This window comes from Syngnathus leptorhynchus, chromosome 18 (genome assembly GCF_054491065.1).
Source record: "Syngnathus leptorhynchus isolate UIUO chromosome 18, UIUO_Slep, whole genome shotgun sequence".
NCBI lineage: Eukaryota > Metazoa > Chordata > Actinopteri > Syngnathiformes > Syngnathidae > Syngnathus > Syngnathus leptorhynchus.
This window is the reverse complement of record NC_141212.1, coordinates 5,019,531-5,123,008: the sequence shown is the minus strand read 5'-3', so window position 1 is coordinate 5,123,008 and position 103,478 is coordinate 5,019,531. Positions and strand designations below refer to the sequence as shown.

General features: G+C 38.1%; 7 protein-coding genes across 12 annotated transcripts; 4 read left to right on the top strand and 3 right to left on the bottom strand.

The window, feature by feature from the left end:
• The first annotated feature begins 11,195 nt into the window (after window positions 1-11,195).
• LOC147042566 (thrombomodulin-like) lies at window positions 11,196-14,866 on the top strand. The gene has a single exon (XM_085937055.1). The coding sequence runs from the start codon at window positions 11,217-11,219 to the stop codon at window positions 12,870-12,872; it is 1,656 nt and encodes a 551-aa protein (XP_085793181.1). The 5' UTR covers window positions 11,196-11,216; the 3' UTR covers window positions 12,873-14,866.
• Window positions 14,867-15,238: 372 nt separating this feature from the next.
• On the top strand, window positions 15,239-17,440 carry thbd (thrombomodulin). Of its 2 annotated transcripts, XM_085937057.1 has the most exons (2): window positions 15,239-15,712; window positions 15,896-17,440. In XM_085937057.1, the coding sequence occupies exons 1-2, from the start codon at window positions 15,389-15,391 to the stop codon at window positions 17,036-17,038; spliced, it is 1,467 nt and encodes a 488-aa protein (XP_085793183.1). In that variant the 5' UTR covers window positions 15,239-15,388; the 3' UTR covers window positions 17,039-17,440. The 2 variants fall into 2 exon arrangements, with proteins under 2 accessions (XP_085793183.1, XP_085793182.1); XM_085937056.1 differs by having other exon boundaries at window positions 15,239-17,440.
• Window positions 17,441-18,785: 1,345 nt separating this feature from the next.
• On the top strand, window positions 18,786-25,357 carry LOC147042564 (toll-like receptor 5). The gene is made up of 4 exons (XM_085937053.1): window positions 18,786-18,903; window positions 19,498-21,780; window positions 22,109-22,197; window positions 22,274-25,357. Exons 1-4 carry the CDS (start codon window positions 18,819-18,821, stop codon window positions 22,499-22,501), a joined length of 2,685 nt encoding a protein of 894 aa, XP_085793179.1. The 5' UTR covers window positions 18,786-18,818; the 3' UTR covers window positions 22,502-25,357.
• Window positions 24,390-52,116, bottom strand: disp1 (dispatched homolog 1 (Drosophila)). 5 transcript variants are annotated; one of them, XM_085937049.1, is made up of 11 exons: window positions 52,017-52,116; window positions 50,584-50,660; window positions 33,668-34,365; window positions 30,892-30,921; window positions 30,466-30,589; window positions 30,054-30,181; window positions 29,125-29,219; window positions 28,920-29,017; window positions 27,250-28,839; window positions 26,635-26,898; window positions 24,390-26,489 (listed from the first exon to the last, which is right to left on the bottom strand). In XM_085937049.1, exons 3-11 carry the CDS (start codon window positions 34,333-34,335, stop codon window positions 24,891-24,893), a joined length of 4,596 nt encoding a protein of 1,531 aa, XP_085793175.1. In that variant the 5' UTR covers window positions 34,336-34,365; window positions 50,584-50,660; window positions 52,017-52,116; the 3' UTR covers window positions 24,390-24,890. The 5 variants fall into 5 exon arrangements, with proteins under 5 accessions (XP_085793175.1, XP_085793177.1, XP_085793178.1 ...); XM_085937051.1 differs by lacking the exons at window positions 50,584-50,660; window positions 52,017-52,116 and adding exons at window positions 37,905-37,943; window positions 38,061-38,208; XM_085937048.1 differs by lacking the exons at window positions 50,584-50,660; window positions 52,017-52,116 and adding exons at window positions 37,901-37,943; window positions 38,061-38,208 and having other exon boundaries at window positions 24,391-26,489.
• Window positions 52,117-52,925: 809 nt separating this feature from the next.
• Window positions 52,926-66,855, bottom strand: LOC147042562 (uncharacterized). The gene is made up of 24 exons (XM_085937766.1): window positions 66,576-66,855; window positions 65,263-65,366; window positions 64,951-64,999; window positions 64,835-64,861; window positions 60,003-63,824; window positions 59,773-59,925; window positions 59,311-59,481; window positions 59,182-59,223; window positions 58,419-59,006; window positions 58,260-58,289; window positions 57,992-58,150; window positions 57,624-57,730; window positions 57,498-57,556; window positions 57,293-57,429; window positions 57,011-57,226; window positions 56,733-56,936; window positions 56,506-56,661; window positions 56,247-56,425; window positions 55,573-55,737; window positions 54,096-55,496; window positions 53,964-54,005; window positions 53,470-53,535; window positions 53,269-53,335; window positions 52,926-53,200 (listed from the first exon to the last, which is right to left on the bottom strand). The coding sequence occupies exons 2-24, from the start codon at window positions 65,362-65,364 to the stop codon at window positions 53,136-53,138; spliced, it is 8,007 nt and encodes a 2,668-aa protein (XP_085793892.1). The 5' UTR covers window positions 65,365-65,366; window positions 66,576-66,855; the 3' UTR covers window positions 52,926-53,135.
• Window positions 66,856-69,407: 2,552 nt separating this feature from the next.
• tnfrsf21 (tumor necrosis factor receptor superfamily, member 21) lies at window positions 69,408-83,239 on the bottom strand. The gene is made up of 6 exons (XM_085938073.1): window positions 82,904-83,239; window positions 78,029-78,704; window positions 76,941-77,498; window positions 72,889-73,154; window positions 71,081-71,321; window positions 69,408-70,634 (listed from the first exon to the last, which is right to left on the bottom strand). Exons 1-6 carry the CDS (start codon window positions 82,928-82,930, stop codon window positions 70,405-70,407), a joined length of 1,998 nt encoding a protein of 665 aa, XP_085794199.1. The 5' UTR covers window positions 82,931-83,239; the 3' UTR covers window positions 69,408-70,404.
• Window positions 83,240-85,550: 2,311 nt separating this feature from the next.
• cd2ap (CD2-associated protein) lies at window positions 85,551-103,131 on the top strand. The gene is made up of 19 exons (XM_085937763.1): window positions 85,551-85,849; window positions 88,480-88,637; window positions 90,393-90,561; window positions 91,192-91,292; window positions 91,740-91,866; window positions 92,215-92,384; window positions 93,298-93,385; window positions 93,477-93,571; window positions 94,567-94,665; window positions 95,059-95,112; window positions 95,626-95,662; window positions 96,471-96,533; window positions 97,032-97,179; window positions 97,263-97,372; window positions 98,651-98,766; window positions 98,931-99,014; window positions 99,506-99,702; window positions 99,963-100,026; window positions 100,305-103,131. Exons 1-19 carry the CDS (start codon window positions 85,846-85,848, stop codon window positions 100,344-100,346), a joined length of 1,926 nt encoding a protein of 641 aa, XP_085793889.1. The 5' UTR covers window positions 85,551-85,845; the 3' UTR covers window positions 100,347-103,131.
• Window positions 103,132-103,478: the final 347 nt, after the last annotated feature.

Sequence of the window (103,478 nt, the reverse complement as noted above, 5' to 3'; positions counted from 1 at the left end):
CCATTTTTGACTGTAGAGGCTATACTCCAAGTTCATTAGGTTTAAAGTGTGCAACATTTGAATTTTCACTACTAATGGACCGTTCACATGATAGAAAACTGCATCATAATGGGCAAAGGATGAAAAACGATCATCAATGCATGCCAAATATTTCCAGTTCATAAAACAGCCACAAGAGGGTGCCACGACTATTGATGACTGATATGAGCAATATACGTACCTTGAAACCTAAAAAAATCAGCAAGTTATGTTTTTTTATATGGTCACTGCTCATGCCCAAAATCACGACAACTTGTTTTGGATTTCAAGTGGAATTAAATTCAAAAGAAGTCACTTCTCCAGCTTCTCATCGTCCAAACTTCTCGCTTGCAATTCGACGATCGTGATTTGTACATATCTATATGTAAAGCTTATGCATTATGTGAAATGCAAAACCAGTCTAGAATATTTTTTTTCTCATTTATTTATGATCATTTCTTGTGGTTAAGTAAAAAAAGTTATTTGATTTAATTTATTATTGTTATAGTTGTATATTGTTGGGTAAAAAGAAGTTGCAAAATTTCTATTCTACTTTCTGATTGACATTTGAGCTTTGGTGATATTCTTTAAAAGTATTGAATATTTGTTGATACTTGGGTAATTTTTTTAAAAATCAATCTTGAATCCAATGTCTGAATACATACAAACAATTTTAATTCTTGCACCACTCACCTGCTTTGCATGTACTGTAAATATTTTCAAAAAAAAGGTGGAACAATGAGAATTGTGTCACTTTCACTAAATACCTCATCATGTAGAACAGCCCAATAATGTCAAATAATAAATCTTATCATTCCCTAATTGACTATCTAGGCATAGATGGCATGGCTTAATAAAGGTTATTAAATAACTGATGTTAAGTCAACATCCTACAGTTGCCATAAAAACTAGTTTTGAAACGTACGCCTGCAAGAATAAGACAATAAACTCCCTAAAGTCAGTACTTCCTTTTGTTGAAGAATGATTACACTCCTTAGTTTCCATAGAAATCCATCTGATTGCAGAACAGCAGGATATGTGTGTGAAAGTGGATTTTTTTTTTTTAGCTTTATGTGACCTTGTTTTTTTTGCGAGAAAACTTGACGTGTCACGTACAGTTTAATTCCACAGGGCCTGAGATTGAAGACTAGTGTGGCTAAAATGCAAAAATTATATTATGGTTGCTGCTTTTTTTTCACATTATTATCACAGAGATCTTTTAGAATACAAAACAATATCATCATGTCATTTCCCAGACACTGTCAAATGATCCTGATGTGTTCCATGCCAATATTAAATTGGCAGGATATATTTGTGGTGAATTTATTGTCACTCATCACTTTTCTACTTGTTTAAAATGGCAACTAAGGGGTCAAAAAGCAGAATTACATAACTGTATTATGCAGGGTCTTTTCACTTGAACCCTGCATGGACCTCAAACACATGACATGAGCAAAGTAATCACTAATAAAATTACCATTACTGAGATACATGAGGAGGACATCATGCTGTCAGCGAAAACATGAAGTGTGCTCAATCTTCTCCAGTGTTGTGTGTGTTCATGTCAATTAGAATCCATATTAGCAATGAGTCATTGGAAATGTGTTGATAAGTAGGAGAACATCTTCATTGTGGTACGTTGATGAAATAGAAAACTTTTTCTGTCTGAGCCACAGCAGAGAAGTTCGGTCCTGCCCGAATGAGCAACAGCTGGTGTAGTTTAACTATGAGCTAACAGTTAACATCATCGTGTGGTGCTGCTTTGAATTAAGGATAAACGTCAACATTTCTCAATGTATGAAAATTCCTCTTACGTCCTGGAGACTACGTGTGCATTGATGAAGCGTTTTTTTTTTTTTTTTTTAATTTGTGTTCCTGTATTTAAACTTGTGTCAAACGTGCAACTTTCATCTCTGCTCTTCCTGTAGTTATGTTTTGTAAGAAAACACTTTTGTGTGAGTGGTTCCAAGTTTTTCTGTGTCCGAAGGGAAACAATGATTTTCAATAACAATATGTTTTACTGAGATATTTGCAAGTATTGCAAGCTATTGTGAATCCTTAAGCTTAAGTCTGAGGGAACAATTTTTGGTTTGCAGCTCAGCCTTGCACACCCACTTGTGCAGTATGTCAGAGTGTTGACATTCACGTGGCAAGTACGACTAAGTAGAAACAGATGAGTGTACGCCGGCCATGAGCACATATCCGCATCTGACACCTCAGGTTGTTGTCCAAGCTGGGAAACGTAGGCCTGTAAACTCGTGCTTAGAGTTTACATTGTTAGGATGTTAGATCGATTTGCAACTGGTATTGTCTTGAATGCCCTTTAACCTTTTTGTACACCCTCATACATATTTTGTTCTTTTTAACTCATAAAAATAATGTTGGTAATACTTGTTGACATGCAGCTGTGCCAAACTATTAAAATATATATATATATATATTTAACTGTGTCAAACTCGAAGCCCGGGGGCCAGATTTGGCCCTCCACATTATTTCACGTGGCCAGCGAAAGAAAATTATGTGCATTATGTGTCGTTTATATCAAATCAAGCCTCTATTTTTTTTTTTTTAATTGTTTGTCAACGGGGTATGATTGCAAGATTTTAGAACAGAAGCTCACATCTGTTTTCACAGCAAAGAGGACATTTACAGACAGCTGTAAGGCAGAGAATTGTTGAACTGTACCGGAGCTCTCTTCAGGCGCAGAGGAAAGGAATGTTTGGAACAAATGGAGTGTGATTGATGGCGGAGGAGGAGGGTCCAGGAAGAACCGCTGGTAGTCAGGGGTAGGGGGAAATTTGTTGCAGACCAACACTTGTGGAAATATGTACGCCAAAAAAAAAAAAAAAGTTGTTGTTGTTAGTTTTTAATCAGTTACCATAGTGTTTGTAATGTGACGCACGCTGTCTTGAGGCATAACTGGTCTTTATTTGAGTCCTTCTCATGAAGCTTAGACTTCTTATTCCATAATTGTATTCTGGGAAGACAGAACATTGTACAGACAGAATATAATGATACTTTGGAACAAAACCTCAAATGCCTCATTTTTGGCTTAAACTTCAAGATAAACTGCTAAATGTTAATGTCAAATGTGCTCGAATATTGAGAAGGGAGTGAGAGTGAGAGAGAGAGAGAGCAGGAGGTCTTGAACTTGACTCATCATTTAAACATCTAAAATGTATTACTCATCTGGAGGGATTAGTCAGTGGCCCTGGGTGTTATTTGCAAATTTTTAATTTTCTAATTAAAATAGTAGTATTTATAGATGACACTTTATTCTAGTGCAATCAATTGAGCATTTGAATGCAATAATGCAGTCAAACATAGACATACATTACACACCACCAAAAACATGACAGCTTTGGGAGTGCTAACCATTCTGGGGGAACAAAAAATTCTGCCAGACAATAAAATCACACTTATGGAGAGCCTCATGACAATTACTTCATGCCTTAATGACTTTTTAATCTAAACCCTACGAATAATTCTGTCACTGATAATTAAATAGAAATGGCCATTTGTTTATATGCGTGAATGTCTAAACACATTGAATTGCAACCTTGTAAACACGCATGTCACATTGAGCTCAGCTGAAGATTTGGGTTGGATCAGAAGTTATGCAGGCTCCCACTTGGCTTGAATTATGCCGCACAGTCGCGGCTTGAAATGTCAACCATCTGTGGTTTGTTATTTTACAAGGCCGGATTCTTTTATAGTATTTTAAAATCTCCTATTTTGGACAGCATGGCATTGTATTTTCAGGATATGATCTTATCGCTGTTTGACTGCTAGAAAAAAGAGAAGTCCCTGTGAGTTTGTGTAATTTAGTTGAAAACATAATAATATTTTTTTTAATATGCTTTTCGTGTCTATTTAACGACCTTTTCCTTTTTTGCCTCATCTGTTCCTCCATTTACTGCACTTTGTTGTCAAATTAGATTCATTGAAGACAGAAATTACATAACACATTCCTCCAGCAAGACATTACGCAAGTGTAAAAATAGCGATGACCTATAGAATATTGATGTTTGGTTATTCTCATAGTTCTCGCATTACAGGAGATTAACCCTTTGCTAACTGTTTATGATTTTTACTGGTATACATCTCTCAATCACAATAAAAAATATTTTTGTTTTATTTATTACATTGTGCTGCTTTATCAAATGTCAAGAATAAACTGTTTTCAATGGAAAAAGTCCCTCATTAAATACAGTATTTGTTTTTATTCCAAAAAAGAAAAGTTGCATATTATCATTATCAAAGTTTTATTATTATTATTATTTTTGAAGGAGGTAAAAGGAAATTTTTATAAACTTTATTTGCTTGGCTTTCAGCTGCAATGTTTAGTGTCTGCCAAAAGAAACAAGTAAAAAACTAACAAAACATGCCATCTCTGTGGGGTTGCAATAACAATCGCACTTGGCTGTCAGCAGATTAAGGATATAAAAATGGGACATTTAACCCAACATATATTTGTCATTAACTGTGACATTCTTTTCAATAGGAGTGACTTTTCTTCATATTACCTCAGTCCCTGTGCATGAAATGATCCCCAGTAGAAACACATAATTTCAGATTTTCTTGCCAGATATGTGGACAAAGGCATCTCACATCATCAGCTAATAAAGAAATCAAATAAATAAATCAAGTGGCGTGCTACTTAGAACAGAATAATGTGGCATAGCAAGGAAATGGCAGTTCTCCCTAGACTACCCATTTGTTAACTAAAGGCAGTGGAAAGTTTATTGTCACTTTTTGTTTAAAAGTTGGCACTGAAAATCTGATAAAACCTCAAGGTTTCTTTGAAGGGTGACAAGCTGCATAGCGGTGACGCCCTCCTTTTTCCTAATTTGTTAACTTTACATACAACAAAGCCATTTTTTTCATCAAAGTGTTTGTCACTTTTAAGTAATCTATGTAAATCACAAAAAAGCTGTTATAAAACTTCCAAAAGCATCCAAGCTACAAATGATCATAATATATAGTAATGAACATTTGTTTGAATCATTATATATTTAAAAATAGATAATGGTTCAAACAAATGTCAGTTGCCATTAAATTCGTATTTTTAGAGAGGAGGAGGAGAATGATGGGAAATCCATTTTTTTCTTTTCATTAGGGAATTACAATGACAATATTTGTAAATGTTTATGTTCCGCAGCTGTCGTGTGAACATGGTCATGCAAATATTGTGCAGACAATGCATGAATAACAATGCAGGCATAATAAAAAATTAAATTACAAAAATTGAAATGTCTGTATAATTTACTTGCCCGAGTGCCATTATGAAATAGTTTTTTTCAAATACTTAATGCTGGTGGAAAACAACTTTCGTGTAGTCCTAGTTGACCCTTGTGTTCCTGTGTGAAGAACAAAACGTGTGGAGCCAGAGAGAGAGTGTACGAGAGAGAGAGAGAGAGAGAGAGAGAGAGAGAGAGAGAGAGAGAGAGAGAGAGAGAGAGAGAGAGCATGAGTGCGTGTGTGAATCTCAGCATGTTTCCATGGTTGCATGTTATGGAATAAGCAAAACCCGGAAACCTGAAACAATCAGACGAAGGAGTTGGGGACTGGTATTTACAACCTTCTCACAAAGGTCCAAGGGGTTGGTTGTTTCTGGGGTCAATGGAAGTTGTAATATTCCTGTCAGTATGCCAAGATATTTTCCTCGAGGGATGAACTTTGTTTACCACATGGAGGAAGAACAGTAAAGTGTTGTTCCCATCCATGGATCCATCCGCCATAGGATCTAGGATTTGCAAGGGATTAAAAATAAATAATTCATGATACAGGAAACAAAAAAATTGATGTTTTTTGAAATAAATCTAGCAGCAGCATTTAAAAAAAAAACATAGAACTACTGTCCTCTGCGATGAAAGTACAACAATTGTACTTCAGAGACAATCAAGTCATTGATTTGGGATACACGTTCTATATACACTAGTGATGGTCAAATAAAGCTTCAAATTTGCTTCATGAACCAGTTGAATTTTTTTGACTGCTCTAGATGGCACTTGGCTTATAAAGTAGGAGATTTAAGAAATAGTAATTCAGAGTGCTTCCAGGCCTTTGTCAAAATGTCTCAATAAATACAACTGATTCATGAAGCATCTTGAAGCTTCATTTTCCCATTAGCAATATAAACACTGCACAACTAGTTGCTCCTCTATTGTGTAACCAATATTAAGGTTTCATTACATATTTCAATTTCGCAGCCCACGGCTAGGTCACCTTCATGATGTTTCTTAAAACAGTGTCTGTAAAGTTAATAACTTTATTACAATCCATGATGTGTTTTCTTATGTGACACAAAGGATTTCAGTCAGTGTTCATTACCTGCTTACTTGGCGCCTTTCTCATACAAAACACAATTGCAGGAAATGGAGTGAATGGTGGCATGTGGCAATAAATCGAAATTGTATTCCTTATGTCTGTGCACCTCGCCACTGTTTACCAAGCAATGAATAAAAACAAGCAATATACTTTATCATCTCGCTCTTATTTCCTGTCCGAGGAGGCTCGAGAGAGAGAGACGAATAGAGGAAAACATAATCCCTTGACTCACAGAGCCAAAACACACAGACTGAATAAAACGGCTTATGGGAGACAGGGACGATTCAATCCTACGGATTCCTGCAATTAGTTGAGGCATGAAGAGAACATCTGTAGAATTCTTCTGGGGGATGTTCAAGCTTGGCTCTGTGTGTTAGAAAATCCCACGATAGTACATTATTTATAACCTGTTCACTCCTTTTTTTTTTATATTAAAAAACATGTGTGTCAAATGATTTACTTGAACAATTTTGTCTTTTTGAACAATGGTCTCCTTTGTGTTTTTAGAGTTTGCTGTCCTGGAACTAGACTCAGGTGATTAAATGATGAATTATTTAACTATTGAGCGATGGGTGAAAGTGAGAATAATAAAAACAGCTCTCAGTATGATGTAATGCAGAGGTACTCTACTGCAAACATTACTATCAAACAAAAACAGTTCTAAAGAAAACAAATTCAAATTTATTCTTGTCTTTCATTGTTTTTGTCCAAAACATCAATCTACAAGGGGTTGTTATGGTTTCGCAAGTCTGGACAGGATTTATCTGTTTTCTCCTCAACCTTTGCATGAGCTGTGGTGCACTTGGCGTGAGGATATTTAGTTTTACCATCTGAAACCTTCAGATAAATATTCACAGTGTAAATCGTGTCCTGTTCTGAGGCGCAGGGGCAAAAGTAAGGTAGATATGCAGAACTCAATGGCAGGAAGTGCCCCTTTGGGACACCTAAGCGATATTGCAAGGCATCAGGTTAAACAAACAGAACACATTGCAATGTTGTATTTAATTAAATCAATGTTTTCATTCTAATCCACTCGTTTTGGGGCGAAACAACTCTTTTAAAGCCAAACTATGATGGCGTCGTGAAGCTCTCTTTTTTTTTTTTTCTGTCTCTCTCCTTCTCTCTCACACGCAACTGCATAGCATCAACATTACACGCTGTTATTAATTTATGGGTCTGCTCACCATCTGCAAAGTCAGAAAGTCAGAGTCAAAGTTGAGCATTACCACAGGTGTCAAACCCAAGGCCCAGGGGCCAGATACGGCCCACCACATCATTTTATGTGGACCGCAAAGACAAGTTGTGCATCAACTTGTGTCAATACTAAAATTACAAATGATTTTTTTCTTAAGAAAATAATGATATTGCTAGCAATTTTTATTACCATTCATTTTTTTTAAATATCAAAACAGTTTTTACTAGTCCCTGATCTCAAAACGTATTACTAGCATATAATATAAATAATATAAGGCGTTGACAGTCATAATGGCCCTCCGAAGGAAACTATGACTACGAAAATGAGTTTGACGCCCGGGATTTAAAGTTTCTGTACTGTTTAATCGTGTTTGGCTGAAGTGAGGAGACGAAACTGAGTTGCCATGTGTAAAAGTTCCATCACATGAGTGACATCTTTTTATTCACTCATACACACATTTAATGTTAACATGGAATTCAGATGTTAAATTAATTATTGTGATCCAGACCATATATTTACAATGGCTGGCCATGGCAGCGACGTATCGAGACTCTTAAACGGGTCAAGAAAACGAGGCAATCAGCCTGCAGAAATGTATTTCTATATTTCTAAAATCATCTGTGGTTTAGTCGTGAATGGGCAGTTTGTCACATGTCCAATACATATGTCCACACACAAACTATTTTTCTATGGTCCTATAAGTGTGTGTGTGAGGATATGTTGAATGTGTGTGTTCGTGTGTGCATGTGTGTACGGCGTAGGCACTCTTTGATCCACAATCAGGACATGGAAAACGCCTTCCTTTTCCTCTCCTGTAACATCTCCAACACACATTGCAATCTATGGCCGTGTCTCAAAGCTTTGGGAGTTGCCGTAAAAGTGATGAGTTGAAGGTTAAGGAAACATTACTGTCATGCCAGTCGCGTCAGACATGCACATTTTTGTTTTTGTTGGAAAAAGTATGGTAGAGCTAACCTCAACCCTGTAACCTGCCAAATATTCAATAACAAGATTGAAGATGGTCAATTCAAAAAGTATCCTATTAATATGATAGGTCATTTTATAAAGAAGAAAATATTTTCAATTAAGTCACGATTTTCTTCAGAACTGTTCCTACAAAAAAAAAGAGTCAGCAGGAATCAAAATTGATTAATCTCACTGTTCTTGTTTGCATTTCTTTCTTGATCTTATGTTCTAAAAATCAATTCACACAAAATATGACAATGAAACCAATGAAGGCTTCAGTTCCTTAATGGGAAATGAAGCTTGCTTTGCTAGGCTTCATTTCCCAATAAGGGACTGAACAGTCTGTTCAATTTATTGCCATATAAACACAAACATTAACCAAAAGGTCTCACAAATCACTATAAAAATATATTCGAGTGACCAATTTTGGTGTTGATCTACAGACACGCCTGGAACTGGATTAACTCAGCGTGGGCATTACAGATAGATATCAGTCAAAATATTTACTAAAACCAAGCGGCTTAGGTTTGTGTCGCCAGGCTGGGTTCCATTTGAGATTAGACAGAGCCAGTGGGCCACCTAGCAACCTGCTATCTATCATTCACAATTTAAATAAAAACACTCAAGTGATTATTTTGTTAGCACTGAGCGAACAAAGAAATCTCTTCCCTGCGTGGCTGGCTCACATCCCCTCCACCCTATTGCATCCCACCACACCTATTTTCATGTAATGGGTATTGAAATAGAATTTGAGTCCACCTACACTAAGGGCGTGTATGTCCATATGTGTCATACATGGACGGATATACTCATGTTCCAAGCTTGGATGTTTGAGTTCACACCAAATTCAATTAAAAGGATTATTTCCATATGAGACTCATTGTTTGTCACAAGAGAAGTGGGGTTAAAGGGTTTGCTCACATCCCTACACTCCCAAATGACCATACATTACCTCAGTGAAGAATGAAAAAATATAAAACTGGTTTCCATAATTGTGATTCTCATCACATTGTCTTTCTATAACCTTTTAGGTGGAGGAAGTGAGTCCATTCGCTTAAGTTACTTCCTCTTCCAGGTTCAGCCACTTGAGACAGCAAAAAGGTGAACAATGATTACAGATTTAGAACAACGAAGCAAAGATTAGCACCTACTTCCCTGTGTTTTATTGTTCTCTAAGGATGTTAGTTCATGATACTTACAGTAAATTCAATTTTGAATCATATTCTTGAAGCTCCTAAAGAAATACTCTCCAAGTACCGCTACAATGACCAACATTCCAATATAGCAGCATAACAGACCCAAGTAATTATCAAAAATGAATCCAGATTTTCTTTCATTCCTAAAAATTATCTCGCATTTTATGAAAACGTACTTGTAGCTATCGAAAATAATAGTTTAAATTTCAAGAAAGACAAATAATTAAAAGCCTGATTACCACACGTATTGTTTTATTTTGGAATGTTACATGTGGAGTCCCAAAGGGATCAATACTTGTCCCTCTGTTGTTTACCATCTACATGTTTCCTCTTGGTGAAATTGTATGTAAATATAACATTAGTTTTCACTGTTATGATGATGATACCCAATTATATATGACATCCGCATTAACAAATCAACTTCATTTTAGTGCCAGCGCAAGCCGTGTTGCGCCTGTCTGGTCTTGCCCCCAACTCATGCGACAATTTGATAACACACGGTAGCTTGCAAAATACCAAAAGGAAAAGAACTCAAAGTCAGACTTTACTTTGCGCTAGACTTGCTTTCAGAATGAAAATAGGCCCCATGGCGTACCATATGATTCAATAACCTTACATTCCCAAGTGGAACTATTCAGTTCAATTCTACGGGATTTCAATTTGCTTCGATATGCCAAGGCTGTAGCTACCTGATGCGCATATTTCATAAAGGGTGATATTAAAGTCTCAATGATTGTCACACACACAAAATTTGGTGGTGAGATTTGTCCTCTGCATTTAACCATATATCACATTTGAAATATATCACAGACATATCGTGGGGTGCGACACAATGCAATTATTTATATTTATTCGTCGCTCTTGTTTATTCATTGTCTGTGCCTTCTTGATTTTACTTTTTTGTTTTGTCACCGTGGGATAGTGGGTAACGCAATTTCGATCTCTTTGTGTGTCTTGGCATGTGAAGTGATTGACAATAAAGCTGACTTTGACTTTGATGCAAGGACTGAACATTTTCAAATGTAACAAATTGATTTGTTGGAATGAAAATGGATTTCCCCTCCGTTCTCATCAGTTTACAGTGCATATCTGTTATAGTTATATACTATGTACTATATGTTTATGTACTGTATGTTTATATATATCTGTGAAATACTGCATGTGTGTATATTAGCTATATGAGTATGGATAGTCTTTTTTTTTGGGGTACTTCTACACAAATAAATATTTCCCCCCCTCTTTTTACAGTGTGTACCTTTGCCACTTTTGGGTGAGTTAGGGGATGTGACAAGATAAGCTACTGTCCTCTCATGAGAAGATCACTCATGAGGAAAGTATGTGTGCGTGTGCCTGCGCCTGCGTGCGTGTATGTGCGTGTGTGTGTGTGTTAATGAGCCAGTATGTTTGTGATAAGGCTTAAGAGCACCGGGGGAGGGTTGTGCAAGCGGACCCACCAGAACTGAACTTCCTTCCTGTGCTGCTCGAACTAGAGAAGGGACATGGTTTTATAAATGGACGATATAATGTGGAGCTTCCAGTATCCTCGGCAAGTTTGCATCGTCGAACATAGTCAGCAATCTTTCTTTTTGACTAACTCCATAATCTCTTCAAGCATCGGCACCATGATTGCTTTCTTCATGCGTGCACTCCTCATTTGCTGGCTGCAGAAATCTGTGTTCTCTTTGCGCGGATATTGCACAGATGATTATTGTTACGCTCTTTTTGAGGGATTAAAAGACTTTCATGGAGCCCAGAAAAGCTGCCAAGATTCCGGTGGAGATTTGTTGCTATTTCTCGACGCGGAAGAGCAAGGACAATTACTAGAAGGCATGAGCGGCAGTTTTTGGTTCGACCCCTCTGGGACGCTCACAGGGGCCCATAACTGCACATCGTGCTCGGTTTCGATGGGAGGCAACCTGATGATCCAAACGACCCCTTGCGAATACAAACTCTCAGGTTATATTTGCCAATTTCCCATGGAAGACCCTTGTGGCGCAATCGACGTAACGGGAGATACTCAGGTGAAATATTTTGCGCCAATGAACTTTGCTGTAAACGCCACATCACTTTATTTCCCTCGCGGAACGACTGCTGAAGTGGAGAAGATGGGCACCTTGGAATTGACGGCGAAGTGTTTATGTTTCGAATTACTTTGGCTGCCAGCTCCGTGGAATTGCGAGGTGATGGGAGGCGGCTGCGAATTTGGTTGCAACACCACAACCGGTTCCTGCATATGTAGCGAAGGAACATATCTCCACGCCAACCTCATCACCTGCGGCCATGATCCGTGTGATCGTTGCGCGCATCAATGTGATAACACCACCCAAGCTTGTATATGCCATGGAGGATTCACGCTAGCTCCGGACGAGAAAAGCTGCGTGGACGTGGACGAGTGCCAGCAATTGGATACTTGCGGGTTAGAGAGCAATGAGTGCGTGAATTCACTTGGTGGGTACCATTGCAGGTGCAAAGATGGTTTCGAGGAGGAGGAAGGCGTGTGCGTGGATGTGAGGATTTGTGACAAATGTGAGCACATGAAATGCGTTAAATCCAACGGCGCGTATGCATGCGCTTGTCGTGAGGGGTTCCGAGTGACCTCAGATGACCCTACAAAATGTCAGATGTTCTGCGACCAGCTGGACTGCCCAGCTAATTGCATCCCAAATCCTGCTTTGGAGGAGAAGGATATGCATCAATGTTTCTGCCCTGAAGGTTACGTCAAAGACATTCGCAACAAAACTGCATACTGCACCGACATCGATGAATGTGAGATTCATATGCAGTGTGAACATAATTGTGAAAACTCATTTGGAAGTTTTGTGTGTACTTGTGAAGAGGGCTTTGAGTTGTTTGATGAATACATGTGCGTTCACCCGGACGAGGATGACTGGACCCCAGTGTACCCCACGGAGGCTGAGCCCCGTCCAGCCATGGTGCCGTCTTATGTCAAAACAGGTAGCATACTTGGAATTACTGTGTTTTTGTTGCTTTGCCTGGTGTTGCTCTTCTTGCTGGTTAGGAACTTGGCCAAACGTTGCGGTAGTCTTGATCTTTCCTCTCTCAAAGGGTCCGATATGGATATTTTTTATCTGCAGCAAGTCACCACAGAGACATATAAGCGCTTCTCTTTTGATAAAGAGGCAAAATTTGACTCGCAAAGACTTTAGTCACAACACTGTTAACTCTTAAGAACAGGCACGTGCGTGGATTTTAGTCAGGGTTCATTAAATGTTGAAAAGAATTTCGCAATTTTTGTTTTCCTTGTCACCGAAAAATGTTGAATTTCCGTTTTTCTTCTGGTATGAAATTTTGAATTTCTTGGTGACAAAACTGCAATTGTTACACCAAAGCTGATAAAAAGGCAAAATTTGCTATTTTTGCAAACATTCATATCTCATAGTTGAGATACCAGCTTTATTCATCAATATATTTTTTTAAAGTTTTGATGTGATGAAGCCCTCGCTGTTTGAACAGGGTAGACTTTTCATACACACTGAAGCTTCCATTTACTTCCTTAGTACCGATAAAGCTATTAACAATGTTGGTTGCATGAACAGAAGTTAAGCTCCAAGTTAAATACAAATGCTACTGTTTTTTTTTTAATTATGTGTCCAATTAGCTATGGGTGCCTTTTTTTTTTTTTGCCTGAATTTTTTTTTTTCCTTTGCACGTGTCTGCAACTAAGATGCAACCAAAGCTACAGATGCTTGAACTTAGATTAGCAGCCATTCATGCACATAAAACTAAAACACTATTTTTTGTTCTTTTCAAAGTTAATATTCTTGACTGTGAATGGCGTTGGGTAGGTTCATTTTTTATTTGAATGATTGCATTTCACAGTGAAAAAGTATCCTAATTGTCAAATTGAAAAAAAGTCCCGTTATGTATAAAGGAATAGAAATTAATACATGTTTTCTTAAATCCGATTAATCTACACATTAATTGATTAAATAATGCAGCCCTAATTCTTAGTACTTATATAATATATTTCATAATAAGGTACTTCATTCAGTTCTCTACCGAAGCTTCCGGATTGTCACAAAACTGCTGTCGTTGTCCAACTCAAACTTTGGTGAAATATGCTATTCATTGAACAATATTTGGTCTGCATTAAGAAATTACACAAATCCCAGATTTAAGATATGTATCACAATTCTAAGAAATGTATTGTTTTTTTTTATTCAAACAAACAAATGAAACTACTTCCACTTTATCAAGAAATAACAAAAAGTGCTATTACAATCAGCCTAAATCGAAATGTTTGTTGTATGCATGAATTAAGTAGATTTTTTTTTTTTTTGTCCTTGTATGATGAAGTGTGTTTTTTAAACTGAATGATGCTTTAACCTGAAATTGTTTTCTATCACGACTTCTCTCAACAACAATATCATAACACTGTCTTTAAAAACACTAAGCTAAACATTTACTGTAAGTACACCTTTGGTCAACATTTGATTTTTGCAATATCAAGTGGATGTTTTTACGCTGACCTTTGTGTAAAATAATTTGCAACACTGAAAACTGCTATTGCAATAATAAACTAAGTGTTAACTTAATTGATACCTCTCTGAAAATGTCAATATGTGTATGCAGTTAGCTTGGGTGTCATTTGATTATTAAAGTGTACTTACCATAGAAGCTGAGTGTATAATTGTTTTATAACTTGATAGATATTCCATGTCAATAGTTTAGATGAAAATATGCATGTATTCAAAATATTACTGTAAAAAAGACCTTGAATGTAAAACTGCTGCTATATGAGCTACATAAATGCTAACGTGAAAGAATAAGAATAATGCCACATATAACACGTGCCTTTTCTCGTGTGCCTTTTTTCGACATTAAATGTTGAATTTATGTACCATTGCTGATTGACTGATTAACTTTAAGGAACATGTTATTTCATTGAAATGCATTTGCATTGCCACATAAGAAACATTACATGGATGTCAACGCATTAACTCATGTGATAATATGTTTTTTGTGGTTGTAGTTTGTACTAATACGGGGCTGCTTATTACGTAGTTATAACATTCTGACAGTATTTTTTAACCACTGTGATGCAAAACAGTTCTACCCAGTTCACTGTACAACAATAGTAACGCAATTAAATGGATAATTCTATGACAGTGGTCACACTGTGCATTAATGTTTTTGAAAGAAAAAAAAAAAGAAAAAAAACCAGTCCTGGCGTCATAAAAAATGTAAAGTATTTCAAATATTTTTACCTTCACCTCGACCCCCTGGAGTCTAAAATACTTTTGCAGCCTGCTGTTATGCCTTTTGTTTTAGTTTATGAATATTTTGGGCCATATAATCTGAATATAGATATAGAATGAAAGTTTTAACGACTTTCCATACACAATGCAGACTGTGCCAGTCCGTTCACTAGGAGGGGCAACGGCGACAAAAGGGGAGGGGGCTAGCGTAAGTGATGGCGTGCGTAAAGCCCCGGTGCGTAATTTGCGGCCGCGGTCTTCTTTGAGGGCGTTTGAAAGGAGAAAGTTTCCTTTGAGAGCCAGTGAGCGTCGTAGAAGGCTTCTTAAGAGCCACTTCCTTCCTCTGCTCGGTCGCCAACATGGAATGGGGAGATTATAAATGCGAGCCAAACATTCTTTCCAACAAACAAGTATCTTGGCTGCAGGGACGCACGACCACTTGAACGGCAAGCTCGTTTTCGAATATGAAGGATGCCACGGGATTGTTCGTTGCTGTGCTGGCTGTGCTGGTGGGGAGACTCGATGGGATGGACCCCGACGGTGGGCTCTGTGTTGGGAACCTCTGTTTCGCCATCTTCCACCACTCTTGTGACTTTGCGAGCGCACTGAATCATTGCGAAGAAAGAAACGGACTTTTGATGACCGTTAGTCCGTCTGCATCACGTGATGTACTGCCTAAACTATTCACGAACTTTTCGGGTCAATTCTGGATCGGTTTGTATCGTTTACCAGGTTGCCTGAATGCAACATTTCGTCTTGAAGGCTATGAGTGGATGACAAAAGACACTGTAAGTGATTTTGACAACTGGGCTCCCTCTTTCAACAGCGACTGCACATCTCCACGCTGCGTCACAGTTTCCGATGTGGACGCGCTCCAGTGGGTTCAGGAATCGTGTGACTCCCGAGTCACCGGCTTCCTGTGCGAGTACAACTTCGAATCCTCGTGTTCGACCAAAGATATCCTTTTCCAGGGGGGAACCCCGGTGTACACCACCCCTTTGGGTTTCGGGGGAGATGATCTGCTCTCCGTTCCGCCCGGAAGCACTGTGACGCTGGAACCGAGCAAGCGCAAGTTCGTTTGCTCCGAAAATTGGCTTCAAGCACCGTGGAGCTGCGAGATCCTCGAGGGAGGTTGCGAGCACATATGTACGGTGGATGATAATTATGAACCTTCTTGCTCATGCCCGCCCGGTTCTTCCATCAACCCCCTGAATGAAATCTCATGTGATGTGGACGCAGGGTACGCGTGCGCAAGTTTAGGGTGCGAATACGCTTGTTTGGATGGAGACGACGGCGCACCTTTCTGTGCGTGTGACCACGGCTTCAAACTTGCAGCCGATGGAAAATCTTGCATGGACTTTAACGATTGCTCCGATGAACGCCAATGTCCTGGGGAGAACTTCCGGTGCGTCAACACCGTGGGTGGCTTCAAATGTGAATGTGAGATCGGATTCAAGATGATGAGTGGATTGTGCGTGGATCACAATGAGTGCGCGTCTGCACCATGCGAACACAAGTGCGACAACACCCCCGGGAGTTATAAATGTTCCTGCCACGATGGATATAAAGTGGACTTGCTGGACACTAGCAGGTGTGAACTTCACTGTGGCAAAGAGGAATGCTTAGCGGAGTGCGACCCAAACGACAAGTACCAATGTTACTGTCCTGATGGTTACATAGGGGAGGAGAGGGAGGACCACACCGTATGCATTGACATGGACGAATGCGCGGACAATTACTGCGACCATGGCTGTAAAAACACTTATGGCGGCTATGTTTGCTCTTGTCGGAAAGGATTCATTTTGGTAAATGAGGTGTTTTGTGAAAGAAACGAGGATGAAGAGGAAGAAGGGAATGGCTCGGGGGATTCTGCAACAACTACGAACCCTCCTACAGTGACGTCACATGAGGTTACACCAACTCAGCAGCCATCAGCGGTGACAGTAGGCGGGCTGGTGGCTATAATAGTGTGTTGTGTTCTTTTTGTTGTGTTGGTGGTCTTTTTGTGTCAGCATATATTGAGTAAAAGGGGGAAAATGGAAAGTGAGGCAGCATATAAAGACCCCGATGGAGGGGAGACACACAGTTTACACGGGATGGGGAGTGAAGCGTAATAAATAAGAAGGAATACATTGAAAAATATGACATGTGAATGTAGAGCTGAGAATAACCCCCGCCTTCCCTCTACCCTTAAAGTCAATTCACATCGGAATTCATTTTCATTTTGGCAATGGCTACAAGCACTGATGGGAGCAAAATATCGCAGCAGACAAAACAGAATAAAGGAGAACAGTAACCCCACAAGACTTACATAAAAGCATTTTTTAACATGGAGGTTGGCTTCTGCAGCAGATGCAAAAAATGTAAACGTGAACTGATTTTGTACTGAAACGCTAATAAATTGCACACCCTCGATAAACTTTGTTGTCCGTCTCGAAACTGTCTAATTCTGTCACCTACTGGCAAAATGAGTGTACTATAACTGAGACACAAATAACCAGTGTAAAAATATCAAATGAAACGCAATAAATAAATAAATAAATAAATAAATAAATAAAATGTTGCAGGTATGTTTCACACTGGGCACAAAAACAGTCATTCAACTTTGAGACAATTGGAACATGCTATCTGAAATGCAATGTGCTTCTTTTTCTTACCAGCAGAGGGCGCAATCTCACTTGCAGTAAATGCTTCACTGCTTGCACTGCAGTCGCTCCTGTCTGTATGACAAGGACAAGGCACACCGATGTCTTTTTACTCCCAATCGTGAATGCGGTAACATTTTACCGTGCACTTCTGCAGGAACTTCTCATGAAGGCCAGCAAAGGATGGTGTGGACCCAAGAACCACCCGTGGCAAAAGCCAAACTGTGGCACTTTCTGGACCTGGATTTTTCCACCTCTGCCTGGAATGATAAATAACAGAGACATTTTGAACTGACTTATATTCTTAACTGTAGACTGAAACCTACTTGAACAAAACAACCCATAAATTTTGACTGCAGTGGGTCAAATTGACCCAACTTAGCGGGTCGGTCCCATTTCCAACAGAGCCGTGTTAAGGATGATAAATGGTTATGAGAGTCGCTGATAGTGATGCTTGACTGGTGGGATAGATTTCCACTCAGTGGTAGTGTGTATGTGGATATGATTGTCTCTGTACTATGTTGGGGCCCACGAGGGACTTTTGTTAAATTGCAAAATGTGTCTTCTGACAGAGTGACACAATGACAAAAGGCCTTCTGTTTTTTTCCACACAATTTTACTACACTAGTGATGGTGACGCAACCGATTATTTTCCATTCACATATTTAGTGAAACACTCTTCTACACACCACAGAAATCCTTTTAGTCCTACTGAAATGTGATGATTTAATTTGGTGCAAAACCACTTCTATTCCACTTCTTTTAAATGTTGATTTGTGCATGCAACCATCGTAAAATCTCGTTCATTACACGTATAAGGATGATAATACTGTACAGTAGTAGTTGTTACAATTTTAATTGTCAAAAATCATCATTAAACTATATTTTAGGAAGAAATAGATGTGTAATAGCTCAAATTAAATTAAAGGCACAACTATGTTGACAAATAGCAATTCGATTTGGCTTCTTTTATTGGATTAAACTTAATGCAATAAAATGGTGCAGTGGAGTAATAACAGTGAGGACCTTTTGTTTGTTATCACAGAAACTCATCAGCTGATTAAGTTTTATTTGCGGAAATTATATTTGCTGGAAATTATGTCATGAAATGCCTTTTATGAGTGTAGCAAGCTGCACCAGTGAACTATTAACCAATGTAAGGCAAACAGTCTTATGCAACTTCCTTCTCTGTTATGTACCCCACTCATTGTGCTTGGGTTGACAGTAGCTGCTTTGGCTCACTTTTAATATGTGCCCCAGCAGGATAATGAACTACGGGAAGTACAACTTGTGGACCTTGGCTTTTCAGCTGATCTTCATCTGTGTTCAGGTAGGTGTCGCACACTTTGTCCAATGCCATTTTCTTTTTAAGTTTGTGGATTGTTTACTATAGTTGTATTTAGTTTTTTGTTTTTTTTTATGAATGCATGTTAGTTAACTTGGTCCTGGGTGGACAAGTGCATTTTATTGAAGACTAAATATGTCCATAATAATGAGACCCAAATTCATACATTGAATTAATTTTGAGAGCAAAGAAAAGTGTGACATGAGAAGTGACAGCAAACAACAACAGAGGTTAATGATACCAGCTCTCTTTTTTTTTTTTTTATACGGTCACTCCTTTCTTTTCTGGAAACGTAATTTTTTTCTTTGCATAGAACATGATGCCGCATTGCTCGTCACTTCGGAAGGTTAGCAACTTATAAAGCAACCTTACTAAAGGTGGATAGTCGAATTAATCACTTGTTGTTGTTTTTTTGGTAATGTAGGTAAAGTCAGACTGTCTTAATTTGCGTTTTTTTTAAATTTATTTTAGATTTTAACCATTCATCCATCTATCAATTTTCTTCCACTGATTTGGGGTCAGGTCGCGAGGGTAGTAACTTAAACTCTGTCAATTTTTGATTTTGTTTTGTTTTTACAGGTAGCCAAGTGTTACCCATCTTGTAAAATATACGGCCCAGTAGCCGCTTGTCACGGACAGAATCACCAGTGGGTGCCTGCTCTGCCTTCAAACATCACCCACCTCTACTTGGCCATGAACAAAATCAGTGAGATTAATAGCACATCGCTCCAAAATCTGGAACAACTGCTAGAATTGGATCTTGGGAAGCAGAACGCGATGCTCGTAATAAGGAATAACGCATTCCTCAGACAGACAGAGTTGGTTCGCTTAGTTCTGGGTGATAATCTTGGCCTTCAACTGGAGCCACGAGCATTTGCGGGGATGGTTAGTTTGAAATATCTTTTCATGGACCACTGCGGTTTGAAAGACTCCATATTGGCACAAAACTACTTTGAGCCGCTCTTGTCCTTAGAAGTACTTAATCTTTTCGGCAACTTACTCCGAAAAGTCACCCCTGGACTTTTTTTTCAGAATCTCTCCAATTTAATAGAGATTAACCTCATGTTGAATAAGATTGAACAACTCTGTGAAGAAGATCTCATTGGTTTCAGAGGGAAGTACTTTACACACTTTAATTTAGACTCCAATGACTTGTACAAAATGGCCGCTAGGGATTTCGACTGGGGAAGATGCGGAAACCCGTTTCGAGGAATGGCTTTCAACATTCTTGATTTATCAACCAGCGGGTTTAACGTGACTGCAACGCAACAATTTTTTAAAGCCATTCAGGGGACTCCCATTGCTCATCTTATATTCTCCGGCCATTTAGGGAAAGGTTTTTCACACGACAATCTACCAGATCCAGACAGGCACACATTTGTAGGTCTTGCAAACAGCAAAATAAATACTTTTGATTTGTCTAAAAACCGAATATTTGCCTTACAGAGAGCCGTCTTCGGTTCTCTGACCGATGCGATAATAATTGATGTCTCGCAAAACAAAATCAATCAAATTATCGACCAAGCCTTCAGTGGTGTTCAGGGAAATTTAAGATTGCTCAATTTGTCGTTTAATCTTCTAGGAGAAGTATATTCACACACGTTTAGCAGTCTGACAGATCTTAGGGTTTTGGATTTGTCTTTTAATCACATTGGAGCGTTGGGATATCACGCTTTTGAAGGTCTTCCCAAATTACGAGCATTATATATGACAGGAAACTCCCTGCGGACCTTAGGTTTCCCTGCAACGTTACCAAATCTCCAATATCTTCTTCTGGGTGACAATCGCTTGGTTAGTATATACACAATAGGTGAACTAAGCATGAATCCGATTCACGTGGATGTGACCAATAACCGATTAACAAACCTTGAGGACCTTTATCTGACTTTGACACGTTTTAAAAATCTGCAGAATTTCTTCTTTGGTGGTAATTTCATTAAGTGGTGCACGCTCGGTCAGAACATTTCAATTCCTTTTAATCATAGCTTACAAGCGCTAGATCTTCATGATAGCTCTCTGCAGTTAGTTTGGTCTCACGGGACATGCCTTGATGTATTTGATCATCTTGGAAATCTGCTTGGTCTAAATTTAAGCTTCAACTCCCTCATGAGTCTCCCAAAGGGCATTTTTCATGGTCTCAACTCAATCATTCAGCTTGACCTGTCTTCCAATGCCTTGACCTATCTTCAGCCAGATGTTTTTCCCGACAGCCTTAAAGACCTCGATCTGTCCAATAACTTCTTGGCCTACCCAGATCCAATGACTTTTGATTCCCTCCTCTTCCTCAGCCTTTCGGGAAATCGGTTTTACTGCGACTGTCAACTCGAAACCTTCCTGAAATGGATGAATGATACGAATGTAACCTTCCTCAGTCAAGAGGATTACAGATGCGAGTTTCCGGCTGTTAACTATGACCTTCCACTGCTCAACTACTCCCGGATGGTGGAACCATGTGAGGTCGATGACGAGCTAGCGGTCCAAAAACTTAAATTTGCGCTGTTCGTCTTCTCTGCTCTTCTCATTCTCACCACCATACTTTGTGGGATTGCTTACGCACGTCTCCGTGGATATATTTATATCACTTACAAAAAAATTGTCAGTCGAGTTCTCGAAGGGCCCAAAGTCCCGCCTCCACTGCAGGACGCTCAGTATGATGTCTATCTTTGCTTCAGTAACAAAGACTTCATGTGGGTAGAAGCTGCTTTACTAAAAAAACTGGACAATAAGTTCTCGGAAGAGAACATCCTGCACTGTTGTTTTGAGGCCAGAGACTTCCTGCCTGGTGAAGATCACCTCTCTAACATTAGAGATGCCATCTGGGGCAGTAGAAAAACTTTGTGTGTCGTCTCCAAAGAGTTCCTTAAAGGTAAGGACAACAGGTATTTTCTTAATCACAGGAAAGATACATGAATAATTGTTAAATTTTTGTATATTACTCGATTCAATCCAACAGAGAATTTATTTAATCCATCCATTAGAGCCTATTCCAGGCTCCTAGTTATGGATCCTTGGAATCATCCTAATTTTTGTACCAGTGACCGAATGTTATCCTGATTTCCTTCTTTCAAATTCAGTAAAATCCAGATTATCAGATGCATCTAAAAATATTAACCTGGCAGATTAGCACATGGTGAGGAACATGTTTTTCTTTCGTTTCCAAACATTTCCACATCTAATTTTATTATCCCATTCAGATGGCTGGTGCTTAGAGGCGTTTACCTTGGCTCAAGGCCGAATGCTGACTGAGCTAAAAAATGTTCTGATTATGCTGGTGGTCGGGAAGGTCAGTGCTTCTCCTTGAATATTCTCCAAGATATATATATATATATATGCCATATTCTGATGTAATCCAACAAAAGGTGGCTCACTACCAGCTGATGAAGTACAATGCAGTCCGAGCGTTCGTCCAGAGGAGAGAGTACCTGATCTGGCCAGAGGACCCTCAGGACCTAGAGTGGTTTTATGAGCGCCTCGTTTCCAACATACTCAAAGAGACTGAGGTGAAGAAATTTGACGAGGAAGCGCCAAAGCCTGACATTCCACCTGGAAACGACATTCAGCTTGAGAACATTGAAGCACGGCTGTGACCTGTCAACAAGAACATCTGAATGAAAAAGCACTCCTGCTGCGGGGATGTGGTGACAGCCTTTGTTATCCTCAATTTTTAAAAGTAAGAAAACAGATGTTACAAAGAAGCCGGAATCAATCATTGATTTTATAGCAGGTGTAATAGTAAGTACCAAAATTACTTTTTTTTAAAAAAATGATTCAAAAGTCCATTTGTATAGGTTGGTCAGGCCACAATATAATTTTGTAATATTCAAAATACAATTCCATTTTGACTGTATTGTTATATAGTAAGGAGAAATAACTTTTACTACTAAATGGGAGCTGTAAATATTTGTCGCACCACATTCTTTTTCAATCCAAAGTGAGGATGAAAAACAATAGCATTTCCCCAAAAGGACATTTTGGTTTGAGAGCGGACAGCATGGGTCACCAGGCTTTTTTTAACAACCAAGTTACTGAAAACAGGAAGCTACTGGGAAGAGGAACACTTTCATCCTGTTTCCACTATCAGGGGTGTCAAACTCGTATTTTTCACGGGCCGCATTGTAGTCATAACTTTCTTCTGTCAACCCAAATAAATGTATGAGCACCTCATATTATGTACAGTAAAAGCTACAAAACAAACTGACAACTCGTTTTCAAATCAGACGAGTAAAAACTGGTCAACCATATTAAAAGTGAAGACAATTTGCAATTCTAGTAATGACACACGTATTTGATGCACAATTTGTCTTCGCGGGCCACATAAAAGAATGTGGCGGGCCGTATCTGGCCCCCGGGCATTGAGTTTGACACCCGTGATCTAACTTGTTTTATAATTTCTTTCATTTTTAAATATATTTCTAATAACCACTACCTCGTATCCAAGGCATAAAGACATTTGGTCTCGACTGATTAAACATAAGAACACTGTTTCATCTCCATAAATCCGGTTCCTTCCGCTGTCTCTGGCGAGTTCTAATTTGAAAAGGTGAAGCAAATGTTTACCGTGTTAAACTCTGAATCACTGTGACCTCTTCACGGTTATTTAAAGCTTGCTGGAATATACAACATGCTTATGAATCTTACTGCCTGCCCCCTGGAAAAAAAAATTAAATAAGCCACGCCCCTCTCCAGGCCACAGCTAATATTTGACCTCTGTTTAAATCAATATCATCACAGAGGTGCTCGTTGTCTCGTCAGTTTTTGCGCAAGAGAAGAAGAAAAGTAGTCACGGATAAGATGGAGGCAAATGACGTGGTCCAAAAAAAGTTTGATGTGATCCTACAACGTGGGAGGTTAAACCGAGAATGTGTCAAATTGTACAAACTGTATATATACGAGAAAAAAATAATAATTCCATAGCAAGTGGTTACTGGGTGACTCTGAGATTCACTTAGCAAAAGAAAAAAAGTGTCAAGAAGTTAAAATAAACTGCTAAATTTGCCATTTCAAAGCAAGCTTTGAAAACATACCGCTGCTTGAAGTACCACATCACAAGAAAGGCAATAAACACACGAAGGGAGCTCTGATGTATCTCCCAAGTATTAAAAAAAAAAAAAAAAAACGGGACTAAAACGATCATAGCCAACTCAGCTACCGATTTCTACGGTGATCTACCGTGAAAACATCTAGACAAATCTACAATCTCCTCCAAGAGTTTTCTTTTTTATGTTGTACACACGATATTCAGGTTTCACATAAAAAAAGTTTTAAGTAAATCACCAAACCTTATTCCAAATAGAGAAGCCATTTCACTTCCTAAAGAGGAAACCAGAAAGTTAGCTTGACTTTTAAATCTAATATTGATGTGAAACCCAAATGTCTTCAGAATACAACTAAAGGAATTGAGCTTGCCGTTGCAATTTTTTCAAACGGGATTCAAGCTCACTACATTTCTCATGAAATAAATGACAACGAAAACCTATTAAAATGACTTTATGACCCGTTGGTCTATCTGTGAAGAAATCTGATCTTGTGTAAATCAAAATAAAAGTAAACTGAAACCTGACTTTGAATCCTGCCAATTACTCTGTGGCATCTTTTGATAAACAGGACAAATACGATTAAGTGGGACATTTTAATTGTACAGAACAAAATCCATTGGAGACTTTCAATGCACACAAAACAGCTGACAAGCAATATTATATTAAATAGTGTGAAATGTGATACCTAAGACGCATTTAATAGCAAATATGTGCGGGTTTTTTTTTTCTGACTGTGCAAATGTCTGCAATATATTAACACATTATTTAAAAAAAAAACAAAAAAAACATCAAGTGTTAAGATTGTTTAAAAAAAACCCAAAAAAAAAGTTTGGCTGTAGACAGAAAAACTAAAAAAAAAATCCCATGTGGGACAAATATCTTATTTAGCAAGTCAATGCTATTGTATAAAAATGTTTTTAATGGTATATATTTTTTGTTCCTAACATAAGCTTTCAGAAGAGCGACTGCCGCTTATTATAATAGGAGGCACACTTGTTTCACTTTTTGGCACATTGAACTCTGAAGCCGAGTTACACTTGACCTTCAACGCCCTGTTAAAACAATAAACTTTCTTTGGCGAGCCAGAAGACGCCCGCTCTCGTTTGGAGTTCTGCTTGTACTTTTTCACACTTGCTTTTTCTTCCTTCTGGCCAGGGATCTTACACCAAACATCTTCTTGTGTTGTGGTTTCTGTGGCATGGCTGCAAGCGCCGTCTCGTGTTTTCACTCCTTGATGTCTGTCTGTGTGAGTTAAGCTAATAATTGGGCTTGGCACTTCTGGCTGATGATTGGGCTCTTGTGCGTGATGATGCTCCGAGTCAATAAAAGAGCCAGGTTTTTGGGTGGTGTGCTGGGATCTATGTTCACCCTCTGGGCTTGGAACTTGGACGCAATATTTAAGATGGCAGCAGGGTGGGGGGGCTTGTCTGGGGTAGACGAGCCTTCCTGGACCGCAGCGGTGCAAGTGGGGAGGCGGACAGGGGACGTAGTGCTTGCAGCAATCCACGTGTGTGCAGACTTGGTCCAGTTGGCTCGGACAGGGGGATAGGAGGGGATGCGAGTCTTGGAGAGGCTGGGGGCAGGAATGGGGTGTCCATTGTGGAGGTGGCTCCCCACATGAGCAGTCTGTGTTTTGAGAATACTGGCATTGAGTGGCAACAAGGCCGTTTTCAGGATTACATCTGCCAGCCTCCATTTTACTGTTATACTGGGAATACTGGGAAGGAGGGTGGACTCCATTATGACGCCGAGTACAAACGTCCCGATCCTCTTGAGGTTTGTCTTCGGCTTTATGACTTGAAGCCAGCGGTTCTAATTCATAATGTTCCGTTTCTTCGTTTCCGCTGTTTAGCTGGTATTTCGCCAAACCGGAGCTCTTCCCTTCGGACGGAGAACCTTCGGTGAGATCTTCAGAGAAAGCTTGACACTGCAGCTTTTTGGGTAGTGGGATTTGACCACAGGTGCCTTGAGGTCCCAAACAGCGGCACATGCATTGAAAAAAGAAGGTGGCGAAGGCCCAGCTAATGCACATGATCAGCATCATGAACGTCCCCAGCTGGGTGTAGGCTAACACGGTCGAGGGCATCATCATGGCCCCCGCGACGAAGGTGGTCAAGGCAGCCATAGCAATAGCGGAACCCATGCGGCCGAGGGAGAATATCACCTTGCCTTCGCGGTCCGGTTCCGGAGCCAATCTGTAGGCTACACCGTAATGGACGGCGAAGTCCACGGAAAGTCCGACAGCCACCGAAATGGTGACCGACTCCAAGACGTTCAGCTCCCAACCGAGAAGCACCAAAGAGCCCACCGTGACAAAAATAGTCCCGGCAATGGATAGGATGGCGTATAAGCTGATGATGATGTTCCATGTGGTGAGTAGCATGACGCTGAAGGCTACAGCCACAGACAGCGCCATGGCAACCAGAGTGCCGTCGGACAGACTGTCCTGAAGATCGAAGAATTCCAGGTTGCTGACAAACCAGCCGTGGTTGAGGCCTGCCGGTGCGTGGCGCAGCTCTTCCGTTATCCAGGCGTCCACCTGGATAACCCAAAAAATAACGATTACATTCCACAAATTTAATTTAAATTGCCTTAAATTTGAATGTCCTTGGGCATTTAATATTGTGTCTAAAAGAGCAGAGGTCGCCTTTTAAGGAAATATAATAATAAAAATATTTACTGACCTCACAGTAGAACTGATGCATCTTCTCATAGGCTAGCGTGAAGAGGAAGGTGCTCTTGAACTCCAAAACAATGGCCTTGATGGTATCGTTGATGTCAAATCGAGGTCCAGGGGTCTTGCTATCCAGGTGATAGTTGGTACTGCGATCAAGCTCCATAATAGCTCGCTTAATGCACAGCTCAAATACTTCCTGCTTGTAGGGGAAAGTGGATTGACTGCAACAAGGGTAGACGGATGCCTCTTCACAGTCTTGGTTCTCCATCCACTGTTAAAAAAAATACACACATATGTATAACTAATAAAATATAATTAAAAGTTACATTCAAAACTTCAATCTTTTAAATACAGGACATTTTTGTCCAGTCCAGTTGTATTTAATTTTTTTTAATTACAATTTTAATTGAATTTACAATGATAATGCTGACAATAATTTTGATTTTTTTATGAATGAAACATTCCATTTTATATCTTAACTTGTCATGCCTGTGAATGGAAAAAAAGTGCAAGTAGTTATTTTCCTGAATTTTAAAATTCTCTTAATAGAAAAGAATGTTGAACAATTAGTCAGTGGTATTATTACACATGTCCCTAATAAACTGGCGCAAGGAAAACGGACCTGCTTGAACGTCTCAATGAAGCAGCTGGTGAAGTCCTGCTCGTCTGACTGAAAGACAAAACTCTGGTTTCGAAGCTTCTGGCAAAAATTGAGGATCCAAAGCTGAGATGCTGGACTGGCGATGTTAAAGCTGCTGTCCAGCATCAACTTTCCCTTGTTTTTGGGGTTCAGGGGGTCACCATTATCCACAGGTGTGACACCCCAGATGATGGTGATCGGCATGTGGAGGTCCTCTCCGTGATGCACTCTCTCAAACATGAACAGCTTCTTGTACTCTGCGTCGTAGCGCTCGAAAGGGTGAGAGGAACGGAACACCTGAAACTCAGCCAGCTCCAGTGAAGGAAGTTTCATCTTTGGGTTGACGCAAACAACATATGCCCCGCCCACTGTAAGTGCAAGAAACCAGAAGAGCCAAAGGTAGCGGAGCTTGATGACAATGCATGGAAGGACTTTCTCAAAGAAGATTCGAGAGGCTTCAGAGAAACTAAACAAGCATCTGCTAGCCTTTTGGCAAAGACCTGCCACAATCATTTGGATGCAGTAGCCAGTTTGCTGGTGTTGGGGCTTCGAACAGGGTAACACATTCGGTAGGTAGCGCTCATGTAACACCACCACAGCTGGAAGCCACGTCACCATGAGGATATAATTCACCAAGATGGCCGTCCCGGCGTAGACGCCAAAGCAACGGATAGCCGTGATGTTACTGACATAGTTAGCGTAAAAAGCAGCAGCGGTGGTAAAACTAGTGACGAACATAGACAAAGCGGCGTGTTGCAAAGTCACACTGACGGATTCCGCCAGCTCGGCATTAGGCTTATCAATTTTGGTGTAATTCCACACGTCGCAAAGCACAAAGGCGTCGTCCGCTCCGATTCCCACCAGGATGATGAGAGCCGTGAGGTTCATGAAGGGAAAAAACTCAAAGTTGAAAACCATGCGGTAGAGGAAATACGAGACAATGAGCGAGCTAATTATGGCTATTATTGTCATTAGCGTGATGAAAACGGATCGTGTGTACACACACATGACTAGTAGGACGATAACGATGGCTATAGCTGGGTACACCGTGTCCGTAAGTAGGTAGTCCTGAAAGAGGTCGTGTTTAATTCCAAATTCAATCCCGGTGACTGCGGTAATGCCGTCGGAGGAATTCCAGTTCTCAAAATTATCGAGGTAAATATTCATCATAGACTCTCCTTTCTCGGTCGGCGAGAAGAGCATGCTATACATGAGAACAGGCGGGGGAAATTCCAAGCTCTTCGGGCTGAGGAAGTCCTTATCAACCAGGAAGTGCATCATTTGGTAAACGGCATTATACTTGGTGCATTTCCGAGGCACGTTGCCACACTTCAGTTGATCTTTGCGTTTCAGGGCCATGTCCCAACAATCGGGCGCCAGCGTGCCATTGTGGTAGTATTTGGCGCAAGAGCGCAGAATCTTCAACGTGTGCGATACGTCACGCTCGGTAATCATTTGACAGGATGACCTATTTGTTAGGGCTGCTATGTAGTTCCCAATAGTCCAGCTGGGGCAACATGAAGCATCGTTGGTACGCTGGCAGAGACTCCAGTAATCACGATGAGAGCGTACCTATAGACAGAAGCAATAAGTTCAATTTTTTTTTTTTTTTTCTGGAAAAAATATACAATATGCATGTTCTGCATTCATACTCTCGTGTTGTCCAGATTACACATGGATTTGATGGCTTGGATATTCCACAAGTTCTTCCCCTCAGCAGATGAGAAAACCAGTCTGGAATAGCTGGAGCCTACAAGAGGTACAATATAAAGGAAAATTATATCAGACAAATAATAATTCTGATAAAGACATTATACAATCATGTATAGCAATTGGATCAATTTAAACCAACCTTACCAGGCACATCACAGAAAAACTCCTTACTGAAGTCCCACTCTGCATGGCGTTTTTCTCGATCAAAGTGGTCTTCGGGCCACTTAGGTTCTTGGTGACTAGAAAGCAACCAAAAATGATTGGATGATTGATTACAATATTATTTAATACAATTATTCCCTTCAATGCTTAAAGAAGACTTTAGAGAAGGAATTCAATATAGAAAAGTAAAAAAATCAGAACATGAAAATTAAAATGTTGCACAGAAAGTTCTTAAAAATTATTAATTGAAAAACGTATTAAAATTATAATTTAAAAAAAATATAAATAATTATTTGTAAAAATAATTTAAAACATTTAGATAATTTAAAACATTTAGATAAAAATAATAATTGTGAATATATATAGTTCAATGTAACAGAGTAAAAGTGTTTTTTAACAAAGTAAAAAATAATGCACTGCATTAAAATTGACTAATGAAATTTACCCAAGAAGTCCAAGAGTAAATGTGACACACTAAATGAAGTTAGTTCCTACCCACCTATGGGGGTGGGGGCAAGGGCACAGGGTTGACAGATATGGGATGAAGTGGGGAAGCTTGCTGACAGACATAAGCACACAATTATGTCTACAGACAGAAACATTGAAAGATCGGGAGGGTTTGATCACAAATTCCTTTTTTTGTCTGCAGGGGGATTCACAATGAACCGTCTGGCATGAGTTTGGTTCCAACCCAAAGTGCAAAGCCAAATTAAAACCTAATTTCTATTCTGTGCAAGTCTTGAATTGCTATTAAGTATGTTTGTGTCCTGCATGCAAATACACACACAAGCCAATTGACTCTGATGTGACAGACACATTTTGAATCAATCAGTTCCAGACTGAAGATGCTAATCACATTGAAAATCTGCCTTGAAAGTTTGACAATGATGTCTTGTGTTTCGTTCAGTTACTTTTTAGCCTGCTCGTCAGCATATTTGAAGGGATAGTTGGCCAGTGTCGCTTTGTAGCCAGTGTTCTTCACCATGTTGTTCCATGTGACCAATCGTTGACCGATGGCAGTTCCTCGAGGTTCAAAACCCTTTATAGAAGAAAAAAATTAAGCAATCATTGTTAATTACTATTACTAGAGTATTAGAGGAAAAAAAAAAAAAAACTAGAGCTGCTGTGTAATTTGCCATCGTATAAGGCAGCAGTACAATGATGTGCGTAATAATTTCAGTAAAATTGACACGGGTTTCCTGGCTAAGCCTCAAAATGTAAGACGAAGCAGAACAAAGTGACTAAGACGATGAACAGACAGAAGTTTAGTAAACATGTTGTAATCTGACCTTAAAATAAGCACTTTATTTGGACGATACTCACCAAAAGAGGGTCAGAGAAATCAGGGAGGTCAGGAACAAGGACACCCACCAGGGCGCACACGACAATTAGCACTGTGCACACACCAAGAACCACCACCGGCCAATCAGCTATCAGCTCCGAATAACTGAAAAATGCAAGAAGGATACTAAATTGACATCCTCCAACAAAACCAAATTCCAAATATGGACAAATATTCTTTTTGAATTAGAATTAGGATGCTTCTAGATGACTGAGAAATGATGAGATGCAGTCTGCTAAAACCAGGTACAGACAGACACAACTCCCACAAGATAACTCATGACTCAGTATTAAGGAATGACAGCAGTGATGGATGGATGACGGGAAGAAAAAAAAAAAAAAAGGGGGTGGGGGACATTTTTGCAATCCAGACCATCAACATGAGACTTTGTTTTTGGCAGGCCTTACCTTTTGGGGAATCGAAAGGGCCAAGCAGGGCTGAAAAAGAAAATGAGAAAGATAAATACCGTTTACATTTTGATGTCAAAGCGGCGGCCAATCCCCTCAAAAATATTTTAGGAGCGTTTGGAGGAGGCGAGAACTATTTATTTATGATGCCATGTGACCTTTGGCTCCCAGCAGAAGCAGTAGAACAAAGTGTGCAATGAAAACCATAAAACTATTTGTTCTGATAATATTAAACAAAATTCCCTAAGTCATTATTTTTGAATTTCTTTTTAAAGTCGAAGTCTTTTTACATGTCTAATTTTAACGACAACTATGGAACCACATCCGCAACATATACAAGTTGCTGCTTCTCAACGTTTTTAGCCGAAAAACAAAGACAATACAGTGACTGGACTACCGACTTTATCGTCTCTTCCTTTTCCTGGCTTCTGTCTTATTTTCTTTTCTCTGTGTAACTTTCACTGTTTTTCTATTTACCTGTGGGAGTCTTTCTGGATCACTGGGCTAATTAATAAGGTAAACACAGGCCTCTAGCCACTCACTCAACGCTGTGCTGACAGAGCAAAGAAACACAAAAAGTTTTTTGGGGGGGGGGGGTTGTAGTGCGTGTGCGAGTATGGCGATGTGTCAGTCCTTCGACTGTCAAACCAAAAAAATGTATGAATGACAAATATTAGTTGACACAACTAGTTTTGCAATCAAAGACCAGTCAAAAGTGTTTTAAAAAAATTAGAGATGAATGATAATAAAACCTGCTAGCAACATCTTTATTAGTGAAGACAATTTGTCATTTTAGTATTGATAAAAAGTCAATGGAGAATTTGTCTTGGCGGGCCAAACATTATTACACTGCGGGCAAGATCTGGCCCGCGGGACCTGAGTTTGACACCCGTGTCCTACAACGAATTTGGATTTATTCAAATGACTTTGGTATTGAATCAAAGCAGGGATTCTAGATCCCAAAGAAAAAAAAATAGTTTGTGTAAGATTAAATAAGATTCTTATTTCAGTTTGTACCAAAGAATCTTCAAATAATGGCAGGGAAAAAAAAAACCCACAAGGTAGTCACAACTTTCCTTTCTAAATATAGATTGAGAATAATAAATAATTTGTGGCAGTAAAGACATTGAACAAAAAAGGCAATGAACAACCAGCGAACAAGTGAAAACTAAGTACATCATCAATTATTTTGTTGGATGATTTCAAAAGCACATATTTGTAACCTTATATAATATGTCCATAAACAAAAGTCTGTGTGTTTTGGGGCCTGAAGGTAACTTACATTCCCTGTCAGACAGGTGGACAAATATTCCATAAAACAGACCTTCAAGTTTGGAGCAATTAGTGTCAGAAATAAAGCCTCCCCAGACCTGATGTGTGCTTTTCTGGAACGTTGCACATGATTAGTTTTTGAGCAAGCCATGAAATCGGCGACGTGCACCCATTTAATACGTCATTACAAGAGCAGCCGGAAAAAACATGGCCCGGTGCCAGACAAGTAATTCTTCATTGCCAACAGTTTGAAAGCCAGTCAAGAAAGAAAATCATGACTCACCAGCAAAATGTTAATATTTGCAGCTTTTAAATCACCATCGATTCTGTAATTTCAGTGGAGATTTTTTTTGTTGTCATTTTGAAATGATCGGATTACCCTGTCCAATCAAACTTCTGTAATTCCAAAATGTTGTTGCTAAAATGTTTTGGTGAGTAAGAAAATCGGTTTAACATTAAAAGAGCTTGCCACATCTGCTCCCCATTCACCATCGGAATGAGATATAGGGGTGAGGGTAGGGGTGTATTTAAGGAGGTTAAAGAAGAAAAAGTGAACATGGAATAAATGTATGATGCTTGAAAGTTGCCCACTAAGGGTTGAATGTGTGCGACGACAAAATTAAAAAAAATCCTTCCGAAGTTGCAGATGAAGGTGCTGCAGGACATTCTATTGATCCCAAATGAAGAATATTCCATGTTGAGAAATGTGAAATCAAGACTAATAATAACGCTACCATAAAAACAAGCAACCTAAGTCAATTTCCTCCCATCTTTGCAGCACTGGTAAATATAGGATTATGCAAATGATGATGCACGCCATTAAATAGTCCCAGTTTCAGATGCGGTGATGGGATGTGGTTTGAGGAAAAGTCAACTCCCTCCTCACTAAATATGGAACACTTGGAAAAAAAAAAACGGAAAGGTTTGCCAACAAATGGCTTTAATACGAGCATAGAGCTTTGACAGGGAAATGCGTGGTTACCGTGTGAGCATGTGTGGATGTGCAGTGCCTTTTCATTGAGGCCTATCTGATGACTGTTGAAACTGCCCATACTTAAAAGCCAAAAGTTGCCAAACTTAATTGCACAGGAGGGTATTTTAGGTCGCGGGTCTAGCAGGATACACTTTCAATGAACAAATTAAGCCAAAATATTGTTATAATATATATCTATATATATATATAGAGAGATATATATTATGTATATTTTTTTCAATATTATCTATATATATATTTAAATTTTTAGATTTGAATCAATTGAATAATTGATTTTAATATTTTATACCTAACAAAAAAAATTATATATATATATATATATATATATATATATATATATATATATATACATAAAAATAAATAAAAATATAAATATAAATATATATTCAAATCAATTGAATAGTTGATTCTAAAAATATTTTATATATATTGTTTTTACTCGATTGAATAATTGATTTACAGATAGATACAAGCAATAAGTAACAAAAACAAAAAACCCACAACACTTACCTAATTCCAGTTGAATGTGTTGAATTCTGGAGATGCTCCTGCCAGGGCTGGTGACTGTGATGGTGTAGACAAAGTGGAGTGGTAGGGTGTGTAAGATGAGGCCGGGGGTGTGAGTAAGTGCAAGCAGGTGGACAACCAGAGCAGGTCAGAGGGCTCCTGGCATGAGGAACCAAGCCAAGCCCATGGCCCGGGTTTGGAATCTTGCAGAGAGGGCACTCCTGCTGACCACATGGGCAGCAAAAGGAGTGCAAGCGACACTGCTGGCAGCAGAACGGCGAGGACTGGAGACAAGGGGAGGACGGGGATCGAGCGGATTTGGCTAGCGTTTGAGACTCTATGACAGCGGGGGAAGTTGCAGAGGCGGTCGGGTGGGGGAGCGTTCTGAGGGTTCCGTTCTGTTTGACAACTCCACCGTTTTGGGTTGGTCTGTTTGTTCTCTGGACGTGTGATCTTGGCTTCTTTTGCAGCTGTCTACATGCCGCATTCCTAACTGAGGTTTCTTCATCTCCTTCTGCTAAAAGGTCATCACCGTTTGAGGCAGCTGTGACAGGCTCTTGCACATTACTGTCTGGTATACTCGTATCTGAAGGTACATTTTCACTCATACAGAGAGGATGTCCTTCGCAGTTGGGGGCCAGAGGGTCATCAATCGTGTCGCTCAGGGCCATTGTCCTCTCCCAATGGGCCTGGCTAGATTACTGTCAGACAAAAAAAAAACAGAAGGGAAAGACATAAGGTGTTTGGATTCCCAAGTATTTGGGCAGTTGCATCCCTTCGTTCAAAATGCTTTAGCCTTCCCTGAACCATAAAATGAAATGTGGGAATACATAAAAGCATGACTGATTTGTGGATTGACTGTCATTTTCTGGGAGCAGATTTCAGGTGTTGCTCTGCCAGTGTTTTGTTGATTCCATAGGTGTCAAACTCAAGGCCCGGGGGCTAGATATGGCCCGTCACATCATTTTATTTGGCCCGCAAAGACAGTGCATCGATTTTAGGTGTCAATACTAAAATTACAAATTGTCTTCACTTTGCAAAAGTACAGATATCGCTAGCATTTTTTTTTATTAGCATTCATCTTTTTAAAATATTTGAACAGTTTTTACTAGTCTCTGATTTCAAAACTAGGTATTCATCAGTTTGTTGTGTAGACTAAACTGGATATAATACAAAATGTATTTTTTTTGTATTTGCAACAAAACATCCAGCTTTCATAGTGATATTAAAAGTTTGAACTGAAGGTGCATGGCGTGGAAAATTTTAGATGATTCAGACCCTAATTATAACTGTAGTGCTTTAAACAGGGCATGTCACTGCTGGATGTAACATCTTAAATAAATCTTTGCGTGTCAAAGAAAGGCACAATTATTTTTTTTTTAACCTGGCATGACCAAAAAAACAAAAAAACAGGAACGAGTTGTGGCTTACACTTACTCAGAAGGTTAAAACTGCATTGGGCTTCTTGCCTTGCAAAGCCACTCCCATGCCACTAACACATGTTGAGAGAAATATCTTGGTATCTCTTGTTCTTGTCATGGTGATTTTCCCTTTGCGATAGACCACATTTGGAAACATGTTATTAAAAAAAAAAAAAAAGCTTCGTTGTGATTTGTAATGATTTCACATGCAAAAAAGACCGAAGACCCATATGACCAGATTAAATAAATTGGTTAATAATGAAATTAGGTGGGCAAAAGGTATTTTTGTATGAAAACAACCAGACTTTGTCTTTGCTGACAAACCACAGATATCTGAAAGGCAAGATTTTTTTTTAATGATTAGATAACACCCCATAAGTATTAAGTTTGACACATTATTTCATCCACCCAGGAAATTAATGCAAAAAAAAAAAAATTTATTGGTGTCTGACCGCCGAGCAATACATCACGTTACCGTGACTTTCATGCCAGTCTCTAAACCGAGTAGTAATGGTCTATATGACAAATGCATTACATGACACCTCGACAGTGAGTGAGTACGAGGTGAAATATGAGTGTGACAGTCGATCAGGTCAGGTTAAAGAAGCGGAGAATTTCAAACTTCTGTGCCTGAGGCGAAAAAAGCTAAGGGAAACCCAGATGAAGTCATTTGTCTGGCTACAGCTGTCAAGCGCCTGTAATGACTTTAAATAAGGGCTTAGACACAGTTCAGGCGATAAATGCTCTGGATTTAAAGAATTCAGCCTGCAAGTGTAACAATTACCAGCATTGCCAAGAAGGACTAGTATGTTTTTTATTAGCACTGAGGAAAAGGAATGATCATGAATTATTTTGAAATATAGACTTGTCATTTTGAGCAGAGGAATGCTGCCTGGAGGAGTTTGCCATGGTGCATAACTTTGTGGATGTAGCTCAATGTCTCATGTTATTCTCCTTTAAAGCACAAACTAGTCAACATTGAATCAATGTCTACTGATTGCAGTGCGATTAAAATTCTATTTCACATCATGATCATAATTTTAAACAATCAATTATCTGATTATAAAGTCTGTCCTTAGTTGACAAAGATGACCTGTTCCGGTAAGGATGAGGCAGTGATTTGCGTTTTATTTTCCCCTAACGCAACAGAAAGCCAAGCCAAGACATTTGGAGCAATTCCCAAAAGTAAGTAGTTAGGTATGACGTAGCTGATGACAAAGAATCTGGTTTTCAACAAGATCTCATGTCAGGTTTTTGATTGGTTGGGAGTCCAAACGATTGAGACACCTAATGCAATGACGAGCTCAGGTAACACAAGTTAAGACGTTAGGGCTGCAAAATATATAAAAAAAATATATATAAATATTGCAATACACATATCCTGAATACATGCAATAAGATTCTTATGAAATGTAATTTTTTTATCTGAATTTTACCAGTCAGATGCAAACTTAAATGTACATCACCATACATGTTTAATATTTTTACAAATTAATTAGCCAAGAATACGTTAACATTGCTTATTTTGCCACATGAAAAATTTCAATGATTTCATTAAGTCATAAAAATTATTTTAGGAACACAATATCGATATCGTACCTGATGTCCTTTTAATTTAGGCTGCTATGCAGTAATTACCACGCCTCATGGTTAACTCCCCACTAGATACGTACATACAGCTTGACGTACTCTGACATGTCTCTAGTTGTCAGGAGAGACTATGGACATATTTGACCCCTGCAGTCGACCCCCAAAGGGTCGCCTTTTACAGCTGGGCTGTTTAACATACCAATCTGGGCAACAACACTGACACTTTTAAGTTGTTGTTGCAACTTTTGGTTCGTCCCATCAGTGGTAAACACTCTGAAAAAAAAAATTCTTGTTTTCAACACAATATTTTTGTCAGATTTAATTTAGGGATGTCTTCATCTGATATTCTGTGTCAGTATCGGCTCTTGAATCGACTTATATGTGAGTATCGGATACAACCGGATTCAGGCACAAGATCGGGGCGATCCTGTTCCTGTGTTTTTGCCGTGTTGAGGCACCTTTCGGCTGGCGTAAATCAGATTATACAGTCTAAATTGAGTTTCGCTAAGGCTTAAGAAGCAAAAGATATTTTGTTCTTTGTTATGACCCGACTCACGGTTAAAGTTTTTAAAAACAGCCCAACACTATTGTTCAATGTGTTATAAGTGCAGCAAAACATGTAATCCTTTTAATCCGTATGATTCCTTCCACACCTTAGAGTTGGAATAAAAATCAAGGGAGGGGGGTTAGGGGAGGGGGGTCAGTATTGGATCAGTACCGGAAAGAGCACGCCTTAAAAAAAAATCTCTATTGGTACATCACTAATTTAATTGAGGAGAATAGACATTTGGGAATAGTTCTTTCACTCAAACTAAAATAGTGTGCAGGGAAGTACTTCTAACACAACCACATTAAGACAAACAACTTTTAGTATAACAAAACAACAACACAAGGTTGGCCACATAACTATTCCATAGAGAAGATTTTCAGGAGAACTGTTTCCAGTTCCACAATGCAAAACAATGGAAAGCCAGATAATATACTGTACATGCTTTTTTTTTTTTAAGGGAAAAAAACTTAATGATTGTGTCACATCACCAGTCACAATCTGTCATATACACTAAAATAAAATCACATCATTCACATCATAATGTCCACAAAAGCCCGTGTGTCTATTTACGTAACATTTGGATGATTGCCCGACTAGACAGCGGCAAAAGACGCAAAAAGCAAAACCCCACGCGAATGAAACCACCACCACGACCACTATTGCTTCACGACCTACCTACTGTGTGCGGTGTCCAGACGCTCCTCGCAATACGCGGCACCTAATTGGCGACAAGAAAAAAAAGTCTTTGCATGCAGCGCAAATATCCGCAGGTTGAAGAAACAACTACAGCCCGGAAAAGACAGAAGCATGTTAGATCAGTGTGTCCACACACTACCTTTTTCCTCGGGAAGGAGTGAAGCAGGCTGGCAAGGAGGCGGTGGGCCGGGACTGCCCGGACCGCAACTCACTGATAGGACCGCTGCAGTCTCGGCTTTAACCCGATCACTGCCACGAAAGGCTTTTCAAACTGAAGGATCATTGGGGGGGGGGGGGGGGGGGGTTCTGCAATGAAATGATCCATTTTATAATAAAATATTGCATCTATGCAGCGGTGATGGTGAAATTTATTTATTTATTTTATACATTTTTGCAAATATATTTGAAAATAATCATCACATTTATTCACTGTCAGTACTGATGCACCTCTGGTAATAATTACAGCCTCAAGATCTTTTGATGCCACAGGCTTGGCAAATGATGAATGGGACAAAAAAAACAAAAAACAACCAACTACAAATTAAACACCAAAGAATCATTCCTGACCAAAGTTATGAGAGTTTTGGAATCGGCATTATAGTAACTTTTTCCACACAATAGCGCTTATAATGGTTAGAATCATGTTTTTTGTTCCCAAAAATTAAAAGCCAGACAAGTTCACTTAGTTAGTCAAACAAAAGAATCATAAAGCATGAAAACATCTTTTAATTACTCAACACTTGCAAACTACATTACAGAGTGGAATTTAATTTGGACAATTTACACTCTTCAAATCCTTAACTCATGCTGGCTACTCAAATGCACACCTCCATCTCATCTCCAGGAACCGTATACTTTTCTAAAAGAAACCTTCTGGACCATGCAAATAAATTTTTTGGGCCACAATATTTTCTCAGCGGGGGAGAAGTTTTATCACCAAGTATGCTCGGAAGGCAGAGGGCAGCTACCTGGCTTTAATTCCAGCTGTCTGGCAGGATTAGGGAACATTTCATATCGCAAACAGTAATCATCTGCAGTCGTGAGGCATCTGGCCTCCAGGCCAGTTAAAAGCCCAACAAGTCATTTACTGCTTTGTGATCATCTCTAATAATAACACTGATACATGGGGACGGGCTTTACCTTTTCCCCCTTTACTGTGAGTATCGCATGTGGCAGCGTAAAACCAACACAGGGGTTTTCCTGTATGGAGCCAAAAACTGAAAACCACATCAAAGACCATACTGTGCTTGGAGGGACAGAGGCCCAACAGGAAAACCCAGAGGCCCTTGAGACAAGGGCACACAACTAATCAAAGTGACTAGTGTAGCAGACAACAGCATAAATATAAGAGAGAAAAATGGTAAAAATGAGAAGGCAGGAATTTGTTTTTTTGTTTTATCATATAGATGTAAAAAAATGACACCCAATGGATTTAAGTAGAAATCAAGGATTAGGGAACAAGAACAAAAATATCAGTTGATCGCCAAGCAGCTCTGCTCAAATTGCTCCCTGGTTTTTTTGGAAAGCTAAGATTGAGAAAGCGAGGAAATTCTATCCCCTTGACACCCTCGCAGCGAGAACGGACGTCTCCCAACCAATTAGCGCTAACACCCCTGACATCTGCCAACAAGGACTCAAGGGGGATGACGAAAGTAGTTGGAGAATTAAGGGGCTATGTTACAACTACAGTTTGTAGAAGTAGTAAAACCAAGAGTTTTACACATTAACAAAAAACAACATTTTGTTTTGGGAGTTACAATGTTGTTGCAAAGATTTCTACACCAGCAGAATACATTTAACAGGCTGCCTGTAATATGCTTGCCGACCAATATTTGGCAAAGGCACAAGCATTACTTTTTTTTTTTTTCCTGGGACGAAATTCTGAATATGCAAGTAATGAAACTCATCTGGACACGATGCAGTAAATGTGCACTTTAAAATAAATGCCAGTAGGTCGTTATTTTGACTATGACGTATGTACATGCGTGCGTATATGGCACTTAACATATATGCGGGTTGTCTGTTTTTACAGACGATCATTAGATAACCAAAGAACGTTCTCCCTGAGTCATTTTTACATTTGAATATTTTTAGAATTCAACATTTTTTAGGTAAATAAAAGGCCAAAATAAGTTGTTTTGAATTTCAACTGTAAACATGTTACATAATGTATACACACATCTGATTAAAATAATGAGAGTTGGGGTTAGAATAATTGTAAAATCTATTCATTTAGAGAACAAACATAAATTAGAAATTGTGCTCCTCAAATTTGGACGGGTCCAAAATCCCATCCATCCATCCATCCATCCATCCATCCATCCATCCATCCATCCATCCATCCATCCATCCATCCATCCATCCATCCATCCATCCATCCATCCATCCATCCATCCATCCATCCATCCATCCATCCATCCATCCATTTTCTGAACCGCTTAGCCGTGATATTTTTTTTATCGTGCTGATACTGTGTGTTGGAAGGAGACATACGTTCTCCAGATGGTCCATCCGTCTGGTTCTTATCATCACATAAAAGCACGCGACAGACAAGAATAAAAACGGGTGAAGCAGTTGGCGTAGACTTGAAGAGACTGGCAGAAAAGTTTAGCGGCACTTTGAGTCAACATTCTTCTCTGATGTGTTGACTGGCACCTCAAAGGTGAGAATGACATCATTTGTGCATATGTTCACTCATAAGTTGACAGGTGCAAAAGCCATAGGCAGGTCTATGTTATGATTTGGACAGAAATGACCTAATTTGCAATTATTACAAGAGTAACTATACATAGATCAAATAAACTGCTAACTTATTGAATTAAAAATGTAATAACATTTGGATAATTTGTACAGGTAGTATAAAAAGTACCTATACCTGTTTAAAAACATTTTTTTTATTATTTGTAATAAAAATGTTTATGCGATCTATAAAATGTACAGATCAATTGTATACCACAAAAAAAATAGCATTTCAGCAGGGGTGTGTAGACTTTTTATATCCACTGGATGAGCGCATTCGGCAATGAAAAACAGCTTGAACAAGGAATCGATGCACTTGATTCGTATTTATTGAGCAAAAGATTGATAGCTCAGACGATGAGCAGTTTACTTTTTAAAATTGCAAATACGAATAGTCTGAGTGATTTAAAAAAATATATTTTGATGATGTAAAATGAAAATACCTGGAAAAAAATGGGTGAAAAAAACCCAACAACTGAGTAATTTCTTCCATTAACATCAATCTGAATTAAAACTTGTACCATGGCTCATAACATTTTACGAGTCATGGCATAAAACTGGGAAAGTTACAGACCTCACAACTCTCATTAGCTGAGCTTGTGTTTGAACGGCATGCAAAATTAACGTTGAGCTGCTATTATTTGGCAGTAAAACAACATGCATAGAAATTAGGAACATGTGACTTCAAGAAACCTTTGGCAAAGTTTTTTTTTTTTTTGCACTAAAATACACCTAAATCAAAATACATCTAAATCTATTGTCATCTGTGTATTGCTCTTTTAATAAAACGTCAACAGACTTTGATGTGAGTGGGGCAAACGGACCCCTTCGACTGCCGAACAACATGCCTGGCCTAAATTAACGTAACAAAGGACCCCTTGAACTGCCTAAAAACATGCCTTTCTAATAAAGCAAGACTTTCTATACGGCGCGCTTTTGGGGTCAACGCGATTCCCAAATTTCGGACCCCAAAGTCTGCGTCAAATCCTGATTTAGGTGTACATGTGTCTTTCACCTCCCCGTTTGTTTTTTTTTTTTTTTAAACCTTTTTACCAGCAGCCCGAATCAATTGCTTGCCTAGAAAAGAACATGATTCAATCAACAATCCTCTTTCTGTTGTATTTCACAGGGAGACTAGCATGGGAGGGACTGACCTGAAAGAAGATGGAGAAAGAGAGGTGCTGTGCAAACAGAAGGTCCTTATCAAGTAGAAGAAAAGAAGCAGCAGACGGAAAGCATTGCAAATGAGGGGTGCTCGCAAATCAAAATGCAAAGCTGGAAAGAAGAGATCTTGTTTTGCTTGAACAGAGAGTTTGAGTCTTGGGGTTTGATCAAACTACAAACATGGTGGGGAAGCTTGGTAAGAGATTTTTCGATGTCCTGTTGATCAACACAAGCCGCAAACACCATAAACTGGATCATCACATGGAAATTTGGCTACCTGGTGGAGAAAAGTCTGGAAGCCCAAGATTGAAGATGATATCAAAATTTAAGAAACACTTTCCTACTCTACTGCTACTTTTAAGATGTTTTCATATTAACTTTCCAGGATGATAGCTAATTTATGTTTATCGTAAACACAACTGCTTACTAATTACCAATTTCGTATCAACCGATAGCTTAAACCGCATCTGTGCAAATGGATTAAATGACAACTACCAAAAACAACTGTCAGTGAAGGAAAAAAAAAAAAAAAAAGAGTAAGAATTCAAAACTAGACTTCGACTAGCATCGCTTTGAAAGAAAAACGGTGATAAAATCTGAGAGATCACATCCGCGTGTCAAATTTCTCTGCAGGCCTCTGAGGGAGGGGGGGGTGGATTGGATGAAGTAGGGAAGGACAATTTTTTTGTGTGGTTGAAAATGTTGGAGGAGGTATGAGATCACATCCTGCTGTCATAAACCTTTTGGATGTCTGACAGACTCAAACGAAAAGGAAAAAAAAATAAAAATGAATGAGCGCAATGTGAGTATTAAGGATGGAAAGGTCATTAGGGTGACAAGAAGGGAGTAGTGGGGAGGGGGGGGGATCTGTAAAAATGTTTTTCCACAAGAAACATAGTAGCCAAGGTGTTGCCACATTTGCAGCTGCGATACAATACAGAAAGAAAGCTCATAAACAACCCAAATAAGGATAAGCGGTGTATAGAAACTGGATGGATAGACCACAAAAAAAAAAAAGAACAGCTATATCATGCCCAGTCATCTGTCAGGCTAAAGTATCGGCAATTCAGCCCACAAGAGCTCCACTTGGAACTTGAGAAACATACAAGTGGCTGTCCACGTTTGCAAAATGGTATGATCATCTGTGGAGTCAACTACAACTCATCAAAGTAAATTGCTGTTTCATCTGATCCCATCAGACCTAATAAGAGAAAAAAATAATAATCTGAAAATGTAAGCAGGCATGTTGTTCAATTCAAAATAATGACCACAATTCTACGTCGAGTAAACATAAGGCACATCACCAGCGTCTCAAACAAATATGACTTCATCATGGTCATATTGACGAAACACAGATTATGGAAAACAATTCCACAGAGTTGCTGCTAGGAATGTAAATGCACAGTCGCTTTTTGATTTGCTGTTTCTGCAGGTGTGTGTGTGTGTGTGTGTGTGTGTTGGACCAAGACACGTCTCTAGGGATCTGCGATTAATAGATTGAATTATCTGCATTTTTAGAGAAATAATTTTAAAATGCTCCAGATTCTATTCTATTTTATTTTATTACATTATACAATCTGTTTTCCAGTCCATCTTCTGAGCCAAGAAAACATAAGTATGCATATGCATGGTACATATCTTTTTACTTGGAGAAAAATTGCTGGCAACGTGGAGTCAAACCATAATGCTTAAGAAATAAAATGGTGGAAAGTAGTTTCATTGCGTTTTGACGAAGTTGACTTTGTTAGTGGTCTCTATATGTACATAAATATTTATCTATAGTGTAAAATGGCTTTAAAAGATGACGATAGTGGTGTTGGGAGGTAAAAAAAAAAAAAAAAAAAAAAAAAAAAAAAAAAAAAAAAAAGATGGGGAGCCCAGTTAGGCTCTGGCATTAATCTATGAAGTCATTAAAAAGGAGAGGGAAATTATTAGTGACAGGCTTAAAGAATTACCTCATGCTTTGGGCCTCAGAGCCTCCCCTGAAACGAATAATAATAGTTGGGGCAGTGGTGCACACCAGTGAGTGACATCTGTAGTTTTGAAGTTGGTGTTGTTCCAATGTATGAATTGAAAAATTGGCAGTATAGCAAAAGTGGAATTAAAACTGTTTTGTGACCAGAAATAAAAAAATCTTCACATTGGGTTGTAACCACTGCAAATATGCATGGGTGGGGTGGGGAGGGGGGGATAGATAAAAAAAAAGGGGTTATACAATGCAGCATTGTGTTCAGCTGGTTTTAAAAAAATAAGATAAAAAACACACACACACACACACACACACACACACACACACACACACACACACACACACACACACACACACACACACACACACATCAGTTTGTGGTTTTTAGATCATGGATTTTCTGGACATTTCAAGGGTACCTGTGCTGTATTATTTCCGCAATGGGAAAATGGCCATTGTATTAAATAACTTCCAGGAATCTGATGGCAATATTCACAATCATCTGCCAAACAAGCTGTTTTCAACATTGTTCACGGAGTAAGAAGAAAAAGTGCACGCCCATGTTAAATTTCAGATAATTAGCAATAATAATAGCACTGCGAGTAAAGTAGAGCAGCCCTGGATATTGTATCAGAATATTTTTGTGTTGACATTAGGAATTTAATTTGCCAATTAAAAAAAACTGTTGTCCATAACGGATATCGATTAAATAATAATTAGTGCTCAGTACATCTCCACGCCAAAAAGTAAACATGTCATGCCAATAAAATAACAAAAAATTGCATTAAACTGAGTCTGTGCTGAATTATATCGAATGACATCAGTATAAAACAAGGACTTCTTTGTTTGTTGGGTTTTTTTTTACCAAAAATGTTGCCCTGTTCTTTTCATGAATGGACTGTTGTCTATGCGTCACACTCCCCCCCAGGACCTTGAGGCGTTCAATGACTCTTGATGACAAGTGACACGAAAAACAGGCAATCAAATTTCTTAAGGCTGGCACATCTTGCTAATGTTGACAGATTTTAAAAATACCAATGCCTAAAAAATTAAGAATAGCACGTCGATGCTATTAAAACGGTAACAAAATTCATGCTTACTCTTAGGGAGAGATTTTTTTCCTTTTATGATGGTGCAAATATTTCTCTTGATCCCTCCAACTCCTCATATTCCAATCATCCAAAATTCCAAAGTTTTAAGGGTGGGATTTTTTTTGAAGATGTTCCATCTGAGCCTGATAACAAACCATCTTTACACCAGCTTTGCATGTGCAATGGTCAAAGTCTCCTTTCCCTCTGAGATGGCCATTGTTGTGGGGGCTGATAAATATTTACTCTTCCCAGCTTGGCAGGGAAATGAGTGGGAGGGGAAAGGGACCGATTGTGACAAAAGGGGTCAGAGACGACGAGCCTGCAGGGTCTTTCCTTCCCTACTGGTATTTCAAAGTCCAATTCACTACTGGCCCAATATGAGGATATACAGTAGAATGAATGAATGAACAATTCTATTCAAGAGTGGCGACATCATAACTTCAAAACGCTCAACCAACAGGAAATGTTTTTATGTTGGATTTATTTACAGGGACGCCTTGATGCACCCATTTCTGCTATCCATCTCTTCCTTCGCCTTAAAATGATAAAACCAGGGCTTCCTTTTGCAAAAATGAAAGATACAGCCTATCGAGGAATCTACACCAGCGATAAAAGCCTTACTATGCTACCGAGAATTCATTTTTGTGTCATCAAATATTGTTTACCCCTCCTTATCTCATCAAGAAACAGCACATCATAAACAGATAAAAGAACCTGAAAGGTTTTATAAAGCAAACACTGTGATTGTCATTTAGCCAGAGGCGATTTTAGACAGACCAAGTATAAACATCCCAAACTATTCATTAGGCAAATAAAGCTTAGCGGAGAACCTGAGGCCATTGAAAGCGGTCCTATAGTCATTTACAGGTCCACCTGATCAAAGTTAAAAAAAAAGTTTTGTGTGATGATATGGCAGCCCGGGCTCAACACAGTTGTACAGTGTGATCAAGGCATGAGACAGTCAACACAGCTGCTTAACAGAAAGCTGCCGGGATCAGTCACTGGATAATACAGACTGAATCATGCTGCTTGAGTCAACAAGATTAAAGACATACACATGGAAATAAAAGTTGCTTTTGTTTGGCTACCACCCTAATTTTTAGACTTTATAATCAATAAGTAACTATGTCTGGGACTTCTTTATCCCCAAAAAGATAGATAAGATGAGTATCTTTTGTGAAACTGGAACTTTTTTTTTGGAAGTCGAAGCTTTGATTTAAGGCGTGTCCAGAAATGCATTGTTCAAATGTGCCGCTCGGTCATTCAGAGTGTATCGACAAAAAGATTGTCGTAGAACAATCGAGGCAATGGGAACACTGTGTGCTAAAGCGTCAAGTAGTCCAGATGGAAGCAGTTGAAGTCAACTATTGATTGGTTTATAATTAAATTAATGGGAAGGAAGAACGCTGTGCCTCGCTGAAGAGATCAGAGTGAATCAGAGAAGTAGTTTTAAGTTCACTGAGAATAAATTTGAGTAGCAAAAGTGCTGGGATTTCCACCATTAAGGCTCAGATCATGGAGAGCAATCCATTCTCAAAATTTAAGACTGATCAATTTGTAAAATTTGTAGAAATGAACAATTTGACCTCAGAGTTTCAAAGTTTACCTGTGGGATGAAATGGGAGCATACTCTCCATCTGTTCATGTGTTAACAGGTCCAAACTATATAGAAACTGAAAAAAATAGTAATGGAAATAGAGAAACAAAAACAGTTTGTACCAGTCTCACGGAAAATTAAGAACGTGAACAAGGACAATCCAAACATTCCTAATTTGCATCAGAGATTCAAATAATATACATGAATGAATCGACAAGTAATCAATTCGCAAATTACTTGACAACTATTAATTCATTCATCGATTAATCGTTTGAGGTTGTCCTAGTTTTCCGATTCCAGTCTCTCAACAGGAAATATTTCGTGATTTTCGTCACCCTCCAATTTTTGCATTATTGTTGTTAATTGTAAAAATGTCAAGAGAAAAAATATGGAACCTTCAAAGGAAGCATTCTAGAAACCCGGGCTACAATTCTTTGTTTGAGTGAAAGAACTGATCATCAAGTCCAATCAGTCGTTTAACAATACAAAGGTTCGGCTAAAAAGAGACTACTTGACAAATTCCTACCTTTCCACAATTCACATTGAGCATCTGAAGACACAAACAATCTGTTGATTCAGTGGTGGAATTCTGTTCCGTAAGCCGTTATTTGCTTTAGCAGTAATGACACAAGGAGAGGAATTTGAGAAATGTCTGTGGAGAGCAGACTCATTTCCTTCAGACAGACAAGATGGCAATGAAGACTTCTAAAGCTCCAATTACAGATCATTACACTGAAGTGGGTTGTAACCAACATTAAAACATTTTGGGCAATGTAAAAAATCTGAGGTTACGGCTATATGATAGAATAACAAAACAGTCAAATATTTCCATCTCTGTGCTATCCAAAACCTCAACCAGTTAGTAAAAAAGGGAAATCAAATTGAACATAAATCATAAAATTGTGAGATTTGCTGTCCAAATATGGTCTCGTTATCTGAAAAAGATTTTTTTTTTTACACAAATCAATCCTAATAGTCCGTCTCTGTCCCATCTGTGATTTAAAGTGCTAAATAGTGGATTGTCATTTTGCCTAATTATAATGAAAAATGTGCAGCAGAGCAAAACAAGACAAATAAAACGGTGACCTTGTGGCTATTCTTATGTGCTTGAGTTCAGTTACTATTTGTGTTCCCATGAGAGTGGAGACAAAGCACTTCCAGGTTACCCGCAATCCTTCCTTCTCATTACCAAAGGTCATCTAGCTGTACACAATCATGACCTCTCCTGTCAAAGGTTACTTGAAGAAGGGAAGGACTCGTGAGGGGTGGGGTGTGTGATCTTTGCTTTCACTTACCCTAATCAGGAATGCACATTGTTGCATGTCAGATTTACAGTTTCTTACCCAAATCAACCTTAAAGTCGAAATGTGAGCTAAACCATGGCTCATTTTTTAGCCAGTTTGTGTGTTTGGCATTTGTGTCAAATATATTAAAATATTTTAAAAAGATGATTTTTAAAAGTAAAGACAATTTGCAATTTCAGTAATGACACATGAATTTGATGTGCTATTTGTCTTCGCGGGCCACATAAAATGATGTGGTGGGTCGTATCTGGCCCCCGGGCCATGTGTTTGACACCGTTGCTGTAGATGGTACAGCTTTTAGATTACGTCGAGCTCATTAGCTCCTACCTTCTGTTGCACTCACTCAAAACAGACATCATCGGGTCTAAATTCAAAGTAAACCAATACTTGGATAGAAAAGAACATATTAAAGAATTTAAGTTTAGCTTATCGTCCGAAAAATGCGATAAACAATGCTAACGATGTCTTAGTAGTTTTGTTTATTCCTTCAATGTGTATCATAGAGAAGCATCGATCGCATCAGTCCCCAAGGCCACTGTTTGACTTTCATGATTTGGGAAAATATTTAATATATTTACCCAATATTTTAAAAAATATTAATATTAAATAATGAATATTTAACTAAACCTAAAGAGTTGACATCTTACAAAAAAACTGTCAAGCCGTGTCGTATCACAACGGGAACCGCAGCTGTCACCATTTGTATATTCGATATATGAACCGATACCACAAAGCAACAGGTGTTGCGTTTTAGTACCAGGACCCTGCAGTCAATAGACTTGTCAGAATGTACCATTATAAAATATGGCAATCTGACTTTTAAAATTTCCCAAGGAAGAGAAGGGAGTTTTCCTGAGGAAATGGAAGAGGCACAGTGGAAGAAAACAAATTCATGCGCTTCAGGTGGACCAACTCCTTAAGACAGATCAGGATCATTGGAATGTCTTTGAAAACTGACCTTTTGCATCCCCACTGTCTTTTCTGGCTATTGCTATGTGTTATTCAAATATCAACCACAGATGGAAAATCTTGCATATTTGGCTTTGACATTTAAGTTTTATTATTTTTGGCAGGGATAGAAACGATAAGTTTGCCTTTGAACTGAATAATGCGCAACGTCTTTCTTTATGCACACAGCAATGGTTAGTTACAAGACAGAATAAATAACTGAATATAAAAAATGCTAACAGTAGTTACACTATTCTCCCAAATCCTGCTTTTCTTACAGCCTGATTAGCAGTGTGCACTAACCCTTAGGATACATATTAGCCCCGCCCCTTCCAAAAACCTTAACTTGCCTCACCTCATCAGTTGTGATTTATGTTTGTGCGAGAGAACACGATTGTAAGTGAGCAGGTCGATTCACTAGATCTTTCCTTACTTGTTAAGCTCTTCAGATAAATCCCCAAAGACATGGCGTGTTCCCCCCACAGAGCGCAGCCTCATTAGGATGTGTTGTACAAACACAGGAATGTTGACTGGCTGAGGGTGCAATAAGGGTCTTTTCTTCCCAGGGACACATGTTTCTTGCTGCAGACTGACCTCGGAGTTCTGTACCTTGTCAAACTGCATTTGGCTCAATCGCCACCAAACTTGAACAATCTGCACTAAGGCATGTATGACAAAAAGTATTTGTTGAAAAAACTAGAACGGTCATCAGAACTGGTCTGAGATAAGCAGATGCTAATTGCGTCCAGGGTGCATCAAAAATCAGGAAAAAAAATTCTCCTTCAACGTAATTATATTGAACTAAATGGTACTAATAACTCTCAGTATTTATCAAATGTAAAGCAATGCCCCATATTGTAAAATGAGATCATACGATAGATGTTTGATACCGCTTTTTTCAGACCGATACCGATACCAAGCACCGATACACTTGCACTAAACATTCCATCAAAAAGCGACGTGATTTCAACGAAACCTATTTATCGCAAATAATCAAATCAAACTCTTATCATCAACTTCAGGTGCATTTAAAAACAAATGAGTGAATATAATAGCAATCTTTTTCTGTTGCTGATTGGCTGATGCAAAGACAGGACAGGACAACTGATGACTTGCAGGAGGTAGTTATTTGAAAAAGGATAGTTCTATATCACCAAAGATGTTAGTCAAGGCTATTAGACAAAACAAAAATGTTGAAATATGAATTCTGGATCATTTAATTGCTGCTGAAAGTAAAAAGTCTAACAGCACTGGTAGCACAAAGATCCATTTCAAATAGTTTCTTCGAAATGGCACGAGCTAGACAATCTGTCAGCACTGAAACAGTCATACAGTTTCAAGTCTCGACATAGTGAGACGGAAATTAGGCACGCCGGTGCCACAGGGCCCTTGCCTCAGTTTTCTCTTTTTGTTAACATCAAACAAGTGCAGGTTGAATTATAGACAGCAGCTGCAAGGATCAGTTTAACCTTAGCACCACAATGAGCAGAAAAAGGCAAAAGTCCTGTTAATGGCACAATTAAATACAAAACAACGTCATTATTATTGATCATTTGGATTACCAGACAAGAAATGCTTAGGAAAAACTTTTATATGCTCAAAATGTTTCCTTACCTTTTCACGTGCATGAAATAAAAAGCTTTGTTTCACTCATCCAAGTTTTAAAAACAAATTTGAAGGCGATAGACTAAACAAAACTGATATTGTGACATATCATTTACAACACTGCCCTCAAGTGGCCATTTTGTCAACTGCATGTGACCCAATGTATTTACCAAAAAACCAATCATATACACATATGATGATGCATCCCGGGCTGTTTAAGAGATGAATATTTTCAAAATACTTACTGTGAGCAGTCAGTTTTGTCCCAGTCTTATCTTCTTGACTGCAACACAATGGACACTCTGGTAGCTTCTAAAATATGCTATATAAATAAAAGAACAGATGAATGAAAGTTTTATGATTTATCTTACATAAGGTTTAATCTTGAAAAACGTTTGCCTTTTCACTTTATTTTTATTACCATTATTTTCAAAAGGACTCCTTTCAATTTATTGTATTGACATCATCAGTATCACTGGAATTATTTCATTGCATGTTATTGATAAAGTGACTATCATATTAAATTTCAGAAAATTTGAATGAAAACTAACAAGCAAGCCAAAATTAATGCTGAGTTTTCAAAGCCCAATATTATCCGTCCCGGTCACACTGGGCTTTGCAATTTCTAATAATGGTTCTTAGAGGTTCAGAAGGTGAATGTTCATAGGATGTTGAAAAGCTATAAGAAGAGGATTGGCGTGTTAATGCGTGTGAGAAAAACACTTTTAACAACATAACATGTCACAAACTTGAGTACTGTAGATGGGAAATTAGGGCTGTCACAAATATTTTGATCGATTTTTCTATCAATTATTCTATTGATTAATCAAATAATTAGTTATAATTTTATTTTTATAAGTGGATTAAAATGATTTCCTCCAATTGCTGCCCATTAACCAATTTTGTTTATTGGCCAATATTTTTTGTTTGTTTGGTATTATTTAATGAAAACAAGTAAACAACAGTTAAGCAATATCTCATAAGAAAGATTGTTTTTCCACAGTAAAAGCAGGTGCTTACAAATGTTTTATTTCGATTAAACACAAAGTATAATTCTGTGTGCTTTCATGACTGAATATAGAAATCATATTAATTAAATTAAATAATTTAGAAACCCCTTGGGGTGTTACCTTCCCTCCTTTCTTGTAACTTTCTCATGCTGTCATTCACTAGAAAATCTTCACTCATAATTGCATGTTTTTAATAATTGCAAATTGCAATTAATTACAAATTAAACAGTTCAATTTGTTCTAAATATACACGTTTTTCCATTGCGCGTGACAAATATGTTCATTTAAATTGCAGCACTCCTGGAAAGTCTTCTTACTTGGCACTGAAGCTTATGTTATGTTGCTATATTTTGCCAGGTTAACTAGTGTTCTAGTAACCTGTTAAACAATGCAAATCCCACGCAAACGGCAATGCATGCTAATACTGCGGCCGCTGGTTCTTCGTGCAAACCGTGTGAGCCACTTCATTCATAAAATCTTCCCAAATAGTCATGAAATGTTTTGCTCTTTATGCTAGCTTAATGTGCACCGTTAGCTTAGTGAAATGGACATCTCTGACCAAACAGCTGTCTGAACAATCATATGTGTTTTTTTTTTTTTTAAAAAGCCAATTCACATATATGAAGTCATATCACGATGATGTCAAAAGAGTGATGAGGAAATTCTACCTTGTCCTCCAGGAAAGTTGTTGCCGGATGGAGCCATTGATGAATTCCACTTTCCAGTCATCACACCACGCTGGGTGGGCTCAGCCCACTGGGATGGCAGATGCGGAATTTTTTGTTGCACCATAGATGTCGCTATAATCGTTGATTTATACGTCTACGTAGAGGCCATATTGGATAAGTCAAAGTGCTTGACAATCTTCTAGCAGTGAAATTAATTTTCCTGTGATAAATAGGAATTTAATTATGATTGAACCAGTCAATATGCATCAATATTTGGCCAATTTCTTTATAATACTGCAATAGGTGTAATATTTTGTGAGAGTTTTAAACTTCTTCACTTTTTTTTTTACTCTAGACATTTTCAAAAGGTTGTCCCAATATTTTTTTAACTCAAATTCGACAATCAAAACAAAAAATAAAATTCATGAAATACCAGCTGGTGCAAATAATCTGTATGAATCTATCAATTGACATTGTCTGAAGTATTGTATAAATCTAATTATAACATATTGCAAAAAAAGGACTCACCTATGATATTTCTGAATGTCAACTTTAAAATTTGGCAAATTTTCAAAACATGCAACTCTGCGTGCAAGCATTCAACAGCCTTGTTTTCAGTCACGCTGTAAGTTGATGCTTGGTCAAGAATGTAAAATTTTAAAAATTCTCTGTCATGTTTTTGTGATGACACACAGATATCACCCAAGTGAACTGCACAGTGTACATCAATATTACAACTTATCAGATCACATGTGAATATGAACCAGAAATGTGTGAAAATGAAACGCCGATAGAACGTCTGATTAAATTATGAATGATGACAGACGGATGAGGTCACTCAGGACAGAACGTTGCCCAGGTGGAAAGATGTGCCGGCAAGTAGCCACCTCTGCAACTCATCATTTCAGTTCATTTTTATTGTAACAGAATAAACACACAATTTTGATTTCTGCACTCAAACTTCGGTTAAATTAAACGGTAAAAACAAATTGTAATTTAAGCAAATTAGAGAGGCACTACACAAAAACGAAATGTGTTCAGAGAACATTGCACTAAATCATACTGAGAGACAGATTTTTAAAAATCTAAAGTTAATACCAGAGTCATTATTCATCTGATTCAGATATTGGAATATGACTCTGTGCCACTAGAACTGTACGTAGCCTCCGATACACGGTATACATCTGCAGGACAAACAACAAAGTGTTGATTAGTAAATGAAATAATAAAATAAAAAAATTCAATAACTTACTTCTTTTCCCATGAAGTTTTTGGAACCAATTTGGAGCACTTGACGTCGAAACACCAGCACTTGTACTCTAATAGAGGCAACAAAGGAAAGAAATTATAAATCATTAGGTACTTTTGTAAATGTGTAGTATTTTGGTTTGACAAACATAAGGACAAGATGAAAAGCTGACTTAAATCTGTTAATGATTGGCAAATCACTTACTGCAGTTTGATTGGAGCCAGAACCTGAGCTTAGTGCTGGAAGCTTTTTGCTGAGAACGGCTCGGATCTAAAATGATAATCAAATTCAAAATCAACAAGTTAGTCCAGTGACTGTCAGTTATTTAACCAGCAAAGTAACAGAATTTGTAGCATTACTTTTAATTAGTAATGGGAGAATGAAGCTTTAAATATGCTTCGTGAACCACTTGTATTTTTTAAATCCTCGAGATGGCACTGTTGGTTCAAAGGGGTTTAAGAAATGGCAAATCACTGTGGTTTAAGCCCAATGAACACAAAATGCAATTTTGAGGAGTCCACCGGTTTATGAAACAATTTTGAAGCTTAATTTTTCCTTCATTACTTCACAATTAACATTATCCTAATCAATCTTTGAATTTACTAGAACACCAAAAAGAAACTGTGATATTGCAACCTTTCCAATATTTCATCTACACCTAATAGAAGTAAACCTTTTTGATAAATCACTGAGATTACCTTTGAATCCAGCAACGTCCCAAACACTAAAATAAAGAAACCCTAAAAAGTAGAAATTGAAAAAAAAAAAAAAAACATCACAAAAACATACTGTCTACCAAGACAATGAAGAATAAAGTGACAAAAAAATACCTGTAGCGAATTGAAGAAGGCAAATGCAATATGGATTCCCTCATTTGTGGACGATATCATGGTTCCCACTCCTAAAGCCCACGTTAATCCAAATAAAGGCGTCAAAATGATCACACATCTGGCAACGACGAGCAGTGAGTGCTTTTCATCAGGACGAGTTACCTGTACCGTACCTCTTCTCAGCATTTTGATCATAATCACAATTACAATCACAAAGTTTATAAAAACTACCGTTAAGGCCGGTATCACTAAAGCCAACAGGGCTTTGGTCTTAGTCCAATTCAGCCAACATGCATCGTTTTCCCGAATGTATCCATTTCCAGGGGCTGTAGCGGCAACAGTAACAACAGCAATTATGAGAGGGCACACATAGCCAAAAAAAAGGCCAAGGGCCATCATGGCTGATTTGGACATATGGGAGAAGACCATAATGGTTCGATAGAAAAGAAGAAGACCTGACGCAAGCATCCAAAAGAAAAGAGCCAGATAAAAAAAGTGCATAAAAAATGTTGCTGCCGTACATGGTCCCAGTGGAACTTGATGGTCCTCGTCTGGGTTTTCAAGGGTGTTCTTGGCATAAAAAGCGGCAATTATAAAACAAATATCTGCAATCAGCAAAGACAAAGCGGTGTTTACGATGCACACGTGGCGCATGAACGCCGTGCTGTTTTTCGTCAAGGCTTTCCAAACGTATGCTTCGATGATGAGACATATGACGAGACTCGCGATAGATATGCCGACTCCGACGTACGTGATAACATCCAAAGCGATTCGTATTGATTCAGGGATATCCGTTGCCATTAAGATTGAGAAAGAGGTGAGATGGTTACAGTTGCAGGTCACTGTGTCGTTTATATCCGAAACTAACGTGCAACCCTCGTCGTCCCATGCTCCTAAATAATCAAGAAGGGTGAAGTTCCAAAAAACGCATTGTGGATTCTGGGTCAACGAGTTGTTCTGCTTTTTGAAACTCAGAGTAATATTCTGAATATTTGTGTTTACTCTGACAAGTGCCACAGCAGCATTAATGGTGGAATCAAAAGAAGTAGATGTGTTGGTGGTGGTTGCGAGCGTATTGTTAAAACTAGAATTCCGAGGAGGTAGGACATTATCGAGGGTGGAGAAAACGACGGTGGTGATGGTGAGATTAGTCCTGTCATTGCCTGGAATATCAATAACAACGCTGTTATTGAATTCCGCCGTGAAGGAGTCATTGAATGTCGTCGTGTTGAGCAGAATTAATTCAGTTCTGATGGTAAACTCCCCAATTAATTCATCAGATAGAATCTCCAGTGAATTAAGCAATTGGGAGCTGTCATTGCGAGTGACATTTTCTCTCAGGAACTCCCAAGATTCTCTTGCGTCGTCACTAATGAGGATATTGACTGTTTCCAGCACATTCTGTAAAATGAAGACATATTTTGTGGTGAGGTTCATTGTGTGATTACGTTTCATTGTGAATGGATGGTCGTCATACCTCCATGACAGTTTTATTCACGTCATTAGAAACATTGGCAATGGCGTTCAGGATGCCAACAACAGCTGATATAGTTGCAGATGAATTCACAATCTGTTCTTTTTCATCCTGGACAATTTGACTAAGATTTGCAGCCAATTCCGGTACTTCCTCTTCCACCAAATCCTAGAAATGTAAGATTAGAAATATTTTGGGAATGATGTACATTTCTGTATTGACATTTGCTGGAGTCCTAAAAGTAAACTCTTACAGCAGAGTCATCAAATTTAGGATTTGCGAATTACTGGGCTAAAAGAGCCTTTAGATCATGGGTGTCAAACTCAAGGCCCGGGGCCAGGTACGGCCCGCTTTATAATTTTATGTGTCCCGCAAAGACAAATTTTGCATTGATGTTGTGTAATTACAAAAATTACAAATTGTTTTCATAAAAAAAAAAATATATAGCAATATTGCTTGCAGTTTTTATTACCATTCGTCTTTTTAAAATATTGAAACAAATTTTACTCGTCTCTGATTTCAAAACTAGTTATTCATTTGTTTGTTTTGTAGCTTCTACTAAATATAAAACACATTGACAATCTTATGGCTTTTTGAGAAATTGCCCAATCCCTGCTCAGGCTGTTAACCCCATGCAATGATAAGAAAATGGGAATATGTTCAATTTGATCATCTACCTCAGAAATGACGAGCAAGTCCTTGATTTCAGACACAATGCAAGTGTCTTCTGAAAGAATCCATTCTCCAGTATCCCTGCATATTGCAGACCTGCTTCCCTCTTGACCAGGATCACATGCTAGGGTTGATATGTCACCTGCTCGTCCAGCCCCATACAACTCATCATTACATACAATATCTTGAGGGAGAAAAAAAATATGTACAGGTTCCACACAATATGACAACAACAGATTATGATGATTAAAAGGTTGATCTTACCGTCATTAAAAATGACCATTGTTGTTGTCTCTTCAAAGCCGACCGGATCGTTTACTCTACAAGTAAAGCTCAATTGGGATGGCAAATTTTCGCAGCCACTCAGAACATAGCTATGCGAAATGCAGTAGCTTTCCACTTCATCTACATCTGTTAAATCTGTGAAAATGTAGAAATATCACTGAGAAAAATAGCAGTGCATTATGGTAAACATTTCATTGCTGGCTTACCGGATTCTAAAAGACGGCTGCCTAGAAACCATCTGACAATAAAGTTGGACTGCACACAACACTTAAGCGGTTGTGTTATCCCCTCAGTACACTTAACATTGACTTGGTTAGGTACACGTACATTTGGAGCTTGTCTGATATTTATTGCACGTCCATCTTGCACAAAAGTCACAGCACTGCCAATTATATTGCATTCATAACGACCTGTTAAAAAAAAAAACATGTAGAATGATAATCAGTCTTTATTTGATCTAAATCATCAAAACATGTTGGCTTACCAGCATTGGCAAGAATCACGTTCCTAACTGTAAGCGCAGACACTGGGGCAGGTGAAGAAATTTTAATTCGTCGACTCTCTTTGAGTTCTTGTCCATTTAATTTCCATTTTGTTCCAATGATGTTTCCTAAATTAATACTAGCAGGAGCGGGGCCACATGTCAATTCTACTGACCTTCCAGTATATGTCACAGGTGGAGTACTGAATTCAGTTGGACCTTAGGAAAACATATTTGAGGCAGTTACAAGTTGGACAAAGTTACAACAACAATGGTTCAACTTACTCCTGTAACTTGCAACAAGGCCAAGGACACTTGCGACTGTTTGAAATGCATCAGGGAGGCCTTGATTCACCACAGAAAGATCTTCCGGGTCAACTTGTAGTGTTTGAACTACAAAATCTGCAATCACACTTCCTGGCCTATAAAAACAAACATGAGCAACCATTGAGAACTTAAACCAATTTTTGACTCTTTGTGCCATGTTTACCTGAAACCTGTCACAAAAGCATCCACAAATCCTGCTAGTCCTTTATATTGGTCAACTAGCTGTGAATGAATGTCAAAATTAAGATTGGACAACTAAAAATACATGTTTTAAAAAAAATGGACCTACCACAGGCCTGATCTGAGACTCCAGCTCCTGATAGGCAGAGCTGGTTTTATCGCTCAGTTCTGGAGTGTAAACTTTGTCAAACCGGATGGAGAAATCTAACTGTAACACTGTTGAGAGAGAAGTTAGAGAAAACAAAAAAAAAAGGTAAACAAGTCGTGCAGTTAAATGTAGTAGTAGGAGTAGTAGTAGTAGTAGTGGTAGGAGGAATAATAATAATAATAATAATAATAATAATAATAATAATAATAATAATAATAATAATAATAGCAAATCAATAATAATAATAATAATTATTATTATTATAATAATAATAATGATAATAATAATAATAATAATACATTTAGGATTCGGGTTAAATAATAATATACCTGTTCTTTCAGGAGTGGATTTGGATGGATCTGGAGGAGTTGTACTGGTGGTGGTGGTGGTGGTGGTGGTGGTAGAAGTGGTGGTGGAGGGCTTAGTCGTGGTAGCCTTCGTAGTCGTCGTAGTGGTAGTTGTAGTTGTTGTTGATACTGTAGTGTTTACTGCAATGATTTGATGGAAATGTCTCAGTTTAAACATGAAACCAAATGAAATAGTTCCGTTTCTTTGTTTTTGATGAGTTAAAAACATTCCTGTGAAATTTCAATTTACCTGGTGTTGATGGCTTTCTTGTAGAAGCAGCTGATGGTGAAAAGGAAAATTGTTGATTAAGATAATTAAGGACATAATGATGTTTTAAAACATACTCTATAACATTCATGTCAATGGGATTAACAACACTTATCAACACAATATACTTTGGGTTCTTACTTGTTGTTGGTGGTTGAGTTGTAGTATTTGTTGCAGTTGTCGTTTTTTGAGTTGTAGTATTTGTCACAGTTGTCGGTAACTGAGTTAACGTAGTATTTGTTACAGTTGTCGTTTCTTGAGTTGTAGTATTTGTCACAGTTGTCGGTGATTGAGTTGTCGTAGGATTTGTTACAGTTGTCGTTTTTGGAGTTGTAGTATTTGTCACAGTTGTCGGTAACTGAGTTAACGTAGTATTTGTTACAGTTGTCGTTTCTTGAGTTGTAGTATTTGTCACAGTTGTCGGTGATTGAGTTGTCGTAGGATTTGTTACAGTTGTCGTTTTTGGAGTTGTAGTATTTGTCACAGTTGTCGGTAACTGAGTTAACGTAGTATTTGTTACAGTTGTCGTTTCTTGAGTTGTAGTATTTGTCACAGTTGTCGGTGATTGAGTTGTCGTAGGATTTGTTACAGTTGTCGTTTTTGGAGTTGAAGTACTTGTTACAGTTGTCGTTTCTTGAGTTGTCATAGTACTTGTTACAGTTGTTGGTACTTGGGTTGTTGTAGCATTTGTTACAAGAGTTGTGGATGGGAAGGTTGTTACAGTTGGGTCTGTAAAAAGATTAAGATCATTGTAATAATTTAAACAAAAACAGTGTGACAAAGCTTTCTAATTATGTCTGCAAAATAATTATTAATAAATAATAACATAAACACAAACATACTATTGTCTCATTCTGGAGGATTTTCTTATGTAAAAAAAATATTTGAAAGCCTTCACACTTACACAATGTTGGAGGAAAGGTTGTCGTGCTGGGACAAACAGTGTCTTCAATGAAAAAAAAAGAATGTAGTAAATATAAGTCTCAAAACCAAAATAATATTGACATCTATGAAAGTGTTCCATATTGCTTACTGTGCTCATCAACAGATTGGCAATATTGTCCATCAAGTGGAATGCCCTCGATGCATCCACATGTATTATTTGTGATGGTGTCACATGATTGATGCAGGAGACACTGGTCACATGGCCAGCGATATCGATCCTCACATCTGCACTGGAAACTGCCATTGCTTGGACTGCAAACTAAAAATAACAACACAAAAGTTAAAGATCACCTTCATATTCTCTGTTCTAATTATATATTTACACATTTCTATGATCTTCATGGGTCCGGACTAAATATTGTTGACTTTGCATAATTTGCAAAGGCGCTTTCAACAACCAATGAAACTTTACCTATATTGTCACTTTAATTATATTGAGTGTTGTTTTTTTAAACACTGCAATTAGTCTTACTGTCATGTAACAAAAAAGCAAATTTATTTCATACCACCTTTAAGCCCCCTCTGACTTCTCCAAAAAGTTTATATTTACCTGTGGTTATGTTGATATCTGAGATTTGTATGTAGCTGTTGATGTCGAAGGAATAACTTGTGTTTTCCAGAAAGTCTCGTAGAAAGCTTATCACGCTCAATTCTGTGATGTTAAGCTCAACAGAGATGAGGTATTCATGATGAAATGGAGGAGCTGTAGGGAGAACACAACAATCTTTGTCATCAATTGTTTAACTGTCATCCTAGCAAATATTGTCGAGTTACACTTACAAATTGTCCCCGTGGTATTTGTTACAGTTGTTGGTGCTTGGGTTGGTGTAGCATTTGTTACAGTTGTCGATGATTGAGTTGTCGCAGTAGTTGTTTCAGTTGTCATTTTTGGAGTTGTAGTATTTGTTACAGTTGTCGGTGATTGTGTTGTTGTAGTACTTGTTACAGTTGTTGGTGCTTGGGTTGTTGGAGCAATTGTTACAGTTGTCGGTGGTCCAGTTGCTGTATATTTTGTTACAATAGTCGTATCTGGAGTTGGAGTATTAGTTACAGTTGTCGGTGATTGCGTTGTCATAATATATGTTACAGTTTTTGGTGCTTGGGTTGTTGTAGCATTTGTTACAGTTGTCGGTGATTGCAATGTCATAGTATTTTTTAGAGGTGTTGGTTCTTGGGTTGTTGGAGTATGTGTTACAGTTGTCAGTTCTGGAGTTGGCGTATATGTTACAGTTGTTGATGATTGCGTTGTCATAGTATTTCTTATAGGTGTTGGTTCTTGGGTTGCTGTAGAATGTGTTACAGTTGTCAGTTCTGGAGTTGGAGTATTTGTTACAGTTGTTGGTGATTGCGTTGTCATAGTATTTCTTATAGGTGTTGGTTCTTGGGTTGCTGTAGAATGTGTTACAGTTGTCAGTTCTGGAGTTGGAGTATTTGTTACAGTTGTTGGTGATTGCGTTGTCATCGTATTTCTTATAGGTGTTGGTTCTTGGGTTGCTGTAGAATGTGTTACAGTTGTCAGTTCTGGAGTTGGAGTATTTGTTACAGTTGTTGGTGATTGCGTTGTCATCGTATTTCTTATAGGTGTTGGTTCTTGGGTTGCTGTAGAATGTGTTACAGTTGTCAGTTCTGGAGTTGGAGTATATGTTACAGTTGTTGATGATTGCGTTGTCATCGTATTTCTTATAGGTGTTGGTTCTTGGGTTGCTGTAGAATGTGTTACAGTTGTCAGTTCTGGAGTTGGAGTATTTGTTACAGTTGTTGGTGATTGCGTTGTCATCGTATTTTTTATAGGTGTTGGTTCTTGGGTTGCTGTAGAATGTGTTACAGTTGTCGTTTCTGGAGTTGGAGTATTTGTTACAGTTGTTGGTGATTGCATTGTCATCGTATTTCTTATAGGTGTTGGTTCTTGGGTTGCTGTAGAATGTGTTACAGTTGTCAGTTCTGGAGTTGGAGTATTTGTTACAGTTGTTGGTGATTGCGTTGTCATCGTATTTCTTATAGGTGTTGGTTCTTGGGTTGCTGTAGAATGTGTTACAGTTGTCAGTTCTGGAGTTGGAGTATTTGTTACAGTTGTTGGTGATTGCGTTGTCATCGTATTTTTTATAGGTGTTGGTTCTTGGGTTGCTGTAGAATGTGTTACAGTTGTCGTTTCTGGAGTTGGAGTATTTGTTACAGTTGTTGGTGATTGCGTTGTCATCGTATTTCTTATAGGTGTTGGTTCTTGGGTTGCTGTAGAATGTGTTACAGTTGTCAGTTCTGGAGTTGGAGTATATGTTACAGTTGTTGATGATTGCGTTGTCATCGTATTTCTTATAGGTGTTGGTTCTTGGGTTGCTGTAGAATGTGTTACAGTTGTCAGTTCTGGAGTTGGAGTATTTGTTACAGTTGTTGGTGATTGCGTTGTCATCGTATTTTTTATAGGTGTTGGTTCTTGGGTTGCTGTAGAATGTGTTACAGTTGTCGTTTCTGGAGTTGGAGTATTTGTTACAGTTGTTGGTGATTGCATTGTCATCGTATTTCTTATAGGTGTTGGTTCTTGGGTTGCTGTAGAATGTGTTACAGTTGTCAGTTCTGGAGTTGGAGTATTTGTTACAGTTGTTGGTGATTGCGTTGTCATCGTATTTCTTATAGGTGTTGGTTCTTGGGTTGCTGTAGAATGTGTTACAGTTGTCAGTTCTGGAGTTGGAGTATTTGTTACAGTTGTTGGTGATTGCGTTGTCATCGTATTTTTTATAGGTGTTGGTTCTTGGGTTGCTGTAGAATGTGTTACAGTTGTCGTTTCTGGAGTTGGAGTATTTGTTACAGTTGTTGGTGATTGCATTGTCATCGTATTTCTTATAGGTGTTGGTTCTTGGGTTGCTGTAGAATGTGTTACAGTTGTCAGTTCTGGAGTTGGAGTATTTGTTACAGTTGTTGGTGATTGCGTTGTCATCGTATTTTCTATAGGTGTTGGTTCTTGGGTTGTTGTAGTATGTGTTACAGTTGTCAGTTCTGGAGTTGGAGTATTTGTTACAGTTGTTGGTGATTGCGTTGTCATCGTATTTCTTATAGGTGTTGGTTCTTGGGTTGCTGTAGAATGTGTTACAGTTGTCAGTTCTGGAGTTGGAGTATTTGTTAGAGTTGTTGGTGATTGCGTTGTCATTGTATTTCTTATAGGTGTTGGTTCTTGGGTTGCTGTAGACTGTGTTACAGTTGTCAGTTCTGGAGTTGGAGTATTTGTTACAGTTGTTGGTGATTGCGTTGTCATCGTATTTTTTATAGGTGTTGGTTCTTGGGTTGCTGTAGTATGTGTTACAGTTGTCAGTTCTGGAGTTGGAGTATTTGTTACAGTTGTTGGTGATTGCGTTGTCATAGTATTTCTTATAGGTGTTGGTTCTTGGGTTGCTGTAGAATGTGTTACAGTTGTCGTTTCTGGAGTTGGAGTATTTGTTACAGTTGTTGGTGATTGCGTTGTCATCGTATTTTTTATAGGTGTTGGTTCTTGGGTTGCTGTAGACTGTGTTACAGTTGTCAGTTCTGGAGTTGGAGTATTTGTTACAGTTGTTGGTGATTGCGTTGTCATAGTATTTCTTATAGGTGTTGGTTCTTGGGTTGCTGTAGAATGTGTTACAGTTGTCGTTTCTGGAGTTGGAGTATTTGTTACAGTTGTTGGTGATTGCGTTGTCATCGTATTTCTTATAGGTGTTGGTTCTTGGGTTGCTGTAGAATGTGTTACAGTTGTCCTTTCTGGAGTTGGAGTATTTGTTACAGTTGTTGGTGATAGAGTTGTCATCGTATTTCTTATAGGTGTTGGTTCTTGGGTTGCTGTAGAATGTGTTACAGTTGTCAGTTCTGGAGTTGGAGTATTTGTTACAGTTGTTGGTGATTGCGTTGTCATCGTATTTCTTATAGGTGTTGGTTCTTGGGTTGCTGTAGAATGTGTTACAGTTGTCAGTTCTGGAGTTGGAGTATTTGTTAGAGTTGTTGGTGATTGCGTTGTCATCGTATTTCTTATAGGTGTTGGTTCTTGGGTTGCTGTAGACTGTGTTACAGTTGTCAGTTCTGGAGTTGGAGTATTTGTTACAGTTGTTGGTGATTGCGTTGTCATCGTATTTTTTATAGGTGTTGGTTCTTGGGTTGTTGTAGTATGTGTTACAGTTGTCAGTTCTGGAGTTGGAGTATTTGTTACAGTTGTTGGTGATTGCGTCGTCATCGTATTTCTTATAGGTGTTGGTTCTTGGGTTGCTGTAGAATGTGTTACAGTTGTCAGTTCTGGAGTTGGAGTATTTGTTAGAGTTGTTGGTGATTGCGTTGTCATCGTATTTCTTATAGGTGTTGGTTCTTGGGTTGCTGTAGACTGTGTTACAGTTGTCAGTTCTGGAGTTGGAGTATTTGTTACAGTTGTTGGTGATTGCGTTGTCATCGTATTTCTTATAGGTGTTGGTTCTTGGGTTGCTGTAGAATGTGTTACAGTTGTCGTTTCTGGAGTTGGAGTATTTGTTACAGTTGTTGGTGATTGCGTTGTCATCGTATTTTTTATGGGTGTTGGTTCTTGGGTTGCTGTAGAATGTGTTACAGTTGTCGTTTCTGGAGTTGGAGTATTTGTTACAGTTGTTGTAACAGCTGTGATGGAAGTAAAGGTCGCTTTAGGATACTGATTGTGACAAGGTGTGTCAAATGTTAGAAGTTTTATACATTGCTATAAAAGAGTGCTTTGATGGATTTCTATGACATAAGCAAGCCAGACTGAGGTTTCATCTGTTTTTGGCTAGTGCTCTTCAGGTTGTATACCATTGAAACACATGCAGGTATCATTAACTAACTCATCACAGGCTTCAAATGTCTTACAGCTGTCAATTAGCCCAAAAAAAGTTCTCTTTGCAAAGAAAAAGAGGAATTAGACCAAAAAAAAGTCGTGAGAATAGAGAACAGTGTGGAATAATTTATCCCAAAAGGTGTGCACATGGCACATCTGAGATAGGCAAATAGGCAGGCAGAACGCCTCGGACAAAGTGAGAGGCCATGGGTAGAGCGCATAAAAATATGATCTACTACAGTCAACATTTTTGAAATGACAGTAACAAAAAGTTGTCACTTAAAGCATTTAAAAGAACTTCACATCAATGTGTTTAACATGACAACCATTTTCAGATATTTGTTTTGACTCTTTTCATCCCAGATGAATTATGACAAGTTTTATTATATCACTGTCCAATGAAAAAAATAAAATAAAATGAAAGCGCTTCAGACAAATACCCAAATATTTTTTGCTGTATCGGAATATGTATTGAAAAAAACATTCATAGTTACTGATGACAACAGCCGCCTTGGACAATAGATATAACCAGACAAACTTGAAATAAGACAAGAACATGACTTGTATAACAGATATAATCTGTTTATCTGACATTGTTATCTCAGGCATTCCTAAAAAAAATAAATAAAGGGAACAGCTGAATCATTATTTTCTTTGTTTCTTTTTCATAAGAACCTGTTAGTGAAGATATTTTTTTTTTTACCCATGGTCAGCAGATGAACTTAATGACCCTGCTTTAGGTGCAATATAGCCTGGTCTAGTTTCTTTCACAAAAAAAAAAAAAAAATCCAAGATATGATTCGATTTGTGTGCTTACCTTCATTCGTAGAGGTGCTGAGCAGCTCTATAGAGGAAAAGACAAATGCTCTATAAATATCCGTACAATCGTTTGAACCGCGACATGCTATTTCTCCAAAATATTTAGAGTCTCACCACTTCTCTTCTCCCTAATTAGGTGTTGTTCTCCAGACTGTTCCCGATGCTTAAAAGTAAAAAAAAGATATTCTTAATTATATTTCATCCATGTTAAACTTTTGACATTTTCACATCACCTATAAAACTACTTAGCTCTTGATGTATCATCATCATCATAACCAAAATTAAAATATAGTAGTGTTTCTCGAAAACAAGAGCCGTGTCAGCTTCCTGGTTAATGGTTGCATCTATGCAAATATGGGGTAGCTATAATCCAAGGCGAGCATCAAGAAAACCAAGTGCAGAATGCATTTAACATGGAGAACCTACCAATGACACCATGCGTGACAATTTGATGATGTCTCCTGTTTCCAAAATGCAGAGCATTGCCAAGAGGAGAGCAATCATCAAGCCATTCTTATATATTGCCATTCCTATGAGAGAGAATTGCAAAAAAAAAAAAATCAAAACACTAAAAAAGTAAAAACATAAAAATTAAAGCATCATGTAGTTAATATAATCAATTCTCTATTTTCACATTAGGTCTCTGGAGTTCCTGTAAACATGAATAACTAAATATATCGTTTTCTTACCAGCAAATTAGTAATTTTGTTGAATTGCCTTGGTAATTTGTGTCCTAAAAAATTGTTGCCTTGAAATTTTTAGGTCACCCCAATTTTTTTCATTGTGCAGTAAACTCCCCAAAATGAGATTAGCATGTTAGCAACTAAGGAGCTTTTTATTTTCTTGTTTTAAACCGCTAAATAATTAATTAACCTCAAACGTTTTTTCCTTAATCTTTTTCCTCATTGCTTGTGCACAACGGACCAGAACGAATATTATCCATTCAGTATAATGAGTGACAGATGTATGGTGTACAGCCTGTTTGTAGATTAGAGTCCAATTTTTACTTCTTTTGTCTTCTTCAAAAATTTTGTAATAAAACACGGATTGGTTTTAAACGGATTAGTGTTGTGCAGTAACTTATCATTAGTGTAACGGAATTGGCATGTTTCCAAGTGAACAAAGAAAAATATATTGAATAGACCTCACTGATTACTACTTGGGCAAAGCTGTCCATTGGGGGAAATTCTTTCCGTGAATGCTGAGACTGAAGTCCAAATCAATGTTCAAATCTACAAAAAGTCTTGTGAAAGTATTTAAATAGTTGTACAGTCCGGCTTTTATGAGAGACATACACCAGCTATGAATCAGTCTGATGTTTATTGTTTCTTTGAATTTAAAACTCATCCTGGGGGATCCCAAGGCATTCCCAGGCCAGCTGAGAGACATAGTCTCTCCAGCGCGTCCTGGGTCGTCCCCGGGGTCTCCTACCGGTGGGACATGCCCGGAACACCTCTCCCAGGGAGGCGTCCAGGAGGCATCCTGGCGAGATGCCCGAGCCACCTCATCTGGCTTCTCTCAGCAATTTGACATGCAAATTGGGTAAACCCAAATTTTATATACATGATGGGGAACTACAAGACTATGCTCTCAATAATTTCCCATGTGTTATCAAATTGGTCATTCGTATAATCCACTTAAACAGTTATTTAAAATAAAAAAAAGGACAAAACAAAGAAATGGAAAGAAGAAAAAATACACTGACATAAGAGGTAAGAAGAAATAATCAATTTTCTTACCTTGGTTCACATTTCATTCCTCTCGTGCTGATGTTGATGCGGTTGTCTATATGGTCAGCACATTTCATGCTAAAAACTGACAGCTTGTAAAACCCAACCCAACCAGTATACTGAACTATGGGAAACATGCTGCTTCAAATACTTCCTGAAATTTGGTATCACACACCCACATATGCACACACACACGCGCATACACACGTGAATATGACAGCATTTTTCACCCTCGCTTCCTTGTGTGTATTTTCTTTGGCATGTCTGTGACGATTTCTATTCTCTGTAAAAAAAATGACAGAAATGTTTGTACAATTATCAGGTTGTGTCGATAATTATGACAAAGAACTAAATAATTATACTCAAACAGGTATGGAATGAATAACCTGCAGCAAAATAATGACGCACAAAGGAAACAACGTATCAAACATACTTCCATGAACACTTTACAATTTCTGTCCGTTGTGAAGGAAAGAACTCCCAGAGAGCATCTTATAATCGTTTTGGAGTAATCCCTTGCAAGGCAACTGTCTTTTCAGGGTCATGAAATAAATACAAGTGCAAAAAAAATCAGAATTTAGTGCAGGAATTAAGAAAACATTTCTAATTGAATAACTGTGGGATTTCATGTCAGATTTATTTGGTACTCTATATCAAAACAGATTGCATATTTATAACCATGTTTTTTTCAACATTAAATAATAGGTATTACTGCACAACTGATATTCATTTTTGGGAGGCCGATACCGATTTTTGGCATGCCGATACCTGACAAAATCGATAAATAACTATGCATTGGCAATATTGTAACTTCAATTAATAATATGCATGAGAAGTGCAAATAGCTTGTCTCCAATTATCTGGATCATAATTTTAACATAATTAATTAATTACAGTACTGTAAATTAATTCATTACAGCACTGTAGTCATTTAGTTTCTGTTTAGTGCCATCTGCAAATGCAATTAACTTATCAGTGATGTTCTATAGATTTTTCTGCATTCTTCTTGGTCCTGCCTTGCTTTTCTTTTTTTTTTGGACATATTTTTTTTTATTTTTAAAATTCATTTATTTCAGGCACCAGCAAAATCTAAAAATGAGTTGAAAGAAAAAAAACTACTTAGTCCCATCGCCACACCATTTTAAATAATAAACTTAAAAAACTTAATTAGCATTCCTGCAAGCTTTACTGTAACAATTTTGCCTTAAACATAGAAAAACAATACATTTGTAAATAAAAAAAAAAAACATGTGTGATAATCACAGCATCAAATGTTCATACTAGCAATTGTAGTGGGATGTAAGAATTAAGAGCGAATTTGGTAAGAGACAAACCAGAAACAAATCAAAATCACAAAACAGCACAGTAGTAAGAGACACGGTTGATGTAAACTAATTCCAATACCTGGTTGAATAAATAAGCTGCTTTTTTAAGGGGCAGAGCTGTCTGGTTAAATTCAGCAGGGATCAGGTGAAACCAATGAGGCCACCAATGGTGTGGCAAAGCTGAGGCACAAAAAAATTCTCAATAGAAAATGAATCTTCACAATAAAAGGCTGAGCAGGAAATTAAATGGACATGACACTTAAAATAAGCCCATGGTCAGAATTTATTCTAAAGTTCTAAAGTTTATATATCATTGTCGAAAAATTTGAAATTTGCTTCACAAAATGTGAAACTCTGATATATATATCTGATATCTATAGTTATGGAGGCTTTGTTATACTGAGCACGAATGAAAAGAATTTCCACCTGTGAAAAGAAAATCTCCCTGTGTTTAAATTGCACAACACCAGCCCTGTCACCTCTGACAATGCCAACAAGGACACAATAAACCCAGGAGACAGCCGAAACTCAAGGACCTATTTTCATGCCCAGTCTAACATAAAGTGCAGTCTAACAAGGGTGGAGTTTTCTTTCTTTTGGCATTTCCATAGACGGGCTTAGTTAGAAAGGGGTGTTTGTGCCGTCGTGGGAGTGAACACAGGCACCGGCTGCTCTACTTCTCCATAAATCAAAGCAGGAGAGGTCAAAGCAAAATGGACTTAGGAAAGTTTGAAATCCAAAATAAATTCATAACTATTTAGTAAATAACTTAAACAAAGCATAAACCCATCTTACGCAAGTTCAACACATGGGTCTTTTGAATTACAGTACGACAAAGCGTATTTTATTTTCCCAACAAGGCCGCCGTATAGGTAACTAGTTATTAAAGGACACTCCCTCTACTTTGGTCTCTAAATACACGTCTTGTGTGAATTCACAAATGTCTTTTGTGTCTTAGTGGAGATCAGAGGTAGTTTTGTGGCCGCAATGGTGTGTCTGTCCTTATTGTTGTGTTGTTAACTGGTGTAACTGGAGCCGTTTGCTCACTGGGGCTTTTTAGATAAGAACAAAAAGATGTTTACATCATGCGAGACAGATTGTGCGTCAAACATGAATTGGTTAGTTGAACAAAGTGCTTCATACATTTCAAACAAGATTATGAATACTTTCATTTTTCTGGGGGAAAATTGTGACTCGAATATTTCCTGTGAAATCACAAGGTGGAGAAAGCAAAGTGTATTATATAGGACAATTTAAAAAGGACAACCTCAGTGAATTCGAATTTGGGAACATTAGTACCTCTAGTTAGTGCAAAAGAAGTGAAAATATCATTGTTTTTCTTTGACATTTGAAAATATTCTTTTTTTTCAAATGTATTTTTTAATATATATATATATTGTTCTAGTTTTTTTCTTCATCAGGCAGTGTGGAAGAGCTACATTTCTAATTTGGCCACTTTTGCCAATTCTTTAAATATTTCTTTAAAGGCCGACATAAGCAACCACCATACACAATGTTATAACAAATATTGAGATTTTATTGAGCTATTTTAAAGTTACAAAGTAAACATAGTGGCTATAACTGTGAATAGTGAAATCATCCACTCAACTTCTTTCAGTACGTCAATATAAGCAACAACAAAAAAAAGCTCTCATGCCCTGTGCCATGTCAGGAAATCTTGGTTATCCTCTTTGTCTCTCTGTCAATTTCGAAGCAGCATATGTTTGAGTCTTTCAGTTCCAATGTTGCTTCTACTGTCATGGGGACCAGCAAAGTTTTTTTTTTTCTTTTTTGGTGTATTTTACAGTTCATTTTTGAGTCCTTGAGTATTTTTTTTTTAATCCAAAGTCATACATAGACATATTTCAAGTAGAATGAGTATGCATATTTTGTATTTTGTGTTTGTAACAGAACAGCTCTAGATAGCACTGCTGGTTTAAATAAAGAAGGTTAAAAGAATGACAAGTTTTCTTAGCCCGATGTTGAACAGAGAGTGCCATCTAGAGGAGTACAAAAAATACAACAGCTGGCAAATTTGAAGCATTCATTTTCCCCATCACGTGAAAAAAATGCATATCAGCGTTAGATCAGGCACATATGCTGGATAATATGTCAATAAATGTTTGTGATATATTTTTAATTGTTAAAGAGCCTCTTTAAAAACAAGAACAATAGCAGTGCACTGACTTGTTTATAGCTAGGCGTGTTCAACAAGTTCTCGATTCACGATGCAATGTTTGCTACATTGTAAAACTCAAAATATATTTCATACATTTTGCAAGAGCGTCACCAAGTATTGACTTTGACCATGGTGGATGAAGGAATAACAAAGAACGCACAATACGACAGAAAAAGGAAGTGTAAAGGTCAAAATCATTCAAAAGTAGATAACGGACTCATTTACAACCTTCTGGTATATAAATTTAAGATGATGGATGATTAATGTTGTGCTCGATTTGAACGGTACCAGATTTTCATTGCACATATTTTATGACATCATCCTCTCTACACCTCTATAAAAGGTCAGGGAGGTGGCTGTAGACCGAATCCAACAGCGTCTGGCTGGCCTCCTGACTTTTGACTCCCGCAATCTCAAAAAGTTGGTCAAGCCTGTCCTCGGCTGCAGGGATCTCCTCGATAACGTGTAGCTCCTCGAGATTCAGGATGTGTAGCATGTCATCAAAGATGGGTTGGAGGTCGCACGGATCAAGGCGGACTTGGCGAAGCACCGTGTCTTTTTTCTCTGTGGCAATGACGGAAGGGTAGAAAATGAAACTGTGACTTCTCACTGATATGAATTGTACCATTAGTTAACTGAGTCAACATTTTTGTGATAGTATCGTACTGCCATCTGTGTGTGTGTGTGTGGAAGTTGGTAGACCAGGGTGTTAGGTTTCACACTCACTGAAGTTTAACTCACTGTCGCCGCCCTGCTGTTTATCGAAAGCAACTGTCACCATCCACACCAGAAGTGCGTCATACATTTGCAGAATATATTTGAGGAAGATCTTATCTTTGGTATTCAATAAAATAAAATAAAATAAAATAAAATAAAATAAAATAAAATAAAATAAAATAAAATAAAATAAAATGAAATGAAATGAAATGAAATAAAATAAAATAAAATAAAATATAACATAACATAACAAAACATAACATAACATAATACTCCTCGTGTTCCCTACTAACCTTTCGTGATGAACGAGCCGTTCCGACTAAGAGCAGAGTCTTTGCTGGAAGTGGAGTCACAACGGAGCAGCGGTTCCGACTCATCGTGGAAGAACCCTTTGGTACGGTCCACCGGCGATTGCTCCACACCTGCAGCGCTGCCGCCGCCGGTGCCGGTGCTGCTGGGAGACTCCTGAGGCTTGTGAATAGGACTGAGGTTTTGGCTTACATTCACAGACGTCATCAGCTGGTTTAGATCAAACTGGGCAAAGATAGACAACATAACATTCATAACAATGTTTGCATTGTAAATTGATCATCGATATTACATTTGTATGCTTTGTCAACTGTAACCCACAAAACACAATTACCTAGTCAACACAAAAGCAAAGAAAAGTGGAGCATTTTGGAAAAGCAGGTGCAAAAATAACAAAGTAGGTCAAATTGTATGGCTGAGCAAACAGCACAAAAATCCGTCAAATAAGAGAAAAAATGAAAGCAAAAACAAATGATGACAAAAGATGACATTCATTTGATATTTCATGTTCAGCTTCATGCTGTGACATTCAAGTTGTCCCAATAAAGGTCACCGTAACGAGTTACTCGGATATTATCTTGGCACACAGCACTGGGAATTTCCATCATTTTGGAAAAAAAAGTCCTGGCTGTCATTTTGTTTCGTAATTTCATCTGGATCGCTGTGGAAAGAACTGAAAGAAGTTTATATTTACTTGCTTTATGTTTATTTGTAGTGTTTCACATTATACCAGGCACACTGCTGTTTTACCACAGCATAAATGCTAATTCGGCTTTATTGTAGGCTAATGAGGGTTTGAGTTGTAATTGTCGGTGATTATGAGATCAGCGTATTGGCAATGACGGAGATGTGTAAACACAAAAAAGTTGGTTGAGGTGAAACAATTCCAACAGGATAGGGAAAAGAGTCATAATGGAAAATTAAATACATGAAACCTTTTTATGCTTTAACTTGTAATCCTGCTACTTCTACAGTAAAAAATTGTTGTTATTAATTCTGACACTCAGTTGTCCTAGTGAGAATGTCAATTAAGCTCGGAGGTCGATAGGAGTTGGCTGTTATGGAACATGTTCCCCATTGATCACAGTGGATTATTATTAATTCCATTGAAAGATCAATAGATTTTTCTGACTGGTCCCCATTTTTGTTTTCTCGAACTATTATATTTGCCATTCACAACTACAGTAAACTGAGAGTAAAGGCAGCTTTTTTTCTGACCTTGGTTATTATTATCATTAAAAATAGATAACAAATAATGATTTTTTTTTCATAGTGAGAACTACAAATTGTAGTTTTATCACAATGAATATGTTTTTGCTGAGCAGGGAATTTCTGTGGGTCTTCTAAAACCTGTATTAGAAATATCACACATCAGCACAACTTCCTTTACGTAATAAAATTCAACAAAAAATCATAAAAGAAACTCAAAGAATGTAGCGATGCAAGATCATCCACTGATTATCAAGCAGTAATGAAAGATGAAATTATCTGTACTGAAAGACAGAAAGTCTATGAACAATACCGTTAACTGTTAGGCTTTCACCTTGAATTAAGGATAAAGGTTTTATTGTAACCATGGTTGGGTTGTCATGTAAATATTGCAACAGTCTGAGACAAAAATGTTCGGACCGTACTGTTCCAGAGTGGAGGACAATTGATCGTTATCGGAATTTTACTCAGCTAAAAATCGGAGATGGCATCGTCAAAAACAGAACTACGACTAAATACAGATCAAATGTATTTATCCCATCAAAGAATTGGGCCTATTCACTCTCCAATCTTTCAATCCTACCTGTGGGTTGTCCTCCATGACCAGTCTGATCTTCTCCACCACGTCGATGCGGCGTTGTCTGTGCAAGGCGTTGATCAGCTTGGCTAGATTGGCGTCGCTGTCCCGAATGGTCCAATGTTGAAGCGCGGCGTATGCCCGCTCGTGATCTGACAAGTAGCCACTGGAGAAGGCTGCCACTTCCCGCTCGGTGGCGTTGGCCAGTGACTGATAAATGTCAATCCACTGGGAGCCCACTTGAGCTGCAACCAGTTTTAAAATGTCCACTCCTAAGAAAAAAAGTAAACAAATACTTTGGTGGTCTTTCTGAACACATACAATATGCTATCATTACAGAATTGGCTGAACAATATTGTTAATCACAATTTAATTAACATTTTAAAGGAATCACAAATAGCTTCTGGACTACAGCTGAAGTTTCTGACAACTATTCAGTCCTTGAAATCTATCGCGATCAATGATGTCCTCCACACAGAATAATTTATTCATCCACTTTGATAATCATCAGGTTGATCCCTGATTGATGTCCGCAGTGGCAAACATCCTAAATGCACAAATCCAGGATGATTTGAGCAGATTAAAAAGGATAAACCACTGCTGGGGGATATGTGTCACCCATACACGCAAACAAAAAATATCACTGAGTGTGAATTGATAAAAATCCAGAGGTCAATACAAAGAGATTGAAATATAAGCACACGATGCCAAAATTCACCATCACATCCCCCCCAAAAATTTGACCTTCTTTTGTATTTTTTTTGCACATTAACAGAAATATAAAATCCATCACTCATGCTTAAGATTAATAAACTGGAGTGGATCGTAGACCCGCAGGACCTCGCGTGCCAGCCTTGTGGGTCAAATGCCTGTCGCCTCGTTGGCAATAACAGACAGTGACAGCGGAGAAATCCCCTCGCTCTAAATGCCTCACTGTCCCTGTTTGCTGGACGCACTCGGATGGCCTATATAAGTCTCGTGATGATTCAGGGTGCCAGCCAGCAGATGTGTTTATGTCTTTGCATGAGGAAGTGGCATGCCTGAGCGTGCATGTTTATGCATTTGCATTGACTAATATTTCTTCAACCCCTGTCATGTTTTATAACTGTGCTGCTAATGCCTCTTTTGTACAAAAATGGCAGACGCCAGTTTGTATGAGTAACAAAATATACTGAAACTTTTTTCTTAACATTTGTTGTGATAACAAGCAACACTCGAGTTCAACACCTCATTTTGCCAAAGTCATATTTGGATAGTCGGTTTAGTGTTAGGGCTTTTCTTCCTAGCTTATTTTATGATTTTTCTGCTTTTTTTTCCCCTGTGTGTCACTGTATTTTAGACATTACATCATTGGTGTCAAACCGAAGGCTCGGGGGCCAGATACGGCCCGCCACACCATTTTATGTGGCCTGCAAAGACAGATTGTGCATTGACTTCATGTGTCAAAAGTTACAAATTGTTCCCACTTTTAAACATTTGAAATATTGCTAGCAAATTTTTTAGGTATCTGAACAGTTTTTACTAGTCTCAAAACTAGTTCATCAGTTTGTTGTTCAGCCTATACTGTATAAGGCGTTGACCGTCATAACGGCCCTTCGAAGGAAACTACGAAAATGATGCGGCCCGTGACAAAAATTAGTTGTTGAATGCAGCACATAGTATTTTTTTCACTTTAAATTAATGTGAGTGGGTGAACTTTCTCTTGAAATAACAATTCTCTTAACAACCATCAAACAAAGGCTACATAGGCCCACCCTGGTACTGCAACACACAGTAGATTCTAACACAAAGCTTCCCACTGGGCTAGAATGTGGAACTTGGCGTTATTAACGGTGTGGAGATTTAACAAGGGAGAAGGGTGGGCAGGTACAATGTTGTTTTTCTTTTCATTTTCCAACTTGCTTCGGAAATATAAGTCGCAAAATAAATTACTTCGACTAACTACCTGGGAGGTTCTTTTTTAGTAGATGTTGTTTTTCCATGGCATTTGTTTTCTAAATGCTTTTACATTACATCATAGACATGGATTTACTAATAGGATGGATAACACGCACCAAATAGGATGGATAGCACACACAAAAAACTGAAATTAAAACTGTCAGGGTTTTGGCAATCTCCTGGGGCAAACACTATTAGGGCATTACAGAAAGACCGCAAAGTATACAACTTTATTCTTCTCTTCTTGGGTGTGTGTCTATGGGTGTTTATTTGAGATTTTTTTTTAAGTCTACAAAAATATGATTTGATTTTAAAATGTCATCATAATAAAAACATGACTTTAGAGAGCTAGCTTACATCATTTACCCCTCGTCTCTCAATAAATGCTAAGCTCAGTACATGAGAAATGTTTTTTCCTTTTCCTTCTGTTTATGTGTTAAGTATTTTAACTATTCTAGTAAATGGGCATTAAAAACTTCAAGTGAGGCCAACCATGCACCTTGAAAGGATTAAAAAGCTGTTTTATTTATTGTTCCAAAGGGTAAATGGCAGTGTAAAATGTTTGTTGTGTTGTTATTCAAGTGTGTACGTTTTGGCATTTAAATACACACACCTTGGCACCAGATTCGTCATTCCATCAGAAAAACAAAAGTCCAAACACTGAAAATCACCCTTTAAATATTTTTGGTTTAATTAGGAAAGGAGTTGAACAATGCTCCAACAGTTCTCTATAGATTCATCACTGCAGGGAATCGCTTTGATTTGACGTATTAGGTGTGTCAAAAAAATTCCAGGACTTGTGTCATCAAAATAGTTGTGACAACAGGAGTGCATGACGGCATTGCAGAGAATGTTAGCTAAATGCTTGATAGTGATTATTTCAAAATGGAAAACATAGTTTATCATATAGTTACATGCAGTTAGCTCAGGAGCTAGCTGGTAGCTAACGACTTTTGTCAACGGGCCAATAGGATCTATTCCAGTCAATGAAAGCTTGAAGTGGGTGTGCCTTGAACATAGAGGCACATGTGGTTTTTCGATTTTTGATTCCCCGATTAATCGATCAAATAAATAGGATAATTGAAAAGATTTGTTTATGACAGCCCTACCTACTTTCATGTACTTGGCAATAGTTCTAGTTATTTAAATTTGGCACGGTCGTTAACAAAACTCTTTGTGGTGTATCAAGACTTTCATTTACACACTTGTGTGACAATAAAGTACGTTATTTTTTTTTATACTGATTATCTTTGACTTAATTTTGGTGAATGGCCAATCACAAGGCACATATGGAGACAGACAACCATTCAAACTTACTACTCATGGCCTATCTAGGTAATTGAGTTTTTATTATGTGTAGACAAGGTCGACTTGAGAGAATCTAGGACAAGGTATTTTATAACTTCTTAGCGTAACATTTTAATTTTGACATTCTATTTCACTTGCTTCTATCATTTCTATGCATCTCTTTCTTTGTTGGGTGCCTATTCGTCCTGTGCATGTACAAAAACAACAAAACCCAATGTTTCTCAAACCAGATTATTCCAGTTCTCTGTGGTTAGCCACTGAGTAGAGACAGGAGGGTGATTCGTAGAGCATGTGGACACACACACATGTCTTGTTGTAAAGTTCAGTGTGTCTATCCTTCTCTCAGTGTGAAACTGAGCTCCCCACCTGTTACTTCTCACTGCTGTGTTTACAGATACGCACCAGAAACCGAGGGGGGGGGGTAGTTGACATCGAGATAGGAGGGAATCGCAATAAGTGCCAAAAGAACGATACAGACAGAGAGCTAAGAAGGAACCAGAGAACAGGTTGATAAATAAATAAACCACACAGGAGGTTAAACTGAGAATGAAAGGCGAAAGAAAGCAATCAGTGAAATTTGAGTGTTGTGCAAGCCCAGTGCCCTCCAGGGCAGCATTGATCAGTTCACCCAGCCTGAGTGGTTGTATAGTACTAGTGATGTAACTTGAAACAATACCTAGGGGGCTTAAAATTACAACATTGTCGACTTTCAGGTATTGAGTGGGAAAAAGTAGATTTTAAAATGAAACTTTGTAAGATATGTGCTTTCAGGAACGGTTGATAATACCACTTCTGCAACAAATCAGACTAACCTTGTCCGTTGGAATAATAGATCCACTTCTCTTTGACCTGTGCGGGGGGTAGAGATGGTTTCTTCTGAATTGCCCTTTCCACGATGCTGCTCGGATCCTGCATGGGGCCTTTCTTAAGCACATGGGAACTCCGTTTCACACTGCACATCACGATCACAACCAGGACGAGGAGGAGCAGCAGGACTATCATCCACGGGAGGTGCTCATTGATATCGAAGTGATCGTGAGTGCTCGGCCGTGGGGATCCTCTTCGAATGGGACGGTTATAACTGGAAACTTTGTCTTTGTTTGACTGTATAGGAATCTTATTGATCCCCATCCCTCCCCTGACCTCTGACCCCTCGGATCCTTCCATCGTCCTCTTGTTAGGACCGAGCAAAGGGTCTGAATTTATTTGGTCCCACGGTTGCTTACGATGCACCAATTGTTTTGGGGCTGTGGGAGGTGAAACCTGAGCGGGGTCAAGGATTGCTGGAAAGGTGCTTGTACGAATTTTACCCTCTATTTCCCCACCTTGGTTTTCCTTCAGTTGAATAGCAGCTGAACGGCCGTTGATGCCTGGGTTGAGACAGAGATGAGAGTTAATGGATGATAGTGTACAGATGACCCGACATAGTATACAAAGTGTCTTTGTTACATATGGTGCACAATAAACGTAAGTATGACCCAGTAAACCTTTCAGTTTAATTTATTATTTACTAGGGACGGGCTATTCAGAATCAATTGGTCCTTCCTGATTCCCATTCACTAGTGACGTAACTAAGAGTCATTGAGTCTGTCCCGAAACACACAAGGTTTATAGGTATGAGGTGGAGTGATACCCAGTATGTCCGTCTGATTCTCAGAAATGACTTAACAGAAGGGTGAAGGGCAGCGAAAACAAAAGGGGGAGAGAATTACTCATGTTCCCAGATCCGACACCTCATTGAGGTGAGGAAGAGTGAGGAAGAAGTTGACCTCCTCATGACCACAAATAGTAGCATTCCTAAAGTAAGTAGAAGCCACCGCTTTGTTGCCATGCCAAAGAATGTGCTTCCTTTCAAAAAAAGGGTTGAATGAGGGTTCACGATGACTAGACAAGGTCTCACCTTTGTGATCTAATGTTGATGAAAACGATTCCAAAGTCACTAATTCCTGTCCTTGTGCAGTTGTTGTGGAGATAGTTGCAGCTGGGATGGTTGTAGACATTGGTCCACAAAGATTATCAGTCTCTCTTGTTCCCACTATGAGCAGCGTCAACCCCTGAGCTTGGCAGTCCGCATGGGCTCGGCACTTGATTGAATTTGATTCGGCATCGGAGAAAGTTCCTTTGGTGCACGGCTTACATATAACGTCTTCTGTTTCGGTACCTTTCTTTTTCACCCTTGTCCCAGGCGGGCACAGCGAATGGGGCTTACACTCGGTGCTACCTTCTCCTATCAGGAAGGTGTTTGGAGGACAGGTACAAACACGGTCCTGAGAGGCAGTGCAGGGTAGTTTCTCAATCCGGCCTGCAGGACACGGAGCTCGACAATGATGGCATTGCGTAATGCCGTTTTCACCTCGTGTGAAAGTACCTCTGGGGCAGGGACTGCATTCCCTAACGGCGGTTTGGGAACAATGGACAGATACATAGGTACCTGCCGGGCACTTGTCACAGACCAACTGAGAACCAGAGTCTGGGTCTTTGTAATGATAATGGCGAGGGGATAGGAGGTGTAGTTCAACTGGGTGAGTTGTTGTCAAAACCCGGGCTGAGAGTTCAACCACCAATGTCCACAGTACCTGAGGAAGACAAGAAAGTATTTACGTTTAGTAAAAATGGACGATGTTTAAAGACAAATAAGAAAGCTATTTCTGGAATTTCATAGTTTTACAATACCCCAGGTTATTTAGAGGTAATCAAACGTGCTTAACTTGAATTTCAAATGTACCAGGTGGAATGAGTAGACAAAGAAACAATAGTTCGTAAATCATAACGACGCAGGTCGCTAAAATTGTTTTTCCAAGTAGCGTGTGAATTCTCAGATATATATCAAAGGAGATTAGCGGCGTGTGCTGGTATACAGACGAAAACGAGGACGGTCTGGTTTAAAATGATGAGCTAGCTGAATTTTTTTTTTTGCTGATGACACGTTTGAACGCTTGCCATCTTAGTAAAAGCTTTTATGTAGAGGTTCCAGGATGCACTCTTAGAGGACAAGATTGGAAGACTATTCTTTTGATATGGATACTTTGAATCTTTCTACAGAAATATAAATAAGATGGGTAATTAAGGAAGCGGTTATGGTTATGTAGTGGTGTCTAACAAAATCATTTGGTCAGGGCATAATGGATGGTCCCACTGTGGTTTAATATTGAAATTGCACATCCTGGCTTGCCATTAGTGTGAGTTTCAAGAACTAAAGATGTGCTGGTATCAAACAGGAAATCTTTTTCACACATAACAGACAGAGCTGACACAGCGGTTGTTTTACAGGAATGGAGCACAGTGCTTTAATCCACTCAGGGCATGCTGTCTCAGGCTAGTCCAACATAGTCGCGAGCCAGAAGGCACACGCGCCAGCCAGGCCCACCCAGAAAGACACGTATAAATCAAGCGGACAAATCCAAACTATTAAAAAAAAACTTTATCGTTGATACAGTATCACTACCAATATCTGGGTTTTCTCAGGTACTTTTCCCCACAGTCTAAAACCCTGAGTATTCTTCATGACACCATACTGCAACTATTTCCGCGTGGTCAGTAACATGACAATGTTATGCTAGAGGTTCCTAGCTTCCTATTGCTAGACAGCATCTCTATCCCTTTGACCTGTCACCCATGAAGCTCAACTGTAGCAGACTGATATCTAATTCCGTCTGCGACTACAGTTAGAAGCACGTGAGGTTACCGTGAGATATGTTGTTCAGCATACCATGAAGGGAGTACAGTATGCAGTGGTAATGTGACAGAATATTGCTAGTTAAGCTAGCATGGTAAGGGAAGCCGACGTATGTGGAAAATAAGACGCCAAAAGAGAAACGAAACAAGGACATACTAAAACCTGCGGCAAGACAAAAAAGGAGAACATGCGACAAATGTAATCAAGGCACCCCCCCGTACTTTTTCTGCTTCTGCGTACAGTAGACAAACACTGTCCGGAGCTTCTGCAGACAGAGAATCAGGTTTCAAGTCAGGCCTCTGCATGCCTTTGTTCCTATCTCTCCATCTGTTGGGGTCTATGTTTTGCGTGTGTCTTTCACGACCCACATTAAAAAGCGCATTTTTAATCTGCTGATTCTGTGACTCACTATCAGGAAGAACATCTGAGGGTGTGGTTGCTGGTCAGGCAACAACTTGTTTACATCCTATGGGCAACAGTGCTGCATCCCAGCACAATAAACATACACCCCATACTCCTAAATTTTGGACTCCCAGAGCAACTGAGGACAGCAATTTGTAATTCTACCTCGAGCACCGGCTATTAAACCGGTCTCAAGACACACTGAGAATCAATAAACTTTCAACAAGGACTGCTTTGTCACGTACAGTAGTGCCTTGAATCAAAACATCTTTCCACATTGAAATGAATGGAGAAATGATTAATCCGTTCCAGGCTCCACAAAAACGAACAAAAAATCATTTATAATGTTTTTTAATTGAAAAAAATAACACTACGTGATCTCGTATTATGTCTATGTATTTTAAGTAAAATTAAACACAACTAATAACAATATACTCTTGTTATTTATGAAAAATACATATATTCATGATATAATAAGTTAGAAAAAAATAAAATTAGACAGTACTAGTCACATTGCACCAACTAACAAGCCATTTTAATATCATAATACTCAAAATTGAAATTATTTTTTATGTGCCTTAATAAAACATTTCATAATATCCTGCCACACTTCTTAACTAAACACGAGTCATTGCATCCACATTCTAGGCCAAGAGAGAAAAAAAAAATAGGATTCTAAAATAAGCATTTAGGTTCATGAACTGACCGTCTACCAATGCAATAAGTCTGTCAGCAGTCCAGTCAGACTTTAAGTCTGAATGACATGACCAGCACTGTCTTAATGCACTAAATAATAAACAAACTGTATGACTAATGCTTGGCTCAATATTCTTGTATTCAACCAGTACAGCATTTCGCAGTCTTAAATGTTTTGAAGTGGTTGTTTCGGGTTGAGTGAAAATCAGTTTTCTGTTGACATAATGAGGTGTTTGCATACATTTTTTTGGGATGTGGGTGGCAGAAAAACATTGGGCAGCAATAACTACCTAATTAAAGCAAGGTTTAACATGCATACATGTTCAGGATAGAGACACGTGCTCCCTACTTCCCTCCCTTGTTTGTTAACTGACTGAACCCCCCCACTAAGGCACTTGTTCACACGAAGAAGCACCTGTTGTGTCGCCCCCCTGTGCAATCCTTGCACTGCAGTCGCAGCACATTTCAGCTCAGACAGGAAAGAGATTGTTTGGATTCACTCAGTGTGAATTTATCACAGACAAAAGGTAATGATGATTGTTTGTGTGGATGTGTCACACTGCAGCTGATAAGTGCTCATCCATTGTGCAAATAACTTCACAGGAGGTTTGTTGTTTGAACACATCCTCTTAGTTGTGCTTTGGTGGACTACAACTTCGGTGAAAAACTGAAATAATAAAAATGACTATATATTGAATGAAAATCAGCGAGTAAATCTAATTTAGACTATTTAAAATTTAATTCTTAAATTAATTAAATAAAAATGTATTTCATTATTCTATGAATTAATTATTAATTATGCTAAATATTGAAACATTATTCAAGTCACAAACAATGAACTAAGTATAGAAAAATATTTTTTTAATGAAAATAAGAAAAAAAACAGACTTGTTGAATAAACAGCCATCTGATGGCAATAACAAGTGAGTGCTTGCAAACTTGTCCTAAAATTTGGCGCCTCCAATGTGCGAAGATTCAGTGTTTACTTCTACACTCTACTTCTCAGTCAATCCATCATAATATTAAAACAACCGAAAGCTGACTTTATGGCTCAGTCTGCATCAGATAGGAAGTGAATCAACAACAAAAACATGGTTTCCTGTTCTGTAAACCTTGCAGCTTTATGAGACTGTCGAGACCTCACTGACCTAAAATGAGTGTTTATTCAAGGCTACAGACTCAAAAATATCATTCAAACTTTATACAGTACTACTTATTAGAAAATAAAAATCATAAAAAGAGAACAGATTGAAGGCAGTTCCATTCATTTCAAACAGTGGTGCATAAACGATTGTGTTGAAAATAAACCTTAGGTTCTACAGAAAATAATCAGGCCACATCTTTGTCAAGCATTGAGCAATAAAGACTCCGTAACTGGTATTTCCAGTAGTTATGTCAACACAAGTACAGTGTAGCAAACAAACACACCACTGTTATCACTTTTCTGTTGCTTCGCCCACAGTTGAATATCTGGATACAGATGAGATGTTAATATAGGGGGAATGAATGGTCATTGTGATGGAAAACATGTAGGACACTGCCTCTGAAGCTTTAACTGGAAACAATGGATATGCATATTGATTGAATCGGTATTGATGTGAGTATCGGTATCACATCAATACCAATCAGGTAGTATCAATCCTTTACATTCATTCCTATGATTTCAGATATTTCCAAAGAACTCTGTAAACATTTTAGGTTAAGAGTCATTCTGCTTTGTTTGGGGTTTTCTATCTAGTAGATAGCTGCTTAATATTGTTGATGTGATAATAACTTGGAGTTAACTGTAATTTAAAATAGCATAATTTTTTTTTTTTTTTACATGCAATCAGTAACTGTCCATACCAACATCTCAGGTATTGCACAGCTCTACTGGAAACAGACTGGGAAAGGATGTGGGATACAAAAAATAGGCGCTGTCCCTTTAAATTGAGAATCTGTTGAAGGAATCCTTAGGATAAGGAACAAAACCGAGTGTATGAATCAAATGAATGCACTCACCACTGCAGAAATACACATGGCAGACATTGTGTTGTTGTTGTTGATGATGTACAGAACTCAGATGAGGTTCAAATAAACGCCCTTGTCCAAGTTGACAAGACAAACACTTCTCATCTCTGGGTGTCTCTGCTCTTCATCCTATCCTCCTCAATGCACTATGGAGGAGTCGCTCAGCTGCAGTGTTTTAAAGTCTGGGTTCCCAGATGGAGCCGTTTAAGGTAGTCAGGCATGAGGGCTTGTCTCACAAAGAATGCTGTGCTAATTCCCATCGCGGTGATGGATGAGGGCCTCACGGGCACCGCCGTTTCGCCCCGTGCACGCTTGTTGAGTGAGCAGTGCGGCGCCGTCCTCTCGCTGCGGAGCACAGCGGACACTTTGACACGGTGACGTCATTGGCGGGGCGTGGTTAAGGGTGAGAAGAGCACGTGCAACCCAGCTTTGCGTGAGGATGCAAATTTACTATATAATAAAATACTTCAAGAACAATTCAAATAAATTCACAATTCAAATAATGAGTTGCACAGTTTTAATTCTTGGTGTCATTTTTTTTAGGTCATAAAAATGTGCCATTTCAACCGGGGTGTGTAGACTTTTTATAACCATTGCACACAATCAACACAAAAAGAAAGAACAGTTTTACATTCAGATGGGTAAAGGTTGCATTATTGCATTCAAATAGAGAAGCATAAGCAGTGTATATGATCAGAAACCACCTCCTAATCTTCCCTAATCTGATATGTGTCAGTGGAGCAAACATGGTGGTTCAGTCATCTGTTTTGTGCAGTCTACTATAAAGTTAGCATCCTTCTACCCAAATTTCGAGACATGTCGCGTGCAGTGTTTCATCCCTTTGGATAGCTGCAGGCATTGCTGCAAATAGAAGCAGCTGATAAGCGAGTCCATCTGCACGGCACGTGGAACGAATAGAAGTAGACATGAAGCACAGGATGGTGAGGGTGGGTGGAGATAAAGGGATGAAGAGTAATTCTTTGCCTCTGCTCGTGAGAGAAAATCCGTATGAGAAGTAGGTCAAATTCAGCAGAAATAAGGAATTAAAGCAACGTCTGTAGAAATTATCCAAGTATTACCATGCCAAGAGAAATACTGATAGGATTGGTTCATTGCACATCCTGACCAACATTTCTGCTTACTCATCCTGCAGAACAGAGTTGACATTCAGATGGGCAAACTACTCCATTATCTTCAGGGCACCACATATTCTCACACTGCAGTTAGTGAGTGATGGAGGTTGTGGCTTTAGAGAGCACAAATGAATGCAATCTTAGTTTAGTGTATTTGTTACATTCCCTATATCAAATAGAAAATCAAACAAAGGACATTTGATTTATTTAAAATTTAGGATCTTGTCCACTGAATCTATAATTCCACTCAATAGAGCTGTAAATAATAATAATAATAATAATAATAATAATTATAATAATAATAATAATAATGCGTTCCCAGATATGCAAAAATGCAGAGAAACGATTTACATTCTACATTATGAAACAACAATTACTGTTCAAATATGATCATGTTAAAATATAGTTTACGGAGCATTCTGGATGAAAAGTTTAAATTGTTTAGCGTTTTTTGGTTGGGCTTTCCATAGTCACATCCTGCGCACACTTTTAAAGTGCCACTGCCACCTACTGTTGTAAATGTATAACTACACTTTACTTACACTGGGTGAAAATGTCTTTACATGCAGACAATGGGCAGCAGGTGGCGACAATGCCTCACTTGCTTACCTGGCCTAACCCTGGTTTCATTTTTTTTAAATTTGCGATTGAGAAGACACATTTCCCGGAAGTTAGCCCCCCCCCAACAATTGTGAACATAATTTTCAATTGTGAATTCAATTTTCAGACTACATTTCCAAAATCCCAGACTTTCTTGTAAAACCAAGTTTTCATGTAAAAACGGTTCATTTTTGTTTGATCACAAGAGTGCATCTCTACAATTAATATGGGGAAAATAGGCAAATGGAGCGTCAAATTTGGTTCATGAACCAGTTGCTGTATTTTTGACTCCTCAAGATCAACCAGTGGTCCGCGGCCCTCTAGTGGGCATCAACTTTTTGCTGACTTCCTAATGACTTTTTCACGTGGTTCACGAGGCAAATCTGAAGCTTCATTTATCCATCACTACCAAATAATAAAACATGAGTTAATGCAATGGGATGATTCAAGAACGGATCGATTTGAACTTGTAGCGATTTGATTCACTTCAGTGGGATTCTGATTCGATTTGGCTCAGTTCAAGAGGCATTAAGTTTGTTGTTGTGATTTTACATAGATATGAATGCTCTTGTCAGAACTGGAAAAGTCTCATTTCTTAGAGATATATGTTGCCAATAAAAATCTTGATAATCTATTTTAAAGTGGAATGTTTCAACACACTTTCTGATTTGAATCGGTTACACCCCGAATGATATACAGGCATATTTAATATTATAGATTTTTTTTTTTCTGTCTGTAAAAAAACTTTGGTGAGACCTGTCATAGCACACGGAACCGATTCGTTTGCTGAGAGGAGGAATTCCTAGCCAGGATCAAAATTCCAACATTCCTCTCGCGGGATTTCCCCTCCGGCTTGGAATCATCGCGAAGTTTTGTTTTGTATTTTTTTTTTAATTTTTTTATGAGGCAACCGGGTGCTAGCAACCCGATGGAGGCAAGTCCAAGAAAGGTGGAGACTCCTGCTCAACTTCCTGCACAATACTCTTGAAGCACCGCCAGGAGAGAAGAAGGGAGGCTTCTGCTTCGGCAAGGGCGAATGGATATACGGCTTTCTTTTTTCCCCCTAATTACCACCACATCGTAGTTGTTAACCATTTATACGCCTATCTACCTGACTTGTAGCTCGCTAGTTAGCCGCGAGGCTGCTGAAAAGGAGATTGGCAACGTTTGATAATAGCAAAGGCGGTGCGAAGGACAGGAATGGGTGAGTTTTCCATGATGTGGCGCTTGTGTTGTTTTTCTATGTGTGCGTTTGTGTTTTTTTTAAACGTTTCTTATGACAACTAAAGCCCCCATAAAGCATTCAAGCCTAATATCCGGGATCTTAAGTCATGTTGTAAGCGTTTGACGAACGGTGGTTAAAGTAAGCAATCCACTTAGGTTAGCCTAGCCTAGGAGAATAGCAAGCTAGCAAAGTCAACCGAATAAAACGCCTCCTCCTCGTCTGCATTTCTCGCTTTGTTGACGTAAACAATCCCAAAAGTGTGTCTAAATCACGCAGTGCACTCACAGAACGGGTTTTTATGTATGAACTTAAATAGTGTGATGTTGGGTGTCTGAGTCGAACTAACTTAACGATCAGGCAACTTCATTTAGTTGATGTTAAGATCTAGATTTAAATTGACAGTCATAGAATGTTCTCTTTTAAAAATTCAGATATTATTGATATTGAGTTGTTGTGTCCACACACTTTTTTTTTTTTTACACCAGACAGTGTATTTTGGTGTGACCAAATGGTAAAGCTGAGCAACTCTGCTTGTCAAAGTGATTTATTAAGTCGTTAGTGTAGCATTCCACTTGAAATTATATTTTTCATGTCTTATGAAAGAAATAAAACGTAAAACCCCCTAAAGACACATTTTTGGCAATACAATGCCAAGCGATTGTAAAATATTTATGAAGTGATTTTGGCTATTATAAAATGGAAAAATGTCTCCATCAGCTCATACATTTAATTCTCACTAGCATTTTGTTTTATTTCACTGTTATATTGGTCCAAACAAATGTACCTTTAGCTGTACAATGCTTTTAAAATGAAGATTAAACTGAAGAAATGAGGTTGATCTGTGTGATTTAAATTATACAATGCTTTTGCCTTCAAACTGTTATTCTGATGTTTTATTCATTTTCATGTTCTCTCAGTTTATTACATTGATTTGCTTTACACCTAACATGGCCACTGAACATTGAAAGTCTTTTTGCACAGAATTATGCAACCTTCCTGCCGCATCTCTTGAGGCGGTTGTGTGACGAAGATATGCATGTGGTTGTGTGCAGTTCTGTAACTCTGCTATGTTGCAAAGCAGGTTTTAAACCTGTCATGGACAGCAAAGGGTATTTTTAAGAGATTACTGCAATTCACGTGTGTTTTTATGAAATGCTATTAAAAAACAAAAGTACTTGGGATTGTGGTTATAAATAGCAGTACTTGAAAAATAGATGCAGTACTACACAAGTGCACAGAATAAAAAAAATAAGATTTCCTGATGAGGTGATTTTAGTTATAGTCATTTGTTAAAGACTAATTTTAAAAATGTAGGCGTTTCGGAGACCTTCACCGCTATGTTTGTGAAATGTTTAGTTTAAAAGTAAAATATTTGCGCATATTTGAAAAGAAATGATTTTCTTCTTAAATCCGTGGGAGACATTTTGTTCAATTCACATACAAGTAGGCAATTACTTTTTCTTTTCAAGTGACTCATCCAACATGACCAAGCTTCTATTTACAACCAAAACAACCCACATGTATGAAACAAAAGTGACATCAGCAACACAGAAATAAACAAATATAAAATGTGGCAAAAGGCGCTTACGTACCAAATCTAGACTAGTTTGAAGTAACCGCTGATTTTCGATTCTGAGGGTATAAGTTTTGTAATCGAATGACATCGATCTTCGGTTTTGCAATTATAATTTTTCACTTCCTGTCAACAGATAAAAACTCTTGCGACTTTGAACAAACAACAAATATTTGAAAATGCATTTTAAGGTTACAATTTTTTCAAAGGACATCATTTGGTAGCTCACTCTAGTTTTTTTTTTCTTCCCCTAGCTAGATTGTAGATACTGTACTTCTCACTGCGGTATGCTTTTCTTGAGTTGTCAAATGGCTGAGGGTCGTTTGAGTTGTGTTTGAACATGTCTGTGTGTAACTCGAGTAGTGTCTCTCTCTTTCTCTGTCTCTCTAAGCTGCATACCTTCTACTAAAGTGATCAACAGTAGATAAAGTTAGAAAATGAAAATCGTGATTATTGAATATGACTTTGGGATTTAATTTTATTTTCAATAGTGGTGTAGTTGTATCAAACTAGATAAATTAGAAGTATTTCTTTCATAAACCTATATTAAGAAGCTTAAGACAAAATTATGGTCATGAACATTAAATTGTTTTAAAAGCTGTTTTTTGTCTGAGTGCAGACATTGTTTGGAGCTGTGCTCTCTGAACAATTGACTGAGAAATGTCAGATGTATTTAATGAGTGGGTTCAAGGAAAGACGCGTCATTGTAAGGCTTGCTAAATTTACACCATGGGCTTTGTGAAATGTGCATTTCCTGACAGACTGTAATGTATGAAAACCAATGTGAGGGGCCGTGCAGACTTCTGGCTTTCACATAGAAAAGACCAAACGGAAATAAATGAATGAAATAATAGATGAATTCAAATGATTTGACTCATTAAGTTATTTCAAGTGTTTATTTTCATTGATTTACTTTGTATTTTGTATTGTCTGCGTTTTTTTTTTTTTTTTGTGTCAGGCCCCTTCATGTCCTACGAGCTTCCAACATTCTTACCTTACCTCTCCTCTTTTGTTCCCCCCCTGGTGTCCGGAGCAGAGGTTTTAGTGGAGTTTGACTACGAAGCACTCCATGAGGATGAGCTGACCTTGCGAAAGGGCGACTTGATCAAGAACGTATGCCGCATAGAAGAGGATGGCTGGATGGAGGGAGATCTCAACGGGAAAAGAGGACTCTTTCCTGACAACTTTGTGAAGGTAAAAAGCAAATGCAATTTGCACAAAGGCTTGATTGGATGCAACAAAAAAAATCTATCCAGATGAGCGACAAAGAACCACATTTTAACTTCCATCAAAGTGCAAAGCAGTAAAGGCCTGGAAAAACATTTCAAATGGAACAGTCAATATCCCCTAAGTGAAATGGCTGCAGGCTCTTGCCTCCCCCAAAAAGATGAACTTCTGAACTGCACTTCCTGTGAACACTATATTGATCTGGTTTATTTGATTTGTTTACTTATTTCAGTTGAGCCAATTGCTACAAGTCTGCTTTGCTTTGTCCTATATTGTCCTCAGTGTTACCTTGCCATCTGGTGGACATATTTAGTTCAAAGATCAAGTGTCAGCAATCCTTCCCTGCACATTTCTTATGTCTTGGGCAGGGACATTTTATGACTTTATTATCATCCGACACGTCAGTGCACACTGACAACGTCCGTTCATTCCCAGCCGCGTCTGCTGTTTTTCTTCAGTCTGTAAATCCTTAATAGTGAAACAGGTAATCTCCTAAGAAGACTGAATCTGTCACTGCGTTTGGATAGATAATCCGCTAAGAAGGAGTACGACCCGGTTCTTGAACTTTTGTGAGGCTCCCATCATCTGAGAGGTTGCTCTTCATTCCTTGCTCCTTTTTGGGTTGGTTACTGCTGAATCACAAAGAGACTTGCTTTGGGTTCGGGTTAGAGATGAAATGGTAAGAGATTATACTTTGCTCCGCCATGACCAGGTTTAGTTCACATGCATCTTCTCAAAGTATTCTCAGGTAACGTGACCATAGTTCTCTGGCCGAGATCATGATTCGTGATCACACAGTTACCAAGTCACTGTGAGAACAGCTGTACGACAGTACATTATATTTAAAGAGGCCATAAACTGATTAACGCAATTATTAACGCAAAGTCCAACCAACGCTTTGACTGTGTGTTTGTATATATGTACAGCTGCACAGTTGGAAAAGCACACACATGCACAAGTAAACTAAACTTCCTATTTAATGGAAGTGCAAAGTCAGCATGAACCAGGAAGCGGATGGTAAGCCCAGTCATTGTTCGGCTAAATAGAATGTTCCTGCACTGACACTCCGGTTGACACAGCTTCGATTTTGAAAAGGAATTGATCCGACCTGTACGGTTCATAAGGAGTAGCAGTCCGTAAATGTAACGAGTCTACAGTCCAAAATTTTCATTGCTGCTTACGTAACCTTTTTTTTTTTCCTAATGCATGTCTTGTATAATTTTGAACAAACAGATTTTTTTGTACACATTCATATTCCAAATATGGGCATGAGAAAAGCTTTGAAATCAATGAGCATCAATTATTGTCTGATGTCACAGACATTCTTTAGAGTGATTGCAATCACAAAAGCATTTTAGCAAGGATCATTTCTGTCTGTTCCTACTGTTCAACAAGGTGGACGTGAGTAAGTGCTTTGTTACAACTGTAGCTTTTGTGAAATGCATTCATCCATTTTTTTTGTGTGCTATATCAATAAAGTTGTGTTGTATTGTATTGCCTCAGACTTAGATAAGAAAATTGTTTTTGAGGTAGACTGATTTCAAAATCGGTTTTGTTTTACCTTAAAGCAAAAGTCTCAATTTACTTTGAGAAACAGAGATACACTTTACGTTATTACTTCCGTGAATTAATATAATTTATAGTTTTCTCCCAAACAGAGGACATGAAATTCCAAATGCAATACTTAATCATATTCGTGTTCTGTGCATTCTGTTTTTAAAGGAAATAAAACAGGAGGTCAAGGAAGTGAGACCCGAATCCAAAGGGCAAGCCGCTCAGCCTCTGAAGAGAGAGAAGTCTGTAGGAAATGTTGCCAACTTGGTTCAGAGGATGAGTACCATCGGGATTCCAACTGGGGGTTTCCAGCCACGGCCATCATCTACCACAAAGAGTAAGAAATGGCTGCAAAATGATTTCGCATTCTTCTTTCCTTTTTTTTTTTTTTAACATTACATTTTTGTTGCTGATGTACTGTTAAATAATAAAAAAGTCATGAAAAGCTTATTGTTTAAAAGTTAAGGAAGTTTAAAAAGCAGGGGATTAACTAGTTAAAGGTACTTTCATTTTATGGTCTGGAAAATACAGTACTATACGTTTCTCAACATAGCAAAAATACAATCGTAGTCATTTAGTCCAAAAATCATTTGTGATTTAAAAAAAAAAAAAAAGATCAGGTTGGGGCAGGTTTCACACGGGCATGTTGTATTGTGCCGCTTGTAAAACTGTGGCTGTTAACACATTCATTGCAATCGACAGCAAGAGATGCCAATTCTGATTAGTAATGTCCTTGCTGCTGCGCTCTCCTGCTAAAACATCCCACATGTAACAATTCTCATCTCCATTTTCTTAATCTTGCTTCTACTTCTTACATTTGACATATTTACACTGCTTACGTTCTCATACCGCCTCCGTTTTTTTAATCCTAGAGGCCCTTGCACGTATGAACATGTAAAAAAAAGCAAACAAGTGAAGTTACGTAGCCGGTTTGTTTACTACCTCCCTACCTACCGTCTTTTCACAGAGCTGAAGAAGAGACAGTGCAAAGTCTTGTTTGACTATCAGCCGCAGAACGAAGATGAACTGGAATTAAAAGTCGGAGATATCTTAGACATCACCGAAGAGGTATTTTTAACATTCCACGTGGTTTCTAAGATGCAAGCCTGGGATATCAAATTGACTATTTTCTTCCGCTTTGTATGATAAGGCTGAAAGATAGAAAGGTGAATTCCTGTTATGTTTGATTTACGGTTAAATGATTTAACTATGTTTGATTTACGGTTAAATGATTTAACTCTTTGTCATGTATCAGGTTATATAACCTTGTAGTGTTAACGCAAAAATGCGAAAACACACGTCAGAGAGGAAACGGGGTGTTGGCATAAAATTTGTGTGCCATGTTTTCACTTACTGAAAAACAGGTTTGTTACACTTTTTGATACCATTGATATAGAAGATTTTATAACCTTTAAATGTATGCAAATGAATAGCTTTAAGAAACAAATTCTATAGTTTGGGAAAGGTGGCTGCTGTTGTCAACAGTCATCTTCATTTGGCTATTCATGTGCGCAGGTTGAAGAGGGTTGGTGGAGCGGAGTCATCAACGGCAAGTCAGGACTCTTTCCTTCCAACTTTGTCAAAGAATTTGACGTTGCGAAAGAAGACGGAGAATCAAATGATACTACACCAGAAGAGGCTGGTAAGAATCAGAGCGCGAATGAAAAGACAAAAGAGGTCATGCATGGTGCACTATGTTTTTTATTTTTATTTTTATTTTTTTTTTAAATTGAACTGAAGTGGCCACAGGGAACACAAATGTAAAGTGAATTAGTGAGCATGACTGTCAGTTGAGACTCAAGAATGGAGGCTGCATATGAGTAAGACCTACACTAGATGGTGCTGTAAATGTTTTTTGTTTTTTGTTTTTTGCTGCCTCATGTTAGGTGACTTGGAGTCATCAGTATATTTGCCTCCAACATGTAATATAATGAGGGCAAATTTTATATCTGGACTTTTTTTCTCTTCACTTTTTGGATCTTCTTCACAGATGGTGTAGAAAACACAGTGACACCATCATCGCCAACACCTTCCGGCAATGGAGCTATTGTCCAGCCCAAAAAAATCCAACGTATTGGTTTTGGCGATATTTTCAAAGAAGGGTCAGTGAAATCAAAGGTCCGAATTCCTAATTTGGAGCCGGAAGAAAAAAAGGAAAATGTGAGTTTGATTACATTCCTTAATGTTGTTTTTTGTGTGTATGGGACTTCCACAATGAAGTTAAAAAAAAAAAAAGAAAGAACAATTCTATGAGGCCACATTTTTTGTAAAGTGACGCCACCGTGAATAATGTATGACCTTCAGAATTGCAGAAAACTTTGTTTCTAGACCACTTTGAAAAACCACCAGAGTCGTAAATAATTATTGTAATGATTGATATGGATATTTTCAGGTAGATGCAGATTCTGCTATTAGGCAGTAATAGAACATTGTTTACTGATTAATGGGATGCTTCATTAAAAAAATATAAATTGGGGATAAAATAACATTTTAAAATTCTCCCTTTCTCTATCTCTCCTCTCTCCCTCTTTTCTCTTCACAACAGCCATTGCAATATCTTTCAACCACTAACTCCGCTTTTATAGTTCTGTGCTACTCACACACGCTCCAAACCCCAACCCCACTTGCACATTTCGCTCGGACTTGACCGAGTTTAATATTTCCATTCGGCATTGAATGCCCCACCTAATTCCCATACAGTATTACTGTATACGAACTCATCTGGCTTTTCACTCATTGTAGTCAGTAATATCGGCAGTTGCAATTGAAGGTTTCCTTTCGTGGAGCACAAAAGGAAACTTCAAATCAGCTCTCAGCTTTGCATTAATTCATCCATCTATTTTCTTTAGCATTGAACAATTATCCTCTCTTGGGTTATTAAGATGGAGTCTATACCAACTGACCCAAATTTGGCAGCTAAATCAAATCCCTAAGAAATTAAGATGATACCTTAAAAACTCTACTGTATTGTACTCGGTTGAAAACTTTTTCAAAAATTCCTTTAACTCCTTCCTTGTCCATTGATGTCCTATAAATCATTTCCATCTTTCATGTTTTGTTTGCTCCATTTCAGCCAATCCCTTCATTACCATCAGTCGCAAAGCCTGCCTTTCCCAACGTGATCGAAATGCACAAGGGTGAAGGAGATAGCAACTCTAAAGGTAAAATACATCCCAAAGTTTTTTTTTTTACCTGTACTTTTGTATCCTATAAACCCCCCTTCTGAAGATTCTTCAATCTCTGTATCCAAAGCAAAAGAATTCTGTAAAGTCACCTTCGCTTTTGAGGCTACAAATGAGGATGAACTGACTTTGCACGAGGATGACATCATCTCTATCATAAGCAAGGTAAGATGTAGCTCGGATTGCATAAGCATACAAATGGCTTCATACGATTAGAATTGAAATTGAGTGTGTCAGTTGGCCATCACTTCAGTTTGGTCTGATGTCTCCGCATGCTTACAAAATTTAATTAAAGCAAACAATACATACCTGCGGTTGCCAAACATGCTCGAACTATTTCATTAACATTTTGGTATGAATCATACGATTGACTTAATGACAAAATGAGCTTTCAGTTTGATAAGAGGTGCGAGTAAAATTTGAAGAAGTTATGATGTCATTACATCGAGAGCAATCGATTTCATCTTTGAATTACTACTGTTTATTTACACACTATGTTCTGCTTTGTTTCATGTGAGATTAAATTAGTATAAATTAGAATCAACACGGTTTCTTTTCACAAGTCCTGCTGGAGCCTATTACCACTAGTTTATAAAGTATTATATATGAAATGATTTTTCTAAGTTTTTATTTTTAATTGGTTTTATATATATATATATATATTTTTTTTTGTCAGGTGGGATATCTATTTAATTAAAGCACACTAGGAGGCTTTCATTATCACATTGGAATGACTTAACTCAAACCGATAAATTTTAATTAAATTTGATTGATTTGAATCCCTCAATTTTAAATATAATAATTGCATTGCAAATTGAGTAAAAAAAAGATCCAAGCAATGTTTTTAAATTCAAACTTAACCAAATATTTTTTTGTGGGTTCATTTCAGTTTATAAGATAATTTCAACCAGTTTACTATATAATCTGAAGGGACAATAGTCACAAAACCCTCAGGTGACTTTTTAAGTAAATGAAATTGGAATTGGCCTTTCCGTGATCAACCAAACAACTCAGTCACCAAAAGCATTTAAGAAACGTGAATCGTAGATTGAAGAAATGAACCAGGAAATGCAAACATTTGGTTTTCCAACGCTTTCTGTTCTATCCCGACTGATGTGAGTTTCTGACATTTCCATTCCTTCCCTGGTGGTTTGTGACAGGACACAGGAGAGCCTGGGTGGTGGCGAGGAGAGTTTGGGGGCAAAGAAGGTGTCTTTCCTGACAACTTTGTAGCCATGCTGTCTGAGACAGAAAAAGAGGTAACATGTTGGTTGAATGAAAATAGTTTCCCACTGAACATCTGTAAGTCCTTTTTAACAGTTTTAGCAATACAGAGAACATGATTCCGTTAAACTGGAATTGCAGATACAACCGAAATGGACTACGATATACGTAATAATTGAAAAAAATAGGTGCATCCTCACAATCTAATAATGTCTAATTCAAACAGATGATATTGATCGGTTTTGACAACTCATAAATTGGTTCCTGTATCCACGTATACATCTGTATTATTTTTTGCGCGTTAAATATTTTTACAGTATAAAATCGGAGTCTTTGAAATTGGATTTTTTTCTGCTTTATTGTGTAGATTGTTTAAGACGAGGATTTAACCTATCACGGCAAAAAAATGTCTGCTGTTGTTTTTCCAGGCTTTTCTATCTCGAGGGTCACGCAAGTCCTCACTAAAGCAAGATTCTGATGAGGTAGGAGGATATCAGTCGTGTCCTTCACAAAAATTGGTTGGCGAAAGAATGTTAACGGATACATTGTGGAGTTAACAACATCGCGAGATTAGATTTTCCAGACTGTAGGAAAAGTTATTCTCGTTCATAATTTGGTATAATCATAATAGTTTATTCACTTAAATTTGTGTTACATGATGATATTATGAAAAAGTGACTGTGACTCTTATGTGATACAGTAAGATCCCCAGCTAGTGCCATTATGAAAAACAGGACTCTAGCATTTGTGTACGTAGTAACAATGTTCGTAGCAGTTAAACCCAAGCCACATGCAGCCCATTCCAATTAGAGCATCTTATTAGAATAGACTTATTTAGACCAAATTGAATCTCATGTTCCTGTTTACTGTACGTCACTGTGTGATGGTATTTCTCTATTTAGGATAAGAATCTCTGTCTCTTAGTACCAGTAAACTACTTGCTCTGGCCTACTATTCATTGCTTTTTTTAAAAAAAAAAATTTTTTAAATTTCAGAAACCAAAGAAGCCGCCTCCACCGTCAAAACACATAGGTAAGAATCTCAGACTCATTAAATGTTACTGTTTTTTGTTTTTATACAGAGCTTACGCTTGGTATTTGTTGCGTGTTGCCAACATGTGTTTCCAGTTTTCAGGGTTAGGGCTAATGTGTTAATGAGGCATATGTTGGTTGCACTGTTCAAAAGTAAGCAGTCTCCAATCTCATCCAACCATACAAGACTGAGAGAAGTAGTTTGATCAGGCGTCGAGGAACAATCAGATTTATTGTTCTTCCCATAAAAATGACTTGATTTAAAAATGTTTTGCTTTTTTTTCTCCACCCTCTGGGATTTGCTTTCATTTTCCTGATTTTATTTCCCAGCAAGGTTTTCCTCAATATTTACTTGCATCCGCTTCCATATCAATAGTTAATAGTAAAAAAATATATTAAAATACATTTATAAATTACAGTATTTTTCCTGGCTCAAATTGGGACAGGATTTTGTGCCCCTTCTGATATTTCATGTGTGTCAATGTCAAGCCTCAACTGGCTCAAACTCTTTTTCTGTTAAGTATTTACATGCATTTTTTTCTTATAGTTTCAAACAAGTATGTGGAGGTCCACTCTAGAACAACGTGTCACAAATGATTTTTAAAGACTAAAAATAGCGCAAAGAATTGTTTTCCTCTCTTTACTCTGCAAAGTACCGCATAGAGTACTCAACCACAAGCACAATACATGCAGCTATTTATTCACGACGTGTTTTTTTCTTTTGTTCACTGTACAATAAAAACATGATTTGTCTCCGTTTGTGATTTGTTTACTTTAAAAAAAACAAAAAACATTTTATGCTTTAACAGCTCTCAAACCAGAGGTTCCCAGCGCTGACAAGAAGCCTCATGCCATCAGGCCAGAGGACAAAGGTACAAATTCCTTCATTCTCATTTTATGCAGTAACTCAAGGGGTGGTGAGTTGGCAGGCAATCAATTGGATAGTTTGGTGTAATCGTTTCTGGAAACCCAATTGCTATAATGGACCGTAACCATGGAAATAATGAATGGGGACTTAACCATGTGTACCTATCTTGAGTTGTTGAATGGTGAACGCTGGATTTTAGTCTTCATTTAATTAGGTGTGCCTGAAAATAATGATTACCTCAAACGCTTATGCAACAAGCTATTACGGTAAGGGTAATGGATTCATGTCTGGCCACGATAATAAAGCAATACTTGACTGACACGATTTATATTTACAATCAAATAATTTCATCAACCATTATGGGTTTTGCTGTCTATCGCATGATTCCATCTCTGGTGGTTGTTTCAGATTTCATTAGACTGTTTTTGGTATCTCGCTCACAGCCTTTCAGTGAATTTCTCCACGATTAAGTACATCTCCAAATCACTTTAATCCATTTCAGTTGACAAGCCGATGCCAGAGCCAAAACCATCCAAGCCTGCCGCACCACTCCCACCCAAAAAGCCCGTCCCGCCTCCAGGCAAAGTCAGACAAGGAAACCTCCCACCAAAGCGGTCAGATAAGCCTCTGACTCCATCACCAAATTTGAAGTATGTGTTTCTTCTGTTCTCCCAGGATCTGTGATATTATGCTCTTGCGTCGCTAATACTATCATTATTTATTTTCCTACCAGGCACAATGGGGAAATCCCTACATCTCGTCCAAAGCCTGACTTGGATCTATTACTTTCCCCAAAACCCAAAACGCCCTCAGCGGACACAGGGGAGAAAAACTTCGAATCACGTATGAATGATTTAATTTTTCCTCTCCAACAACTAGTTGCTTTTTTTTTTTTTTTTCAAATGTCTGCCTGCAGAGAGGCTCGAACTCACTAAACTCCAGCCTCCACGCTCAAGGCTTGACAGATGTGCTGCTGCTCCTAAGTCTGTTCACCAAATTACATATACTTGTCAGCAGGCCTGCACAATTGAAAGTTTTTTTTCTTGTTTGACCTTTTCATATATTTTTTTTAGATCGAACAAATTGTTTATTTTTGCGCCCTTACTGGCTTTCGGCAGCCTGCTGATGTGCAATCTTGTTCACTAAAGGCATGGTGTGGAAGAGACAGGAACTACTTAACTACAGAGACAGTTTTGTGATTCATTTGGAATTGGTTCGTGCGCGCAGTGTCAGAAAGTACAGTTGGTTGCAAAGAATGTTTAAAGAGAAGTAGCACGGAAGAGAAACATCCCGGTAAGAAACGGTCATTAAAAATTATTTAAATTTGTTTTACGAAAAGAAAAAAAATGGTCATAGGCTAGAAACATCCCAAAGTGCGTTATGTATAAAGATTCATATAGGGCAGGTTTATTTTCCTTTGTTCAAAAAAAGCCTGTTAAAATTAAGCAACCTAAGTCAAATGTTAATTTTGTTGAAATATTTTACTGCTTTGTCACCCGCAAGTAGAGATATGGCTTTGAGCTTGAGATGGATTCGGTGAGCAGGCCTACGTTTCCTCTTTTGCAAGTTATTTTAGTGGCGGTGACAGATGGTGGTAACGAAGTCCTAAAACTCCCAGCAAAAGCTCGTCTGACAAGTTGTCATGATACAAGAAAATGCAATCTTTTCACATTTCTTGTTTACTAACTAGAGGAGTTAAGTGTGACGCAGGTGCAAAATTCAAGTCACCCATGTTGCACATTCCCTTGTCCTTCATTTGCACTTATAACCTGGACAAAAATAGCATGCTTTTATTAATGTATTAATTTTGTACTGCATAGTTTAAATGTGTTAGAAAAATCAGAAAGTAACCTGAGTAATGGCCCATAAAAATCACAATTATTAATTATTATTAATTATAATAATTTCCCATATTAGTAGTTTTAACAACCTGATGAATCTAAGAAATATTTCATCGTCATTAAACAAACTCGCCTAATATTATTACCCTTAAAGGTAAATGGAATGCAGATGATTGAAAAGAAAATGCACCATCATTGCCTTGTTAATAAACCTTTAAAAAAAGGATGCAACAATCATATTTTGCTCAGATCTTATTGACATGTCTTTTTTTCTCAACAGCGCTAATTAGTTTTGACGAGGTTTCATCCAGCTCAGAAAAGCTGTCTCATCCCACTGCTAACAGACCAAAGATTATCGGCCGGAGGTTGCCCGCCCAGTTTAGTGGAGGACATTCGGTGAGCACCAACTAATTCTTGTTTTAATTTCAGTTTGCATTTGTATTTGGCGAAATTAATCATACTTGAAAAATATCTCTTTTTAGAATGCGTACAATATATTGGTACTATTATTATTATTAAAGAATGATATTATTAAATCATTAAACAAAACTTCCTTGCAGCCCAACAAGGAAATCATCCTGGAGAAAGCTTTCAAGATAGATGAGGAGGATGGTGCCAAAATAAAGCCTCTAGAACCCAGAAAGGTAAAAAAACAAACAAAATTAATCAGTGCACTTTTACAAGCAGTGCTTAGGTGAACAGCATAACTCGTATATAAATATAATTGTGATGGCCTATTTTTCACACAACCCCCCCTACAAAGTGTTGTTGTGCTCCGTCACACCAAAAAAAAAAATCATATCAAGGTAATTGAAGCGTGTACGGTTGTGTGACAAGATAATAACTTGCCGGTCATAGACATGCGAGAAAGTCGATTACGTGTCACATTAGCATTTTGCTTTATTGTATCACTGCAAGTGAAAAGCTATTGTTCACCCCGAAGATTTTCACAATGGGTTGTTGTCTGGCCATATTGAATAATAATTTGACAAGACATCAGATTTGTTTTTCCCATTCATTTTCCATGCTGAAACTCTGGCTAAATGGTAGTATTCCTAAATATTCCTATTCGTGATTTTATACAGTAGTACATATTTTTTGTCTCTCACTCGCTATTCCTTTCTCTCCCCTTCAGCCTTCTACACACAACGTGTCCCCTTCGCCGTCATCCCATAAACCCAGTGTGGAGGCCAAACCCAGCCCAGCATCCATAAACCTAAGCCCAGACAGCAGTTTTCTGGGCAGAGAAGATCCCAAATCCCAGATGGAAGATCTTAGAAGTCAGATGAAGGATCTTCTGCTATCAGTGGAGCTGTTCAAGGCCCAGCAAATGTAATTATTACATAGAATAAGAAAACATATCGTCTAATCTTGCGGAAATTAAAGACAGTTGAAATTACGAATAGCTATTTAAACTATAGCCCACACTACACTGCAAATACATTTTGTATTTATATGACATCAGCCTATATAGTTCTCAATGGTCAATCTCGATCCAGACATGTATGTAAAAAAAAATGCAGCTGAAAATGTCCCTATTATATTCACGACCTTGCACTCGTTTGCTAATTAACACTTTTGCATGTTTCTAGGAAAGAAATAACAGAGCTTCGTGGAGAACTGGATGAGGAAAGGAAAAAGCGTGTAGCCCTGCAGGTAGTATTGATCCCCATAAAAACACATGCTGGGTTGTCTACATTTATGATGCCGAATATTGATGGATTCACTAATAGGCAAAAGATGAAGATATATCAACTTGGATGATCATGATTAAACCTTTGCGATACATTATACAGTAGTACATCACCACTCTAATTTGCATATCACGTTTCTTCCGTCTTTTCACAGCACGATTCCTCCAAGCCGCAGCGGGGGCTGGAGAAAAATTCGTCTTAACCTTGGCTCTGAGTCTTTTGCATTCTGTGTCTTGTCAGATGGAGCTAAATAAGCTAAAGATGGCTATCCACTTAACGTGAAGCTGAGCTGAAGGCGTGACGCTCAAGGTCCAGCTGCTAGCTTAATGACCAACAAAAGAGATGGTTTTGGGGTGGACGGCTGCAGCGGAGGAGGCGGAAGACAACAGACAGCCGAACGGGCAGAAAAGAGGGTGCAATTATTTCTATTCCATCTACAAATTCAACTCCCCATATTTGTAAGATTCACATTTTTTTGCACATATATTGTTTTGTTTTCAAGCTAAATGTAATTAAATTACAGATGTGTATATAACTATTTTTTTTTTGCCAACACAAAAAAAAACGAGGCCTTACTTCAAACTACTGTGCTGACTTGCATGTCTTCATCTCGCATGTCTTCTGTTCCCTCCTGTGCTTGACAGAGGGTCGCTCTCAGTACTACTGACTACATACAAAGCAGGGGATCCTTGTTTCTTCACCTAATTTTCCACACGCTTATATTTTAAGCGCAACTTTTTAAACTTTTCCTTTTAATTTCACTTTGCAACAAATCACTTCCCTTTCCTCTTGTGGGGGGGTTGTAGCTGAAATCCAATCATTCCTTGCAGCGTTCCAGAGGAAGCTCACTCTCTTCTTTATTTGTTCTCTTTTTTTTTTTTTTATATATATATGCATTTTCCAGCATTCCTATCCAGGGAAACACTACTGTGCCTGTAATATAGTTGTAATAAGTGTTGTTATGGAAGCTTAACATTTACCACAACGGTGTCTGAAAAAAAAAAAAAAAAAAATCGCATCTCGATATTGTGTGTTTATATTTTTTTAAATCTACTGACATACTTTTGAGGGCCTCTCCTATAGTTGTTAACTTTAACATGAGACTGGGAATGTTGTCTAAAATTTAGCAGCAGCCTGCAAGAAAAACGAAATAGGAAAGTAAGGAACGATATATCGTCTCCTTCCGTTTCCAAAAGTTTTTCTGGTTAGTGCCTAAAGATGTTTCTATGAATACGGCAGTCTCTTTTTGATGATTTCTGCAGCTTGCTTACTTGTTCTATTCAGGCCACCATCCCATCAGATTCCAGGTGGTCCATTCTACCTCTTCCTCTTATCTATCCTATCTTTGTGTGTCAAACTGAACAAAATAACTTGTTTTTGTGGTCATATGGCAAAGCCTGGTCATTGCCCATCAATTGTCCTTTGTCTTTTTATACAAGAGCTATTACGGCCACAATGAAAAACACAAGGGGGAGAAAAAGTCCAATTTTCATGAGGTTATGAGATTGAAGTAATTTTAACAAGTGAATTTTACAAATACAAAAATGAAAACAGCAATCTAGACCTAGCGCGAAATAAGTATTAAAAGGAAATATTTCTCCAAAGCCCTTGTGGTTAGATGCTTTTTTGGTCTGTAGATTTTAATTGTGGTGTAACAAAACATCAACAGTTTAAAATTGAACTAAAGTTGAACTTCAATATTTCCATAAAAGCCACACTGGGTATATTCATGATCGTAATATTGCATTCCATTTACAACTAACCTCCCAACCCACCAATGTGACTATCTTCATTAGGTGAGATTTTTTTTCGTTTCTTGAATGTGTATATATATATTATTGTTTTCAGAGTGGCCGTAATACTTCTTTGTATTTTGGGTCAGGTCTTGTTCCAAGTAGTTTCGAAAAAGTGGAAAAGTAGCAATAACAAGAAACAAAAATACGGTATTCCATTTGCTGTAGGAAATTATAATCCCCATTAAATCGACATTTTATGCCTGTTGTACTGTTTTGTCGAAGGCATTCGTTCATAACTCGAGAATTTCAATCATAAGCGGGTAGTTTGCTTTGGGCACCAACAGTTTAAATGGCTAAGAATAAATTCGTTCGTATACGGACATCCCCCCCCCCCAAATGCTACAAAATAATCTTTGTACAATTCTCCGAATTTTAATCCCAAATGTTTCTTGTTGTTTCACATCCCTCCCTTTTGACAATTCCTGTTAAATGAATTCAGATTGGCACTGTTCCGTACCTTTGAGCATGCTTGGTGCTAATGTCCCAATGTAGTAACGTCTTCCACCACCGCATGTCAAAAACCATTTGACTTATTATTGATGTGGTTGTCAACGTGACCTCATAAGTATTGAACATTTTCCTTGCCTACAGCAGTTGCTGAACATATTAGCGAGCTGCCTGTTAGCAATATTAGCATCGAGCGCAAGCTACATGCTAACGATGCCAAGTTAAGAGGAAATCACCCCCACACCTCTCTCAAAAAACTTTCTTTGGCCTTCTGCTGTGTATAACACGTGCAAGTTCTGATTATTATCATTGTTGTGATTACAGTTTTTTTTTATTATTATTATTATTTTTATAAATCCCACCAGTGTCTTAAAGGAGTTACTTCCCAATCATCCGCAAGCTTTTGTGTTTTTGTGTTGCTGATCAACTTGCACACTTAAAAGGGCGTTTAATGGTATTCAAGTTTTTTTTGTTTTTTGTTTTTTTCATGTGAATGCTTTGACAAAGTTGTCAGTGTTGTTTGACCTTTGTCTATGTGCCTGACATGTTATACAATCTCTCCCTATAGCCTTTCGAGGACGCGGCTGCTCTATTTGATAATCACATTGTGGGAAAAGAGGGATCAGGGATAGCTGTTAATGTAATATATGATCTGCGCTTTACTTTTATATACTGTACATTCCGGAGATTGACACCAAGAAACGATGAAATCTGCACATTTACAAGTTTAATTTCGAAATAATTTTGTTTACATACATGAGCTGTATCCTTGCATGAGCTGAGATTCTTTCAAAAAAAAATAAATATCTTTATTTACTGTCTAAGTGACATTGCTTCTGTATTTATACACATCATGAAAACTCCCTTCCAAATTTCCATTTGTAGACGCAAGGCCCTGTGAGACTTATTTCATGCTCGTCCTTTTCCTGGAAGATATTTTCAGAGTAGAGAGAGCGTTTATAAGGAAATGCGTATAAGTATGACTTTGTTTATCCTTGTGTGGTTAAAAAAAAAGTTATACATGTATGTGTTTGCGGGGTGGTTTGATTCAAAATGATTAAATCTCAATTGGCATGACACCCGATAAAAATACTCATATCTGTATGGTATAGTATGTGTTTCAAATCATTGTCACAGTTTAAATTGTATTAAATGGGTTCCTTAATGTGGC

What these genes read in the sequence shown, in the direction of transcription:
- disp1 (XM_085937049.1), bottom strand. Translation starts at nt 34,335, where the DNA reads ATGGCCCTGAGCGACACGATTGATGACCCTCTGGCCCCCAACTGCGAA. An exon ending in ACACATTCAACTGGAATTAG is followed by an intron (nt 30,922 to 33,667) that starts GTAAGTGTTGTG and finishes TTTCTTTTTCAG; the next exon opens with CCCTGCTTGGCCCTTTCGAT. An exon ending in GCTGACGAGCAGGCTAAAAA is followed by an intron (nt 29,220 to 30,053) that starts GTAACTGAACGA and finishes GTTGCTTTCTAG; the next exon opens with TCACCAAGAACCTAAGTGGC.
- LOC147042566 (XM_085937055.1), top strand. Translation starts at nt 11,217, where the DNA reads ATGGACGATATAATGTGGAGCTTCCAGTATCCTCGGCAAGTTTGCATC.
- LOC147042562 (XM_085937766.1), bottom strand. Translation starts at nt 65,364, where the DNA reads ATGGCAATATATAAGAATGGCTTGATGATTGCTCTCCTCTTGGCAATG. An exon ending in AACCTTTCCTCCAACATTGT is followed by an intron (nt 59,007 to 59,181) that starts GTAAGTGTGAAG and finishes ATCTTTTTACAG; the next exon opens with ACCCAACTGTAACAACCTTC. An exon ending in CCTTGTTGCAAGTTACAGGA is followed by an intron (nt 57,227 to 57,292) that starts GTAAGTTGAACC and finishes TGTTTTCCTAAG; the next exon opens with GTCCAACTGAATTCAGTACT.
- thbd (XM_085937056.1), top strand. Translation starts at nt 15,389, where the DNA reads ATGAAGGATGCCACGGGATTGTTCGTTGCTGTGCTGGCTGTGCTGGTG.
- cd2ap (XM_085937763.1), top strand. An exon ending in TACTACACCAGAAGAGGCTG is followed by an intron (nt 91,867 to 92,214) that starts GTAAGAATCAGA and finishes TCTTCTTCACAG; the next exon opens with ATGGTGTAGAAAACACAGTG. An exon ending in AGCCTCTAGAACCCAGAAAG is followed by an intron (nt 99,015 to 99,505) that starts GTAAAAAAACAA and finishes TCTCCCCTTCAG; the next exon opens with CCTTCTACACACAACGTGTC.
- tnfrsf21 (XM_085938073.1), bottom strand. Translation starts at nt 82,930, where the DNA reads ATGTCTGCCATGTGTATTTCTGCAGTG. An exon ending in CTATTATTCCAACGGACAAG is followed by an intron (nt 73,155 to 76,940) that starts GTTAGTCTGATT and finishes TTTTTTTCTTAG; the next exon opens with GAGTGGACATTTTAAAACTG. An exon ending in TCATGGAGGACAACCCACAG is followed by an intron (nt 71,322 to 72,888) that starts GTAGGATTGAAA and finishes ATCTTTGCCCAG; the next exon opens with TTTGATCTAAACCAGCTGAT.
- LOC147042564 (XM_085937053.1), top strand. Translation starts at nt 18,819, where the DNA reads ATGTGCCCCAGCAGGATAATGAACTACGGGAAGTACAACTTGTGGACC. An exon ending in CTTCATCTGTGTTCAGGTAG is followed by an intron (nt 18,904 to 19,497) that starts GTGTCGCACACT and finishes TTTTACAGGTAG; the next exon opens with CCAAGTGTTACCCATCTTGT. An exon ending in TTATGCTGGTGGTCGGGAAG is followed by an intron (nt 22,198 to 22,273) that starts GTCAGTGCTTCT and finishes ATCCAACAAAAG; the next exon opens with GTGGCTCACTACCAGCTGAT.